This window comes from Talpa occidentalis, unplaced genomic scaffold (genome assembly GCF_014898055.3).
Source record: "Talpa occidentalis isolate TD23 unplaced genomic scaffold, MPIMG_talOcc4v2.1 talOcc4.3, whole genome shotgun sequence".
Taxonomy (NCBI): domain Eukaryota; kingdom Metazoa; phylum Chordata; class Mammalia; order Eulipotyphla; family Talpidae; genus Talpa; species Talpa occidentalis.
In genome coordinates, this window is record NW_023603184.1 from 672,486 (window position 1) to 816,664 (window position 144,179).

At 40.8% G+C, this 144,179-nt stretch overlaps 9 protein-coding genes and 1 pseudogene across 10 annotated transcripts; 7 read left to right on the forward strand and 3 right to left on the reverse strand.

The window, feature by feature from the left end:
- Positions 1-3,502: 3,502 nt before the first annotated feature.
- Positions 3,503-10,518, reverse strand: CNTF (ciliary neurotrophic factor). The gene is made up of 2 exons (XM_037521441.2): positions 5,618-10,518; positions 3,503-4,447 (listed from the first exon to the last, which is right to left on the reverse strand). Exons 1-2 carry the CDS (start codon positions 5,729-5,731, stop codon positions 3,956-3,958), a joined length of 606 nt encoding a protein of 201 aa, XP_037377338.1. The 5' UTR covers positions 5,732-10,518; the 3' UTR covers positions 3,503-3,955.
- A 37-nt stretch (positions 10,519-10,555) lies between these two features.
- On the reverse strand, positions 10,556-32,206 carry ZFP91 (ZFP91 zinc finger protein, atypical E3 ubiquitin ligase). 2 transcript variants are annotated; one of them, XM_037522206.2, is made up of 11 exons: positions 31,699-32,206; positions 26,846-26,874; positions 16,954-17,166; positions 16,695-16,731; positions 15,950-16,051; positions 15,471-15,605; positions 14,432-14,482; positions 13,799-13,877; positions 13,112-13,226; positions 11,509-11,608; positions 10,556-11,161 (listed from the first exon to the last, which is right to left on the reverse strand). In XM_037522206.2, the coding sequence occupies exons 1-11, from the start codon at positions 32,037-32,039 to the stop codon at positions 10,651-10,653; spliced, it is 1,713 nt and encodes a 570-aa protein (XP_037378103.1). In that variant the 5' UTR covers positions 32,040-32,206; the 3' UTR covers positions 10,556-10,650. The 2 variants fall into 2 exon arrangements, with proteins under 2 accessions (XP_037378103.1, XP_037378102.1); XM_037522205.2 differs by having other exon boundaries at positions 15,950-16,054; positions 31,699-32,073.
- Positions 21,596-21,689, reverse strand: LOC119256486 (U2 spliceosomal RNA; annotated as a pseudogene).
- A 4,165-nt stretch (positions 32,207-36,371) lies between the features above and the next one.
- LPXN (leupaxin) lies at positions 36,372-68,828 on the forward strand. The gene is made up of 9 exons (XM_037521442.2): positions 36,372-36,471; positions 40,613-40,770; positions 47,446-47,492; positions 52,446-52,545; positions 55,186-55,353; positions 56,232-56,405; positions 56,486-56,567; positions 67,353-67,501; positions 67,815-68,828. The coding sequence occupies exons 1-9, from the start codon at positions 36,459-36,461 to the stop codon at positions 68,082-68,084; spliced, it is 1,161 nt and encodes a 386-aa protein (XP_037377339.1). The 5' UTR covers positions 36,372-36,458; the 3' UTR covers positions 68,085-68,828.
- Positions 68,829-102,688: 33,860 nt separating this feature from the next.
- On the forward strand, positions 102,689-103,642 carry LOC119254198 (olfactory receptor 5B12-like). The gene has a single exon (XM_037521319.1). It carries the CDS (start codon positions 102,689-102,691, stop codon positions 103,640-103,642), a length of 954 nt encoding a protein of 317 aa, XP_037377216.1.
- A 7,885-nt stretch (positions 103,643-111,527) lies between these two features.
- LOC119254199 (olfactory receptor 5B12-like) lies at positions 111,528-112,481 on the forward strand. Its single transcript, XM_037521320.1, has one exon. The coding sequence runs from the start codon at positions 111,528-111,530 to the stop codon at positions 112,479-112,481; it is 954 nt and encodes a 317-aa protein (XP_037377217.1).
- Positions 112,482-119,476: 6,995 nt separating this feature from the next.
- LOC119254200 (olfactory receptor 5B12-like) lies at positions 119,477-120,430 on the forward strand. The gene has a single exon (XM_037521321.1). The coding sequence runs from the start codon at positions 119,477-119,479 to the stop codon at positions 120,428-120,430; it is 954 nt and encodes a 317-aa protein (XP_037377218.1).
- A 5,361-nt stretch (positions 120,431-125,791) lies between these two features.
- Positions 125,792-126,745, forward strand: LOC119254201 (olfactory receptor 5B12-like). The gene has a single exon (XM_037521322.1). The coding sequence runs from the start codon at positions 125,792-125,794 to the stop codon at positions 126,743-126,745; it is 954 nt and encodes a 317-aa protein (XP_037377219.1).
- Positions 126,746-133,438: 6,693 nt separating this feature from the next.
- Positions 133,439-134,392, forward strand: LOC119254202 (olfactory receptor 5B12-like). Its single transcript, XM_037521323.1, has one exon. It carries the CDS (start codon positions 133,439-133,441, stop codon positions 134,390-134,392), a length of 954 nt encoding a protein of 317 aa, XP_037377220.1.
- A 5,406-nt stretch (positions 134,393-139,798) lies between these two features.
- Positions 139,799-140,752, forward strand: LOC119254334 (olfactory receptor 5B12). Its single transcript, XM_037521443.1, has one exon. The coding sequence runs from the start codon at positions 139,799-139,801 to the stop codon at positions 140,750-140,752; it is 954 nt and encodes a 317-aa protein (XP_037377340.1).
- Positions 140,753-144,179: the final 3,427 nt, after the last annotated feature.

Sequence of the window (144,179 nt, forward strand, 5' to 3'; positions counted from 1 at the left end):
TTTGCAAGTGTTTCCCAAATCACCCTTTGAAATCAAGGCAAGAATCTGTCAACTCTCATTTGTGCAATTCCTTGACAGATTCAGGACAGCTGAAGCTCTTTGCTCACAGGGAGGATTTTTCTGGAGACAGTGGAGGAAAGAACTCTATAAAACAGGAGTTAGGGGCGAGGAACTAAAATTTATATACCCATTTTTTATGTCTATATCTAGTGTATATAAGAATCCCTCAGAAAGCCTACCCACAATGTTTGTGTCTAAGAAACAGAAACAAGGTCGAAGAAATCAGGGAACTAAACCCTAAAGATAAAAATCTCTTCGGGGCTGCAGATCCTTAAGATATATTACCTTCCAGGGTCATCTGAACGCCCGCCTAGCTGACCGTGCGGTGGCCCAGCCGGTCCCTTCGGCCTGTCCCCTCCCTTTCAGAGAAGCATGAGGTGAAAATCCCTCCACATTTAAACCACACGTGCTGATGCTTGCTATTTTGGCGCAGAGCTCATGTCTCCCTGACTTAATCTTTCCCCAAGGAGTTTCTGCACACTTCTTGTGCGGCGTATCGCAAGTTTCTTGAAAGAGCAGCTCACACACCACGCTGAGCTGTGCTGGGAAGGCACGAAACTTCGAAGCTTTGGTGGCTCAATCCCTGCACATATCACCATCTGCTCCCCTGACCTGACAGTGAGCGCCTGTCCCTTTTTGGCACCCTCTGCCTCTTCCAGTGCGCCCCTGGCCCACCTGGTCCTTCCGGGCCCTGCAGCTGAGTTGAGGCCTCCCTGTGGTTTCCTGAGCCTTCTGATGTCGCCCCCCACCCCACCCCCACCCCTCACCCCCACCCCCGCTGCAGCTGCTGAGTGAACCCCGCGAAATGCCCTGTGCACATTGGCAACCAGTTATTCCCCATAAAGTAATTCCAGTTGCATCTTTTTAGACAAAGAGCCTTAAGATACTATGCAGATAAATTTAAGAGCTTTACATGGATAAACACATACTTTGTCAATTAAAAATACTGAGCAGATAAGACATTTCAATAAGGAAAAGCTTGAATGAAATAAACCTCTATGGATTGAGAGGAGGGCTCTCCATTTACGCCAAAATCACAGATAACACTGAACAATAAACCGCTAGTGCTAGCTGGACCCAAATGTTTATTATCGCCTCCCTTTTCCCCAAGCAACTCCTGCTTCTCCCCTGAGTTTGGTGCTGGCTCTGCCAGACTCTAAGACACACTGAACTCCTCCCTCGCCAGGAAGTGACTTCTGACCCCTCTCACCTCTCTCTCTCTCTCTCTCTTTCTCTCTCTCTCTCTCCCCCTGGACAACCTCCCTCTGGTAAGTAACATACACAGATTACTCACTTTTGTGGTTTAAAAAAATTATACACACACACACACACATATATTTACATTATTCTTCCTTTTTTGTACCATGCATGCTTTCTCCTCTCAGGTGTAGGCCCCGTGAAATTCCCACCACCCATTCACCCGTGCACTATCACCATAGCCCCTTGTGCTCGTCACTCCCGTTTTGATCCCTCTCCCTCCCCTTCCCCTGCCATGTCACTGATTAATAGTTGCCTGTTAATTCTGTTTATAATTAATTTATTATAATTTTTTTCCTGATCCCTTATTTGGTTCCCCTACATTCCTCTTATAAGTGAAACCATCTGATATTTTTCTTTTTATCCTTCACTTATTTCCCTTAGCATAACTGTAGCTCCATCCATGTTGCTGCAAATGGCATGAGTTTATCTTTTTTGATTGCTGAATAATATTCCATTGTGTGTATGTACCACACTTGATCCAGTCATCTATTTTGGGGCATTTGGGTTGTTTCCATAGCTTAGCTATTGTAAATAGTGCTGCTATAAACATTCCATATGACCCAGAAATTCCACTCCTAGGAATCTACCCAAAGGGCAGAAAAACATTAATTCAAAAGGACACCTGCACCCCTATGTTTAACTCCTCTCTTTAACTCCACAAACCGCCTTGTTGTTCCAATCTAGTGGCCACCTCCTCTGCGTACAGGCCTTGCCCCACCCGCACACACCAGAGCACAGGCCTCCTGCCCTGTCTGACGGCCCAGAGCGCCCACAGGTTTTATCCCATTTAGTTTTGGACCCACTGGGAATGGACATGGGCTAAGTGGCCCATCCCCCTCAAGCCACCGAAGGGAGCTGCCCCCTCCCACTTGGCTTCATTGAAGGGTAGAGATGGCTCAAACCACTGAAGCTGACTTGGACCCAGCCCAAGAGCTCGAGTTTTAATGGCCTGGCAGTGAGAGATAAGTGACTCCCCGAGAACTGCTGGATTCATGGTGTAGGGAGTTTTCAGGCTGAGGGCAAACACCCTTCCCCATCATGCCCACGTGTACAGTTAGTGCCCTTCACACCGTGTTTCTCTAAGAACAATGACACGCTGATCCCGGTCTGCAAAGCATGGAGACTGCTGCACATCGTTCCCGAGTGGGGGCCAGGGGGCCTCCCCCTCTCATGACTAGGTCCAGAGAATGTGTGAAACAGTTGTGATATTTATTTATGCATACAAGAGCTGGGGTGTAGGCCAGAAGTGCGGAAGATGGGGGGCGGTGGTGAGAGGATCCACCAGGACAGAGTGAGGGGCAGAACAGGTAGCTCTACTGAAATACACTGCTGAGGGGAGCAGCAGGGAGACAGGAGAGGTCTGCTGTGCCTTGTGGGTCAGCTCCCTGGCTGGGGATCCAACTTAGGCCAGTGGCTGCTGATAGCTTGATAGTGCTGACTTAACCCTTGCAACACCAGGGAGGCCCAGTTGTGACCTTTTAACTGAGCGGTCCTGTACCTGCTGTCCAGGGGCGCCTGGGTTACCATGCCTGTTACCGCGCTGCTGGTGACAGGGCCGTGAGGGGAAGCGGCTGCAACAAAGGCTGTGCCCTGCCCCGCTCAAGAATGCGAGTGGGCCCTTGAGAGTCCCCCAGCTCCTACAGTCAGATTTGGGGGGTGTAGTCTTTTCCCCAAACAGGATCTTGAGATGTCCTCTGCTGTCTTCTCGGGCACGAAGGCACAACAGATACTGCCTTTTAACCAAAATTGAATATTCAGATCATGTAATGGGGATTGCTTTTTCAGTGCTGGGATAGATTCTATGACTACACTTCCCAACCCTCTGTGGCAAAGGGGTGCAGCAACGGAAGCTCACAGACCTCTGAAGTGAAGGGTGCAGGGACCTGGAATGAGAAAGGCTGGGCTCAATCTCAGTATCCTGCTGGCCAAGTGGGGGATTGCACACATTTTCTCTGTGAGCTTGCTGCCCACTCGCCAGATGAGATCACCACCACCTTCCCACAAGCCAATGCTCGCCACCGTCCAGAGTCCAAGAGTCAAGTGAAAGTGACAATAAACCACTTGGCATATTGCTTTCAACTAAAAATGCGCCACTACTCAGGGCACGTAGTGGGGATTGCTTTTTACAGCGCCGGAGTAGACTCTATGAATACATAGACATAGATACTCAATAAATGTTAGTTACTATTTTTATTATATGAGAATTTGAATTGGCTCGAGTCCATGGCTTTTAATTTACTGTTTCAGTCTTCTCAGAAGAGTCATCCAGGACTAGAGTTAAAAATGAATTTCTCCTGTGAGGCTGTTAAATGTCTGTAAAGGTTACTTAGTGGGTAGAAAAGGTTAGAGCGCTGAGGTGGAAGGATACTGCCCATGGCCCTGTGCCTCACAGCCCCAACTTTCTGTCTCTCACTCTCTCTCTCTCACACACACACACACACACACACACACACACACACACACACACACACACACGCCCCAAGCTAAACCCACTGTCCATGTTTCCAATCTTACTTGGTAAAAATGCCCGTGGCCTCAAAGTCTTTCAAAAACTTCAGAATGGGAAAGTGAGGCCTCAGAGAACATGTATATTCCATTAGAAAAGAAAGGAAGGAAGTGGGGGTGGTGTGGGGAATTAGTACATTTTCTTGTCATTAGCAATATAATGGCTCCCATGTGCTGGGAGCCCCATCTGAGGAGAAGCGATGATGCGAAGGTCATGAATGGACCTCACTGTCCAGTGTGAAAGCTCCTGCAGCACCTTTAGGCCCCACAGCTTCTTCTCAAAGAGTCCAGAATCTCCAACAATAATGGGTTTCCCGTCCACCTCATTGGGGGGGATCTTGTGTTCCAGGAGCACCATCAACTCCTCCAGTTGGTAAGCAAAGGCAGCGACCTGGAGCAGCAGGGTGTGTATGGCCTGGTGGAAGTCACCTTCTGTTGGCGTGAAGTGCACCCGCTGGTCCTCCAGCAGCCTGGCCAACATGCTGTGGAAGGTGCGATAGGCTTGGAGGTTCTCTTGCAGTCGCTCTGCCTCGGTCAGCTCGCCCCACCGGTCGGTGCTTGCCATAGGCACACCATCCACAGAGTCCAAGTTTATGTCCTCGTTCAGGCCCTGATGCTTCACCTGGCCAAGGAGACGGAAAAGCTCAGTGATAGCTCCTGCATTTCCCTGATAATCTCACTTGAATAACCCCTAAATGCAACATCGCCTTCCTGGTCTAGGACCCAAACTGTCAAGAGAGTAAGAAGAACAGCGCGGAAGCCTTTGTCTGAAGCATGTGACTGGAGTTCAGGAAAACTCTATTGTCTGACAGGACACACACCACCTTGACCAGCTGTTCATCTTCCCTGGGAGAATTGATGGGCTCCATGAGGTTGAAAGGTTGAAAAGCCCTGCTTGGGAGCTTTTTCTTTCTACCTCCAACTCCCTCAATACTGGACTATTTAAACCGTGATGGGGTGTAGGTGTTTAAACATACCTGATGACACCCGAGTCACCCTAGAACACGTCATGTAGAATTCCCCTGGTGGCCTTCTCCATCGCTCACCCTCAGTGCTGAGGAGAATCCTTTAGAGAGTTTTAGTGGAATACAACAAAACTGGTACTTTTAACTTCTGACTAGTGGAAATTTATGAAGCTAAACCAGTTCTCAAGAGAACTTCAGACCTCTCCACAGGGACCTGGAATGGCCCCACGGCAGGCCAGCGGTAGAGACCAACCAATGTGGAACCATGAGAAGAAGCTGACACTTCCCAGTGACTCTTCTAGGGGACCCCCTTGATAACACAGCTGTCCGGACACTGCAACACCTGATGTATGTTATTAAGCAGTGGGCGGCTCACGTGGTGTAGGTGACATCGGGAGGTTAGACTGCGCTTCTCCCAACCCTATAAGCCTCACTCCGCCTTTCACTTACACAGCTTAGAAATTCAGAACAACTGTGAAGAACCCAAACTCAGAGGGCCAATGATTAACCTGTTCTAGTAGAATTCAGGCTATGGGCAGTCGAACCGGGAACAGCCTCTGAGACACCTATCTAGGTAGTCACCACTATGTAGAACCCAGTGTTTATTTTCTTATTAGAGGCACAAGCCTGCTAAATGGCCTAGAGAAATTAAACAAAGTCCTGAGTTTCCTCAAGGGAAGGAGTCAGGTCAAATGACAGGTGCCCAATCTATGAATGACTGTATGGCTAGGGCTTCCATAACTGACACTGGGGCTGGAGCATGATCCTAAGGGGCTGGGTCAGAAAAGATGGAGTGAAAATAGACAACAGCAAAACAGGCAACTTACATAAGATTCCATAAGAGCAGTCAGGTCTGAACGAATCTTCCTTGCTAGCCAGATAGAGCGGCTGCAGAGGTCCCGGCGAGGAGGGCTCTGTGGAGAATGTGCTGCGAAAGCCATCCCCACCTAACTCAACTGTCCCAGCAAACAAGTGAGCTGGGTTTGCTTCTGTCTACACTGGTCCAAGAAATGTGACTCTCAGACGAAATCCACTGGGCATTCTCCACTAATGGGACTGTGCACCCCACCCCCACCCCTGCCTGACTCAGAGGTGGCAGCAAATTCCTGGCTGTGGATTTTCTGCCTTGTGGAATCAAAGGCCCCTTTTTAATCAGCCTTTCTTTCCTTCGGCGTCTGCCTCCATCTCTCCTCCTCAGTGCCTAGTGTACTTGTTTTCATGTCATTGTTTTGTTTCTGCACTTAGCAACAAGGTCACTATCACACTAATCCTCATGACACCCCTGCCTACTGTAAACTCTCATACACACACAAATAATTAGTTCATTTATTATCACCCTCCCTCATCCTTCCTATATCCTTTTCTTTTTTTAGCTGGCATCCAACAGGATTAAGTCATTATGGAAAGTGCTGCCATTTATTAAGCACCTAACCTGGGCCAGACCCCATGCTAAAGGCTTTCAGGCTTTGAACTTGAGGATAATTCTATGAGATACTGTTTTCCCATTTTAAGCAAGAAATCAAGGCTTAAGAAACTAAGAAACAGGCACAAGATCCAGTAAGTCGGCTCGAAATTTAAAGACAGGCTTTTGATTCTACAGCTGTTCTCGCACTGACTTCCAATTTCATTCTTCAGGTGGTTCAGATTTTGTTCAAGTTTGCGTGAAATGAGTCTTTTAAAAACACAGCATCTTTCCACTCCCATGTGCTGGCTGTGGTGTTCAAGTTGGTGAGAAGCATCTCTAATCTGTCATGGAGCCGCCCCTCGTAGCTGCAGGATGAGGAAGGTATTGTTTAGGCCTGTTCTCTCCCAAAGGACAGGAAACACCCAAGCCTGACATGGTAGCACTTCTCAGGCAGTCGCACTCAAGTGACAACACGCTTTCCTTTCTCTACTTAGCCCAGGCATACACCACAGGCTTCTCAGGGATATCAAGAGAATAAACTGGTCTTTGGAGTGAGGGCCCGCAAGCTCCGAGGCGCGGGTGAGGTCGCTATGCTGAACTCAGCAGGGGTGAGCACCACGCCTAGGACATGGGGCTGCGGACCACCCCCAAATCCATCTGTTAGCTGTCACCACTTCACATCACAGCTGATGCTGCCAGACTGCAACGCACGCCTTCGCCCCTGTGAACTTCCAGAGGTGAGCAACCAACGAAGGCTGTGAGGGAGAAACAAATGAGGCCTGGGCAGCTCTCACAGGCCTTTTAAGAAGGTAGTATTGTATTTTTTTTTTTTCTTTTTAAATGTTAGTACTCGATATGGACACTGAGCTTTGTGAGGAAGTTGGGTGTTAAGTGCTACCAGAGTGTTGGCATCAGCAGAGTGAGTTTAATCTCACAGCAGCCTCAACGCTCTACTCTAACAGAGCCTCCTTTCCCAGTTAGAAACCTGTGAAGAGATTCCCAAGTTTGCCAAAGGGTCACATAGGACATGGCATCTCAGCATCAAGATCAAATCAAGAGCCAAGTGGAGTCAAGAGTTAACTACCCGATTCTTAACAAGAGCAGACAACGGTACCGTACCCCACAATGCATCCTCCTGACCGCAGGCGCTGGTTCTCACTTAGCAGCACCAACCATTTCACCCCTAGGACATCTGTGACTCAGTACAACCAAGGAAGACCAGTTGCTTCCATGAAGACAACTTTTATTTTTCTTCTTTACATATTTATTTTGGATATGTCTTACTAGATTAAGAGAAAACAAGGATTTGAAAAGCAGAGTATCCCTTTTATTATAATTTCTTTTTACATAACCTTTTCAACCTAGATTCAGGTAACTACCTGTCTCTCCCATCAAGGAGAAGGGTCCTGCACATTACAACAGGCAAAAAAGGTTTTAAGGAAATAAAATATTTTAAATTGATCCATTACAATTTTTCAATTTTCTTGAGTACATTGAAAAGTGGGAAAAAGGAAGGAAAATGGTACTTCAAACACCCAGACCATAAAAACCTTAGTTAGGTTTAGTACACTCTAGTTTTTCTCCGAACAGGTACAAAGGAGGTTTAAGTGCTCTATGTGGATGCTTTTCCGTATCTTCATTTTTTCAGCTCCCAATAATCCTGACCCCTGATAGCTCAACTTTCTGAAGCATACTAAGTCTCCGTAATGCAAAATAATCCTTGGCAATTACCAACAAGGGAAGCACATCCCCTGGAATATTTCTCTCTCAACTACATTTTCAAAATTTGGAACTGCCAACTCAAGATGGAGAACCGGCAGTGGGAAGTTATTTAAGAGGGAATAGAATTTGACGAAGACAGGGAATGCAAAATTTGAAGATTCAAAGAGCTCCTTAGAAGGACAGTAAGTCCACAACCCAGGAACAGAAGGGAAGAAGGCCTAGTGCGGAGAGGTCACGCACACCAACTGCTACTATGCTAGCATTCCCTTTTCTCAAAAGGAAAAGATAAAATCCATGAATAATATTTTAAAATGTATTATTGCAAACTGCTACAAAAATTTATTGGCGCAAACTGCAAGAAAGAGGATTGAAAATTTCATGAAGCCAATTCTTTGAAAAGGACAAAAAAAGGGAAAAAGAACAGTTGCTATTGGTGGGCAGAGGAGTGTGACACAGGAAAGTACGTATTTTTCCCTCCATCTTTTAAAGTTGTTTTTTTTCTATGACTAACCACTGCAAAAGTAACTTACAGAGCTGAGAGAAAAGGGAAATGTGACAGAGACAGAAGGTTAAGTGTGGGCATCTAGATGCTAGTGAGCGAAATGGAACAAAAAGGACTTCATGGGAGACGATCCACTTCGCTCAAGACCCATCCCATCAATCACAGTATCTTCAAGTCTAGTTAACACACCAGCGTCAACTCCAAACCCAAAGCGTGGGCAGAAAGGCACATTCTACATCTCGGCCACCCTTATTTCATTTTCTACCCCCGCTGTGGAGGGACGGCATATTTGCAACACTCTGAGAAGAAACAATAGTGCATTTAAGAAGGTTCACTGTAGGTGTTTCACTCTGTTTCCCGGCATCCCAACCACTGACACCAGTGGGTGGAAAGCAAGCCTCTTTCAAATATGACATTTTGTTACCCCTCTTTTTGGGAAAAACTAAATCAGAGAGAAAATTGATAAACTTTGCAGTTTTAGTGTTTGTGAAAAACAAGCTGTTCCTTATTTTGTTCTCAGCAAAACTTCATTCTTTCCTACAGTCATCATACTTTTCTGACAAACAATGAATAGGGCAAGCCTTTAATTCCAGCTTCTGAGATACACAGGAGGCGAGGCCTTGCCCTTCCAACTCTGAAAAATGAACCAGAATAGGTTTTGAGTCTTCTGGGAGTTATGAACACCGGAAACACTACCCATCTCTTCCCATGGACAGTGATAAGCAACCACCCCATGAGAACCCCTACTCTCAAGGAAAGTGGTGATACACAGAATTCCAGGGGAAAGCCAAAGTCATTATTATACAAGTAGCAACTTTATCTACTGAGGTCATGCCTCGTCCCAAGTGTCAGTAAAGGGAAGGAGCAATTCTGACTCCCAATGTCCGACTCCTAGCCTGCTCCTGCACTGAGGCAGGGTCCTCCCCGGGGCTGGAATGAACCAATGATAAAACAAAGCAAAAGCAAAAACAAAGCAGGGGCCCAAGTTAGGCCAACAGGAAGGTATGTGTAAAATGATGAGGACAAGAAAAAGAATTCACAAATCTTTTATCTGTAATTCAGACCCTGGACAAACCCTCCTCTTCCCCTCAAAATTTCTTAATCGCAATGCTCTAAAAACTCAAAGAGCACTAATTACCACAAACCTAACATCCTTTCCTAAAAAGGCTTCCAAAAAAGCACTAGGCTACTGTAGTGATTCTGTTAGTGCTGAGGACCAGCTTTCTTTAAAGGCCACTGGAGGAGAGCTATGATTTTAGAGGCTGGCTGTGCTTCTTTAAACTGTATCTTGCCTTCAAATGTACCTCTTATGGAAAGGACCCCACATCAGAATAATCTAATCTCACCCAGCCCCACAAAATATAGCAACGAAGACAAAAAAAAAAAAAAAAAAAATCAGACTTTCCGTTAATAAATAAGGAATCTCGGGTTCCACAACACAAAAACACACATGTTCAAAGTGCAAATTTCTGCCATTAGTCTGGGACTTTTCTTACTGTCTCACTGAGAGAGCCCTTCCTATGGTCAGAGACCATGCAGAGGGCAGCCCCCTCCCCGTGGGGAGCCTGCTTCCAAGCAAGTGAGCACCATTGAGAACCAAATGGAAGTGTCAGGAGGGGAACTGGGTGCTGGGGCCAAAGAGGAGGGAGGTGGTCCCCACGTATCCTTCTTTTCCAAAACCCAGTGGGAACGGCGGGAAAGGGGTGAGAGATGTGTGCTGTTTTAACAGCTCACCCTGCTAAGGGGCCCTAAAGTGCCAAGTCAAGCTGCCAGCCTCCGGAGGTTAGAATTATGCTACTTTGAGGGTACGTGTGCCGCAGTGGGTAGAAGCAGAACTACAGGGCAGCGCAAGGGAGAAGGGGTTTGAGGACAGTATATATCAGTACGAGTTAAAAGCTGATCCAGAGCACATCAGAGTTACAGGTTGGAAAGGGGGATTTGCCACAGAAGTTGGCCTGGCTGGAAGTGAGCATGAGGAAAACCCTCACTTTAAAAGCTGCTGCTTCTTTTTTGTCTACCTTTCTGGTAAAGGCAACTTCAATTTTATAAAGGGGACAATAGAGGAAGAAGAGAGGATGGGTGTGTGTGTGTGTACTGTGATCCACAATGGAAAGAGCAGGCCCTTCAGTTATTTTACTAGATTTTTAAATGCTTTAAATTTTTTTTGTCCTTTTTTTTATCTTTTAAATACAAAGTCTCAGCTGTCCCAGTGCCCAAAGTCTTCCTTTCCACTAAGGTCCAGTAGAGTCTGAATCTTCAATCAGAACCTCTGTGGTAGCACCGAGTATATCCGAGTTCATGACCAGCCCTTCAGTGCCCCCACTGCTGCCACTTCCCACAAAGATCTTCCCATCAGCCATCAGGCTCACCCGCTCTGTCCCACTACAGTATGACTTCGACATTCCTTCAGCCTCCAGCAGTAGGCACTCTCCAGAGGTGGAGTTTCCCAGGGGCTCCGGAAGAAGAGGAAGGCCCTGACCATCTGCAGGTTGCGTCAGGGACTCTGGATTAGTGCCCAAGATATCTGTGCTGGTGATGAGGGCGCCTGCGTTGGCAGCCAGAGCTTCAGCGATCAGCACCTCAGGGTGGCTTTTTGCTTTGTGCGCCACCACGCTGTCCTTCTTCTCAAATTTTTTGCCACAGATATTGCAAGAGAACTGGTAGAAGGAGTCTGCATCATGCTTCTTCATATGCCAATTAAGGGACGCCTTTTGTCGACAAGTGAATCCACAGATCTCGCATCTGAGGAGAGTGGAAAAGGGAATGGCTCATGAAATGAGAAACAGAGAGTGCTGTACTCATGGTCAAGGCTGAGAATTTACAGGTCACAAACGTAAGGAAGAGTCAGTTGCATACACTTTTTGGGAAAGATTAGAAAAAGCTACTAAGTGGAAGACGAATCTGATTTTTTCCTTCTGTTTGACAAAGGAACCAGAAGAAAAAGGTCCCCAAGTAGCTCCTCCAGTGAATACCTACTCTTTCATTTGGTAAAAGGAAAGAGCAGAGGCAACTGAAATGTGTGACAGGGCCAGCCCTGATGTGGGATGTAAGGACCTCTCCCGCAGGTGTTCACGAGGAATAACACTCACTGGAGCGGCTTCTCGCCAGTGTGGATCATGCGGTGCACCGCCAGGTTGTGGGAGCTCTTGAAAGCTCGAGCACAATATTCACAGATATAATCCCTTTGATCTAAGGAGAAAATTACTGTGGTCAGTGTATTTTTCTCTAGCTTACAGTAAAAGCAAACAGTTGATCAGGCAGGTCAACTTAGAGTAAAAACAACACCGTTTTCAATGTATAAATATACTTTGAATAAACACAACTCGAAATAGAAATATAAAGTTTTCATCTTTTGAAGTCCATATGTTTTAAGAATAAAGACCTATTTTTAAAAAAAAAAAAACAAACTGGATAGAAATATAAGAATTATAATTCCAATCTCAATTTTACCAGTAATACAGGTCTTGCATAAATTGCTTAGCAAGTAAACAACTACATTTTCCATAGATTTTCTTTCTTATAACACTTTGACACATGTGAAAACTGAACCTTACAGGTAAAGAATCTGGCATTCAAACAACAAGAGAATTTGGCATTCCCTAGAAGTATCTATATCTAAAGTGGTAATCATAGCTTCTGTTTCAGGTTTAAAAAATGTTACCCAAGGCAAACAATTTAAGCTTCTCTCAAGACTCCAGTTACTGCTGTAAAATATATGCAAATGGTACCTTTCCTACCCCACATCTTCTGCACCACTGAACTACCTCCCTGTCTATTTCACAATCCCCCCCCAAATTTCACATTTTTTTTGGGGGGGGGGATAAATTTGGTATGGGGGCAAATAAACACTGTACTTAATTTCTATTTCTTGGTTGGGGAGAAATTGGAGAGGCAGATGCTCAGTATGTATTTGCTGAATGAATGACTCTGTTGTTTCCCTCTGCCTTTCACTTAAAATGACTACACATGTTCAAAATGAAAACTCAAAAGGTTAAAAAAAATATATAATTTAATAGTATCATCCACCCCAGTTCTAAAACCAAGTGTGGGAAAAAAGCCAAGTTTTCCTCAAACTGGAATGTACTTTGAAGTCACCTGAGGATATTAATAAATGAAGATACTGATTCAGCACGTCTGTGGCAGGGCCCGATAGCCTGGAGCTCCAACAAGAGTTCAAGTGATACTAAGGCTTTTGGCTTATCTGCCCTTGATGAGCAGCAAGGTTTAAACATACACAGTTCTAAATAAACCAAGGACAGCTCCTTAGTCTATCCCAGATCTGGTCCACTTTTTCAGCTCTCTAAGGTGGCAAACTTGGGTGGGGAATCCATTTGTCTAAAATATATACACAGACCAGGGACAGCATTCTCTCTGAAGAAACAGTTACAATGGGAAGACTACTGGAGTAATTAAGACCTCAGCTCAAGCCCTGGTGTTCTAAGTCTGCACGTGCCACGCCCTGTGCAGCGAACGGCACTTTATCTCATACCAGCTGCATTGCACAATACTCTTGGTGCGAAATGAAGTTAAAGGACAAAAGTTATAAAGTCCCAGTCTCTTCATTCCTCTTTTATATTTTATCACATTATCTTTCAATCTTTCTTTTACACTTGACCACAGAGGAAAAAACATTACTAATCCACACACTTAAAAAACAAGAGGGTGCATTTAGCCACCTATTTTATAAAGTACCTGTATGGTGTTTGGCATGTCGTAAAAGCTGCTTTTGGAGTCTGAAGAGTCGCCCACAGGAGGGATGGGGACATACATATTTTTTCTTCAGCAAATGTTGATATTTAATGTGGTGCTAAAACAGTAAAGACAGCAAACATTGATCAAACTAAACACTTTATACATGAATCGAGGCAGTAGGCCAAAATGGTTAAGACCATGGGCTATGGACAACCTGGGCCTGCCATTCACGAGCAGTGCACATGGCGCACGGCAGAGAGCAGCCATTATCATGATCACAGCAGCACCAGAGTCAGAAAGCAGGCCTGGGTTTCACATTACATATTTGCAGCTAAACTGCAGTTCAAATAGGCATTTCTTAAGCTTTTGTAATTAGTACTTCACTTTTGTGTTTTCTGTCAGCACAAAATATAAGTTTTATCCTTCTTTATTCACTAAAAATATACCACAATGAGAAACACTGGAATATTCCAAGATTACAAGAAAATCCTGTATTTGGATTCATGCTCTTAGTCATTATTTTTTTTTTAAAACATGACTGAAATAACTTCACATTTAAAGGGAGATTTTTCTTGACATTACTTATCAATGATAAAACCTACATACTTTCACAATGATAATCTCACTGAGTATGAGAAAAATGGACAGAGTCTGGAAGGCTACCTTATGCAACAACTCCACACTCACCTGCAAGTAGCGAGGGTGAGCAAGGACAGTTCCACATCCTTCCATCTCACAACGGACATATTGGATCGGAGGCTTTTTTCTATTATCAATATGTAGGGAAAAAGTTAAAAGCAGAAAAGAAGCAATTTTCACCAGTGGCCTTAATACCACAGGGGACAACTATTTTATGGTATGGAGATTTAAATCTCTTTACTATAATACAGTGTACAGAATTTATGTGAGAAGTAGTCAGACACTACCAAATATTTGAAGATTTTAAGAAAATAGCACAAGCATGCCCCAAAAGGAAAAGAACTACTAAAAAATTTTTTAGAAGCTTACAGATTCTGCAATGGAAATAAAAACGTAGTAACTCTGCATAGAGGATTCTAAGGAGGTTGCTTCTGTGAAATTCTTAAATTTCACTGAATCACAAAATTCCCGCAGGGTTAATATGAGGGCTAATATATATATATGAATAATATATATATGTGAATATATATATGTGAATAAAAATATATATATGTGAATATATATGTGTATATATATATGTGAATAAATATATGTGAAAATATATATATGTGAATAATATATATATGTGAATAAAGGTTCTGGCACCAGAAATAAGACACAACAAAAATCTAAGTTACTCACCGCCTTTTAGGTAATCGTGGACTTTTGTCATCCTTTCGCCTTCTTCCTCTTCTACAGAGAGAGAACAGAGTAACTGTCTGCATATTCTGGACTGAAGCTCACAGACTTAAGGTTAGCTGAAGGCATGACTCAAGACCAAAAAAAACAGGTGACAGAAACAAAGGACAGCCCAGAACACACAAAGTCAAAGATGCATGTGGCAAACAAAAGACTTTATTCTCAAGTAAGTAAGCCTGCACCTTGAGTTAAATATGAATTACTTTGGAAGATACCGGTAAGCCTCAAGGTTACTATTTGAAGAACATTTTCAATGAAAAAATCTATCACTTAAATCCTAAGAATATAAATTATATTTTCTTCGCAACAGAACCAAAAAACGTAAACATTAAAAAAATCTGCTAGAAAATTATTGCTAGGCAGGATTTCATTTTTTAACCCAATCAAGGTCACATCATTCAACTTATTTGCTTTTTTCTGAGGAACCACATCTGCTATACTTTTTCTTGCTGTCTACACTCTCTCTTCTATTCCTATAGTCACTGTCTTATATTTGTTGATTTGGATGTTTTAAGTATTGCCTTGAATTAAACTTTTCAGGCTTGTATTTATTTATTTAATTATTAAAGATTTATTTATTTTTGCAAGCACTGGGTATAGGGTATAGTCAGAAGTGCGGGAGGGTGAGAGCATTCACCAGAGCCAGAGCGGGGAACAGACAGGCAGACTGATGAAATACACTGCTGAGGGGAGCAGAGGGTGTGGCAGGAGAGGTCGGCATGTCATGTGGGGCCCTCGCTGGCGGCCAGGGATTGAACTGGTGCTGCAGAGGCTGCGGGAAGCCTTGCAGCCCAGTGCTCAACCGCCGCGCCACCAGGGGAGGCCCAACTTTTCAGGCTTTTGAAAAAAGTTTCCCCAATGAAAGTTACTTGAGGGAGCAATAGTTAGAAGTCAACATCCCTCTTTGCACTCCCACCCATTTTTTCATTAATGGCTTCAAAACCCGCCAGGTCTCCATTTTTAGCCGTAACTGCCTACTTACTTCCTAGGAGGTTCCTCATCCTCCCTAATTTCGTTCTCTTCTTCTTTCACTTCTACCTCAACTTCCACTTTAATCTCTTTCTTCTCTTTCTCTTCTTTCACCTTCCCCGATTTTCTCCGTGGCTTCGGGGTTTCCCTGAAAACACAAAAATATCTCAACACTGATACCTTTTGCAAAGTATCTTTTCAAGGAAAATTGTGACAATAGGATAAAACATGGCATTTTTGTTGACTTATTGTAAAACTGTGACTCTCAGTCCACACAAGTGACTTCCAGCCAACTATTCCTCACATATATAGTGATGATACATATTTAAAGTGTATGGGATAATACCTCTAGGCTAATGATGTCCTATAATCAAATCAAAGACACAAAAGTAAAAAGCAAAATTTCTAAGTTTTCAGGTAATTCATAATATCTTAAAATAAAGACATGCAGACATCACGATAATTTGGATACGATCAAATAAAGTTCCATACCTTTCTAAATGGGGTTTGTATGTCTCATCTCTTGGGTCATCTTTGAATGGTATCTCCTCTTCACTGATTAACATCTCTTCCTCCTCTTCCTCCTCATCATCACTACTAAAAAGAAAACACAGATGAGAAATTCCAGTTGTAACAATTACATCTGACAGGATTTTATCCAGAAATTCACAATAAATGAAGACTCAGTTAAGTTAAACAGGATTTTCATCCATATGATCTAGTTGGACCTCGACCTAGCTGCTTTTTTCCTAGAGTAGTAAATGGAACTAAAAATACATAAATCCCAAACAAGCTATCACTTCATTAATTGAAGGTAAGTCATTGAGATGACTGCTTAGTGGAACTAGAAGTTAGAGCACACTGGACATTACAAAATTATGTCTCATAATCTACTGATCTGCTAGATCAAAAGACCTGTCAATAGACACCCCCACCACCAAAGTCATATAACTAATCATCGATAATACTGAAAAAATTTCAAAACTGGTGAAAAACCCACAGCTCACATTAGTAACTAGCATGAAAAAAGCCAGGATGCAGAAGGTACGCAAGACGTGGTTTCTGAACGACATGGCTAAAGCTCTCATGAAGAATGAAGTGAATCTAAACTGAGCGTAAGCTACTCTCCCTTGGCCACAGATCGAGGCTCCTTCCACCAGAAAACAAATTCTGAGTCACTGAAAGTGACTGCACCTTATATCCCTAGGGATTTAAATGTGAACATGCATTTTCTTACCTAATGCCACCTGGAGACTGATGTTCTTCTGCAACATCTACAAGAGTAAAACCAGAAGAAACTTTATGTAGACAAAGCTATCTTCTCTCTGCAGTCAAGAGACTCAAACCAAATTACTGACTGAACAATGCACAAAAGAAGAATGTCTGCAAAATTGTCTCAAGACCACCACCTCTACCACTGCAAAAGCTTAAACTGTTTTGGGAAATCCTCAATGTCACGTTTAAAACCAACATGTAACCGGGGATGTGCACTGTACCACAATCCAGCTGCTCTGTGTTTGGCTCCGACTTGCAGATGAGCTGCAACGAACCAGTCCTGGACCTTGAGCTTCGGGTGTTTTCTGCGTCACGGAGCCGAGAGACAGACGTTCTGCTGCTGCTGCGCCAGCCTCTGCCGGGCCGTGCGGAAGCGACGGAGACTTCCTGAGGGAGGGGAGAATCATCTTCTTCCTCTTTCTCTTCCTTGGGATCTAAATGAGAACATAATGTTTTCATTTACGGTTAACCAATCTCCGTATAGCTACTACTGTAATACAGTCAATGGAAAGAGAAATTAAAAATTTTTAAGGAAAATGAGGTACGATGCTTGTGGTCAACACTCTAAAAATGTTATGTGACAAAGCAATATATTTTTTTGCCTTATCTACTAGAAAATGGAATGCTGAGAGAAATACATTAATTCCCAATTTAACATTATCTATAGGCTCTTGGACACAGCCACTTTAATCAAAGCAATGTAATATGAAACCAATTTTACCAGAAGCTAACTGATATATAAGAGTTAAGTTCCTATGGTGTATTTCTTTTCTGGTCACAAAAACATCACCGAACTTCTAACTTCTAAATAACCCACAGCACATCTAAGATGAAACATAATTTGTGTTCACACACTCCCTTTTCCAAACCTCTTGTATCTTGTCCAGGGCTGCTGGTGGCTAAATCCCAGGAGCTCAGAGAAAAAGATGGGACCCAAGCCTCAACAGGATGCTTTTCCACAGCAGGGCACACACACACTCCCCACACCCAGCCCTACTCAGAGTGGGGTGACTTATATGTGCCAATCTATCTAATATGCCCATCTCTGGGATATGGGAGGGAACTGTAGAGCACTCAGAGAAAATTACACGGACATGGGGAGCATGTGCATCTCACACACAGTGGTCAGCAAGGGATTTGATCTCCCCCCATCATCATTACAATGTAACATTATTTTTGTGGACCAGCTATAGCAAAAAATACCTAAGCAATTCAAGTCAAGGAATTTTAACCTTTATAGACTTAAGCCAAAAGAAAGAAATGGAGTGGCCCCAGAAAAAATGACCAACTACTAAGACACAGAAAAAGAGAACATTTAGATCACAAAACAAAAAGATCACAGGTCTAAATGGTCTAAGAACCAAGCAAAGCTACAAGGAGTTGCTGAAGAGGAATTCTAGTAATAGGAATGCCTTCCTTTGACTATATTCAATAATTTTATTTGGAACTACAACATGAATTTAGTTAATTTGCAGAGCAAATCACTACAAAGTACAGCTTCAGTGTTGTTCTGTTTCTCAGGATAGAAAAGGCCATTTAAAACTGGCACAAAATTTCAGGTGTTAAGACTGATACGTTGTACTATATAAACTTGAAAACAAAAATCTGCCTTGCAAATTCCATTATAAAAAGTCTCATAGTTCACCAAAGAAATGGCAGTTCAGTAAAAACATGGCTTTCAAATATAGGAACAAATAATAACATCAAAGTTTACCCACTCACAAGAGAAACTCAGATGACAGCATACCATTGCTTTCCTACAGCATTGCAATCACCCCGATGTTCAACAACACAGTTACTGACATGGCTAGAGGAAAGCATGCGCACTGACAAAGCCACTATGAAAGACAATTTGGCAGTATCTTTCAAAATTATAAATGGACACACCTTTCCATGTTAATTTCAACTATTAGGAATTTATCCTACAAAACAATCACACTTTTAAAAATGGTACAGTCATTACAACACTTTTTTAAAAGAAGATTTATTTATTTATGCATACAAGAGCTCGGTTATAGGCCGGAAGTGCAGGTGGGTGAGAGGGTTCACCAGAGACAGACTGGGGAGCAGAACAGGTGAACTGAGATGCACTGCTGAGGGGAGCAGCAGGTGAGACAGGAGGTCTACTGTACCATGTGGGTAAGCTAGCTTCATAGTACTGAGATTTAACCCCTTGCACCACCAGGGAAGCCCTATAGCACTGTCTTTGGTAAGTATTGAGGGCATTGGTTACATGAATTATGATACATTTGGCCAATGGGTAATTACATGGAATCAACTGCAAAACACAAAATAACCGAAGCCCTCACAGGGTATATACAAAAAACACGTTTATATATAGATAGATATAACATGCACTGTGTTATATGATATATGTACCTTACATAAAAGTATTCCTGGAAGGACATACAAGAAGTATTAGTTGCCTCCAAGAAGGTCAAAAAATACATCCACCCATTTCACCTCTTAGAAGTAGGTGAAGTGAAGTTGCACATGGAAGTTTACCTGTCCATAATTGCTAAAAATGGAAACTTAATCATCTGTCAGTAAATATTCAAATAAATCAAGGTATATTACACCAAGATAGAATATTATTTATCTGTAAAGAATGACAAAAAATTAAAATATTAAATTAAATATTGTCAGTGCACACGTTTTCCTCTATTTCCATTTTTTTTAAAGATTAATTTATTTATGCATACAAGAGCTGGGGTACAGGCCAGAGATGTGGTGGGGAAGAGGATTCACTAGAGACAGAATGGGGAACAGAACAGGCAGACTGACCGAAGTACACTGCTGAGGGGAGCAGCGGGTGAGACAGGAAAGGTCTGCTGCGCCATGTGGGTTGCTCCCCGGCCAGCCGGGGATCGAACTCGTGCTGCAGAGGCTGCGAACAGCTTCACAGGTTGCATCTTAACCCACTGGGCCACCAGGGAGGGCCCTCTATTTCCATTACTAAACATGAAAACAATCCTACACACACATGCAGAATGGTCAACAATTTCGCTTGACATCTTTTCAGAGATCTGAAAAATACAGCTTTCTCCACTGCAGAACAGGTGCTGAAAAGGGAACTGCTTTAGTGTTAACTATACTGTCTGAAAGTATGAGAATATACTGAGGTTACAGAATAAAATTCATTTGAAATATTGAGAAAAATAGCAATCAGATGGTCTAAAAACCTGATATTCATTACATCAGAAATGCATTTCCTTTTCATAGTCTTATCTGAACTACTTTAAGTATCAAATAATAAGAAATGATTAGATTTGAAAATATTTTAAGATTACCTAATGAGTCAGAAGGTCAAAGAAGACATTTGTTCAAAATCACAAAGCTACTACATCAACCTAGTTCTAACAATCATGACTTGAGACTAGAAATCATGTCTTGAGACTAACAGACATTATATCTTGGTCATCACTGCTTTTAGGAGAACTTCTTCAAACACAGCAATTCAACACCCCACCATAAAGTATCACAATATTAAATAGTGGAGAGGAAATTTTTTACTCAACTCAACTACACTCATATTGACTTGAAACCCACTTCAGACTATCCTACAGTCAGCAAAGGTCTTCTTGTGATGAAAGCACTCTATGCCCCTACCTTCTCACACCGGGTCTCAAGCACTGCACAAATGATTGCAATTTGGCCAGAACTAATCCTTACAAATAAAGCCTAATAAGCTTATCTCAATGAATACCACACCCATCTTTCAGTACTCTAGTCTTTATGGAGGAAAAAAAAAAAGCATTGTAAGAGATTGTGTCAATAAAAATGCTGCTACTACTTCTCTCTTTCTCTCTGCCAGAAACAACTTTGTAAAAACTCTGGAAAGAAGTCAGATTTATAGTAACCTCACTACTGATTCAAGAAAAAGCTAAATTTAACATGACATTTAAGGAGATCTCTTGCAAATCACTTGTTGAACACAGTTAAAAAAAAAAAAAACAGCCTTTTTTTTATTTTGGAAGATTTATTGTTAAAGTAACTTTAGATTCATAGCGAAGTTGAGGAGAGGACACAGAGATTTCCCATCTATCTCCTACTCCAACACATCCAAGGCTTACCTCACGACCCACCACCAAAGTGGTCCACCTGTTTAAACTGATGAATCTATATTGATACATCATCATCACCCAAAGTCCACAGCTTATCTTAGGGTTCACTCTCAAGTGTTGTACACACTATGGATTTGAACAAGTATGTAATGACATGTATCCACCAGTATAGTATCACACGTATTTTCATTGACCTGAAGTCCTACAAGCCATCTCGTCTCCCCTCCAAAATATTTTTTACTGTCTCCATACTTTTGCCTTTTCCAGAATGTCAAGTAGTTGTAATCATACAGTATGCATGCATTTAGCCTTTCAGATCACACAAATAATTATTAATGGTTTCACAATGTTTCTGTATTTCAGGAAAGTACAAATAGTTCAAATGTAACATATAAACTAAATATGCAGCCAGCAAGAACCTATGATTTAGGTTCAGCAGATCAACTAAAATGACATTAGCAATATTGTATCAATTGTATGGGTTCATAGGGAATCAGCAGTTGTCATTTCTAAATAGTCCTAACAAAACAATTATGAAAAGCTAACATATGTGAACTTTTCTTAAACTGGTAAGAACAGAGTGTCTCCCTGGTGGCCTGAGGGGTTAAAACGCAAATTATGAAGCTGTCTGCAGGCTCTGCAGCAGGAGTTCGATCCCCAGCCGGCCAGGTAGCTACCCACCTGGCGCAGCAGACCTCCCCTGACTCGCCCACTGCTCCCCTCAGCAGTGTATTTCAATCTGCCTGTTCTGTGTCTCTGGTGAATCTGCTCATTCCCCTGCACTTCTGGCCTGCACCCCAGCTCTTGTATGCATAAATAAATCTTTAAAAAAAAAAAAAAACCTGTAAGAACAGATACTACTCTTGATCTTAGCCAAAAGGCTGAGAAGGGATGTGAGGCCATTTTAAAACAGAGTTGGGGAGACACTACAGAGAAATTGCATTACCACTTTCCTTTGAATTGTGTCAAAAACATTTGAACTGGCCAAACTGACTCAGTTTGGACTGAGTCAAAAGCAATTATTTTAAGAAACCATCAACCAAATAAATGTTTGGTGATAGGACAATTAGCCTGAGTCAGTTCCCTTTTTATCCTTCCTAGAGACTCAATAATCAATTATGTATATAGCCAAGAACAGTTTGGCCTGCTCACACAAATCAACTCTTTTCTTAAACAGCTTACCTCATTTTCCTCTTTTCTTCATTTCTTTTTTTTTTACATTTATCGTGCCATGAGTTCACAGGGAATGGGTTCTAGCAACTTGAGGCTCTGTCCTAAGAGTTCTCACAATGTGTAAGGCTGGCTCTTCTATGGACCCCAAGTACTTTTCTTTTTGGCCTTTTCTCCTGATCATTTCTCCTCACATGTTTCAGGAATCTACCTGGACTCTTACGGTGCTGAATATGTTCAATATGAATATTAATTCTCCTGGTAAGAATCTTGCCCTTCGTATGTTTGTTTACAACAATGCCAACTGCAAGCTGGGTAGCACTGTACTCTTCTAGTGTTGCCATGGTAACATTTGTGGGGTATTCCTTTTGAACAAAGCCTATCTCCTGGATGTCTACAGTATCACTTGTAGATTCACATGGATGTGGCCAAAGGAACACCTCCATGTTTTCTAAGACCTAGAATACACACAGGTGGTGCCTGTCCTCTTCCCCTTTGTGTTAGTCATTCTGTCAGCTTACTGGTAGATGGTGATCCCAGCCCTTTTGCACTCTCCCTACCATAAAACTTTAGTATTTTAGGTTTACCACATGAATCTGTGTACCCTAAGTTGCAATTCTTCAACCACCAAAACAAACACCTTGCTTTCACAACTGTCTTGTGAATTTTTAGTTTGACACTATTAAATGCTACGTAAACTGTTATTATACTGTACTGTCCGAGAATAATGACAAGAATAAAGACAAAAAAGTCTGTGCATATTCAGTATATATACCACAGACCTAAAAAAAGCACTTATTTTCCTTGGTAGAATCAGTGAATATGGAATCCAAGGATGTGGAGGGTCCAGTGTATTTCTGAAATGTGCTGTTTTAAGCAATTTCCAAACCTCTGGCTTATTCAGACTTGAATATGCAGATAGCTCTCTGGATGAAGAGCAGTCCACATGGAAGGAGCAAAAAGCCTGGAAGCTTAGTTTACCACTTCCAAAGAACTACCACCTCTACTATGCAGCTTCTACTAGTATAATTAGTAGGAGAGATGGAATGAATCTCTCTCTACATATACCCTATTGGATTATCTCTCTGAAGAACCCTGACTAACATGGACTCTGGAACTAAAAGTGGCTCTACAGGATGATAATCGTAAAGCTCAGTTTCCTAAATTGGTTCTCTAATCTGATGCGATTTAAAGGTAGTAATTGATTATATTTCCAGTATTAAAGAAAATAGTTACAATGCAAAGCATGGTGTGGCATCAGAAGTAGGCAAAATATCACCAATGGACACGTTTTCTCAAAACACTTATGCTCCTAATTACATCGGACAAAGTAGGGCAAGGAAGGTCTCAGGGATTCAAATTTGCAGCTCAGTCACCACAAAAATGGTCCTGATAGTTTCTATGCCTGCCCAGAAAGAAATCTTTGTCTCCTATAGCTGCAGAGCTGAGGTTGCTGAAAACCAAACCCAGAATCTCTCCAAGGCCAGTATGGTTATGGGCACTGTTGTGTGCCATCTGCTAGCAGCAGAAAAGACTAACACTAAGTCCCCGAGATAAGACATACTTTATATGGCGATTAGCCAACTAACACAACTGTATATATGATATATTGTAACATGTCCAGAAAAGGCAAATATATGGACGGAACTCTACATCGGATATAAGTGAATTTTATAGTATGTAAATATACCTCAACAAAGTTGTATTAAATATTCACCATAGCACTTGTCACAAAGGCAAATAACTAAAAGCTACCCAAATGCCCACTGACAGTAGAATACATTATGATGTATTCCCACAAGGGAACATTATAGAGCCATGAAAATAAACCATCTAATACAAACCCAACAGCAGAATGTCACATAATGGTGAACCAAAGAAGTCCCACACAAGAGTTTAATGGTTACAGACAAATTGTTACAAAGTTATTCCTTTGAATGTAAGGGACAGAAAAACTCATTTACCCAACTAATAAAATATTCCAGAACTGAAATGAGCTGATAAGCAGGGTTACATAAGTCTTTGTTACAATTCACATATACTATAAATGAGATATGTCTGTATTCCTGGGAATCTAGAATAGAGGAAACACCACAGATGATCTGGATGTTTGAACAAGAAAAACAATTTAAAGCATATGGGGCATTTCCAACAAGGAACAAGATAACCGAGTAGATCATTCTCAGAATGGGAGAAATAACAGGGTTCCTGCTACGTCAAGATAAAGGACTAGGAAGGAAATAGGATAAAATGCTTATCTAATTTGTTACCAGCCATTTGAGACATGAGCATTGTCATAGTGAGAAACTTGAGTTTCTGAAACTTGATCAGACTACTGTATTTCTATAATTAGCACTACTTTGTTTTCTGTAAATAATTAGTGAAGCCCATTTTGAAATATTAGCCAATCTCAGCATTATTAAAAGAAGTCAGGGAAGGGGAGGTTTTTTTTAAAAGGAAACATTTAAGCCATCTTTAGAAGAGTACCATTTAGTTTGTGAATGGTACAAGCGTGTTTCAAGTAAAACTAATACCTCTGAGGGTAAACACTGGAATTATATATGCCTTATTTTTTACTTAGAGATTCTCCATCTGAGCTCTTTTCCACTCAAAATGTATTGGATTTTATTTTAACTAGACAAACAATGTTCTCAAGCAAGGATACTCCAACATTTTTAAGAAAAAGTTGTTAAGATTTGGGCCTCCCTGGTGGCGCAAGGGGTTAAGCACCACACTATGAAGCAATCTGAAGCCTCTGCAGCACCAGTTCAATCTCCGGCCAGCCAGGGGGCCAGGGAGCTGACCCACATGGCGCAGCAGACCTCTCCTGCCTTGCCCGCTGCTCCCCTCAGCAGTGTACTTTGGTCAATCTGCCTGTTCTGTTCCCCACTCTGTCTCTGGTAAATCCTCTCACCCCCCTGCATCTCTGGCCTGTACCCCAGCTCTTGTATGAATAAATAAATAAATCTTAAAGAAAAAAAACTGCCATTCTTTATGCAGAAGCTCAAAAAGTGAGTGTTTTTCTCATTGGAGGGGAAAAAAGGTGGGAATGTCTGCTTCTATGTATTTAAAAACAACACATATATTGTTCAAGGATATTAAAAATGAGGATGCATATAATCAAAAGCAGCTCAATACAGAAAAATACTCTGATGAATATTGAAACTATGAAAATTGTTAAAAATCCAATCCCCAGATTTATCATGAACTCACTTGACTGTCTTAGGCACTCTTTCCAACCATCATTATTCCGTAACAAGAGTAACTGGAAACAGTAAAATGATTTTGAATAAAAAAATAAGACCCAAGGTAATTTTTGTTCTGATTTTTGCTTTAACAAGAACTGCTCTGGTGAATGCCAGTCCTCAACATTTTCTCCCCATCACAGAATTTCCAAAGCAGGCCGTGAATAAGGAACATAAGCTGTGCCATTCTTGGTGGACATACCTATCTTTCAAGCAACAAGAGCAACAAAACCCAAAACTTGCTAGACAAAACAGTCATGCAAAGCTTTCTACACAAAAAATTTGCCTCATACTCAAAACTTTTGCCTGGTGTACTATGAAATACTAGCCTCAGATTCTAAAATCCAGAGGACAAAAAAGGAACCTGCACATCAACACACAATTATTTACAAGTCACCAATTCAAGTTAATGGTTTCTAATCAAACTGTCATTTTTCTAAGTAGCATAAAACTCACGTTTTAAACTTCCCTTATATGTATTTCCAAAATTCCCTATATATTTCCAAAGCATCCTCACAAAGAGAAAAATCTTCATTAATAATAATTATGTATAAAATATAATTTAACTGGTTAAGCCTCAGTTACAAGGCAGGTTTTTGTTAGGATTGGGCAAAGATCAGATATAAATGAGCTATATTTATTTATTTATTTATTTTTTTATAGAGGCATGTTTTATTTATTTCTTTATTTGTTTGTTTTGTTTATACAAGCACTGGGTACAGTCAGAAGCGCAGGAGGGTGAGAGAATTCACCAGAGCCAGAGCAGGGAGCAGAACAGGCAGAAGGACCGAAGTACACTGCTGAGGGGAGCAGCGGGCGGCAGGAGAGGTCTGCGCGCCATGTGGGACCCTCCTCTGGTGGCCGGGGAGCAGCCAGGGATCGAACCAGCGCTGCAGAGGCCGCGGGCAGCTTCGCAACCCAGCGCTCAACCGCTGCGCCACCGGGGAGGCCCATAAATGAGATATATTTAAAAGTATTACTTGTTCCAGGTTTAAAAAGGAAGCTGTATATTTGAATTCAGCATCAAGGAACAGAGTCAATAACTAGAAAATAGTGTAATGAGAGAGCATCTGGTTCAACATAGGGCAATTTTAATAACCTGATCTGCAAAGCCAGAATCATCATTTTAAAAAAGAAAAAGCGAACATTATCTTCCTTTTTATAATTCAGATAGCAGATTACACTCAATACAGAAAAGTATTTGGTTTGCTAAACTAAGAGAAACCACCTAATGAACCCACTTAATTATTCATTAGGATGAAATCTTAGAACTTGCTTTTCGCCTTCTTGAAACTGCATTCATAATTTGAATCTCTATCAGCAGCAAGATTTTGTCTATACTTCATTCTGTATGTTCTGTAACATTCCCGTTACCTCTTTTAAAAAGTCAAAGAGCTTAAAAATTACAATAAATAGAAATCAAATAATCTCATTCTCATTATTAGGTTTCTAAATAATGCCAAAATGTCCCCCTTGTCCAAACCTGCTTGTATCTAAACAGGTTCTATCTACTCCAATCATTGTTTACTGGATAAATCACATTTAAATGGGGACAATTTGAATTATCTGCCTGAAGTTTATTTTACTATAATCAATATAACAAACAGGAGTGGTTAAGAGTAACCAAGTCTTACCTTTGTCTGTTGTTACTTTTTCCACGCATCTGAAAGAAATGAGAATCAAATATGAAATGAACAATCTTACATATTTTCTTGAAACACAAATATTCATCTCTTTCAGGTTCATTTTCAGAATGATACATGAAACATCTAGAGTAGTGCTATCCAATAGAACTTTCTGCAGTGATGATATTCTGTATCTGCTGGCTAATATGGCAGTCCTGTATGTGCTACCAAAAGCTTGAAATAGCTAGTGTAACAGGAAATGAATTTTTAATTTTAATTAATGCAAATTTAAATAGTGACAGGTAGTTGTCATATTTGCCAGCACACAACTAGTGTGTAATTTCTAAACAGTTGTTTTTAACTGCAAAAAACTATTAATACAAAGATATAATGCTAATACTATATTTATGAATGAAAATGTCCTTATTTAACACAAATGTACTAACTAGGAATGAAATGTTTGAGATTGCTTTTAAATTACAGCTACCAAAAGAAAATGATCAGTAAAGGGGATAGAAGCAGCAATTATGGCAAAATATTGATAATTGTCAAACCTAGGTGAAAAAATACTGGTTTCATTATACTATTTGATCTATTTTGTATGTTGACAATTTTCACAGTAAAATTTTAATGAACCTAAAAGGAAATCCTTCAAGTATTTCTTTGTCAAATCCAAGTCAAAATCTTGATAATTGTCAAACCTAGGTGAAAAAATACTGGTTTCATTATACTATTTGATCTATTTTGTATGTTGACAATTTTCACAGTAAAATTTTAATGAACCTAAAAGGAAATCCTTCAAGTATTTCTTTGTCAAATCCAAGTCAAAATCTTGATAATTGTCAAACCTAGGTGAAAAAATACTGGTTTCATTATACTATTTGATCTATTTTGTATGTTGACAATTTTCACAGTAAAATTTTAATGAACCTAAAAGGAAATCCTTCAAGTATTTCTTTGTCAAATCCAAGTCAAAATCTATTTCCAAAAAGTCAATACACCAGAACTGAGAAATAAATATAATTTGTATGTAAGAAATTAGACAGCTACAGTAGAGTTTAACGTGTTATCAACGGCTTTGTAAGAAAAGTTATTCCCATGTTTTTGATTTGGGGAAATTTCTCTCATACACAACTTCAAGTATAGTGTAATACTCACCCAAATCCAAAAATCAACATGGCTTGTGGATCTTTACTATGAAGATGCTTTATTGCCTATTACAAACTATCTCTGAGCAGTACAAAAGTTTTCTTTTTTTAAAAAAAAAAACTATGAAGACTCTTATGTCACAAATACTACTCAAGGATACACAGAAGTCATAGCACAATACAAATCCTGTTCTTTAGAATAGCTATCATTTACTCATTCCATTTTTTTTTTTCTAAAAACTTGGTATTATAATTTTATTTTGTAACGTTAAATTCTATTACCAATCTTCCAATTAACAATTAACAGAAGGTAACTGTTCATTCCTAACTCTAAATAAAAAGTAAAGTAATTGTCAAATTTTGAAACATACTTTCCAGAAACCTTCTGATGTTTCTATTACCATACTGATCATGATAAAATACCTCAAGGTTTTATTTGGAGAATGAACCCTTCTCCAAAGTGCCATGAAAGTTTTTTTATAAGTCAAACACTACTGGTCTCTTCATTCTCATTATCTGGTCATCCTCACAAAACAAAGCAGCAAGAAAGTGTTACCTTGACTTTTAGCAAATGTTTGCTACCACTTCACTTTTAGCAAGAAAATAAACCAAAAAGAAACTATACACTAGAGAATAGAGCAATATTTATTTCCTTCATCTGTAACTCATCTGGACCTGAAAGAGTACCCCTACGGAATCCTCAGTTGCTGCCAATGCAGTCGCTCAACAGTTACATTAGAATAAAGTAAAATTAAATCTTACATTCTGAAATACAGAGAAACTGAAGGAGTCACTATATGGTAAAATGAAAAAGTTTTTAAAGTTTTAATGTACTCTTAGTTTAACAATCGCATTATTGCCACGGAGAGCACAGATGTTTAATTTATGAATGGGAAAAAACTGGTAGAGTATATTTATTCAAAAAACCAAACGTGTATTTGAAATATAAGAATCTTAGCTCTAGAATTAATTGGCTAAAATACAGCAAATGATGAGCTTAATTCTTAGTATTTCTTCAATTTTGGTTTATAGGCTTTGGGTCTTCATTCACAATGATTCTAGTATTTAACTTGATGCCTTTCTCGCAAGCAGATTCACTGAAATATTTATTGCCCTTCAAAGATATTTTACTATTCTCATTAACTTTTGAACAGAAATGCTGTTATAAGCTTAAGAGAGCTTATAAAAACTATATCTAGTTATCATCCAAGTATAAAGCTCACTTCAAAAATTTTGTTATTTACAGAAAAAGGAAACTTAAAGAGGTTAAATGACTTGCCTAAGGTCACTTGTAAGCAGCAGAAAGCTAGATGATACTTTCTTACTACAAGCATTTCTTACCAATGCCTTTTCCAGGGTTATTTTGCTTTTTATTTGGAAAGATGTTTCAATCCATCCAAATCTCTGTATTTACTGAACTTTTAGGTTACTGTACACTTTTTTGTTTCTTCAACCACAATAAGCAAATGTAGGTTAAACAGTTGATTACTGGGATTTTATAGGGGGAAGTGCTGGGATATGGAGAAAGGATCTGAATAGCACAGATTCTTAAGGGAGATTAAACATCTCCTTTTTAAAAAATTGACAAGTTATTTGGAAAGTAGAGCTGAATCAAGGTCAGAAGGCACTTGACCAGAGTTCAATACACGGATACTCAAAAATCTCTTGAAATGTCTTACAGGATTAAGATTGTTTCCTACTTAGTTTTAAAATGTATTTTATCACTCTTAAAATCTGTAAACCATACACATGTTTGACAAACCTCCACTAATCAATATGTCTTCCCCTGTACTCCAAGGTCTTTAAAGACAAGGAATGTGTCTCCTGTATCTTTATGAATCATAGCTCTGCACAGTACCAGGCCCAGTTTCTTAATTAAGGCTGACCAAACAGAAATGCGCTAGGAATCCTGATTTTCAGGCCATGCAGTAATCAGAAAATTTGTAGCAAAAGCATTATGATTAAAATCTATTTTAACAATTCAACAAAACTATAATTTAAAAATACATAATCAAGAGATAATTCTTAGGCTAAGAAAAGAGAATGAAAATTATCTTTCATGACACTAGGAATGAAGGCTTCCTTTCTCCCCCCACAAGAAATATTATGGAGAAAAAACTAAAGGGTTTTAATGAAGTCACCTTCTTCCAAGTAAAACTGTTAATATTTATATTGTGGAAGTAAAAAAGACTTACGTGTACTTTTTTGCCAAGAATTGGGGACAAAATAAACCATGACAATAAGTAAAACTTACCACTCTAGATATAATTTTGAGTTCATTTATTTAAGTAAAACTGGTGCAGCAGTGGGATAGTAGTGAGGCGAATGATCGCCAATGGGTAAGAATAAGGATTCAGCTACTAATTTTCTTATGTATGGTAAGAAAAAAAATTCTCAATTTTGCAGAATTTACATGAAAACCACCACTACACATCACTACACATCACTCATATTTCTATTACACCACCACCATTCAAAAGATAAACTTCTTGACAAATATTATCTATTAGGCTTTGTGTTAAATGTGTCACACATAATTGTCACAAACTCATGTATCTCAGGGATTAAGAAGACTAAAGACATGTAGTTTAAAAAGTCTGCCCAAGGAATTTGTATTTAAATAAGGATGTATTTTTCAAATTTATTAAATATAGAAGCTCATCATTTTTTGGAGTATGAAATTCGTCCACAGTAATTAGAATCCTAAGTGCAGCTGAGTGATTTATAATTGAAGACTTTTTTGTTGTGTACTGGACGGCCACTGCCATTAACACAACAAATTCTTTAAGTGATGTTAATAGTCAAAACCGCAAAAGCACATCTAATATACCACAGTATGGCAGTTTTTGGTGTACGTTCCTATTTCTGAGCGCTTCAGGGAAAGCACGTCAAGTGAACTAAGTTAACTTCATCTGAAACAAGCAATCGTCAAGTTTTAAATCTACTGGGCATGTTATGAGCTAAGTCCTGGCACACGTTCTACTGGGGGTGGGGTGCATTTACAAATGCGACAGTGTCACACCCCCTTCGATTTTCGCTGCTTTTGCCATTTTATTTCACTTGAAAGTTAAATCACAAACGGTGTTTCAAGCAATAAACCCAAGTGATTCATCTGAATGAAACTAGCTGGGATTCATTTCTAGATTCACAGACAGGCGCGTCTCGGCAGCCAACACGGGACCTTCCTGAACAACTTGGAGCATTTTGCAGGCCGCCGCGGCGGCGGCTCACGTCCCTGCGGGTGGTGGGGATTCCTCGGGACGAGCCTGACGGTCGGGAGGGAGCGCCTGCGTGTGGGGACGCAAGCCAAAGGACAGCCACGAGCTCCCCGACAAACACAAACCGAGCCCGCGACGCGACAGCCTCCCCCCCCCGGCGGGGCCGGCTTCGGGACGCGCGGGGAGCGCCGCGCGTCCAGCGGGTCATGGAAAGGCCGCTGGGGGGCCCGGCCGGGAAGCGCCGCCGCCGCCTCCGAGCATCAGGGGGAGGGGCACCCCGAGGGCCGGCGGGCGGGGGGCGGGGGAGCGGGGGCCGCCCGCGGGGCGCCGGGGACCGGCTGACAAAGGGGTGCGGGCGCCGGGCGCCGGCCGGCGCGGGGCGCGGGCGGGCGCGGCCGGCAGGGGGAGCGCGGCGCGGGTCACGTGAGCGGCTACGGGAGCCGGGAGGGCGCGGGCCGAGGGTCTCTCCCACCGCCGGAACCGCGGCGTTACTCACTGGAGGCGCGGGCTCTTCTTGCCCTGAGCTGGAGACGGGGGCGTCGCGGCCTGGGCCTGCGGCCCCGGGGCGTCGGGCGGCCTGGCGCTGGGGCTGCTCCTCCGCCGGCGGGGGTACTCGGCCTTCCTCCGGCGGGACACGGCGGCGGCGGCGGCGGCCGCCGCGGCCCGGCCCCGGTCCCGACCGCCCCTCAGCACGCGGCTGCTGGTCGTCCCCGCGGGCGCCGCGGCCGCCGGGGGCTGAGGGGGGGGCTCCTCCGGAGTCGCCTTGGCCGCCGCCGCCTCTCCCCCTTCCTGGTCCTGCTGCTCCGGGGGTCTCGGCTCTTCCGTCTCCCCCGGCATCGGGGCTCGTCCGTCCCCCACCCCCTCGTCCCAGGCGGCGGAGGCGGAGGCGGCGGCGGCCGCGGCGCTGCTCCCCCCGCCCCCCTCACCTCCCGGAGCGTCCGGCTCACTCTCACTCTGCGCTCCTTTCCCCCCTCCCCTCCGCCCGGCTCCGAGGGCGCCCCCCCCACCCCCTGCCACTCAAGGCCCGCTACCGCTGGCGGCGCGCGCGCGCCCGCCGCAGACGCTCGGCGGGCCAATCGGAGAGGAGGGACGGCTGCCCCGCCCCGCCCCTCGCGGGCCCTCACGCAGCGGCGTACCGGGTTCCCTCCCCCACCCCTTCCGTCAGCCAATCAGGAAACGGCTCCAAGGGAGCGCGCGAGGTTTCCTTCCCCGCGCACCCGTTCTCACCGTTAAACGGCTGCGTCTCGCGACAATCCCAAAGTGACCTTTTTTGCCCCCCTCCGGAGCTCAACGCGCACTACGGGCAGTGGGAGGGGCAGGTCTCGCGAGGAGGCTGGTCGGAAGAAAACGCACCTCTCTCCCCGCCTCGCACGCACCCTGGAGCGGCTGCGCGCGCACCTGCCTCCCTAAGGAGCCGCTAATGCCACAAGGGCTCTTCCTAGCCTTCCTTAAGCCGCGGAAGCCTCGGCGTTCTCCTGCCTCCACCCTGACCCCACTTTCCTGTCTGTGGCCTTTCTGCCCCCAGCGCCGCCAGGTCTTGCGGGGAGAAGGGGGAAATTTTTTGAGCTGTCGCTTCTCCTTTAAGAAAAAAAGCCCCGCCGGCTGCCGGATGAAAGTCTCTGAAAAAATGGCGGCGGTAGAACAGAGGCGGGGTCGTGAGGGCAAGGCGGGCCCGCCTCCTGGCGCATGTGCATAGCTAGCTGGCCCCGAGGCATTCTGGGGGATGAAGTCCTACGTAGCCGATCCTTTAGGGAAAAAGATCGGCCGCCCAAAGTGCAGAGGATGCTGGGAGCTTTGGGCCCCGACTTGACGGGAAAGGTAGTCCGCGCCCTCCGCAGCTGGGCTCCGGCCCCGGGAGGCAGTGCTTCCGGGTCGGGCCGCGACGCCTGCGCAGATCCGGCGCCATGTGGGGCCAGCTGCTGGTCGCGGGGGCCCGGGACGACTTCCCCTTCTCTTTCGCTGGGCGCTGGGGAAGCGCGTGTGGGGCGGCCACGTCACCGCCTGTACCTTGGCGTGGCCCGGGGCGCCTCCTCCGGGGCCGGCCGGCGCTCATGCCTGCGGGACTCGTCTCGTCATCCCGGGGCTGACCCACTGACCCGTCCGGAACTGAATCCGGTTCCGCCGGGCCGCGGGGGCCGAGCACGATCCCCGCCCCGCATTAGGTTCCCCGCAGAAGCCGGGGTGGGGGGGCTGTAGGGTCGCGCTCCCCGAGACGCCGCCGGCCGCGGCCCCTGCGCTGGAGGGGGCGGAGGCGGAGGCGGCGGCGGGACTGGGCGCCGGGCCCCGAGGCGCAGCCCCGCGCGTGCTCCGCGCGCGGAAACCACCTGCCGCTGCGGCTTGTCAGAGTCGCGGCCGCACAGGAAGCTGGTCGGAAGAGCTGCTTTGTCAGAAGTTACTTTTTTGCTCACCAAGGTGTGCAGCTAAATTAATGCGCCAAACGGAAGTTTCCATTGGCCCATTTTCAGGTCGCCTTGGGTGATTCCAGTGGCCTCTGCGTTCCTTCCTTTCGTTCGTTCTAATCGGGGAGCTATTTGCGAGAATGGCTCTCACCCCCGGAAAACAGTGCGCCAGGAATTAAAAGCCCCCGAGGAAGCGTATGGACGCATGGTCTGGGAATCCAATTCGTATTTTCCCATTAATCATTCCGTTAAACTGCGGCGGGAGTCCGGTATTTGTAAGCCAAGTGCTGAAGTGCGTTTTTCCTTCCAGCATTTTGGCTCAGTTACTGCTTCAGATTACAGAAATGTTTTCTCTGTTGAGTGTCGTGCGCTTTCATAAGGCTAACGGCTTATCAGTTGTAAAAAGTGACATAGCGTGGACGGGAAGTTTTCAAACCCGGTTCCTAATGAGCAGATTTTTGGAACAGCACTGACATCCAATGGCTGCTCAAAGTAATGCAGAGTAGGAATCTCCTTACCATTTGAAAAATGTATATACATCTAAAAATCTATACATCGATACATCTATCTACATATATCTGTATATATGTAAATGTCTATGTATAACTGTATATAAGTGTCTCTGTGAAGCGGAGAGTGAGTGATTCATTCAGATCACCCCCCCCTCCAAAATAAAACACCATCCCAAACCTGTGTTGTAAAGGAAGGATTACACACTTTGAAGCTAAATCCGTAGGATAGTAAGTAACAAACAGCCTCTGAATTCTGCTCTATTTGGCAAATTAGAGAAATTATTTGAATCTCTTTCACCACTGGTAAAAAATGGGATAACATCTATTTCTCAGGGACATAATTATTATAATTCCTTCTAATAGAAGCCTTTTTGTAAATGTTTTATTTCATTCAAAGTGAATAAAGTCATAGCAGTAAAAAAGACAAATGTTAACCTTAGAATCACTTTTCCAAGAAACTGCTATAAAGCAATATAACCAGGCAGGACTTATGCTTGTTTGAAATATCTACAGCTTAGCACCTGGTGGCTTTTTTTTTTTTTTTTTCAGTTTGAGATTTATTCTTTTTTTTTTTTTTATAGAGGTATTTTTATTTATTTATTTATTTGTTTGTTTGTTTGTTTGTTTTGTTTATACATGCACTGGGTACAGTCAGAAGTGCGGGAGGGTGAGAGAATTCACCAGAGCCAGAGCGGGGAGCAGAGCAGGCAGAAGGACCGAAGTACACTGCTGAGGGGAGCAGCAGGCGGCAGGAGAGGTCTGCGCGCCATGTGGGACCCTCCTCCGGTGGCCGGGGAGCAGCCGGGGATCGAACTGGCGCCGCAGAGGCCGTGGGCAGCTTTGCAACCCAGCGCTCAACCGCTGCGCCACCGGGGTGGCCCTGAGATTTATTCTTAACCATCTATCAGGAGTGCCTATCAAAAGAGTAGGAAAAATAAAGGAGCCCATCAAAAATAGTTTGCTGACAAGTGGGAGGGAGGGTATAAAGTTAGGAACCCCATTTAGGCAAGGAAATGTCCGAGTTATTGGTGCCATTACCTGGCATTTCTGGAATGCCCTACACATTTCCTAAGAAGTTCCACTGCCCTCTCGTGAGATAGGTGGTGTGTAGTATCAGTCCAGAATACAAAGAGGCAGGAAGGCACCATAGCTGTGGACTGAGAACGGTGCCTTAGCCACGGATACCAGGTCGTCATATGGTAGGATGCTGGACACAAGGATGCCAGGTTTTCCATATGGTAGGATGCTGGACCCTTGAGCTCAGCCAGGAGGAGGTTGGCACAGTAGGGGTCCGACTCTGAAGACAGCCAGATTTTAGTGTGTGAAATTAGCCTCTGCTGTGGGAGACAATTCATAATGATTTCACACTATATAAAGTTGTGCATTTTCTGAATATACTCTACAAGTAGCTCAGTGTCTCCAGCCTCTCCAACAAATAGTCATCGTTTTGCACTCATTTCAACATCTTGTCCTGATCGTCCTACATCTGGACTATACTGCTAGCAGTCACCCAGTCGTAAGTGACAGGGACATAGTGGAGGCCCTGGATGCCGATGACATACTCCCTGGTAGCAGAGGCATGGGGTGCTGCAGGTTACTCCTGGACTTCTTGGCGTCATTGGAGATATGGCACCCAGTGGCTTAAATCTTCCACTTTCATTTTCATCACCCTTTTAGTTGTTTGTTGTTGTTTTTGTTTTACTATCTTAGGCATTGCACGTGTGTATGTGTTCCACTCACCCTCTGCAGTTGCTTGCATTTGAACCATTGAAATAAACTAGGCCTTAAGAGTCCCTATGTGAACTCGTGTCTGTCCTTCCTTTAGTGAATTTGCAACCTGTTTAGGGAATCAGGAAAGCATAATTTCTGGATAAGTAAGTAAAGACAGCAAAATGAATTGGGAACTAGTTAACACTGATGAAAATTTGTTAGTCCTCCAGCTTCACAGGAAAAATAAAGGTGGGTTTCTTGATATACCCACATAGGGAAAAACACAAGTGGAAACCTGTCATTGCCATGAATTCAAGATGAACCCTGGCACATAGTAGGTGCTCCTGTTTTTCAAAATTAATTTTGAATCTATCAGGATACTACCAGAACTCAAATCTTACTTCATGCCTTTCTGTGTCAGTACGATTTTTTGAATTCTGACCTACAAAAAAGGAGGAAAAAAAAAAAAAAACCAAATCAAAAGAGAGGAAGTGCTAAGCAAATAAAGGAACCAAAAAAGGTTATAGAGGCTGCTGCACACTGTCTCATTCAGTTCCTCTGCGGTCCTCTTCCTCGGCACTTGCGAGAGCAGCTTCTCACCACCTGTGGGATTAGAGCATCTTGGGTGTGTGACTATGGAAGAGTTGGGTGAGTGTGGAGCTTCTTGGAGGAGAAACTGAGGGAAATGAAGACTTGGCTTAATTTCTTCATATGTGTTGGGGTGTACTTTTAGCCAGATGGAGGGTAGTGCTGGCAGATTTTATTTTCACTTCTCTTCTGATCTCAGCCCAAGCAAGAGTGAAACATGAGGAACTATGATTGAGGGAACTATGGGTTCACTGTTTACAGTAACACATCGGGCAGAGCTTGGTGCTAACCACAAAGCAAGCTCTGCACAAGTGCTTTTGGATTGAATTGTGATTAAAATTATTTTATGAGCATTTTTCTTGTTGGGGGTTACTGGAGACCATGGGAGCAGGTGTGGGGGTCACCCAGTTAGCAATTACAGATTGGGGGAGCAAATGAAAGAAAAAGGAGAGGGATAAAGGATGTTACAAACAGAAGAAAGAATAAAAGTACAAGAATGATGGATCTGCGAAGGTTGGAGGCAGGCCAAGGTGGTTTCATCTGTTCCATGGCTTAGTATTAAATCAAGAATATATAGCACTATAGCTCCAGTGATTTTTGTTGCTAAACTTTTTATTCAGAGGAATTCTGAAAGACAAGATTACTATGGGCTACAAATATGATACCTCCTTCCACTCCAAAGCAATAAAAACCAGCAGTGAAAATATTGGCCACATGGCTCAGAGAGATTCCCTGAGTTCAAACCTCTGGAGTTAATGTAAGCTTTGTCATTCTTGGGACTCATTCTATATCCTTGGCCAATTTTTGTTGCCAGCATCCTTTCTTACTAACACTGAGTTACTAACTTTTGCCCAATTTCCATGCTGTCTTAATTCTCCATTTTTGTACGTTGGGGTATGTCAAAAGTGCAAATAACTGCAAAAACATCTCTTGCACATTTTCATTGCTTGGAGTGGGTTGGAGAGCTGGAGGGATAGAGTAAGAAAGGCAGAGGAAGGGGGAAAGATGTTAGTGAGAGGGGAAAGGCAGTGTTTAATAAATATTAAATTGTTTTGGAGGCTGTCTATTTTGATGCTTAGCATAGAATATATTTTGGACTTGGGGCAGAATCCAAATTCTTATCCTATATGAGGATGAGGGAACCTTACATTTCTGCCTAAGTTCCAGAAGATCCAGCTATGGTTTATTTTATTTTATGCATTACTTAATAACAGATGCAGTTCTTTCAAAACAGAAATAATCAGCGACTTATGCTAAAGCTAGACAATTTTACATGGGTTAATCAATTTAGCATCTGAACCAACCCTCTAAAATAGGCATTATCTACATTTTTTTTTAGGGTTTATTTATGCATACAAGAACTGGGATACAAACCAGAGGTGGGCGGGGGGTGGGGAGTGAGAGGATTCACCAGAGACAGAGTGGGGAGCAGAACAGGCAGTCTGACTAAAATACACTGCTGAGGGGAGCAGCGGGCAAGTCAGGAGAGGTCTGCTGTGCTGTGTGGGCAGATTGCTGGCTGCCCGGGGATCGAACTTGTGCTGCAGAGGCTGTGGATAGCTTCATAGGGCTGTGCTTAACCCCTTGCGCCACCAGGGAGGCCCTACTTTTTTTTCAAAATGAGAAAAATAAGAAAAACAAAATAATTTGTTCAGTATCACTCTCAAAGCACCCGCCACCAATAGCTTCGAAACTACAAAAAGTTCTCCTATTTTAGAGGCGTGTTGGTTCAAGTGTTTCAGCTAATCAACCCAGAAAATTAAAAAAATTATAACAGATACGGATTTTCACAGATTTGTATTTTCTGAGCAGGATGAATGATAGAGAAATCTGGTCCAGAAATAGAGAATGTACTGAGCAAGCTGAAGGTAGCATTCACGAGCCAATCCAGGTGTCCCAACCTCACAGGTTGTCCATAGCTACCCCTCCAGTGCATCTGCAAATTGTCATCTGCCCAATATCTATCAAAGATAGGTGGGTCTTCTTCCCTACTGTGAAGAAGCAGCCTGGCAGGCAGGTCAGCACAGGCAGGCCCCTACTGCCTCTCTGCAGAGCTTCCTCCAGCCTGGGAGTATCTACCAAGATTTTAAAAACCTGAACAACATGAGGATGAGATAAAGGGTACTCGGGCCGATGCTGTCTCTGAGTGAAATCAGTTCAATCCAGTGAGAAGCCCCGAGAGACCTCACTTTCCTCCTTCCAGCGCTGATGTGATTTGAATTCCGCAGATGAGAGGCAGGCCATTGAGAAGGATCACATAGTTTTCATCTAAATGGACTCTACTGCCAGTCATCCCCGATTTGTCACACTGAAATTAGTCATCTGCCAATTACGGAATCTGACAGAAGGCAAAATAATCTTGGGGTGTTGGTGATATGTGTGTTCCCTAGGAAACAGGAAGAGAAAGGTCTGCTAACTCATGACCCAGAAGGGAGAGTTTTGTTTAGTTTGTTCTTCAACTAGGGATTTGCTTTTCTTACAGAGGGTCTCCTGGCCCCCCTCATCTTTATTGTAAACACCTTTTTATTTTGAATATCCAAGAGGATCCATGACTTCTGGTTGGAAAAAAAGCTTAGAAAATACAAAAGGCAAGGACTCTATCTTAACAGAAGGGTGTGGAATAAAACTTTGGTACTCAGAAATCTGGAATTTAACTTTCTACTTTAATTTTCTTTTTCTTAAAAAAATCCCTCTTTTTGGAAATTTTAAAATATACAAAAGTAAATTGTTTAATAAAGTCAGGTGTACCTGTCAACCAATTTATATAATCATCAATGCTTGTTCAATCTTATTTAATTTATTCCCCCACCCACTCTCCATTCCTGGATCATTTAAATTTTACACATTATATAATTCACTCTGAAAATATTTCATCACAATCTTTTAACAACCACAACCTGTGTTTTTAAATCCACTAGAGATACATTAATAGTTCTTGACCCACAATTTGAAAAAAAATGTTCTAATACAGATACTTCATCAGAGAGGTGAGGAAACAGCTTCAGAGAAGATCCTAAATACAGGTGGCCCAGAGAATCCAGTGAGAACGGGGATTAGAATTCCCGTCTTGACATTAGTCTCGGGTGTAGGGGTCAGACAGGCCAGGACCTAACTGCCAGATTCTGCAGTCAGTACAGTGTGACATGAAATGAGTTATGTCGGGGGCCTCCCTGGTGGCGCAAGGGGTTAAGCACCAAACTATGAAGCAATCTGTATTTGATTCCCGGCCGGCTGGGGAGCAACCCACATGGAACAGCAGACCTCTCCTGTCTCACCCGCTGTTCCCCTCAGTAGCATACTTCGGTCAATCTGCCTGTTCTGCTCCCCACTCTGTCTCTGGTGAATCCTCTTACCCCCCGCATCTCTGGCCTGTACCCCAGCTCTTGCATGCATAAATAAATAAATCTTTAAAAAAAAACAAAAAAAAATTAGTTATGTCTCTTTCTACAAAATAAAGATAATAATATCACTCATGTAAACCATTAGAATGATTAAATTCTAATGTAAAGTCCTTAGCACACTGCCTGTCATATATTAATTTTTATAATTATTAATAATTTTATCATAACAGAAACAGAACAGTGTAATACTTATAAAGTCCTTTGGTTTTCCCCAAGAAAACCACAAGGGAAACAAATTTCAATTCTTTGGATTGCAGCATCTGATTTTGTATTATCTGATTTCCCCCTAATCCTTTTATCTCTTCATACCCTAGATGACAAAATACTTTGTTCTGAGAATTTTGTTTTGTGCTCGGGTTATAAAGAAAAAATCACCAGTGTTGAGAATAAGTGTTACTGTCCTTATATACTTTGAAAAACAGCAATGTAATTACCGGTGTTTTTCTGATAGGAAAACTATGTAGGATTTACTTTCTAGTTGGGCATCTTGATAGTGATCCCAGTAAATGAATAACACTTTATACCCTGTATATAAGAAGTCAAATTGTACAGTGAGACTCTGAAATTGAATGCTTCCATGAGAAATAAGGAGCAGGCAACGGTGCATGGACAAATGAGATATCTCCCCTTAGAACACACCCCATTTTTGAAGTGAAATAAGGAGTAAGGGAAGACATTTGAAAATAGCCTTAACCCAAGAGGAAAGAGGCATGAACGGAGGCACGGTGGGGATATTTAAGAGGCTCACTCTACTCGAGAAGACATTCTCTATGATAATCCTCTTGTGTATTTTGATACAGATGCCTTATTGGAGGAACTGGAACTTTCCACCCTCCAGGACAGTGGTGAATGTTCCAGCCCAGTCCCTCCTCCTCTGGATCAGGGGCCCAGAAAGGAGAGAAACCCTGCCAAGACTTCAAAGGTCCTGCCCGCTGAGGACCGCACAAATCCTTCGTCGGTAACTGCATGAAGTTCCTTGCTTATAGATGCTTAAGTACATTTCTGAAAATCAGTTGTATCGCACATGAAATGATGTGAAAGGAGAATCATGTACCTAAGAAAGAGAAAAAAGTCCCCCCCCCTTTTTTTAAAGATTTATTTATTTTTATACAAGAACCGGGGTACAGGCCAGATGCGTGGGAGGGTGAGAGGATTCACCAGAAACAGAGCGGGGAGCAGACTGACAAAACAGAACAGGCAGACTGACAAAATACACTGCTGAGGGGAGCAGTGGGCATGACAGGATAGGTCTGCCGCGCCATGTGGGACTCTCGCCGGCTGGCCAGAATCGAACCCGCATTGCAGAGGCTTCGGACAGCTTCACAGTGATGCGCTCAACCGTCAGTGCCACCAGGGAGTCCCAAAAGTCCCTTAATGATATCTTAAAGGTGGTTGCTTTTGGAAAGGACAAGAATTGAGAAAAACCAGCCTAGAGAAACAAAATCTGAGAAATAGAAATAGAAGGCATGGTCATAAGCAGTGGATTTCCGGCTTCACGTGGGAGATTCTGATATCCCTGTTCGGCATCTGAGATGTATGAGGTGCTGGATAAGGCCAGCACTCACCTGGTCAAGCCAATGACAGCTCAAACGAGTGTCCTTGGGGTGACTTTTTAAGGTTATCACTTTCCAGGTCCTATTGTCTGCTGAATACATTAGCAAGTTCAATTAGGGGACCATCACGAACAAACTAAACTCTTAAGAGATGATGTCATTTATTTAAAAAAAAAAAAAAGAAATCCCAATTTTGAATTTCTAATTATAGTGAAAAAGTATTAAGTTGCATAGTATTTGCTGATAGATATAGTTTCTTCTTGTGGCTAAGTCTGCATGCATCTACATTACAGATTGCTTGATGAAAATGGAATTAGCATAAGAGGAATTAAGTAGATGCTCTTCTAATCTGGTCTTCATCCTTGTACTGTGTCATATCACCTGTAGCACAGGCCTGAAATCTGAACCCATGAGTTGGTTCTCCCTTTAGCTGTTCCTTCCTCCAGCTATATACACACAGTTTTAAGCTTGCTTATTTATCCTTCTGCTGGAGAGTTGTTGTCTTTATTGTGTTGGTTCTCCCTTTAGACTATAGCCTGAGGCTCCTGGCAGGTCCCCTTCCCTTGCTCTCACCCCCATGCCCTGCAATTCATTCTCTCAACAGCAGATAGGTGTGAAAACTTAGTTCATATCATTATTAAACTCAGAACCCCACCATGACTTCCCTGTCATTTGGCAGAAAAGCCACAGTCTCACACTCACCTTAGTGCTGTAATCACAAGTTTTGATACACGTGAAAGAGCCCTCGGTTTACGTGTGTTTTCCTGACATTCCATTGGCTTTATTTATATGATGTTTTCTTATGAATAAATCACCATGGACCTCCATAGGTGGTTCTTCTATTGTCTCATCTAGTGGCATGTAAAACACACACACACACACACACACACAGAATGAACAGAGTTCTCGCTTTATTATGGCTAAATCCAAAAGAAGAGCATTGATGATTTGACTCTCTTATCCTGGTACTGGTCAGATAAAACCTAGCTGGTAGTGCCCCTGTCAAGGATAATACATAGGGTGAAGGCTGTTAAAAGTTAAGAGCTCAAGCACCAAGAGTCAGCACCAGCTAAGTCCTATGGTCTTAAGGGAGTGACAGGAAAGCTTTTGAGGCATTTTCCCCTGCTGGCTACTTGGTATACCAAACTTCAGACCCTGCTGTGGTCCATGTGGTGACCTATGAGGTGCACAGGCCCTCCTCCTGGCCAGACAAAAATACAGGAAATTGTAGCTTAAGGTTATGCAAATTATGTTTAGGAAATAGAGGCCAAGCATTCTTTCCAAAACATTCTTGTTAAAGAAATTTTATCATTTATTGTACATGTAAAGCTATTTATTTTATTAATTGGTAATGCTTTTTAATATTTTAATTTTGCAATGAGTGCTTTTATGAGCATCTGCCTCAAAACAATACCAAAACCCAAAACTAGACATTCAAATTCCTTAAGGGGCCTCCCTGGTGGCACAGGGGGTTGGGATGCAACCTATGAAGCTATTCACACCCACTGTGGCACCTGTTTGATCCCCGGCCAGGGAGCTACCCACGTGGCACAGCAGACCTCTCCTGGCTCGCCTGCTGCTCCCCTCAGCAGTGTATTTCATTCAGTCTGCCTGTTCTGCTCCCTGCTCTGTCTTTGGTGAATCCTCTCACCCCCCACACCTCTGGCCTGTCCCCCAGTTCTTGTATGAATAAATAAATCTTTAAAAATTTTTTCTTAAGGAAGTCAATGATGTCTGTGTAATTTGCACAAAATACTTGTCAATGTTTCCCATCTCCACTGTTCCTTTGAAAATCAGAAGACACGCATCTGGCAAAGTAACAGCATCTACTTCAAAAGTTAAAGGTTAATTTAAGGAGAATGGGCCTGAAGTTGACATTTCAACATGCGCAGCTGAGGAGATGCATTTGAATGTCATCGTGAGGCAACTTTGCCATTTAATATGTCAGTCGTTTTCATGTCTGTGTAGCTTTAGAGCTTGGTCTTACTCCTCCACATGCTGCACTCATCCTCCACTAAACCTTGGGTGCCAGTGCCCTTCCCCTTTCCCCTCCCCATTCCTGCTGGAAACCAAATTTTCCACTAGTTCTAAGAATTGCTTTTGCTGTGCCTTGCCAGTCTCTGTGTTGTTGTTCTTATTTATTTTCCAGATCAGTGAGTCCATTAGATATCTCTTTCACTTTCTGACTTCCCTTAGCATCATCACCTCGAATCCGTCCATTTGGTCCCAAAAGACACTTTTTTATCTTTTTGTAACAGCTCAGTAGCATTCCACTGAGTTTATATTCCATGATTTCTTTATCTACTCATCTGTCGTGGGGCACTTTGGTTAGTTCCAAGGCTTGGCGGGTGTGGAGAGCACTGCTATGCGCTCAGGAGCAGTCTTTTCATAGTAGTGTTTTCATGGCCTTTCGGTAAATACCCAGCAGAAGTATTACCGGCTCATATAGTATTTCCGTTTTTTTATGTTTTAAAGGTGTCTCTAAACTATTTCCCACAGAGGCGGCCCCAGATCGCCTTCTCCCCAGCAGTGGTTGAACACTCCCTTTCTCTGCGGGCTCACCAGCCTTTGAAGCTTCGTGTTCGCTTCTTGTTCCATGCTCCATTCTTGCAGGAGTGAGTGAGGTGGTGTCTGGCTGTGGTTTTGGTTTGCATTTCTCTTGTCATGAGTGACGTTGAACCATTTTTCATCTGCCTTAGGCCATCCAAATGTCATCTTTAGAAAAGTGTCTACTTCGTTCTATTGCTCATGTTTTGATCGAGTTACCTGGTTTTTATTTATTGTTTTATTTTTTAGTTATATAAGTTTATATTTTGGAGATCAGTCCCTGATCAGATGTGTGATGTGCAAATGTCTTCTCTCATTCTGCAAGTTGCTTTTTAGTTTTGTGATGATTTCTTTTGCAGTATAATACAAGCCTTTTAGTTGATAACTCTTCTAGATTAATTTTGGTCATTTTCAATCCCAGGTTTTCTCGTGCCTGTAAGTAAAATGAACTGTTAGTGACGAATGAGTTGATCCCTTAGTAAACCACCAGATAACAGCTGCTGTGTATCTGTTCTATCAGAAGCCTCAATTATGAAATTTGTTCACTCCAAAATGGTTTAATTTTGTCATCTAATCCAAAGGATCAAAATTAAGTATTTGCAAATTCATTCTTTTCTCAAAAATGAAATATCTGATGTTGTTAACGCCCTGGCTCATTTCACTGGAGAGTTAAACATTAGTGATAAGAGGTTTGTGTGTGTGTGTGTGTGTGTGTGTGTTGGTAATATGAATACAAATTTTGCTGGAGCACAGCATTGTGGTAAAAGCAATGCTCTTATATTATTAAAAACCTGCGAAGCAGACATAGAATTGAAATGAACAACAGTTGTGATGTGTGCCAACTTCATGACCACATCCAAACAAGTGGCAGTTCAATTGATCTACCATTGTCAAAATTTACAAATATTACAATTTTACATGTATATATGTATATACACCATCACATGTATGTATATGTGTCACCTACAAACTTTTGTGCCAGAAGCTGATGTTGGTACAAATATTTCAGCACAGCTGCATGTATTCTCTCTCTCTATTGCCTGTCATCTGTTGGACTTTAGAAATGCCTGAGCCTTTGAAAAACCACTTTGAAAAGCCACTTAACTGTAGGTTGCATTATGTGCAAAATCAGCTGGAAATATTTAATCAGATTATTCAATGAATGTAGCATGAAAATTAGCTTTTGAAGCTTTTAGCAAGTTGCAATTATGTAAAACAAAGCTGGCAAAAAGAAAGCAAGCTCAAATTTCTCCATATCAAAGCAGGGGAGGAGTTGAACAAATCAGAAGATGAGAACTCACATGGTCTATTACCTAATTTGAAAATTACGCTTTGGAAAAATCTCCAGCTCTGAATTTTAATTAGATAAATTTATATTCTCCTCCAGAATGGGATGAAATTATAAATGTCTATGATTTTGCAGAATCTGCATTTGATGAAATGTTAAAAGGAATCACAAATAGAGATAATTTCAGAGATGTGTCTTGAAAAAACGTTATTAAAGAAAAGTGTTCTGAATGGAGGCAGAAAAACAGCATCTGAGAAAATATTGGGGCTAAAATGTTTACATATTTTAATATAAAATAGAATTAAGACTATCTCCTGTTTACTAGAATTTGCTCTGAATTTATAGATTCATCAGGACCTCATGAGAGAGGATTTTACCAATTTAAAAAATGATATTTTTTTAAAAAAAATTATGGTGTACAGAGAGGCATTAATTAAAAGGGTCAAAAATTTCAAATATATTAACCATAAAATGCATCTTTGTAGAAGATTGCATTTTTATGAAAATTATGAAAATAGTATCATGTAAAAAAGCCTTTTTTTCAGAAAAATTTCCACATCACATTATTAGAGACAACAATGGCTAAGAAACCAATTGACATACATGGATATATATCAAGAACAGTTACACATTGTACTACTTTTAAATGTTCAAATAATCAATGTAAAAGATTTTTTAAAATCTGAGGTCTGATTTTGCTTTATTATTCAGAGGTATGTGTACTTTAAGAATAGTCTATAAAATTTTATTTTGAAACTAAATTATTTTAGAGGACTGCCAATATAATGAAACCAAATTGTAGTCAATGTACATAGTTCAAAATTATGTAATGTCAATTATTTTTAGTACCTACTTTACTTTCCTAGTGCACTTTCCTAACCTGTCTCATTGGTTCGTTCTGCTCAGACCACACTAATCTTTTGTTAGTGTGTGACTAAGGGGTACCTCGGGATCCCCTAACTTGCATGCTTAAAGGAGGCCAGCCATCCACACACAGACAAAGGAGACTTAGTAGAAAAGCACTTTAATAGAGAGAGAAGGAGAAAGCATAATAGTTTCCAAATAAAGCACCAAAGTTACCCATCCCCTGCTGGGTAAATACCCAGCCAAATAGAGTTGGCCAGAAGTAGGCCCAAAATCTTGCCAAAGGTCTAAGGCACCATTTGGCAGGGAACCACAGGAAAGGGGCCAAAAGGGCCAGGCGAGTCTGGGACAGAAGGAGCAAATCAAGGTAAGAGCTGCCATTGTCAGCCTCCCCATGTGTCCCTCACCCACATCTCTTTCAAGTGTCTCTGGACTCCACGTGTCTCCTCCAAGTCCCCCAAGTCTCCGGTGCAAGTCCAAAGTCAAGAAGCAAGTGGGCCCTTTTTCTCTATGACTCATTCCCATGTCTCCCTTCCTGTGCCTCCTGAGCTCATCTGCCATCCCTGCTAAACAACTGCCTGCTCAGCTCCACCCCTCATTAAGTAGGTTAGGGAACCTCCCCTTTCTAAGGACAGGCCTCTTTACACTTTTGTTTTCTGAATGCCGCAGGGTGCTCTCTCCCTAGATCTTGTGCCCTGAGGTCTGCTTGCTTACCTCACCTCTTGTCAGCCCTTGCTCAATTGTCTCCTTCTCATTGAGTTCTTCCTGATCAATATAGTTATAATTGCCAAGTCTCCCCCATTTCTGGTCACCCACCTCCTGACTGATTTTACATATTAGTTCATTGATTTTTTTTCATATTTTTTTAAATCTTTTTCTCATCACCATAATATAAGGGGAGACAATTTTAGTCCATTTGTTTCTTTTTTGGCTGCTACATTCCCGGCCCTGGCACATAATAGGCACTCAATAAATACTTGTCTGATAAATAAACGAATTTCTGGCCAACTATCCTTAGTGTCACATGTTATTTCTTTCTCTGTGTTAAATTTAATTGTGTTAGATTCTTCCTCTAGACCCCATCCTATCTGGTTCAAGGGCTTTGCTCTGACTCATTTTGTTTGTGGCATGATTCCTGACGATGACTGACGCCTCTATTTCAGTGTTTGGGGGCAGGGAGGGGGCTGTTATTTGTTCACATGCCAGCTCGTCTGCTTAGAATTTGGCCTTGCTCAGTGGAATGGCTGGTATTTCTCTGCCTTGTGAAAGGAGATCTCAGAAATAAGCTAGAAACCTCTGCTAGTGTGAGTGTCCAGAAGCACTGACATACTAATAACAAAATTCATTCTTGTTCTTCTATGTCACTTATAATATATCTTAGGTGGAGCTGGTGTACACTACCGACATCCCGGAGTCCAACATCTACAGGTATTTTATTTTTATTAAATATTTTTTAAATCAATGTGATTAGATGATTGCCATCCATTTGTTTTTGGACCGTAATTTACTTTGCAAGTGTTTATTATTAGAACTCCCGCCACCCTCCCCCACCTCCCACGGTCAGAGCAGAGGAGGCATTCGCCAAGCTGACGTGGCAGTTTCTCAAAGTCCTTGGCTTCCAGACAGGTCGTCAGGCTGAACGGCTCTGCTATTTCTTTCACCACCCAAAAAAAATATAAATACTCTGAGTCACCACAGATGTTGTGGCCTGGTTATTCCAGATGTCATGTCCCAGTTACAAAGCAAAAAACACCTGAAGACATTCAGCAAGATGCCAACAAAAATCAAAGCTGGGAAAGGGACAGAACCAAGATAGTGAGTCTCCCGGCAGACTCATGAATATGTCCTCCTTTCTTTATTGGCTCAAAATTTATTTAGTGGAAGGAGGGATCTCTCCTTAATTAAAGTTACATGTTAAAACAGACCCACTTACTAAATCATTTCTACTTGGCAAAGGCAGAATTGACAAAATTAAGTGGCTACTTAGCTTGTTTTCTGTTTGGGTATAGCTGACAATTTCAGAGACCAGATAACATTCTGGAAAACCAATTGAAGGACTTAAAGTTGGATGGCAAAGACTCGTGCTGGGTACTGAGGACCACACCATGTCTTGGTTGGCCTGGAGCCAGCAGTTCACACACTTGATGCGAAAATAAGGGCAGGGCCTGTTCTATCAAGTCTTTTTATAACTTCCCACTTGTGGACACTTTCTGTTTGCTGGGACTGAGGACAATGTATGGATGCATATTGCCAGTTTACTCCAGTTCCAGGAAGGTGCCCGTCAAACATGCTGGCTAGACCTCCCCTGTCCCTCCATCACCAAGAAAAAGTGGAAACAAACAAACAAACAAAAAGCAAAAAACTATCAATAGCAACAAAAGAGTGCCAGGGACACAAAGGATCCTTGGTAAATAAATTTTGAAATCCAGAAAACCAAGACTTTAATAGACGTTCTAGAGAATACAGAAACATGAAATAAGGAAACCAGCTTAACCAGTGGCCATTTTCCCATGTCCCTGGCATTGCCATCAGTTAGGGAGCACCAATACCAATGTACTGATACCCCTTCTCTGCACCATGAGTCTCTGGCCTACTTCCCTCAGAGTCAGTTCACCCTCTTTTGCCTTTTGTGGGGTTCCAGGAGTGCGACCTCTGGAGGTTGGGTTTTCAGGAACCAAGGTCAGTGGGTTTTTGCTGCCTCCATCCACTGGGAGATACTGTGGAGAAACTGGGTGGTGAAGGGGAAATTTAGGGTTTCCTTTCACCAGCCCTGTCTCCCCACGATGTCTCTGTCAGAAGTTACATCTCAGTGGCCTCAGCTACAGCAGCACTGGTGTGTGTGGTTCCCATCTGTGGCTGTCCACATAGTCCCAGGCCTCTGGTGACTTTGCCTCATTTCTTGGTCCCTTTGGCTTCATGGCTGCCTGACGTGGCCAAGATCTGGGGTCCTGTGACATCTTCCATTTTGCTTCTTAGCTCTGGCATGACCTGTGTAATCAAATTTCTGGATGGAATTCCTTGTGTTTAGACCCAGTGTTTGTATTCTCCTGAGTGGGCCTTTCCAACACCTTCCTGCTGCTGAGATACTAGCTGTGTGGGCCGGTGTGGAAGAGTGAGAGGAATCCAGGTGACCCAGTGAAATGTAACAGACTGATGCAAATCCCCGAGCCTGGTCTAACTCAGAGCCGCTATGGCTCACACACACAGAGATGACTCGGAAACTCAATTCCTACTTTCTGTTTCCACCACCCACTCAGGCCTGCTTAAATGAACCGAACACAGCTTTCAACCTTGAACATATGTTCCATACCAGGTGTGAATCTAGCCCTGCAATATTTCTAATGTAGCTCTATAACAAGAGCAATAGCAGCAGCCATTTTGAAAGGATCTTTTACATGGTAAAAAAATAGGGAGAAACAATTCATTAAAAATATCACCCAGAAATGAATGGGGATCAAAGCCCATCCCATGAAGCCCTTCACTTGAGAAGCCTGGCTTCTTTTCAGCACACCTCCTGTGGTGTGCATTCTGTTTCTGAGGCATGCAGGAAGTTGTGGCTGATGGCAAAGCACTGTCACTATCATAAGAAGCTGGGGACAAGTCAAAGGGTTTCTGACTCGAGTTCCTCTCTTTCCAGGAACATTTCTTAAAGTGATGTCATCACCAACTCTTCCAGGTTTCTCATTTTTTATTTAGAATGTCCTGTTGTTGACTCAAGGACTATTAGGGCATCACGGCAATGATCTACTTTCTCTCAGTGTGTTGCACTAGGAACCTCTTTAAACACTAGTGGGATGCATCACGAGTTAGACCTCTGCTAGGGAGCTGACCCACATAGCAGACCTTTCCTCTCTCGTCTGCTTCCCTCAGCAGTGTATTTCAGTACATCTGCCTTTTCTGCTCCCCACTCTGTCTCTGGTGAATCCCCTCGCCCCTGTACCTCTGGCCTACACGCCAGTTCTTCTATGCAAATAAAAAAAATAAAAAAAAAATAAAAAAAAAAAGCACTGGTGTGTGTCCCCACTGAGAGAAGCAGGTTTTCAGGATTGTACAGACCCCAAGAAGAAACCAGCTCTACTCTATGGTGGGACACAGGGCCCAAGAATGTGCTCCCTGTCTTGCTGCCTTTTGTGCTTCCAAGGAACATGTCCCTGGGGACAGTCACCAAGGGATTATGAATGAAAAGACTGGAGAACCATGAGAGGGAACTCTCCATGGGTTGAATCATCCATCACTTGTGTGTCTCACTATCTTTGTTCCCATATTAAAAAAAATCTTATGTCTGGCAGGAGGTTTATAAGACAAGGTCTTTTATCTTTTTTTTTTTGCAGGGAAAAATGACAAATCTTTATTGACATACCTAGAAATATATACTGTATGTGGACACAAAGACTCAGCCCATGGAGATTCTATTTTTACTTCAAATTCAACACAATTCCACATCTCACCAAGTTCCTTATTGTTGTGTGGGTTTGGTTTCCAGACAGTGACAGCCTGATCCTAAAATGAAAGATTCGTCAGAATCCTTCCAAAAAAATGGAGGAGCAAAGGGCAAAGAGTAGTCAAGTCACTTGAAGAAAAACTGCAAAATGGGGCACCTTCTAGATTTACAATTTATTGAGAATGGTCATTCAGAGAGTGTGGCATTTGCAAAATAATAGATAAAAGAGACCAGTGGAAAAGACAGGAAGACCAGAAAGAGAACCAAACACAAATGGAAGTGACATTTAACACCAGGGACATTGCAGATCAGGGGGCAAAACTGCCTTCGAGAATGCTGCTGGGCTAGTGCATGTCCACACAGTGGGGCAATGAAATTGGATTCTACTCCCATGCAGAAATGTAGCCCAAGTGGAGTAAAGAACAAGGGCTTTTATCTTAAGAGGGGAAGGAAGCCACGTTCCTCCTCCATTTTACTTCTTGTTAAGTACTCAAGAGTAAGTCAGTCTGTAGTGGGACGTGTTGATTTAGTTTTTAAAGAGGGAGATACTTATTTTCCCCCTATTTTCCCTTCTTGGTGTTAAATATATAAAAATAAGTAAAATAGTCTGCATTTTTATTTTTGAAAATATATTTTCTGAAATACTTAGAATATTTTGGAAATACTTAGAAATATTTAGAATGTTTATAGCTCTGTGTGTGTGTGTGTGTGTGTGTGTGTGTGTGTGTGAGTGAGAGAGAGAGAGAGAGAGAGAAAGAGAGAGGCAGGCAGGCAGACAGACAGACAGACTTACACAATTCTTCCAAAACACTGTCATTTTTTTGGTTTTGTTTTCTGTTTTGTTAATTTATGCTATTTCTCCTCTGATTATTTTAGCTTAGCTTTTTTTGTTTGCTTTTTAAAAAAACTTGTTGCATTAGTTGTTTTTTGTTGTAGTCTTTCTTATTTTTTTGATATTACACTTGTCTATTAATATATTCTCCTTTCAATAACATTTATTGTCAATTCTGGGGGAGGTGGGGTGTGGGTGTGTGTTCCTGCTCTCATTGCCATTTATAAATAGCTTAAAAATTCAGATATTTTTCTTCATCCCAAGAGTTATTTATAAATGTTTTATGTTTTTCCAAATGGATAGATTTTTTTCCTTTGTACTTTCATTCACCAAAATCTATGAAATATAGCCTTTATGATATTATTCTTAGAATTTATTAAGCTTTATTTTCTATCCTCAGACAGGGGTCATTTTACTAAGGATCATGCCAGTATTTGATGGTATCTGTGTTCTATTTGCTCAACCTAAAATTGTCTTGTCAGTAATTTATTCCCAATCATACTGACATGAAGCCAACATCATATACATTATCTAAACTCCACCAAGGCACATAAACTTATTCTATAAAGGGCTGACAGTGAGTCTTCCAGGCTTCCTGGACCCAGATCTCGGTCACCACTATTCAGCTGGTAGGGAGGCAGTGTGTGACTGAAAGGGCATGGATGACACTGACCCAGTTTTAGCTTATGTTTGTTCTATATTCCTATTGATTTTTTTGCCTTTTGCCTGACAGTCACTAAGATATAGTACTTCATAATTTAAAAAGAATAATGTGAAAATTTAAAAATACAAGCACCTGGTCTTAAAGCTCTTTGTAGAAGCTGCTTTTGGTTGTTGGGGGAGAGTGGCCTGCAGCTACGTGGCTAGCCCTTTGCTTCCTTTGCTTGAGAATAATCATCAGTTTTGAGGTGACCAGAGGCAGACACAAGCAAAAAAGGACGGAGACCATGTAATGATTTTTTAATCTAGCACTTATTTTTAAAAGTATCTTCTGTCTCTGGTTTTATATCTAACGGATTAATAGTTAAAAATCTGCCCCTTCTGATATTTTATATGTGGCTTCCTATTGAGCTTGATGTGTTAGGATGATGTTTTTTTTCTCCTGTAGTGAGATTGAAGAGCCACAGAAATCAGCCGCACCCCCTAAGACCTCGGCAGCAGCTCAGCTGGATGAGCTCATGACCCACCTGTGTGGGATGCAGGCCCAGGTAAGCCCTCCCACCTGTGCACATTCTGCTCCGCTTCCCCAGTGGGAACTCAGTTCTGTGTGGTTATTCATTCCACAGACCTTAAAATTAATTTAGCAGATCAACTCAGCCTTGTGCTTTGTCTTACCTGAGTAGGAGAGATAAGGTCATGATGGCTTTGACCTCAAGGAGCTTGGTGTTTAGTAAAATGAAGCAAACACTGCTGTTAAAAACAGGTGTTTGCCCATCTGTGGGGAGTGACAAATAGATAAATATTAGAATTTTATCCGAATAGATAAATATCAGAAACAAGTTTTAATGTCAACAATAAAGTCTGGTAGTTTTCTTATTATTCTGCATATCTGCAAATACTAGCAAAACACCACCAGTTGGATTCTTAATGGTATTTTGTACTCTAATTGATTTAGTGTATGTCTTTTTTTTTAAGTAATAAATTTTATTTTTATATTCCCCATACAATTTCAACCCCCCCATTTTGACCCCAATTTATTTAAACTGAAAAACAATACCGGTGTATTTCTTGAATTAGCCATCCACTCACATGAACAAAAATTGGAAGTGCAAAAGTTTATACTCAACTGCACCCCATCTACTCTGTCCCTAGTCATCCAGTTCTGTCCCCTGGAGCTAGGCAGTCTCTCCTGCATCTTGGGTATCTGTTCAGAAGTGTCTGGAATATACAAGCTTGTAACTGTAGGTGTAAATGTAGATAAATACATAGCTATATTATTGCGGTTTTTAAAAAGATTTATTTTATTTGTTTATGCATGCAAGAACACCTCTTGGGTGCAGGCCAGAGGTGCAGGGGGGTGAGAGGATTCACCAGAGACAGTGTGGGGAGCAGAACACATGGATCTACTGAAATACGCTGCTGAGTGGGCAAGACAAGAGAGGCCTGCTGTGCCCTATGTGGGTCAGCTCCCTGGCCGGGGATCGAACTCATGCCACAGTGGCCGGCGATAGCTTGATAATGCTGAAACTTTAACCCCTGTGCCACCAGGGAGGCCCTATATTATTGTGTTTTTACTTGTTATTTTTCATACTTAATATCAGTTACCCTCAAGGCCTTTTAGACATTCACCTTTTGCATTAATCTCTTCAACATTCACAAACCTTCTATAATAGAGGAGGAAGGAAATTCGTCAGATGACAAAAATTTCTTGAAGACGAAATGAATTCTTGAAGGGTGAGATAATGTGAGCCTCTTGCTGGCAGTAAAAATAGGGTTGTGGAGGCCTAAAGGCAGACAGTAACTGATCACACTCAGGAGACTCGGGAGCCTGGCAGCCTCGGACAATGCAGGCTCTTTACCAGCAATAAAAGCTGAGATTAGGGAGGTAAAGTGAGGGGAGACGTGGCTGTTGGATGCATGCACATTTGAATGCAATGGTGAGGCGGGACATACTACGTGAGTGGTAGCGGGAGCGCCATTGTTGGAAGGGAGCAGAAAGAATCAGGACGAAAGCCATAAAGTGATGAAGGGTAAATTGGGAGGGTTTTTTTTTTTTTTTTTTTTTTTTTTGGTGGTGGTGGTAACATGAGGCTTTTCTTCTGAATGATTTATAATAACTGTTTTGGAGTTTTGCTTACATAAATCCAGTCCATCACCAAGTCTTATCTGACAGCTCCCCACCTTGTCCCCGAACACTGGTCCAGTCATTATTTCTGGTTCCAGCTGTTACCATAGGCTGCTGTCGAGAGCCTCCATTCCCCTTTCTCTTGCCCACACACGTCCCCATTCAGATACCGCAGGGATCTTATCCATCAGAGTCTTTCATCTTCATGCTTGAAAAGCCTCCTGAACTCGCCCACCACCCTTGGAACGAAACCCAAGCTTTTCCCACAAGGGCCGTGTGTCATCTTTGCCTTTCTCTCCATCCTTCTCTCCTTGCTCATTCTCCACCCTCTCTGTTCTAGCCCCACTACCCTTCCTTCACCTTTCTCCTAAGAAACAAAACTGTTTCTTCTAGGCGCTCGCTTGCTCTCGCGCGCTCTCTCTCTCTCCCACAAATATCTGTGGGGTGTAGGTGTCTAAGTACGTAGCTCAAACATCTGCCCAAATAACACCCCTTTCCAGGACCTTCCCCTCTCTCTCTTACCTCTATCAATACCTCATCCCCCCCTCTGTCTCCTCTAACTTGATAACTAATATCTCCACCCGGCATTACATCACACGTTCATATGTCTAGCTGTTTACTGTCTATCACCATTGTCAACCTCACAAGGCCAGACACACGTGGGGCTTGGGTATTGCTCCATCCCAAGAGCAGGGATGGCACCAACCAGCTGATCAATAAATATCTTGGGGTAAGTGAATGGAGAGAAGATATGATTCATCGTTGACCCGAGGTCATCATGGGCGCCGGCATGGGAACAGGAGATTATCTTCCTCCTCCACTCAGTCTCAGAAAAGGCTCATAAATGGAAGATTTATCTGATTTTGTTCTGCCCAGAAACTTAGAATGAGAGGAAAGCGTTTTCATCAGTGTTACAGGGCAGCTTCGTCCATGCCGGTGCGGAGAGTGAAGGAAAGGGCCGGGGTCCTCAGCAGAGGGGAGCTCCTCGGGTCACGTTGCAGGTGTCCTTGAGGGAAAATGGACTCCTGGCTGGTTCTCTTCACAGTTCTCTCCTTGGCACCAGATGGCTGTGAGGCCAGATGCCAGCAAGGCACACTCGGTGGACAAGAAGGAACACCAGGACTCCCTGGACTCCATGCTGGGGGGTCTGCAGCAAGACTTGCAGGACCTTGGAATTGCCACCGTGCCCAAGGGCCATTGTGCTTCCTGCCGGAAACCCATTGCTGGGAAGGTGGGGGCACCAAATGTGTGTGTCTGTGCGTCTCCCTCTCACCCAGGACGGCTCTATCCCCATCCACTCTCAGTGCTTGTTCTAGTGCTTGTTAACAATTGCTGACGCCTACAGTGCCCTGGACACTGAGCTAAGTGCCTCAACAGTTGCTCCTCATTTACTGGTCCCTTAGCCCTGCCAGGGAGACTCTTTCAGCTACCTTTGTGGAAATGAGGAAACGGAGGCTCAGGGACATTAAATGTCTATGCCCAAGCTGTAGTAAGAGGTAGAGGTGAGACTCGACCCCAGGAGAGTGACCTCTGAGTTTGTGCTTTAACCCCCTTTCTGGGCTGCCTTTACTGAGAAGGACCTTCCCACTGCCCGCCCCCAACACTTGACCCCCTTCTCACTTGACTGACTGCCATTTTCAGCTGCCCTCAGCTCCTATCACACCACAAACTCCTCTTTCAACATCAAAACCATAGTAAAGGGCTTTGAAACCCTGCTGGGCGCGAAAGATGTCCAGACCAAAAACTGCCACTTCTCCCCTCCCCAGAACGACTTCCCGGTCGTGCAATCTTGCCTGTCACTGCTGAGCTCTGGTTAGTCCCCCGCCCCCCGCACAAGGCAGTGGTCACAGGCATTTCCAGGCTTCTCTGCGCACAACTGGCCAGGAAAGTGGACACCCTTTTACTCTCCATCAAACATGGACCCCTGGAGGCAAAGGGTGGGAGAGGCCAGGTCCTGGCTCAGAGCCTTGTGTGTGTGTGCGTGTGTGTGTGTGTGTGTGGGATTGCCCCCTTTTCCTAGACCATGTGGGAAACGTGCCCCAGAGTTGTGCAACCGGCAGGCCCCTAGCACCTCCTGTGGGCCCTGCCAGGATTTCTTCCTTCCTCTAGGTGATCCACGCTCTAGGCCAAGCGTGGCATCCGGAGCACTTCATCTGCACTCACTGCAAAGAGGAGATTGGCTCCAGGCCCTACTTTGAGCGCAGCGGCGCGGCCTACTGCCCCGAGGACTACCACCAGCTCTTCTCTCCACGATGCGCTTACTGCGCTGCCCCCATCCTGGACGTAAGTGGCCCCCGCCCCATGTGCCTGATGGTGTCTGACATGCCGCTGCCTTCTGACCTGCCTGTGGGTTCCTTTTCCAGAAAGTGCTGACGGCCATGGACCAAACCTGGCACCCAGAGCATTTCTTCTGCGCTCACTGTGGAGAGGTGTTTGGGGCAGAAGGTAGGACACAGGGTGGTTGCCAGGAGACCTGCAGTTCTTCCTTGATCTGCCAGGCCCCTGGCTCCAGCTGTCCTGTCCCATGCGGTGCTGGGTGCTGGGTGCGAGGTACTGTCTTCACACCCACTGCAACGTTCATAAATGTTGCTTAGTGTTGTTATTAATACCACAGTGTTCCAAACAACTGAGTTAACTGGCCACGTTATACATTTTGTTTAAAGTGATTTTTTTGAACATCAAAATAATACAACTGCATAGTTAAAAAATTCAACTATTATTTCAAGGGGAATATGAAAAAAGAACTGTCAGCTCAATTATACATAAATAAATTTAAAAAATAAAAATAAAGTACTATTTTAGAATTAAAAAAAAAAGAACAGTCCCTAGCTTTTCTTATCACATCCAAATCCAGTTCTCTCTACAATTTTTTTAGATGTTTCTGTTATCTGCTTGTGTTTTAAAGAATACACTTCTATTACTATAGATTCCCCCCGCCCTCCCATCCAATTTTAACCATTATGTATTCACTTTCTACCAGGGAAGATAAGGATTTAGGATTTTTGTTTCTACCTCGCCCCATGCCAGCATAGTCGCCGCCTCCCACCCCCCCACCTCTCTACCCCCCTCCTCCCCCCTCACCTCTCTACCCACCTCTCAGTGCACAATCTGGTGCTTGCCCAGGTCAGGGCAGTAATCAGCGAGCACAGACTGATGCTCCTGGAAACAGTCCTCACAGAGGAGCCAGGTGGCAAATGGTGACAGCCTACGATGTTCGAGTCATCCAGCCTCTCACGCCTCACTTTCCTCATCAGTAAAATGGGCCGAATAATAATGCTTACCTTATAGGGCCCATCTGAGGATGTTGGAGACAAGACAGGGCCTGACCCAGGAGGCATAGTCATAGCTCATATTATTATTATTGCCATGGTGTCCTTGATTTAAGGCAATTTTTCACAGAAGCTAATATTCGGATCCCTTTATCATTCACTTCATTTTCATTGTGCTTATCACTAATTGATGGGCCAGGACTATGAAATCCTTCCCCAAAATGGTCAGTGCCAACTGGGAACATGGCAGTTCCATTTATTTTTCTTGGAGATATTAATTTTGGAGCTTTCCATCCTCCCTCTCCAGACCGAAATGGCTTCTCCTCAGGCCTGCTGAGAACAGGTTAGTTGGGTTATTATCTTGAGAATCCATTTTACTACATTGCTCTTTGGTCCCCTGTCTTTGAAAGCTTTATAACTGCCTTTGTTTTGGTGGAACACATCCTTTAGTAGCTCCCAAGAAAGAATGAATAGGAGATAAACTGTTGATATTTTGAATATTTGAAAATATTTTCATTCTGTTGTCTCCCTTAACTTGCCTGAGCAGAGATTTCTAGATGGAGACTAATTTTCTTCTTAATTCTAAAGACATTGCCTCACTGTCTCCCAGCTTCCATCGTTGAAAAGTTTTTATTAGGATTTTATTCCTATTCCTGATTCTTTCTAAATGATTCTTTTCTATTTTTCTCTCTTTGCCAGATTTTTCCCTTCTGTTTTGTGAATTGTCTTGATTTTTTTTTTTTTTTGACTTCTTATGTTTGTCTCGAACAAGTGTGACTCATTCATGGAATCAGAAAGCTTCTTTCTTTTTTTTCTTCTGGTATTAACTAAGTGGGAGAAAGTTTTGCTACTTTTTCCTAAATAAAAACTTGGACAGCACCCTGTCTTTTCTGATTAAACATAATACACAGTTCTAAATAGAAAAGCAGTTTAAGACACAAAAGACAAAACTAAGTCCTATGGTTAGTCTGTGTTCTAGCTAAAGCTTCCCACATATTCAAAATGACAGCTGTCCTGTCCCCTGGCAGGGTCACTAAGCTTCAGGAGACCAGGGGTGAGCAGTGGCCTTTCATGTGCCCTTTCATCAGCATCCACCCCCCCCCCTCACCCCATGGCTAAACTCAGATGACCCTGACCCCTTGAGGCTTGAAACAGGGCTGGAAGGAGATGAGACTGGAGGGTGGGGGAGTTCTAACTTGCTCAGCACTGTCATAAATTTGCCTCATGCTCTCTGGGTTTGACAGTTGTTTAACGTTGACTTTTTAATTTGGGGGTATCCTGTTGTGGATTCATGCCAGGTCCAATGGCAAACACTTGCCCACCCCTTCCATGTCTGGACAGGCTCTTCTGCCCTTGTCACACAGATATCTTTGAGATCCATTCCACACAGATATTTTTCCCCATAGAGTTTTTGTTGTTCCCTCTTGGTGCTCTTTTGGAAAGGATTTTGATGGTTCAAGATCATCCCTTTCTCTCTCATTTTCATATATGGATCACAGGAAGCTTGCACCTTTCTCTCTCTCTTTTTTTAAAGATGTATTTATTTATGCATATAAGAGCTGAGGTGCAGGCCAGAGGTGTGGTGTGCAGGCCAGAGATGGAGTGGGGAGCAAAATAGGAAGACTGACTGAAATACACTGCTGAGGGGAGCAGCGGGCAAGAAAGGAGAGGTCTGCTGTGCCCTGTGGGTCAGCTCCCTGGCCGGGGATCGAACTCTTGCTGCAGTGGCTGTGCATAGCTTCATAGTGCTGTGTCTTAACCCCTTGCACCACCAGGGAGGCCCCATGCACCTTTCTCATGCAGTCAGTAGGATGGCAGCTCATTCCCAGGCCCTACAGCCAGACTCTCACCAGTGCACTTTTTCCAGGCATGAATCAAATGCCTTCAACTCTGTCCCATGAATGGTGGGGCACACTTGTCCAGTTCTCTGGGAAGGTGGTGCCCCTGAAGTCCCTATCTTGGCTCAAGTCAACACAAACCACCCCTTTGGAGGGGGCAGCAGGACACCATTGCAGTTTTCTTCCTCTTCCCATTTGCCTGCTAGACCTGTTTTCTATCCTCAGTGTGAGCAAGGAGTTCAAAATTATGTGAGCAGTCCATGCTGTCTGCCTTAAGGGCTGTCTTGCAGCTCAATTTGGAATTCAGTAACTACTGCATCTTGATACTTTATATCTGGCTAGGTGGGTCTTCCTTGCCAAATGCTGCTGCTCTTTGGCTGCTCTTTTCCTCACTGAAGAAGGAGACACTAAAATGCTAATTGGAAGCTCTAAGGAGAGAGGCCCAGCTTGGTGACTGGGAGACTCCGCTGTGTGGTCCTCAGGGAGAATGCTCTGACCATTTTACTGCAGGACCCCTGAATACTAATATTTAGGGTCTTTTATTTTGAGTCGGTTTTACCAAGGACATGTTCTCTCTGCCAGTATTCTGAAAATGAAAAAAGGGAAATGATTTCACCATTCAGCGTGTCCACTTTTATTTAATTCCCATTTTTCCATAGAAAGCTTTACCTTTCCTCCTGGTGCCTAGTATCCCTGGTCATTGAAATGCACCACACTTTGCATCGCCAGAAACAATCCCTGCATTACATGGTGGGATGGGAGAGCTGTGCTAACAACTGACACTTTCAACCAATCCTATTTCCAGTGTTGAAGGTGACTTGATCCATTCAGTCCTGAGCCCCTCTGATGTCGGGGAGCTCAGGACATCTGGAGTGTTATTGGCATCTGAAACTGCCCAAGTTTCCGTCTTTATTTCCGCCAAGCTGGTTGGCACTTTTTACCCACTTTAAATTCTGGAAAATGTCATTGCTATCTCATCAGTGACATCTCCTTTCCTTTTCCCTTTTTCTTTCTAGATACTTCTCTTTTAAAGATCATGTTAGTGATGTTTCATGAGGGAGTGAAACTAACCCACATGTCCTGCCCTTCACCAGCAGGAGACTCCCCCTAAATGTCAGGCACATTGTCATGTATTCTCTTAACTCTTAGTCATCGAATCTCCACCACAACCTCACAGGAGTTATTTTATTCCACATTTTCACTAGTTGTAGATGGAGATACTGAGCCTCTAGGGAGATGAAGTGATTTTCTTAGTCCTACACCTGCAAAGTCAAAGAGTTCATTTGAACTCAGGTCTCATTTCTGCATGTTGCGTGTTTTTTCCCACATCCCCTACATTCCCTGCATCACCATAACTGCCTCTCGACAGAGAGCCAGCTCTCTCCTGCTGCTGGGCCACTTTTCTTTCTTGGTACTAACATGACACATTTTACTGGAGGGTAAATTCGGACACAGTGGCACTGATATAACTCGCTAGCAAAGTGCCTTGTAGTAATTTGCTTGTTCACTGAAGCCTGTTGAGGGCTTTTCACAAACCATTAGGTATTGCATTGCTAGATTGCACTTTATTTAAGCAGCATTTTTCACTGAGATTTAATCAGGAGCATATGAAATGGTGTCATGGAAAATTGATGTTGTATTGGTAGCCACGGGTGTCTGTCAGCCGAGTAGGACAGTCGACAAGTGGAAACTGCCCTTGAATGATTAAGGTGTGGAATCTGCTAGAGAGCAACAGGGTGCAGCCTTATCTGTATGTAGAGAAAGACAAGCCATGAAGAGACATGAGTCAGATACAAAAACAATACACTGTTGACCGGAAAAGTACCACAAATGCAGCTGGCACCCAGTGTTCACTCATGCGCCTCTTCTGATGGATTCTCTGTGACCCCCACATAGCAATGTGACTTTAAGTGAAATCACATTTAAAACATTTATGGAGATGCTGACCATAAAAATAAATCTTTGTTAATCAAGTCAGAAGTTCCTCTTGGACTGTATTTTGGTCTTTATCTTGTTTTCTATTAGAAGGTCCCCTACCATATGGTTAGTTGATTAATTAGGAGGTGTCCTGCCTTACCCCAGTCACATAGTCACACACACAGAGTTTCTCTAATGACAGCCTACCCACCGCACCTTCTGGGAAATTAAATTCATCTGCATTTTCATTTCAGTTCAGAGAATTCCTCTTTCAAACTCAAGTTTCTGAGCCCATCAGGCCCCAGAATCCTCCCTAGGGACTATGTCCTCAGCACCTACGTGTTCCTTTAATTGTTCGTTATCCAGGCCAGGGAGGTGCTTCCTAATTTCCCCTGCGGTGTAGAGCCTCACCACAGTGTGACTGCCCCCTCTCTCTCGGTGGCACCTCTAATTGTTAGTGTTTCTCATCTGTCCTCCTGGGGTAATTGGCCCCAGAGAGAGCCTCTAGGAAAGTAAGTGCAGAAAGTTTCTCCGTTTATTGGATTTCTAAATGCAGAGGTATCACAGCAAGTTCGGCTGATTGCTTTTCATTCCTCTCCTGAGACTCATCTGAGCTGAAACAGAGGCTGTTATTTCCCTGCTGTCTTATTCTTCAGAACAGCCACCCTGCACAGGCTGAGATGAAGGTCATTCCTAGGTCAGTTAGCATGTCTTATGGTTTTCTCAGGTAACACCTTCTTATAGGCAAGCTCAACTTTGTGTCATTTACTTTAGGAAGCATTAACATCACCCAGGGAAGTTTGGAAATGCAAATTCTCAGGCCCCATTCCAGATCCACAGAGTCAGAAACTCTGGGCAAAGGGCCCAGCAATCTTCATTTTGACAAGCTCTCCAGGTGATGGACGCATGCAGGGTTTGAGAACTACTGTGCTGCACAAAAGCAGGAAAGGTGGTGATGGGTGTTGGTTTGTTGTCTTAAACAGTAGGCCTTCCTGCACCAGTTGCAGATGACAGATTCCAGAAAATCTTTGATAAAGTGAAAAAGTAAAGTGAGCTCTTCTGTATCTCAGGGGTTTAGAAGAAGAATGTGAGCCAACTTGTAAAATTATGAACTTGCTCTTAGATCGATAAACCTTGGAAGTCTGTTAAATGGTCTTTTTAAGAAAACATAGTTGAACCAGGCAAGGTATGTCAAGAAGTGACTAGAGATAATGGAAAAAGTGCAGCTACGACTTTCTCTGGCTGCTTCTACTGCCTTACCCCCTGCACCCCCCCCCCCACCACCGATTTGGATGCTAATACCAAAGTGGATATTTAGAAAAAAAAATGTTTCTTGACTGGGCTGCTTTCCAATTCACTGTGCTTGCTTTGCTTGCATGCAAATTTAGTAGGAGTGCAGATAGAGCTCTCATCATTCACAGAACTATTGGGTAATGATAGCTGGGCTCAGCTGATTCTGTCTCTTCTCATAGGTCAAGGTCAGCATGCCATTAAGTTAGGAGTGTGACATCCAAGTTAGGCTAATGAAGTGAGGCCTAGATTGGAATTTAGCTCCCTGATTGACTAGTTGGTTATACTAGAGCAAGTAATTTCTCTGAGCCTCCCTGGCCTCATTTGTTAAATGGGAGGGTTGCTGTGAAGAGTCTAATTTCAATTTAGTAGCCTAGGTAGGGCCATCGGTTGGAGCCAGTATGAAGCAGAAGATGTCTAAATGGGATTGCTAATAGTCATTTTCATGTAGACAGACTTTGAGAGTAAATACTAAGAAGGGTTCCTTGCAGAAAAGTTGACCTGTCTTTACATATCTTTGTTTATCCTGGGGTGAGACTTTAAAGAACAACTACTAAATTTGTGGCAATTTAGTTGTTGTAATATTGTTTCCATATCTGCTAGCTCAGTAAATATTTATCGAGCAGTTACTACTTTTGTGTTAGATACTATTCTAGGTACTCCGGATACCTTGACCAAAAGCAAACTAACCCACACATGTGTTAGGAGAGAGAAAGCGGTGGGGTGTGTGGGGAGTAGGGTGGTTGGGTTAGTTGTTCTCTTCAGCAGACCTTGGGGTAAGTGAAGTACCAGGCTATCTGGACATCTTGGGGAAATGATTTTTCAAAGCAGAAGAGAACATATCTCTCGAATAAGTGCTTGAAGATAAATTTAGTTTATTACATTTTTCTTTTTTAATATAAAACAATAAAAAGACCTCACAGAAATTTTCACTTATAATCTATTATCCTGTTCACCTAATACAACATAAAAAATTTCCCTACCTCAGTTTTTCTAGTTATTTATGCATCTATAAATACAAATAATATAAATATAACGTGCATATATAAATTATAGTGTATGTAAAGTTGTTTTTTCTCCCCTGAAACATTTCCCCACATTACTCTACATAATAGTATAATCAGTTTAATAATATCAGTTATTCCACTAGAGTTTTATGTAAACAAGTTATAAAAATAACTATGTACCTGAGAATGTTCAATGGGGCATTATTTATAGTTACAAATATTGAAAATAATTAAATGTGTTCCAAGTAGTATATTTAACTTCTTTCTGGTGTGTTAGTAGTGATGCAATGAATATCTTCAAATATAACATTTTCTTCTTTTGAAATAATTTGTATGGATTAGTTTCCAGGATCAAGATAACTCTATCTTTTGAGAACAATTCTTGACGTATATTATTAAATGACATTTCAAAGGAATAATTGCATTTAAACTTATTACCAGGACTATATTAATATTTAAACAATTCCATACATTTTCAGTTTTGGGTATAATCACTTAATACTATTTTTACTACTTAGCTAAGATTAGAAATTAAAATAATAATTAACAAAAAGTAGAACTTCATTTATTTTTTGAGAGTCATGGCTTACTTATAATGTCAAACATATTACTACTGAAAGTATTTCTTCTTGGACTATTGGTCTATTTGTGAAGGGGACTTATTTTGAAGTGTTTAACTGAGTAATCACTATGAGTTTCTTGTACCATTATCTGAGCATAGAATCTGTAAAATTGAGGCCAGAGGTTTTCTAATAAATACTTAACATGGAATTTTAATGTGTAAAAGAGAAAGTAAAAATTAAGCTTGTGAAAGAGAAAGCATTTATGCCTCCATAATTGATTAAAAAAATTTGTTATGGAAATTTTTAAGTACCAAAGTGTATCCTTATCTAGCTTCAATAAGTATCAACATTTTGTCAAACAAATTTCCTCTAATCCCCACCCAGCCATCACCCTTTTTCTTGCTGAAATATTTAAGTAAATTCTAGAAATTATGTAATCTCACCATTTAAATACTTTAGCATGCATCATCTTAACTAAGGACTTTTTAACAAAAATAACTTCACACAATGAAATCAATAAATATTCCTCATTATCACTGAGAACCCATATCCAAATTTTTCAAATGTCTACAAATGGCCCCAAATAGCCAGAGCAACTCTGAGAGAAAAGAAGGAAAATGGAGGTATCACACACCCTACTTTAAACTATACTACATAACAACAGTAATCAAAACAGTATGGTATTGGCACAAAAATAGAAATATAGACCAATGGAATAGACTAGAAAGCCCAGAAAAAAGCCCATACAAATATGGATAGTCAATATTTGATAAAGGAGCCATGACCATCTAGTGGAGAAGAAAGCCTCTTTAAAAATGGTGCTGGGACACATGGATGATTCATACAAAAAAATGAAACTAGACCCTTACTTAACTCCATACACAAAAATAAATGCAAAATGGAGTAAAGGTTTGGATTTAACATCTGAAGCCACAAAAGAAAACAGAGGGGGTGCCCTCTTGGACATCAACTACAAAGATGTCTTTGGGGATGCAATCCCAACAGCAAGGGAAACAAAAGAAAAAATAAGCAAAGGAGATTACTTCAAACTGTAAAGCTTTTGTGCCTCACAGAAGCAAAAGGCTACTACAGACTGATAGAAAATATCTACACATCATATATCAGATAAAAGGGTTAATTTAAAAAATATGTGAAGTACTTATATAACCCACAAGATAAAAATAGACAACCTGAACACATTCTTAAATGTCATTTAGTTGGTTTGTTTGAATCAGGATCTTAGCAAGGAATATGTATTGTAGTTGACTGTTTTTTTTTTCTCTCAAACTTAAACATCTGTAACAATCTTTGCTTTCCCACATTTACCATTGATTTATTAAGAAACTGCAACCTGTGTTCTGTAAAATGTCTCATATTCTTTAGTTGACTAACTGCTTCCTCATGATGTTAATTCATCTGTTTACTTTAACCAGCCCTCCTTTCCCTTCTGTATTTTGGTAAACTATTAGCTTAGATCTAGAGACTTGATTAGGTTGAGGTTCAATATTTTGGGAAGTTAGGGGCAAGAATAGGTTTCGGAGGGTAGATTCCATGTACTTCTTATTGAATCACATCAAGAGATTAGCAATGACTGGTGCCTACTTTTACTCATGCTAAGATTGATCACTGGTTTCAAATAGCATCAGCCTGATTTCCCCATTTGAAAGTCTCCTGTTGATGATTACTGCCTACATTCAATGATCTAAGTGTCTAAATCATAAAATCTGCATTGATTTCTACATTTATTAGCTTGAATTATATAAAAGGTAATTTTCTATCATCAACTATTTGCTTATCTTGAAATACATCTCACAAAGAAAAGTCGGGGTAAATGTTTGACCATTCCCTTTGTAAAAGTAACGACTGAGTTCATTGGCAATACCTAGTGGAGACTAATGAGGTTTAATTTTCTAAATGTTATTATGAACGATGGAGTTACATATAGTTGACGTTTTGATGAATTGCAGTAGTTTTGTTCATTCTTAAATTGCTTTATGTGAGTCATGGTCCCCTCAAGTACTTTACTGTATACTTTTGATGTGATACCAATAATCTACAATGTCTTTCTGTTTTCTTGGCACATCAAGATATTCAGGCTTATCTTGTCAATCCTGTCCCATTCATGAAATCATCTGTTTCTTTAAGGAGACTTGGCTTTCAGTGGGAAACTGTATTTAGAAACCACACTCTGGGCAATAGGAGTGTCCATTCCTTCTGGGATATCATTGCTTTGAGGTTATTTCCTAGACCGCTTAAAATCCATTTTTAAAAATATTTCTAATTTATGCGTAAGATTACAGGTTCCCCCCCCCAACCCCATGTTTTATTTTATATGGATGCTCTTTTTTTCACACTGAAAATTTTGCTTACCAAGTGCATTACTACACTTCTCTAATCAAACTACTGTGCTTTAAATGTGCTTGAATGAATCATGACTTTTCTTTGGTGATATTGCCAGTTTAATATGCAGTTAAGCTAATTTTTTTCAACTCAATTCAATTTTTAAGGATTGATTATTTTTGTGTTTTTTAATGCTATAAAACAAAAATTTAAATCATGCATGTATTTAAGAGTGCTTTGTGTTAGCTATATTTTTCTGAGCTATAATTAGCAACTATTTTCCTCAATTTGTCTTTGGCTTTTTAAATCAGGTATAAGGCATTCTTTTTTTAATGTATCTAAATGTATTTCTCTTTAGCTTACTTTTGGAATTTGAACCATATTTGTGACAGTTTTCTCATTCCCTGATTAAATAGGGCTCTATCCATTCATAATTCAAGTATCTGTGTGGTTTGAATGATTAAATCACTTAGATATTACATCTGCTTGGAAATTATTATTTAATAGCTCTTTATTTATTTTCAAACATTAGGCATTTTCCCCAAGATACTGTTTTAGAAACTGGAGATACAATGTGACAAGACCAACAGTATCTAGTTTCTCTTAGAGTTAGTGTTTCACTGAAGGAAGAGACACCACATGGATGATTTCAGAAAAGCTGATGTCTGGGCTGATGTCTGAATCACAAGAGTTAACCAGCCCTGTCCAGTCCTGGGCAGAGCAGTCCAGGTTAAGGGAATACCTAGCAGCAAGGCAGGTAGAGGAATAGACCTTCATGCTTATTAAATACTTGTTATGAGCCAGGCACAGAGCTGACATACCCTCCCTGCAGTATCTCCTGTGCTTCTTATAACAACCCTTGGAAGCAGTTCCCTACTAATAACCCTATTGCGAATATAAGGATACTGAGTTTGGGGGGCCTCAACCATCGGCTTCGTCTGAGTTTCCAGCATGGCCCTACAGTGTCTCCAACTACTGCGCTGAACCTTGGATTTCCTCTCTCCAGGCTTTCATGAGAAGGACAAGAAGCCATACTGCCAGAAGGATTTCTTAGCCATGTTCTCGCCCAAGTGCGGTGGCTGCAACCGCCCTGTGCTGGAAAACTACCTTTCGGCCATGAACACTGTCTGGCACCCAGAGTGCTTTGTTTGTGGGGTCTGTATACTCAGTTATCTCTTGGATTTAGGGGAAATGAGGGGCTCACCTCTCTGTGAGACTGACATGCAGCCGGTCCAAGGGAACACAGCTTGGGGTGAGGAATCAGTGCCAGCTTTCTGAATACCAAACCCAGCATCTGGCGTGGGCCTTTGCTTGTACATTTTGCAAGTGGGGGATGTTCTAGCTGCTGTGTGTAGAAGGTCCAAGAGAATCCCTGCAACATGATAGGTGCCTGGCAGGGATTTCAAGGCTGAAAGGCCTTACCTCTTGACATCTGCCTTGACTTTCTTTCTCTTCTCTCTTCCCCTAGGACTGCTTCAGCAGTTTTTCTACTGGCTCCTTCTTTGAACTGGATGGACGGCCTTTCTGTGAACTGCACTATCATCACCGCCAGGGCACCCTCTGCCATGGATGCGGGCAGCCCATCACTGGCCGCTGCATCAGTGCCATGGGCTACAAGTACCACCCCGAGCACTTTGTGTGTGCCTTCTGCCTGACACAGCTGTCGAAGGGCGTCTTCAAGGAGCAGAATGACAAGACCTACTGTCAGCCCTGCTTCCTTAAGCTCTTCTCAGTGTAACCCCAGCTGAACCTGGGCCCTGCAGAGCCTCCACTCACTCACCCTCGCGATGGGGCCTCAAGTGCCATAACTGACCTTCTGTCCAACAGGCAAATAAAACAAGTGAAGGGGAACAAATCAGGTTCTTCTAGATGCTTAAGGGACTAGGCTTGTTGTCTAAACTTTAGCTTTCTGGGCCTCCCTAGTGGCACAAGGGGTTAAGCACCACACTATGAAGTAATCTGCAGCCACTGCAGCATGAGTTCGATCCCCGGCCAGGGAGCTGCCCACGTGGCGCAGCAGACCTCTCCTGTCTCGCCCACTGTTCCCCTCAGCAGTGTATTTCAGTATATATGTCTGTTCTGCTCCCTGCTCTGTCTCTGGTGAATCCTCTCACCCCCCACACCTCTGGCCTATACCCCAGTTATTTTATGCATAAATAAATAAATCTTAAAAAAAAAAGAATACTCTGCTTTAAAAGAAAGAAAGAAATACTCACCCTCCAAGACTGCTTTTCCCCCAATGAGTGAGTGTGAGTGAGTGAGTGAATGAGTGAGTAGTGACTCATTGTCATGTTTGGAGACAGGCCTTCTATGTTGTATGCTGAGCACTCCCCATGACACACCTGTGTGTCTTTTATTTACATCCACACAATAGGTACTTTTTTTTAAATCAAAAGAAATTTTAAATATAAATTTGAAATGGATTCCTACTCACTAACTTAACTTTTAATTTAGGCTCATAATAGTCATATTCTTTTTTTTTTTGCACTAAGATGATCAGATCAAATCATTTTAAAAGAATTGTTTTTATCACTTTGTTTTCATCACTTTGTTTGCATAAGGAGAAAAAGAAGATCTCCACAGGGCAGGTGGAGATTCATGCTTGTGGATGTATAGCTAGCTCCAAGTGCTTCAAATTGCTATGAAATATTTTCTGTTTTCTTTGTATCAGTTATAGATTAATAAAGTTGTTTAAAAATGAAAAATGCATTTTCTTTGACTTCACAGCTGTCTCATGAAGACATAGAAAGTGACTGTTCCCAGTACATCTCTGAGGAAAGAGGCTGTAAAAGAGCCTTTGATCATTTTCCAGTTTGGATTAAGGCTCCAAGCCCCAAAGGAAAATTGCCAATTATTTGTTCCTCTGCAAAATATTTGTAGAAAGGCACATTTGTAGAAAAGCTGATCATGTTATTAAAGAGCTGGACTCTCTCATGTCCTATTTCCAGTAAACTTCAGAAGTCTCGCAGCCTTAGAAGAGACAGATAAGATCTACATTATGCTTTTCTTACTACAGTCTTAAAAATAATTTCTTGTTATAAATTAAAAAAAAAACAAAGTTATAAAGGAAACCTCTTCACTGGAAGTATTTAAAAAAATGGTACAGAATCTGGTAACTTTAGATGACAGTGGGAAAGAACTTCCTGGAAAACAGATGGATTAAGTGATTCTGGTTAAGCATTGTTACACCTATATCCTTTGTTGGAATGGACGAGAAAGGGATTTTGAGAGATAAAAGGGCACAGTAACAGTTGATTCTACAGAATTAACTGGAAATTAACTCCAATGTGTCCAAGCTCTGGGGGAGGCCACACAGCAAGGGGACCATCTGGCCCTCTGTCCGGTTCAGCTGAGAGTCCCAGACTAAGCAAAATCTGTCTTCAGCTTTTGAACTTGCTTCTGCCACCGTCCTCACTGTGTGATATCAGGCAGGTGTGGACCTGCCACATTTGCAGCTGCCTAGGCAACTTGACAAAGTAAACCTGGGGTTTTAGCCCTTAAGAAAGAATGTCCAAGGGCTAAAAGCTGTTTTTTGGATTAGCTATTTCGAGATTTCAGTAGAATCTATTTTCAAATGTCAGAGAAAAGCCAGAGTCTCAAAGGTGTAATTAAGAAAATTTTGAGTCTTCTTACAAGGAATGTAAGTGGTTTTATTTGTCAAGAAGTGATGCTGGGTCTCCCAGATGGCGCAGCTGGTTGAGCGCCATGCTGTGAAGCTGTCCATAGCCTCTGCAGCGCCAGTTCGATCCCCGCCGGCTGGCGAGAATCCCACATGGCACGGCAGACCTCTCCTGTCTCGCCAGCTGCTCCCCTCAGCGGTGTATTTCCTCAGTCTGCCTGTTCTGTTCCCCTCTCTGTCTCTAATGAATCCTCTCATCCTCTCGCGCCTCTGGCCTGTACCCCAGCTCTTGTATCAAAATAGATGAATCTTTGCAAAAAAAAAAAAAAAGTAATGCTGCCTTCAACTAGTGTTTTAATAATAAGGAAACCATTCACAAGTAAAAGTTCCCCTTTGAAATAAACCAGAAATACTATTACTCAAACTGATCATCGCTCTGCTTAATTTTGGTACTGAGAATCTTCTACTCCGAAAAAGAAAGACACCCTCAGAGGACAGGGTTTTTCCACCAATGAGTGAGTGAGTGAGTGAGTGTGTGTGTTTGTGTTCACCATCACCAAGACAGAATCTAAGTGCTCAGAACACAGAACTCAATTGGAATATAGGAATCCAGTAGAGAATGAAAGAAATTCTCTCTCTCTCTCTCTCTCTCTCTCTCTCTCTCTCTCTCTCTCTCTCACACACACACACACACACACACATACACACACACGAGTACACATATACAGAAAACAATTATTTTCCCTACAAGTTCTAGTCTGTACTTGTCCTGGAGCTGGAGGATGGAGGCCCCATGGCCAGTAGAGGCCGACAGAGTGCCTTTCTCTAGCTCTGCTGCAGAAGTCGGGATTCATCCCAACTGGACTAGCTGGCAGCACATACCCACCAGTCATTTTTGCGGGGGAGGGGGGGTGGAGGGGGGAGAGAGGGAGGGGAGGGAGTGGATTGTGCAGCATGGCTTAAAGCAAAATGGACTATTTCTGGCATTAAAGGCAGGATTAAAATCCTGAAAACACAAAGACCCAGTAAAGGAGATGTAAATACTTAGGAAATCTGGGTACATGCACGAGGGCCATATTGGAACTCAAATTCATATGTTCAAAAGCAAAAGTATTAAAATGTTTCTGAGTTCCAAGGTAATACAGAAGGGAAGCAAGTGGGGAGCGTGTGTGAGAATGTCAAAAGCAGCAGGAACCAGGGATGACGGCAGCTGCAGAGACAGGGGCTGGTGGTCCCCCTGGGGCCCCAAGGGCGCAGCATGAAGAGGCATCAAACAACTTCAGAATGGGGATCTGAGAAGGGAAGTCTTTGAGCTGAAACAAAGGTGAAGTGTGACAACTCTCTTTCGAGGCAAGAGTTTAAGGTATGAACACGTCCATGAAAGGGAAGTGTGGGCTGCATCCACTGAAATATGGAAGTGAAAAGAGCATAGCCTTCCCCAGAAATACCGCGGGGACTGGTTACCAGTTGAAACTCACCACTGGAGGAGGTGGAGGGGTGGGGGCATACAAGTGCCGAAAACTCAGAGCGCAGAGAGAAATGGAAATCTACAGGGATCGACTGGAGAAGGAAGAAATCCCAACAAGGGCTGGTACTTGAGAGCTGCTTGTTGCAGTTTTATAACCTCCCTGGCGGCAGCAATATCTCAGACCTATTCTGCAAAAAAAAAGACAGTTTCTGTAGGAGGTTGCAACTCCCCAACTGTGGGAGCGCCAGGTAAACACATGGTGCTAAATTAATTTCCTACAGGAAGGCATTAGATTCAGAGACCAGGAATTCTGGACAATTGCACAGATTTTGGGGCACACTGGGGAAAACCATCCATCTTCTTTTCTACCTTGGATCTCACCAAATCTCAACAAATACCGTAGTCAAGGAATAACAATTTTGCTGGCTACCCCAGTGCAATGAGGGGTATCTCAGACCACAGGTCTGATGGGATGACTATAGCTGAGAATGAACAGGCCAAGAAATCGAAAAGCACTCTGTGTGCTTTAAATTTTAACTCAGAGGAAGTGAAGCAATCTGATTTTGGATTTTACTGCGTTTATACTTCACTATGCTATGTTGAGTCATATTGGCTCAGGACAGGCATGTGATCTTAATAGAGCAATCAGATTGTTCCCCATGACTTTTGATGGATTCACTGGGAATGAGGTTTCCAGATTTTGCTGGGATTCTAGCTATGAGGATAAGAAAAACCCTTTGCTGCTGAGAAATACCTTCATCATCACTTAGGAGGAAACTGCCTCTGAGAGAAGCTAACACAGAGAACAGTAGAGCTGAGTGATGAGGAGGAAGATTCTTTCACATTTTTTTGTGCACTCAATCCTAGTATATCAGCATGCTAACCCCAAACTGAGAAGTTAAGTAGCAAATAAATTCTTTCTTTGTTTAGACTGATTTGAGTTGAAATATGTCATAAGAACAGGCATATTCTTTCTTGCACAGGCCTAAGAATTGTGAATGAATGAGTGAATGAATGAACAAACCCAGTAGTGGTTCAGAATGTGCATTGCATGAGACCTCCAAATCAAAGAGACAAAAATGATGCTTTTTACATGAAAGCACACAGTAAGACTCTTTGTATTTTAAGTCTAAAGCAGCTATAGTTAGCTCATGTGTCTAGAAAACAAACTTCTGGTTTCCTGTCCAATTTATTAATAAATTTGAAGTGTTTCAATGTCGCTAAGGAGGAGGCGGGGGTGACGGGTGTTATCCTTTGAAGATACAAATATGTGCTAGAATCCATAGTCTACATGTTGCTTTCTTTAGTGCTTATTCATAGAAAATTATTCAATTTTCAATGTTACTGTAACGCTGTGTATTTGTAGCTAAATATAGTTGGAAAATATTGATGTCCTATTTGCAAACAAAAAGGAAAAAACAAATTGGAAAATTATAAAAGCATTGGCTCTACATTTGCCCTGAAAGTTGGTACTGGAAGAGCAGTGGGTTTATAAGAGTTTGAGGGAGAGGAAGAAGACATTTATAGTGATGCTGAGGGGACATCTTAGGACAGTTTTCAGGGCTTTGGAGGCTGAGAGGGATGATTTTCATTATGTCCAACAACACTTGGAAAATATTTTTCTTCTCCAGATGCTCTTGCATTTCCAGATATGAGTTAAGAAATATTGGAGGCTCAAAGGAAAGTCAGGAGCTTAGAGAAAGAGGGATTTTCTTAAAATAATCTAAAACTTTTGAAAGAGAGGGAAATAGGTGTGAAGAAAATTAGAGGATATATATATATATATATATATATATATAAGGAAATTTGTGAGTTGGGAAAGTGCCATTTCCAGAGCTTCCAGCAAAAGAGGAACCTGAGAAACTAGAAGGCTGTGTTGTCCCACGCTGTGAGGGAAAGAAAAGTGATGGTGTGTGGAGGTAAGGGGAGGGGATCTGTCACTTAATCCCCTGCTTGGCGAAGCTATCACTTATCCTGGAGTGTCTCTTAATTTGGTTTTCCTAGAGGTGGACCCCAAAACTAGGAGTGGTGCAATTGTCTATTTAGGAGGTGATGTTTGGATGAAGAGTTAGGAGAGTGGGAAGTGAGATAGCAAAGAGACGCAGGCCAATTCAGCACTCGTGAGGACCTCTGGGCTCTAATATAGAACACGTGGGAAGCCCACCACCCCCAACCACCTCTGCTTCTTCTCTGCCCTGAATGCCAGCTGGCCAAGTTGTGACCAAAGAAAGTCCTAAGTCCCAGTTCCCGTCATGTTTAATAGGAGGCACGAGCTGTGAGTGCTGACAGATGTAGGCGAAAGTTAAGGGAGTTAAGAAGGGGTGAGCATCAAAGAAAAAGTTCACAGCAATAGTCTTCACATCACTGATAATCACAATACTTTGGATGCGTGGTAAGCCATTCATTTGCAGAGCCTTAAAATATTCCCAACTCTAGGAAACTCGGTGCATTCCAGCCAGTGTAAAAATAAGTAAAGAGGATTAAGGAAAAGAGAGAAATGCAAGGGTTATTATTATTATTTTACCTCTATAAGAAATGATCAACTCTATGAATAGGTCAAGATCACTTCATTTTAACAACCCTATCACCAGTAACAAAAATGGGCCTAGGAGCTTCCCTGGTGGCGCAAGAGGTTAAGTGTCAGCACTATGATGTGTTCGCAACTACTGCAGCACAAGTTTGATATCTGGCCAGGGAAGTGACCCACATGCCACAGTAGACCTCTCCTATCTCGCCTGCTGCTCCCCTCAGCAGTGTATTTCAGTAGGTCCACCTGTTCTGCTCCCCTCTCTGTCTCTGGTGAATTCTCTCATTCCCCGCACCTCTGGCCTGCACCCCAGCTCTTGTATGCATAAATAAAAAATCTTAAAAAAAAATGGGCCTAGTTCTTACCTGGGACACTTTCTCTTAGGCTCCACACCTACGATATAAAACCCATCCCACAAATAAGGCCAAGGAGATGAGTTTTCAAGGGACAAGTGAGGACACTGGGGCAGGAATGTGATCACTGTTGTAGTCTGTGTTGTTTTGGGGTATAGCAGCTAGGGCTGAGATTTAGCAGAAGACAAACCAAAGTCCAAATGTTGATTCTTCCCCTTACAAACTAGTTAAACCTTGGTTGATCTTAAAACATCAATTTCATAGCATGGATAATAATACTTCCTGCCCAGGTTTGCTGTGGGGATTAACCGAGATAAATAAGTGAGAAAGGGCTTTGTAAACCACCCACAACCGTACATAAACGGTATTAAGGAAATCGTCCAGGAGATATGTGAAGACGTCAACAAAACTTGCATCGCTAGCATTTCCATGGAGACTGAAACTGTAGCAGCCTTTTGGTCTTCTTTGTATGATTTTAGAGATCTTTTTTAAGGCTCAGGAGGAAAGCTTATGGAATTGAAAATGCTGAGAGATTAGAAAAAGAGCCTGAGTTTGAGCTCATAATCTTCCTTTGCTGCAACATATTGACAAAGTAATGCTCAAGAGCAAATGGTTTCCATGGCACAGGAAATCCATCTAGTTAGCTGCTTCCCGGAGATAGAAAACAGCTAACCCGGTTAAGGGAACATGGGAAAAGTGTTCAGGAAACTTCCACAGCCATGATTTCCACCTGTCATCTAGCCACAGCTCAAGGAAATGCCCAAGAAAATTCTTGTTGTCATCATCACTTCTATTTGATTGCTCTGGCTGCCATAACCAAATACTGCATGAATAACAAATGTATGTTCCTATACTTGGGGACACTGGAAGCCCAGATTCAAGGTGTCGGCAGCTTGGTTTCGCCTGAGGCTCCTTTTCGGCTTGCAGGGAGGAGCTTTCTCTCACTTTCTTGCCATAGTCTCCCCTTGGTGTTCGTCTACGTCTTGATCTCCTCTTCCTACAAGAACGCCAGTCTTGCTGCAGGAGTAGGGTCCCACGCTTGTGACTTCACTTAACCTTAATTCCCTGTGTCTCCAATCACAGACATGCTGGGCAGTAGGATTTCAACATAAGAATTTTGTAGGGACACAATCCAGTCCCTAACAGTACTTAAAAGAACACTGCAGTCAAGATGTAATTCCTGACCTTCCTGATCACCAGTGAGGTGGTGTCCCTCTGTTAATTAACCCCAAACTACTTATCGGTAGCCAAGTTTTAGTCTCAAAAAAAAAAAAAAAAGACGCTTTTTAAAAACTACATATTCACTGGTGATAAAATATCACATTTTCTGTCAGGCACATAATAAAGACCTTGCCGAATGTTGAATATCATCAAGCTTGTGTGACTTGAGCACGGTTCTGAGACCAGCAACTCAGCACCTCCTGGGTGAGAGCAGGATTTTGTGGGGCACATTTCTGTCCTCATTTTTGCAGTTTCCTTTCATTTGATGAATACCATTCTTTCACTCTGCTCTTTTCCGGACTGAAATCTAATTTTGTTATCTATTAGGAATTTAATCATTTCATAAACTGTTTTTTCCCCCAAAGGACACAAAAATATTAATTGAAAAAGACACTTGCACCCCTAAGTTTATCGCAGCACTATTTACAATAGCTAAGCTAGGGAAACAACCCAAATGCCCAAAAATAGATGACTGGATCAAGAAGATGTGGTGTGTGTACACAATAAAATATTACTTGGCAATCATAAAAGATAAACTCATGCCATTCACAGCAACATGAACTGTTGTTTTAGCTGATGTCTTTCAAATTTTATTTTCTCATTATCTGTTGGGAGGTAAGCCCATTCATTCTTCTGAAAAATAATCATATTTTCACATTAGCAATATGAGTCACTGCTTGCTGAAGTGTGATCTGCTCTATCTCAGTGACCATCTCTTGGAGATGGTATCCACATTGGCCTCCATGATCTTGGCCAGTGAAGATACAATGATTCCTGCTTGTTGAGTAGTAGATTTATTTTCTCAGGAGCAGGCAGGGGTATGTGGTTCATTTGGGGACCAATGTTTTTAAGCTCTAGTTGAAAGATGGGGCAGACTTTATGACATGTGTCTTGACCCAGCTCTACTACCATCAGTTCTGATACTGTGCACAGTATCATTTGATTTTTGATTATTTATTCACTCAGTGAATGTGAACATCTCTCTTGAGATACTTTGTGGAAATGAAAGGTGCATTAGAAGCATAGCTCTAAGGGTGATTAGAGTTGATGTTTGTGCTGTGAGGAAGAAGGTCATAGAGATGGAGGTATTAGATGAAGATTAAGATGAAGCTTTAAGATAATAATGTGATCAAAGCAGCCTCTAAAATTAGACAGATGAGGGTATCATCTAAGGAATGAGGTGGCCCATCTTCTATGACAAATGTGGCGTGACACAGCTGAAAGATACTGGGTTCCTTTTGAAAGGTGAGAGGAAACTGTGTATCAAGGCACCAATTTAAACTGTTTTCCCCCCACTAACAATCTCACAGGGTTTTCAAACTTAAAAATAGATCATTTTCCATTTTTGTTTCTAACAAAGAGAAAACACAGTGCTATATTTAAACTACCACGTCTGGTGATCTGAAATCGTTTGGTGAGTTAAGGACAAATAAATTTCCCTTTAGTGAGTTCCTCAAATGACATCTCTGTGTCTAGACCCACTTACTAAATACTCAGACAGGATTTCTATAATTCAACAGACCCAAGCTTCACTAAGTTCCAGGAGGAAGCCCAAGATGAGTGAGACAGAGTCACTTTCCTCAAGGAACTTCCAGTCTAAGAAGAGTCAAACACGCAGTCTTTTTTTTTCTTTCTTTTTCTTTTAAGATTTATTTATTTATGTATACAAGAACTGGGGTACAGGCCAGAGGTGTGAAGGATGAGAGGAATCACCAGAGACAGAGTGGGAACAGAACAGGCAGATCGACTGAAATACACTGCTGAGGGCGAGATAGGAGAGGTCTGCTGAGCCATGTGGGAAGCTCCCTGGCCGGGGATCAAACTCAGATAGCTTCATAGATTGTGTCTTAACCCCTTGCACCACCAGAGATGACCCAAACATGCAGTCTTAACGTGAGCTAGTCCATGCAAAATGACTTCCCCAGGATGCAGAGGTCAGGGTGAACCGAGGGGTGTGGAGGCCAAAAAAGTGAAAGCTGTAGGTTCTGGAAAAGGAAACAAAAGGAGGAAGATAATATAGAGAACTAAATACTACAAAGTAGTGTGGAAAAGTGTTATAAATAGAAGGACACACATATGTTTCTCATAATCTTGGAGAAAAACTTCATGGTGGAGATGGCTGTAATTTGAATCTATAAGTGAAAGAGATAAAACGGGACATTCCAGCTGGGAGGGGGTGTGGGAAGCATGAGGCAAGGCAGAGGGAGACAGTGTGCCTGGCCTGGAGGGAGTGAGAGAAAGGAACTCATTTATTGAGGATTGTTAAACTCTGTGACAGGTGGCTTTTTTAGGGGGTGGGTGTGGATAGAACATGGGCAACTGGGTGGTTGTAAAAGACATGAAGCTGGAAAGGTTGGTTGGAGCTTGTTTGCTTTGAATGTCAAACTGGAGAGTCTCCACATTACTGGGGAGGCAATAAGCAAATATTGATGACCATGTATGAGTTGAGGGTCCAAGCTTCCCTTACATGCCCCACTGACCCCTTGGATTTTACTATAAAATAATGAATCATTTGAATATGGTAACTGCAGGGCATTAAAACCCAAGTATGGGGAGCTTCTGAGCACAAGGCCCTGGGTGATTATAATGGCCCTGCGTGTTTGACTCTTCTGGAGTGACACTGAAGAATGTTGTTTCTATAGAACGGGGGTGGGGGGAAGGTGGGGGTGGTGGAAATAGTTGAAATCAGAGTGTGGTGGATCAAAGCTCAAATGAGAGATGGTGTAGACAGCTCTTGATTATTTTGATGATGGAAAGAATGGGGTGAGTGTATGTCGGGGCAGGAGAAAGGCTTTGAGAGTATGGGAAAGGGGAGGGAGAACTTAAGCATGTTTGTGGATATATGAGGGAGAAGTATATAGGGGAGGGCATAAAGGTCAGGGAGTAGGTCTCAAAGAAGTATCCCACCAAAGCAAGTAGAGGCAGAGTCAACAGAATAGGTGGAGGAGCAACCTGGGCAAAGGATGGAGAGGTTGAGGTCAAGTCAACATTTGATGATCTCAGTGTTAGTAAGGAGCCAAGATGTATCTGCAGAGATTATGGATACCTGCATGGGACTGAGGAGTCAATAGAAGCTCAGGAAATTCTGGGGAAATTGATGGGTAGAAAGAACTTGGGTGTTACAGGGGCATGGATTTCAATTATGCCACTAATCAGCTGCTTGGTTTTTAGGCAGATCACTCCACACCTATGAGTCTCCAGTTATTCCTTGATAAAGTTAGATATTTACAAAAAACACATGCTTATACAGTGGTTGGCATTCTGCTTTTGCTTTATGACTATTAAGTTAATTCTCACAACAATCCCATAATGAGAAAGAGAGGAAGAGAAAGGCTATGTGAGTCTTCCAGGACTTGGGGTGAGATCTGCGATTTGAACCCACACATCTGGCTCTGGGGAATGTGCTTGTCCCCTCTGGGCTATGATGACTTGTGCACCTTACTACCTGTGAGATCTTAGGTCTTAAAAGACCTTAGGTCTTAGATCCAGACACAATGACTTTCAATGTGCCTGTGAAATCACTTTTTTAACCAAGCTAGCAGATTCTTGATTCATATCTAAGTATACAAAAAATGCTTAAGTGAGTCAAAAGCATTTTTCCTCTGTGAGTTTTCTGATCGGTGTCTTGGAAGACAAGCGCTCTCATTTTCTTGCCATCACCCCAGGGAAGATTTGAATGACCGCGAGGTGGCAGCATGAACTCAAAGATGAAAGGACAGACACATCTGCTCTCAATCAACCCAAAAGTCAGACTTGCTCCTTTTTAAAGAAACTACTAACATATAGGGTTTTGAAGGTGAAGTCACTTTTTGATCTTGTGAGAAGGCAACAGTGAAGGGGCCAGAGATGTGTCAAAGCAGAAATATTCCCCCAGGAATCAAGAGATGGGGGAGGGAGAGAAAGAAGTCAGTATTAGTGCCAGGAGGAACTGCTGAGGCTGAGACTGACCATTTATCTGTTATCCATTCAGGAAGCAGCAGGTCATAGGTCTCTACTTGCCAAAACCCGGGGGCCAATCCACTTTTTTCAATGACACTTTCAACAGTCATCATTTTAAGCTGTTTAATTTTTAGAATATTAAGCACCGAGGAAGGAGAGAAATTATTTTATAAAGCCACGTTTTGGGTAAATTGTCTCCCTCATTAGAGTGTGAAACTATAGGTGAAATTTTTCCTTTTTTCTCTTCCCATCCCCTTCCTTTTTCTTGATCTTCTCTCTTCTTGCTCTTCCTCTTTCTCCCACTTCCTCTCTTTGTTTTCCCCATGGCCATTGTATTGACCAAATAAAACAATGGGGAGGAAATCTAATATTTGGTGTTGGATGTGTGGATCAGAAGTTGAGATCCTGTGACATCCCCAGAGGGTGCAGGAACATCCTTGGCCTCCTGTCACCTGGCTGGACACCTACCTACCTGGCTGCCTCAATTTCATCTTTTATTTTAAAAAAATATTGATTTATTGTAAGGGAAATTTTTTCCATGAAAGCAATAAAAATACGCATATAAGTTTTGCTTTTGCAAGGGACTTATTGGAATATGCATTTGTGAGAACTCTGGGAACAGGGCTTATTTCTAGCTGCTCCTTCCTACATGGATTCCCAAAAGGAGCAGCAGAGCACCATGCAAAATTATAAAGTGTACAAACTTTGAGTCAGGCAGACCTGGGCTTCTCCCTACTCTCTAGAAGTCAAAGATGCTCTGGGCTTGTCTGGGATAGTCCCTGCTTTAGAATCACTCATTTCTCCAAAGAGCTCTGGTTGTCTGTATTGGAGGATAACATTAGAAACCAAGATTGGGTACTAGTTTTTACTGAAGTTTTCACATCTGTAAAATTGGAATGGTAACCTATTTCTGAGAGTTGTGTGAACGTTCAGTGGAATAGGATGCATAGAGCTAAACTGAGGGCCTGAAGAAGGGAAGCACCTCGTAGATGCATTCAGAAGGGACTAAAATAGAATCCTTGCTTCTTGTAAAAGATTTATACAAGGTAGAGAGAAACCAGAGTTTTCTTCACTTCTTGGAAGCTCCATGTGAAAGCTCATTTAAAACTGAATTGATCAGGGGAAAAAAACCCAAAGAGTGTGTTTGATCAACAAAGCCCCTTAGAACCTGGGGCTCTCTTGCTCCAGCTTGGTTCAGGGAAAATGGAGATTCTGGTGAATATTTAACATTTGAAAACACTTCTGCTTTCAGTCTTAGAGAAAGTGCCACACCCCAACACTCATAAGCAATCCCTGTGTGTGAATGAGGTTAGTCGGATCCTCATTCCTTTGAAGGCTTTTTTTTTCTTTTTCTTTTTTAGATTTATTTATACAAGCACTGGGTACAGTCAGAAGCCTGGGAGGGTGAGAGAATTCACCAGAGCCAGAGCGGGGAGCAGAACAGGCAGACTGACAAAGTACAATGCTGAGGGGAGCAGCAGGCAGCAGGAGAGGTCTGCCCGCCACCCTTGCCTGGCAGCCGGGGATCGAACCAGTGCTGCAGAGGCTGTGGGCAGCTTTGCAGCCCAGCGCTCAACTGCTGGGCCACCAGGGAAGCCCTGAAGGCATTTATAATGGGGGTTGATCATCAGTCATTTTAGCCTAGGCCTGAAGAACTGAAATTTCCCTTGGTTTCAGGTTCTTTGACTCTCGGTAATGCATCATTCCCTCAGGAAAGTGGTGTTTTGATTATTTGCAGACTGCTGAGTCCTTAACTAGGGTTGAGACCTTAGGGAAACTCCTTCTAGAGGACCCCAAATCTACCTAAGTGCTGGCTTCTGGCTGATCCTGGTGCTCACAGAGTTTGATGCAATTGACTCTGAAACAAACGGCAACAGCAGCCAAAGGCTTTCACATCTCCCTAGTAGCCTGAGGGAATCTCTTACTATTTGAAATCAGAAGTCCTCAGGGACAAAACAGCTTTTTTTCTTTTTCAGATTTCAAAAACTCTGTAGTTGAAGGCAGTTCTGAAGTGAGATCTCATAATTCATAATTCCCAAGAAGTCAGGTTTGTTTTCCTGACCTTTTTAAAAGAAGTATTCTTTACACTATGGGTAGAAATAATGGGTTTGTTTAGCAGCAGGGAGCTCAGAAGTAAAGGACAGAAAGAATGACTCAAATCCATTCTCCTCACCTCCTCTGCTGTCTCATAGAAACCCAAGACAGGAAAAGCCTCCCATAGGTAATTTTGGGTCACTGTTTCTTAAACAGACATTGACATAGCTCCCGTGAAATAAATCATTACTACCAAGTGGCGTTAATAAAACCCCGGAACCATTTTCATATGATGGACAGTTTAATAAAAACAAAAATAAATGAGTTAAGTTTGCTCATCTATCATAGTTTATGTGGCAGCTGGATTTTTTTTCACATTTTATCTTATTTATTCCTCTATTGATGGAGAGAAATTGACTTGTCTACAGTCCCACAGTGGGTAAGTATTAATGCTGTGATTTTAACTTAACTGGTGCATTTCTAGTCCATTCATTCACTTAACAAATATCCAAGTCTTTTTGTGTCTGGCACTGGCCCAGACACTGAATAAAGAGATGTAAAACAATGACAGATCTTGTCTCTCCCTTCATGGAATTTAGTCCAAGTAGGTTGTCTTCTTTGGAAGGTTCCCTAAGTATATGGGATGGTTGTGCAACAGGGTGGTTCCCAGGAAAGGGGGAGGTTCCCTGCCCCACCCAAGGGAGGGTGGAGCTGAACAGGGAGAGGAGAAGCTGCAGAAGAGACTGAGGAAGGAAGCAGGATGGAGCCAGGAGACCTGGAGGAGGCACATGGAGCCTAGAGACACGTAAAGAAACTGCGCTTGTCTTTTGGTCGTGGACTGGGTGACACAGATGTGGGTGAGACCTGTGGGGAGGTGACAATGGCAGCTTTTATCTTGATGTTGATTTTGCTCTTTTCCTTCCGGGCTTGTCCGGTTGTTTGTGACCCTTTTCTGTGGGTCCCCACTGGAAGATGCTTTAGACTTGTAGCAGGCTTTGGGGCCTTGCTCTGGGCCGATCCCATATGGATGGACTTTCACCCACGAGGGGACGGGTAACTTTGGGTGCTTCATTTAGAAACTAGACTCTTTGCCTTACCTGTATTGTTTCCTAGTTTTATTAAAGATCCTTCCCATTAGTCTCATGTGTTTTGTGTTGATGCGGCGGATGGCAGAACCCATTTAGTATAGGCAGGTTTGCGGGGTTTGGGCTGCCCCTCTTCCTGTCCTATAACAGTTGGGCCACTGGACCAAAATCAGGTAATAAATATTAAATCTTTCCAATCTCCAGTCTTCTCTGCTCACCCATATTCTCACTTTTACTCATTGGTTATGAATTTTTGTATCCTCCATCTTCTTCTCCTAAAGAGCTGGGACAACTTTGATTAAAAAACAAACAAACAAGGGCCTCCCCTGGTGGCACAGTGGTTGAGTGCTGGGTTGCGAGGCTGCCCGCGGCCTTGGCAGCGCCAGTTCGATCCCCGGCCACCAGCGAGGGTCCCACAAAAAAACAAAAAACAATGAACTCCTTGTATAAGTAATTTCACAAGATAAATTTCAGTAGATAAATTGCTTCAACTTTAACCTGAATAAATATACCTTCCTTGGCAAGCCTGCACTCTGTTTTAAGTTTTTGGCCTTGGTCTGAAATAATTATCAAAACTTGCAGAAGGTTGAGTGAAAAAAACATTTTTCCCCCCAAGGACTGTGAACAAAGATATTTGTCTTCTGAATGAAACACTTGAATTTCTCAGCACCCTTCAGTTTGGTGAATAATACACATAATACTTTTCTGTGTCCTCTTTAATTCTGTTTTTTTTTTTTTTTTTTTTCAATAATTCAGTTTACCTCTGGATCCCTGTTCTATAATTAGCTGCTGGAAGGATAAAAATCTTGTGGAAATTTATTTCCTAAGATAGGAATGGCACAATGACGCATAGCTCAAGTCCAACTTCAGGTCTTATTCCACGTGCTCGAGGGTGAGAGTGAATGTGGGTGCGTGGGAAGGCAGTGGTGATTAATTTCACTTCTCACATCTCCACTGCTTGGTGGTGTGATAGCTGCAATTAGTCTAAGTCACCACATATTTTATGATTTCAAGATAGCAAGAAATAAAAAAAGCCAAATGGATTTTTATTTTAAATGTGAAAACCAGAAATCTTGGTGGACTAAATCAGGTGATTTAGAAGATCAAAATAGTTTTAGGATCATAAAGCTCTTTATGCATAGAGAATCCTCTGAGGAAGGTTGATTTTGGGTCTTAGAGAGAGTGCATCAGAGAGGGGTCTAGAACATGAGGCCAATTTATAGGAAAGGCCTTCTCAGGAACATGGTTGCCATTGATGGAGGACAAGAATAGAAAAAAAAAAAAAGAAAACTGAAAAAGAGGTGCACCACAGGACCAGAAACCTGGCTCACACAAGGAGGTGGGGGTAGAAGAAATTAGCATAGCCATTGACACAGCTATGGAAACCAAGATCCTTAGGCACAGAGGACACAAGTTATGGAAACTAAGATCCTTAGGCAAGGACTATGATTCTTAGATGGGGACACCTGGATTGCAAAGCATAAAATCCAAGCAGGTATCAACCTGCTGTCTAGAGCACAGGTCCAAGGGTAAAGATATGGAGATTGAGCCCAACAGACCTCAGAGGTAAAGATATGGAAATTGAGCCCATTGTGGAATCTCTGGTCCCTTTCAGATTCTGCATAGTTATACAAAATTGGCTCACTAGGAGTGAGCCCCTCCTAAACAGAAGAAGTGCAGTCTCTGCACAGGCTCAGGGCAGCACTCTGTCTGCCCACCTGTGACTGTGCAGGTGCTTTTTTCACCAACTCTTTCCCTCTGCAGGGCAGCAGCTTCCTGCCTGCCCGTGACCTGTACCGCCGGGACTTCTCTTTACTGACCTCCCTCAGGGGAGGCCGCTCTCTCCAAGGCTGCCCCCTGCAGCCATGCAGGCCTCTCTTAGCAAACCTGTCCCTTTGGGGCAGCTCTTCCTGCCCGCTTGTGTCTATGCAAGTGTCTTTTACTCTTCCTCCTCTTTCCCTAATAAATCTGTTCTTCAAATATAACTAATGTCTCTGTCTCGTGTGGAACTCGCCGCGTGTCGCTGAAACAGGAGCTCTGGTGAAACCTTTCCCAGAGTGAACCCAAGGACCCCGCACTCCAAACCCACAGACTCCAAAAACCACAACACCATCACCGAAAGAGACCAGGAACTTCCGGATCCAAGGCGGTAACAACCCAAATGTGTTCGTGTCTCTTCCTGCCTCCCCACTTTAGCAATGAGGTTTATCCTGGGGACACACGTAAAAGGACAGACTTGAAAAGCAGGCACCACTTCACATAGGATCCCTGGCCAGTGGCCTCTAGAAGTTACAGAGCACAAGGCCCAGATTTGGAGGTGAGGCTGGGAGACAGCTAGGCACCATTGAAAGCACCCCCGTTTTATCAGCTTCTTTTCCTATTTGATAGATACTATTAATTTATTTTCCTGCTCCCTCTCTTTTACTTCTTTTCCCTTCTCATCTCATCCTTTTCTTCTCAATGTCTTTCTATCCTCAGGCCAACCAAGAACTTTCCATACCGTTAAGTTGTTAGGTCTCTGAAAAATTAAATAGTTTGTATATCATAATGGCTAACACACACAGTGAAGTGTGTCCTGGACATGTTTCCTCTTATTTGCACACCACAGCTTAGGTAGGAAATCGTGTGGCTCTTTTAAGAGTTAGAACCTTAACACTGACCTATTTCTTTTTTCTTGCTGCCATTGACGGCAAAGTGAGGACAAAATATTACTAGCTCTAGTACAAGAGCTGGAAGAAAATCCTTACTCTGCTTATCTGTAGTGTGACCTCAAAAACACATTTCATCTCTTTGAGCCTAACATACAAGATAAACTGAAGATAACTTGAAGTATAAGGGCCGTGAGCGTGAGCGGGCCTCTTCTAGCCCATGCATATTTAATACAGCTGAGATTCCTGTAACAGTTCTCACTTAGCTGTCCTGGAACTTCCTATTTCTGGCCCTTGAGCTCCCTAACTCCATTCCATCTTGGCCCAAGTCTTTATTTCTAGCCATTGTTTAATTTCCTTTCCTCTGAGCTCCCAGTTCTACAGCAGACACATTTTGAGCTGGCATTAGACGATTATTTATTTACAGAAGCTACTCAGAAGGAGACATCTTGTCGCCAACAAGACATCAATTTACAGAATACACATTACTGTGGGGAGCTTTTTGCTTCCACATGGGAAATCTGTCAAATGGAGACTAAATGCCCATTTGGTTATTAACAATCCCCACCCTTTCCCTGCAGGAACAGGCTGATGAATGAGAGATACTGTGCTTCAGGCCTATAGTTTAAGATAGTGCAAAAAGAGCTTAGGAAGAGTTTCTTCCTGCAATGTCTAAAAATAGAATATGAAAACACAGAAACCAGGATGATTATTTATATCAGGCAGGATAGATTATCCTTTTGATTGAATTACTGTAAATAGGAGGCTCCCTTTCAGCATTAAATGATTTGCTTGGCTTTATGTATCAAGAAAAGAATACTAAAACTTCAGGAGTCCTTGCCAACTGAAGCTAGAATTCCAGAAAAATAGTCTTTGATGAGTCAAAAGTCATATTTATATTTTACCTTCATCTGTTCACCATGAGATTGCTTTTTGTGTTTCGATTTTGCAATGGAAGAAGCCAAATCTCTATGAAGTTAACAAACCACAAACATTAAACAAGAGGAGCCAAGATGTGCACATAGTTCTTGCCTCCCTATTTTCCAAGAAAAGAAAAGTGGCCAAAAGTTATATTTTAGTAAATTTCAGTAGAGGACTTATTTGATGTGTAATCATTTACAAACAGTCTTTCATGAGTGCCATATGGAAAGGCACCCTGTAGAGTATGAACAAATAAGACTGTGAGAGATAGTTTCCACCTCAACAAAGCAAACCCTCCTTTTGTGGTGACTGATATCATGGGCTTTGAGATTAATGACTCGGTTCCCTAACTTTGTCAGTAGGAATTTTTCCTACACTCTCTGAGACACAAATAGATCAGGTCACGCTTGTTTTCAATCTTGATGCTTGGAGTTGGCTTTCAGAGAGAGCTAAGTTCAGACTCAGTTTGCTGGGGACAAGCTGCAGGAAAGATGGGGTGTGAGCTCTGTGACAGGACCAGGAGACACGGGGCCGACTTGCAAACAGTGCAGGGAGTAATGCACATACTTTACGCACATGAGAACTCAAGGCATTTGTGGTCGTCGTTAGGTGAGTAGTGTCCAGCGTCATAACTAGAACTCTTCAGAGATGAGCAAGAACACTATGGGCAGGCAAGCCTTCTCAAGTTCCGAGGAGACAGAACTTGAGCCATCTCTGAAGGGATGATGTAGAAATGTGGGTTTGCTAGATTTAAGTAGCCTGCTCAGCCACCATTATGGTTACCTGCAGCTCTGCATTCCTATGCAAAGGTCAGAGCTGTCTGGTCACAGTCATAGTGTAACAGGGTGGTCCCCAGGAAAGGGGGAGGTTCCAGGTTTCCTGCCCTACCCAAAAGGAGGGTGGAGCTGAGCAGGGAGAGAAGAAGCTGGAGAGGAGACTGAGGAAGGAAGGAAGCAGGATGGAGAGCCAGAAGGAGCCCTGGAGGAGGCACATGGAGCCAAGAGAAATGTGAAGAAACTGCGCTTTCCTTTTGATCATGGACTGGATGACACAGATCTGGGTGAGACCTGTAGGGAGGTGACAATAGCAGTTTTTGTCTTGATTTTGATTTCTCTCTTGTCCTCCCAGATTTGTCTGGTTGTTTCTGATCCTTTTCTGGGGGTCCCCACTGGAAAATACTTTAGACTTGGGGCAGGATTTGGGGCCTTGCTCTGGGCCAATCCTGCTTGGGTGGACTTTTACCCACGAGGGGACAGGGAACTTTGGGTGCTTGATTTAGAAACTAGATTCTTTGCCTTTCCTGTATTGTTTACTAATTGTATTAAAGTTCCTTCTCATTAAAGTCTCATATATTTTGTGTTGATGCCCCGGATGGCAGAACCTGTTTAGAGCAGGCAGGTTTGCAGGGTCTAGGGTGTCCCTCCCCCTACCCTCTAACAATAGGGGCCAAACCTTACAAGGTGCCTTTCATATCAATCAAGAGCAGAAAGCTTGATCACTCTGGGAAGGGTATGCATCATGAGATATGACCAGGAACGCCCTGGGGGCCGAGGACTGATGTATGACAATGGATCCCAGAAGGTGATCAGTGGAATGCCTTGTTGATAAGATTAGGACCACGCCCAGGGGTCTGGGGTCCAGTTTCGATTACAACACTTGGTCATCAAGCTGATAACATGGCCAGCAGACTCATGTCCCCCAAGCCCTAGATAACATTCCTAAGTTTCACCATCCTTTTCTCCTTGTCCTCCTAACGCACGTAGCTGATGCTGTATGATTATTCTAACAATAAAAATGGCCAGGATCTTGCTCTCAGCAGCATCCTGCACTATGTAGCCTGCTCCACGACTCCCGTGTCTTTGTCAGTGTGGTGTTGCCCGATGCAACACAGAAAGAGCAGAATTCCAGCACAAGGAGACTCAGCTTGTTGTCAGTGGTGGGACTGGCAGGAGCCATTTATCTCCAAGCCAATTTCCTCCTTATCAAGGAGGACATGATAACATCAGCCACACCCTCCTCAAGGGTGTTGCTAAGGTCAAGCAAGGTATAGCTGGGAAAATATTTAAAAAATTTCTTCTTCCCTTTAATGATAGTATTGCTAGGAGTTCTTGACCACCAGGGACCCAGGTCCTACGAATGATGTGGGATTGCATATGGAAGAAGCTTCTTGTTGGCAAGAGCTTGTAAGAAAAACAAACCACTCAGATTAGAAGTAGGTGGTCCACCAGCTTCTCACTTCATTACTTCTACAGGCAATTAAGACTAGTCCTTATTAAACTGGATGAGAACAATTGCGTCCCCATAGAGAAATCACATTTTTATAGAGAAACTTCTGAGAACTATAGAGAAGTTTCTATAGGATCACACCACTCAGCACATTTAAACACAATAATCCTACCTTCTGTTCATAACGTGGGATTCTCACTTGTTGGTGTGTCATTGTTTCATAAAGGGGATGTGTGTATGTAGGGGGGAGATGGGGCATATGATTTTCGTTCATAGCATATTTAACTAGCAAAAAGTTAGCATATATGTATGTAGAAACGTTTTTTAAAAATTCGTAGAAATTGGTGAAAAAAAGACCAACAACCCAATAAGAAAGTATAAAATTGGGTTATATAGGTCTTTGTTTATGCTCATCTGACATCTTTAGGGTAATAATAAACAATATTGGTATATCTTAGTGCACATGTGTATCTGCTGATAGTTCTCTGGTGTGTGTGTGTGTGTGTGTGTGTGTGTGTGTGTGTGTGTAGAAGAATATATATTTAATGATAATTAAGTTCTACCTAGTTGTTCAATGCACTTTTTTTTTAGTGTCGCTATAGATATAGATCACAGGAAAATGTTTTCAAAAATAGAAAATCAAATATAGCTCTTATATTCACAGTTCTTAAATAAATTTGTTATGCACTTTTCTGTATAAAATATATCTAAAAATTCAATGTTTAAAAAAGATATATTCAACAGAGCTCCTATTTTTAAGAAATTTGTAGCATAAACTAATGAGGCAACAACACCTGCATATAAATAACTTTAAATCTATGTAAAAGATGATAAAAACCAACAGAAATATGTATAAAATCCTATGGAATAATAGAGAAAGAATGGATTCCAAGGTGGGGAATTGAAGAAGATAACATTTATTCTGGACAAGAAAGATATAAGAAGGAAGTTAGGCAGATGTATTCAACAAATGAAGTATCATATTCATGAAGAGAAATACTGGAAAATAAGTTTGGAATACCCTAAATTGGTGTCCAACTCTGGCCAGTATTCCCAAAGATTAAGATTTTCAAATTTGAACTACAAATTCCAAACCCACCAAGGAAAGTCTGGAAGCATGCAGCTGTCAGAACTAAAGGCAGAAACATTCTACCAGTGGAGAATGTTCAGAGCAGTTCTGCTTGTGTGCCCGGGTTAAGGTGAACCATCTCTGCTTCAGGCAAACTCTCCAGCATTTTACGAGTGAGCACGTCACTATCTAAAAGGCTATTTGAGCAGCAGTTGCTGCAGACATTGGTTACTTTTTGATGTATCCAGAATCCTTTCTTCTTTGTAAAATTATTCTGACTTCCTTGGAAAATGATCTCCTAATCACTGAGTTGAAGGAAGAGTTGCCAGTGAGTGAGTGTTCACTTAAGTCTGTGGAGGCTGAGTCCAGGAAGGTCTTTCCTGTCTGTCCCTACACAGATCCCCGTGGAGAAAAGTGCAGAAGCTCAAAGAGGACCAGGCCTGAGTCCTAAACTCAGTCCACAAGCAGCTCTTACTCCACCAAATCTGAATGCAAAACAGTGATGCCAGGAAGGCGTGAAAGCTTGGAGCTAACTAGCCCCAGGGATGGGGTTCTGGTTGAGTCAATCCAGACAAGAAATGGGTTTTTTGCTCTGATTTTTATTCCTCAATCCTGAGATGCTCTTGGTTCCTGCCTTTTGCTCAGTTTCCCTTTGAGTCTATGAACCTCAAGGCCGCCTTTGCATTACCACGTTTCTGCTTTAAGTTATTTTGAGTCAGTCTAGGTACTAAAACATAACGGCTGCTTCTAGCATGTAAGAGATATTAGGTCAAGCACTGAGGAATAGACAGGAAACAGTCTCTGGCTTTAAGCAATTAAAAAACAGAGTAGAAACATGAAATGTTAACATGGGGGCGAACCCTCAATGACACAAGAGAAGTTTACAAGTGTTCCCACAAGCAAATCAGTAGGAAAATGAATAATGCATAGAAACATCGCCACAAAATCTAATTACTTCAGAACTGAAGTAATTAACAAGCCGTCTATTTTGTGATCATTTTCCCTCACAAACAACATGAATAAAGATCTGGAGTGATGGGTACATAGACACACATGGCTCTTTTGATTCTGCTATTGCATGTTACAGACAAGGAAGTTGAGTCCTGGGCAGGGGAAGTGGCTGAGCCCCAGCTGTTCCACCCCCGCAGATTACCCCGCACACCACAACTGCCCTGGCTGGTGGCCACAACCCATATCGTGCGCCTGGGCACCCACATGTCCCTGGAGGAATCACCCTTTTTCCTTATAAGCACATTCCTGTTTTTTTTTTGTCAGATGTTGGTCACCTTGTAGCCGAGTGACATGCGGGCTTGGCTGCCCCTGGAGAGGAAGCCTGTCCAAGCGCTGCCATGCTGCCTTTCAAGTTTGCAGTGACTCTCCCTGTGGGGGCCCTACTTCTCTTCTCTCCATTCCGAGTATCTCTTGTATCAATAATAGTGTCTCCCGGACCTCCCTGGTGGCACAGGTGTTAAGTCTCAGTGCTATGAAGGTATTGGCAGCCACTGCAGCATGAGTTCCATCCCCAGCCAGGGAGCTACTCACATGGCGCAGCAGACCTCTCCTGTCTTGCCTGCTGCTCAGCAGCTAGGCAAGTGTATTTCAGCAGTGTATTTCAGTGTTCTGCTCTCCATTCTGTCTCTTTTGAACCCTTTTACCCCCCACACCTTTGGCCTAAACCCCAGCTCTTGTATGCATAATCTTTTTTTCTTCTTCTATTTATTTTTTACATCATTGTTCATGTTTAAACAATATTGGCTCCCTCCCCTCCCCAGGAGTAGTCCCCATAGAATTTCCTTCACCAATGCACCTGTGCACCATCACCATAGTCCCCTGTGCTCCTCCCTCCCTCCCTCTGATCTTTCTTCCTCCTCCTTGAAAAGCGCTTCTGCACAGCAAAAGAGACATTAACCAAAACAGAGAGACACCCCACTGATTGGGAAAAAATATTTTCACTCCAGTCAACTGATAAGGGACTGATCACAAAGATATACAAAGAACTCACACTACTCGACTCAACAAAAACAAAATAAACAATCCAGTCAAGAAATGGGCAGAAGAACTTAAAAGACATTTCTCCAAAGAGGAAATGCAAATGGCCAACAGGCATATGAAAAAATGTTCAACATCCCTTATAATCAGGGAAATGCAAATTAAAACCACATTGAGATACCACCTTATACCAGTGAGAATGGCACATATCAAAAAAACAAGCAACAACAAATGTTGGTGAGGATGTGGTGAAAAAGGAACTCTCCTGCATTGCTGGTGGGAGTGCAAACTGGTCCAACCACAATGGAAAGCTGTCTGGAGGTTCCTCAGTCTACTAAAAATGGAGCTACCATATGACCCAGCAATTCCATTGCTAGGGATCTACCCAAAGGACACAAAAATATTGATTCAAAAGAACACCTGTACACCAAAGATTTATTTAATTTGATACAAGAGCTGGGGTACAGGCCAGAGGTGTGGGAGGGTGACAGGATTCACCAGAGACAGAGTGGGGGACAAAACAGACAGACTGACCGAAATACACTGTTGAGGGGAGCAGCAGGCGAGAGAGGAGAAGTCTGCCACACCACGTGGCCGGCTGGGAATTGAACCCTCCCTCAGAGGCTGCAGACAGCTTCACAGCTCTGCACTCAATCCACTGCGCCACCGGGAAGGCCATCTTGTAACATTTAATTAGTTCCATAGTTGGCAAAATCGAGACTCAGAGATGTGATGTGACTTTTTATGAAGGCCCAATAGCTGGAGAGTCACCATGTCACAGTAAATGATAAGCAGCTGAGGACAGGTGCTCTGTCATCTTCCTCTTTGTGTCCCCTGCCCCTGGCTTAGTACCCAACACTTGACAGAGGCTCCATGATTCTTACTGAGTGGTTGAATGAACATTCAAGGAAAGGGGATTGAGTTTTATTGAGAACCTTTATAGTGGAAGTTTATGTTTTCTATATTTAATGCACATGATCTCTTCAAAATTAACAAGAGACCTTAAAGGGGTAAACTCCCCATTATGCATATGGGGAAACTGAGGTGCTAAGTGGTAGAACCAGACTCTAATCCCTTCTGTTGTCTCTCTCCCACCTTCCACTGTTAGGGGGAAAAGATGTCCTGAGCTAATTCCATACAGACTTCGTGGACTCCACCCCTACTCCAGACCAAAACCATCAGGACATTAGGAAAGAAAAATCCCATCACCACCAAAGGGAAGGTTGCTGGGAACTGAGGTTGGAGTCAAGAAGCCAGGTTTGGTATAAAAACCAGACACGTGGGTCTTGGTGCTCTCTCTCCCTCTTGGCTTCATGGCTCTTGGCTCTCTGCCAGTTCTCAGCATGCCATTGTGTTTCCAGATCAGCGAAATGGGTAGGACGCATTTAAGACTTTATCTCCCACTTTTCTCCCTGAGTTGTACATTTCCTCATTTCCCCTTCCCTTGTAAATAAACCTTTTTTTAACCTTTTGTGTGTGCCTGCAGTGGTGTATTAAGTCCCTTTTAAGGGTGCGGGTGGGGACCCACAGTCAGGCAACCCGTTTTATATCGGGGTTGCCCTGTAACCCCATTGTAACTTGGTTTCTTCCAACATCTTCTACTTTGCAGATGAGGAAACTGAGGCACAAAAGCCTTAGGTGGTTCTCCTCAAGGCTTTTAGCTAGAGTGGCAGTGCTAAGACCGGACCCCAGTTTTCTCTCTGCTGCTCTACACCACCATCAGTCTGCTGTTCTGCTCCCAGTCCTGAGGACTCAGGTGGCCTTTTCCAAGTGTGGCTAGTGGAATGGCATTCTAGCATAGGTCTCAGCGCTCAAATAGAAAGCTGAAATACAGGCCACCTGCTCATGTGATTGTATTTCATAACTCAGAGCTAAAAATCGCTCAGGGCTTGCTTGGCCTGTTTATAATACATCAAAAGCTCATATTTAAATTTACTTGCCTCTTGGATTAATGTCAAGATAATGGCTTTCCAGGTCTCTTTCTCTTTCCATCTCTCTCTTGCCCAGCAGGGGCTGGATTATGTATGTCCACATTATTTTCCACATGAATTACTGAATGCTTATTTTCAAAAATGCAATTCATGCTTATTCTCTTGATTACCTGCAGAAATCATTCTGGAATGAGAGAGGATCTAGGCTCTCGATCCAGCCAGGGGATAAGGTTGTTTATTCTTGGGCAAGGCTTGGACGCTTTATCTTAGTTTCCTCATCAGTGAAATGGAGGCAAAAATAATAGTTATTTCCTGGGATTGATATCAGGATTAAATAAAATAATTCATAGTGAGCACTGGGCTCCTCTATATTATATATATATATATATATATATATATAAAATATATATATATAAAGAGAGAGAGAGACAGAGAGAAAGGGAGAGGGAGAGAGAGATAGAGAGATCACAAACGGGACAATGAGACAAAAATCAACAAAACTAAGTCACCATCGCATGGCATGACCCACTTGTCCCCTTTTGCCTGGTACTTTGTGGTTTTGGCATTTAAAGTCCCAAGTCCCAGGAAATCCCTCAGTTCTGGACAATTGGGAACGGTTGGTTACTCTATTCACTACGTCATTTTCCACAGGAATTAATTATCAATGAGATAAACAAAAAGTTCTGAGTTATTTATTCAAGAAGCATTTGTTGATCATACATTCCAGCCATTTTGATGGCATTTGAAAGGTAAACATGACAAAAAAAAGTGTCTTCAAGGATGTTCCAGCTCGTGGGGATGAGAACCACAAACATGGGCACATCATATAACCCCCCAAAGTTGGCACAGAATATTCTTAAGCTGGAAACATCTTGCTCCCAGGGGCCGAGTTGGTGGGAATTTCATGGGTTACGCAATCTAATATGGAGTATTTTTATCCAAACACGAATGCCCTGGGAGTTACAGGTTTACATATGAAAGAAAAACATTTTCACGGGCAGGCAAGTTAAACAGCTTGCTGGCTGCAATGCTTCTCAGCATCTTCAAGAGGCTACCAAGCATTTGGCTCTCTAGAACGTGTGTTTTAAGTGTTGTTTCCAACGCTGAACCTTGTTTTGATAGCAAGGACTTATTTTTAGGACTTGTGGAGTGATGCCAGTATTCCACAGGATCCGAGAGAAAGAAAATCAAGGTGGTACAATCACTGTGATGCGGTGAGAAAGAAAATCGAGGTGGTACAGTCACTGTGATGCGGACACTCAGACTGGGGAAGGAGGGGCTGAACTCCAGTCAAGGAGCCTGGACCTGGCTTTTTAGCAGCTGTTGTAGTTGTTCATGAACCTCCTTTCAGAACTTGTTGACCCCTAAATGGGCAGAGGGTGACAGGACCCAGAGGCTCGGGCGTTGCCGAGCAGATTGGAGACACAGATTGGAATTGAAAAATCTGGTTCTCTAAGAGAATTTTGAGCCTCATTATCAGCAGAGATGAAAACAAACACACAAATACCCTGTAAAAACTGACCATGGATTTGGGGTGGGGTGAGGGGACCACCCTGAGGGGAGAAATCAAAAATTGTACAAAAATGAACATTGTAGGAAAATAAATAAATGTAATAAAGAGAAAGACTGCAGATTGAAATAAATTCTGACCTAAGAAGTGCTCTGGTGTAGGTGAGCACAGGATCATGCAGGGCAGACAAATGCGGAACTTGCAGGAATCGAACCGACAGTGCCGCCCACCGCGGGAGGCCAGGTGGGTCCCCGCCTGAGTCCTCACTGAGGCACTTCCCAGCGGTCCTGCAGGCCGCGGCTTCAAAAGTCACACTTCTAGTTTCAAACATTGTCTTAACCGCTCACGGGGCACGGAATCGTGAGGAAACCACTAAGATCTCTCTTGGTTTTGGAATTCCCATCATGCTTGTTTTTCACGAGGCTGGTGGAGTTTATTTTTTTTTTTTTAAGTTTTCATTATCCTTTTTTTTTTTTTTTTTTGGTTTATTTATTTTTATGCAAGAGCTGGGGTACAGGCCAGAGGCGCGTGAGGGTGAGAGGATTCACCAGAGACAGAGTGGGGAACAGAACAGGCAGACTGAAACACACTGCTGAGGGGAGCAGTGGGCGAGAGAGAGGAGAGGTCTCCCGTGCCATGTGAGTATCTCCCTGGCCGGCCAGGAATCAAAGTTGCGCAGCAGATCTGCTGCACCACCAGGGAGGCCCAAGGCTGGTAGAGTTTATGTGACACAATCAACCCTGAAGTAGGCATCAGTGTAATTATTAGGTCCTGGGGATCGTGGTCATGGTCTCCATGTGACAGAAGAAACTGCGGACAAACACACCTGTCCTCTCACCTGAGAGACACCCATCTTCATCAGAGGAGCAAGTGGGAAGTGGGTTGTAGTTCAGCCTTACTTTTTCAGAGAAAACTTCAGTAAAACACAGTAATGCACTTGATCTGTTTCTAGATCATTCATCTGAATCACCACTTGCCTATGTGAGTCATAGCTATAACTTGGTGACTCACGTCTGTATCTATGTGAATCATCTCTAGACTTGTGAGGTTTCTCTCCTTGGGCCAGAAGAGCCTTCAGGGTGTCCCTACATTTTGGGGACACTGAGGGTTGTTCTTAACAAGAGTTACATAATCTTAGGCTGATTCTCTCTTCTGAGTTCAGACACAAAGTGGTAACTCGAGGACTTGGTGCTGCAGTCTTTCCTCACAGACTTTAGCTTCCACTGATAATCTCTGTGCTGTCTGAGAGGGGAAGGGGTGGGGGAGATGGTGAATGAGGAGGGTTTTACAAAAACTTGATTATTCTGTGACTAACTTTTAAGTTGAAAGTGAATTTCTTTTCTCCTTTTCCTCATTTTCTATTCTAGTAAGAACACACCATGAGGTTATTTACCCTCTTCAGTTTTTAAATGCCCAATACAATATTGTTAACTACAGGCACCCATGCCAAGACCAGATCTCTAGAACTTACTCATCTTGTAAAACTAGAACTTTAATTCCTATTTCCCCGTCCCCTCAACCCCTGGCAATCACCATTCCACACTCTATTGACGAGTTTGACTACTTACTATAGTTGTAAAATCTTGCAGTATCTGTCCTGGTTTTGGCTTATTTCACTTAGCATCACTTCCTCCAACCTCACCCTGTTGTTGGATGTGGCAGGATTTGTTTCTTCTCTGATGCTAGTTCCCCTTCTGACTTCTAGTTCTCCAGGGTGTGTGTGTACGCTGTTTTGTTTCATCTGTTGATGCACACTGGGCTGTTTTCATATGCTGACTCCTGTGGATAATGTGGCAGTGAGCCGGAAGTGAAAATATCTTTTTGCGATTCCAATTTCAATTCCTCTGAATCTATACCCAGAAGTGGAATTACTGTAGCAAATGGTATTTCTGTTTTAAATTTTTTTTTTTAAGATTTATTTTTATTTATTTATACAAGCACTGGTTACAGTCAGAAGCTCGGGAGGGTGAGAAAATTCACCAGAGCCAGAGCGGGGAGCAGAGCAGGCAGAAGGACCGAAGTACACTGCTGAGGGGAGCAGCGGGCGGCAGGAGAGGTCTGCGCACCAAGTGGGACCCTCCTCCGGTGGCCGGGGAGCAGCCAGGGATGGAACCGGCGCCGCAGAGGCTGCGGGCAGCTTCACAACCCAGCGCTCAACTGCTGCGCCACCGGGGAGGCCCTCTGTTTTAAATTTTTAAAAGAAATTCCATACTGTTTTTGATAGTGTATTTCTACTGCATTTCTGTGAGTGTTCTAATTTCTCCCATTCTTACCAACACTTTTATTCATCTTTTATTTTACTTTAGTTTTAATAATAGATATTGGACATGTGTGAGGTGATAACTCACTGTTTTGGTTTTTATGTTTCCTTGATGATCACTGATGTTGGATCAACCTGGTGGCCATTTTGTATGTTTTCTTTGGAACAATGTCTATGCAAATTCTTTGTCCATTCCTATCTAGCTATTTTTGTTGTGTTTGTCAGGTTTTAGGTGATTCTTATATATTTTGGATACTGATCCCTTTTCAATTTTCTAAATATTTTCTGCACTCCACTTTGTTTCTAGTTTCCTTACCTATGCAGAAACTTTTAGTTTGACATAGTCACAATTGCCTATTTTTGGTTTTGTTGCTTGTGCTTTTGGTGTCAAATATGAGAAACTACTACCAAGATCAATATCAACAAATTTCCCTTCCTAAGCTTCCTTTGTGGAATTTAGAAACAGAAACTAGAATGCTTGTGGCCAGAGGCTTTTGAGAAGGGGGATGACCATTGGTTTTCAATGGATATAAAGTTTCTTTGACGCAAAATGAGTAAGATCCAGAGGTATGATATAAATAAATTATCATGGTAATCATTTCACAATATATACATATAAAATAATTATGGTAAGTACATTCAATGTATACAATGTTATATGATAATTATATACCAATAAACTTGAAAAAATTGAAACATAAAATATTTAGAATAACCTTAAAAATTTCATCAGAGATCAGACAAAAACTGTTTCCCAGTATAGTCTTTGTAGTTGAATGGGATTGGAATGGATAGGATTATTTCTTACCGCTCTTTGGTCACCTTTATGATATTTCTGCCTCCCTTACAATCATATTGATAATTTTATAATTGGCACTTTTTGGATTGTGACAGAAATCATGTGCTTATTATATAATCTTTTCTTCTTAGGCACAGAGAGAGTCCTTTGAAAATATACTAGGATTGCATGATTCAATCCAACTAATATCCATACTTATTTTTATTCACATTTTCTCTTCCAACCCACAGAAAACTTTGGAGTCACTTGTGGAAGATATCAGTATAACCAAGAACTAGAAGGTCAAGGTTTTTTTTTTTTTTTTAACCACTTAGAGATCAATCATTTGCTAAATACACAATCAACATCTAAATTTCTACCTTATATCCTCATGCTGCACCTGTTGTGTTAATGATTAAATGCTTATCTGTGTGTTTGCTTCATATTTAATGTCTCCATTACACTGAAGAAAACATGAGAGTAGGAAGCATGTTTGCGTTGCATGGACATTGTATACAGGGGGCCCAAGAGTGAGGCTGACATTCACATGGGAATAATAAATGAGCGGATATTATCATCAATATGCAGATACTTCAGGTGGAATCAAGGGAGGCGACAATTTCTGGGATCTACTTGACTTAATGACAAAGCCTGTGTCCCTCTCCTCCAATGTTTGTGTCAAATTGCTTTCCTAGAGGTAATGATGTCACTTGATTTTGTATTATCAAAGAAAATTCGTACAAATAATGTAAATAAACACTTGATCTCCCTTCATAAGCCAGAGCCATCTCCACAGACACTTAAATTGCTTGTCTCCAGTTGTGTGAGAAGAGAGCTGTTGCTCTCAGGGGCCTTTATCCCTTGAGTGCTCCTAACCTTTCAAGTCCTACAGGACTCCTTTGGACGCTATATTGGAGTCCCAAGTCTAAGTGCCACAGCCCCTTGGACCATTCATGCTTCCATTCACATGATTGTTCATAACAATCTAGTACAACAATGACCTTCCTGCAAACTGAACTCCAATGAGAGCATGTAACAAAGACCAGGACAAATATCTGCAAATAATAATTACCTTAATTATGACCGTGATGATCACGCCTTTCACCCCTCTGGGTTTCTCATGACAGCTGCAGACCTCCCACAAGGGGTTGGATGGGGGTCTAGCTCTTTATTATTTCTAGTTTACAGATGGAGACACAGAGGCTACAATCAGCCAAGTGAGTTATGTGAGAAAAGAAAACGCTTAGGTAAGAAGAGAAAGATAATCTAGAATTGGTATTAGGAACTTACAAGCTAACACATAATTTTTCTTAATATTTCCTTGCTCTGGAGAACTTTTACCCTTTTGACCAACTGCTCAAGAACCTCTCATAAGATGTTTCCTTACTCTTATGGACTGAATTTCTGATCTGAGACTCACATGGGAATGTGCTGGATTTGCCTGTTGCATTGTTCAGGGAGCAATGTAAGCCTCTAGATTAAATTTACAGCCTGTATAAATTTGCAGGGGCAGAGGTATCCAGGCAGACATATCAAAGTAGCCATTTCACCCTGGGTTTTTTCAGAAACCAGTAGTGACTGTTTTGAGCATTTTTATTTATCTGTGGTTAATAACACAAGATAGCTATCATGACCACCATGCAGATCCTCAGGGAACATATGCATTTATCACCCCACAAGACTCAAAGATGGGAGAGTATCCTGTCCCTGTTTTGCAAAGTACAGGCTTGTATAACTTGGACAAGTCATTAAGCCTTTCTCAGTTTCAGCTTCCTCTTTTGGAGAGTGGTAACATCAGCTATTTAGGCTGGTCCCTGGGTTTGTCAGTTTCAAATGGGATCTTGACATGAAAATTAGTTATAATATGGAGAGCACCTGGCATCAATGTTAATGGTATAAAGGTATAAATGGTAAAGGAAGACATGAAGTGGAAATCAAGCTAATAAATCAATTATAAAGTGCACTGACAGAAGATGTATCACTCTCACATCAGACAGAAGAATTTATGGAATTTACAGTATGAAGAGCTCTTAGGACTATATTTCTTGTTAAGATTTTCTGACTTGGGGCACCCGGTTTGATTATCTGTTAAATGACCCAGCTAAAGGGCTATAATGTAAACGAGATTAACTTGCCATGACACTGGCCTGAAGCACAAAAACCATGACCTCTACCTGGAATTAGGAAATAAGAATAACCCACAATAAGCATCAGTTAGTGTCTGTCTTGGCCCACTGCACATCTTGCATCTTGGGACCTGTGTATCATGTAGGCATTATGACTTACACACAACCTGGTTTTCCAGTTTGTGAATGTTATGAGAATCTTATGCTTCTTTTAATTTTAGATGATTTTTTTTTTTTGAGGGAGCAGAAAGGAAGTCATTGTAAGCAATGGTGGATCTAGTTCTTATCATGTGGCTGGGTTCAGAAAGATTGGTTATTTGCCCAAATTCTCATTAGTTGTAAGCATAGATGATTCGCAAGATGATACTTTTAAATTTCTTAAAATGACTCCGATATCAAAGAAATAACTTGGTCATTAAGTTATTAATAAGACAATAAAATAATTTTGTGTATGTGTCTAGGGTGAAGGCAGTACAGTTTAGACTGTGGATGAATGTTAAAGGACTATTTCTTAATTACCAAGAACTAGATTACAAGTTTTAATTAAAAATGCTTTAGTTTCAAACTTTAGCACTCCTACTTGCTAGCTTTATTGTCTTCAATGTTTCTTCCATTGTTACCCTAAGTTTCAGCTTCCCCATATGTGAAATGGGGATAATATCTCACCTGTTGCAAGATAATTAATTGGGATACATGGACACACATGGTGCCCCCAAATAGCAAGTGCTTGAAAACGCCCACCACAGTTTCAGTCTTCAAGTTTGCATGTCTAATGATCAGTATTAATCCTTTGAATGGGAAGATAAAGTTTAAATTAAGCTAAGATGAATTATTGCAAGTAACAGAGTAAATTATCACAGACTCCGTATTTTAGTGAGAAGACAGTGTCTCTAGGTGAAGAATTGCTGAATGTTTCATAGAAATTTTGAACCCAGTGTCAATCCTTGAGGAGGTAGTGAGATTGAATTGGGACATAGACATCACGTAAGGAAGATTGCACTTTTTATTTATGTCCAGAGAACCATGTTTGTAGAAGTAGAAAGCATAAGATGTTCCTTATTAGAAGAAAGAGTTATAAGAAATCAAAAAGGGCCTTTAAGAAATTTTCAAATTCTTATTCTTATCAGAAGTTTAATTTGACCGGGGGGATGAATTATAATTAGTTGTCCCTAGAAAAATGTTATTTAAGACTCTCTTACTTTGTAGAAAAGAAAGATGATTTTTTCAGAAAAGGAAATGCTCTTCAGTACATTATTTTATCCCGATCCAGATTTTCACGAAGCAAGATATGTAATTAATCATTGCTCAAGCTTTCATTCATGTTTTATATATATATATATATATATATATATAATATGTCTAGAATTTGACACTTGGTCCTTACTTTTCTCACTAACACCTTCATCCAGATCACCATCATCACTTGTATAGACTAATGAGGTTAATGCAAAAGAAAATGCAATGGGTGAGATGACAGAATCCCAGATTTCATTCTCCTATGGAAACCCTCCTTGACCTCACCTACACAATGGATCCCAAGGTAAAGCTGGTCACTGTCTTAAAAAATTGAGAGAATCTATGTATGTTTATTGAATGCTTGTTAAGAGTCAGGCAATATTATCTCCATTGGACACACAGAAAAGTAAGGCTTCAACACAATAGTTATGAAAAATGACTCCGAAAATAAGTGGATGTTTACTTGGCATAGCTGAACTAGAAACTTCATAGATAGAAGAGGAATATTGTTTGAAAAATAGGAGGATTGTACAGAAGGAATAGGAGTGGAAGGAATTTGATGGAAGCAAATGAACTGGTAAGGATATAGGACATTAGATTTCATCCTAATATGGAATGGTAACATTGAAACATGCAGTCCTTCAGTTCATATGTAGACCAATAAATCTGTTCTCGTCTTGATGTGTCATACCTTAAACTATTGGTCTGCATCATATATCCAGAGTGATAATGAGTTCAAGAGAAAACTGATGGCTGATTGAAAATGAGCAAGAGCCAAGTAAACCATCCAGTACGTGGTGGAGCTAGAGTTGGCATCCCAATGTGACTTGTCTAGACTTTACTTTTCATTTTATTATTTCCATGTCTTTATTCCTTGTACATAAATTTCTGTAGTATTCTACTGTGTGATAAAACACATTTTATATCTCCTATGAGAATATTGCAGACAATAACATGGTATGTTAAACTATCTCTTGGCAGCATATAACTGTTTTTTTAATATAATAAGAAAATAGAAAAGTGGTAATTGTAATGTAATAAATTGAATTATTGCATGAATATTTCATTTCAGTGTTTGAATATTTGACTTGGGAGGCAAACGTATCCTCATGAATAACTGATTTTGATTAAGTCATTCCTTTATCATTTCCTTGTGTAATCACTTATGAAGACAGAATTTTGGGTTATGTATTAACTCCTGAGTCTTTTTATCCTGAACACTGCATGACCTATCAATATTTTAAAGTGACATTTTCTTGTTATATGCATGTTAAAATCTGAAAATTCCACTTAAAGTCACACATTAGTCCATTAGTCATAATAAGGTTCTTAAGAATGGTTACAACCCACTTCCTCTTTTCTCAGTGTTGTAGGACATTCATACACGCTGCAGATGACCCCAATGGAGAACAGTACAGAGGTGACTGAATTCATTTTTGTAGGGATAACTGATGAACCAGAACTGCAGCTCCCACTCTTCTTCATATTCACCCTCATTTATCTCATCACTCTGTTTGGGAACTTGGGGATGATCGTGTTGATCCTCGTGGACTCTCATCTGCACACACCCATGTACTTGTTCCTCAGTAACCTCTCACTGGCGGACTTATGTTACTCTACAGATGTGACTCCCAAAATGATGTCCCAACTCCTTATTGGAAGCAATGTCATTTCCTACAATGCATGTGCTACTCAACTGTTCCTTCTTGCACTCTTTCTCACTGTAGAAAATTTTCTCTTGGCTGCAATGGCCTTTGACCGCTATGCAGCTGTGTGCAAACCCCTCCATTATGCCACTATCATGACCACAGACATGTGTGAGTATCTGATAATAGGTTGCTATATCCTTAGTGTCTTGACTGCCTCCATCCATACTGGGAACATATTCAGCCTGTCTTTCTGTAGATCCAATGTGATTAATCACTTTTTCTGTGATGGTCCTCCTGTGCTGGCTCTCTCCTGCTCAGACATCCACAGAAGTGAGTTGGTTTTATTTATTTTTGTGGGCATCAATGTTATCTTTTCTAATGTGGTCATCTTGGTCTCTTACCTGTTTATATTTATCACCATTCTGAGGATGCACTCCTCTGAAGGACATCAGAAGGCCTTTTCCACCTGTGCTTCCCACCTCACCACCATCTCCATCTTCTATGGGACTGGCATCTTCATGTACTTAGAATCAAACTCCAGCCATTCTATGGGCAGTGACAAAATGGCATCTATATTCTATGCCATCATCATCCCCATGCTGAATCCACTGGTGTACAGCCTGAGGAACAAAGAGGTTAAGAGCGCCTTTAAAAGAACTGTGGGAAAGGCCAAGTCTTCCATAGGGCTCATATTTCTACATGTATAGAATCAACAATAAGGCACTTTCATGCAATTTAGATGTATCCAGGAAATTACTGATTTTCTCAATCGACAACTTTGTAAAATTCTAAAGTGCTTCCCTCTAGTTCTTTTTTACATTTATAAAACATGTCTTGACAAGTAGGAGATCTCAGGAATACAGTTTGAGAAGAATCAACAATGAACCCATAATTCTTCTTTTAAATTTTCTACTTTATTATATTACATTTCTTCATTTATTTATAGAATTATCCACACTCCCATAAGTACATTAACTGTCACAAATGTATTTAAATATATGGCCAGAATTTACCTCATTCAGGGAATCCCATATATCATATAACCATGAATAAATTGAGAAATGATTTCAAGAGATAAATGGCATTAGCCTGTTTTTATAGTATAATTTAATGATTAAGTATTTGTAAATACATTCCTTAATGTAGCTATAATTTTTAATATTATTGCCCTTATGTATGTACTTTTAACTTTTATTGAAATTGTTACATGTTAAATTATTTTAACTCTTCAATTAAACCATCCTGGATATTGGGTTGTTACTAAGGTTTTGTTTATTTTTGTTCTTTTTTCAGTGATAGTGAGTGTGATTACATTTTTATTGGGCATTTTTATTGGGCTTAATTTTCATTTTTCTTGACTCAGTATCCAGAAAAAACATCTTCATGTCACAATTTAATAAGAAAAACTGACAAACATATAAGAAAAGGTAAACAATAATTAAAGCATATTTTCATTCAATTAAAAAAATTACAACATTTACTTTTAAAGTTAGGATGAATCCTTTGTCTTCAATGCTCATCCTGGGACATATTTCATGATCCTTCATTTATCTCTGCTATCAGGTCATCACTCAGAGGTCATCACTCAGGCTCAAATTACAAGTCAATCTAATTGGTCCTTAACAATCTCTTAATCTAAAGAAACTTTCTAATTTTGATATCACATTAGGAATTTTTCAGAGATGTGATAACAATGATAAAGATGCTTTCAATTAAATAAATTTATTATTTTACTGAGTCTAAAAATGATTTCATTGAATCATCAGTTCTTTCTATGTTGGCTTTTCTTTCAACATGTTTTGCCACAGAATGAGTGGGAACAACATTAGAACACACACACATTACAGATAGATAGATAGATAGATAGATAGATAGATAGATAGATAGGATAGACAGATCTATCCATCTGTCTATAAACACTTCTAGATCTTGGAGTCTCATATGGGAAGAGTGAAAATGACCTTTTTTAATGTGGTGTCTGGAGTCTCAGATTTACAACTCTTGTAGTTTTTAGTGTTAATAAATCAGAATGATGTGGTAGAGAGATTTACATATTGGGACACGGCCTTCAGAAACAAAGATCACAGTGACACACTGTTTGATAGAGAAAGGTTTTCCTTTTGTAGAAAAAGAATCAGATATCCATTCCCTTCAGGTTACTCTCACAAAATGCTAAATCCTATCTGAAGTAATTTAAATGTAAAGAATCAGGACTGGTTACATAATTTGCGGAACCCAGTGTAAGAACAACATGAAGCCCCTTGTTAAAAATTTACTAATAATTCCCAGTTGACAAAAGCCAAGCAGTAAACCCAGTGCAGGACCTTTTAAACACAGGATGTTGTGTGAATTGTACCAGCATCATGCCCTGAAACCAGCTCTGAAGAGTTCTCCACATATTAGATGAAGTCCATTTCTCTTAAACTCCCTTTCATAGAAAGTCAATAGGAATTTAATAAAAAGGCAGGTCCTGGACCCAGTAGTTGAGGAAACATTGATTTTGTCAAATATGCATGTAAAATTAGTCCAACATATGAAGGGCTATACAAATATTGTAAATACTGAACAAAAAACACCATTTAACTTTAGATTTATCTGTCTGCACATTATGCTAATATCCTTCATATGATAAAGATATTGGTAGAAGAATGAATTTAGAGGAAAGCAAGATTTTAATGCATTTTTAGTAATGAGAGCAGCGGGTTTCCTGCTAAGACAAGACAAAAAAACTTCTGTTGTTAGATGGTGAAAGAGAAATGAACACGGTGACTACTTTGGTGTGTGGGAATTCCATTCAGTCAGGTCTCACTGAGATAGATGTTATTGCTCAACATCACAAGGTAAGATCCATGAATTACTCCATTGTGATTTTTAAACCGCACAGACTATGAGGATTATCTTTGAGCCATGATACATTCTTGTTCAATTTGAGGTCATGACTTTGTTCATAATAATCCACATTTCTAAGTTACTGGGAATAAAGTGGTCTTCAGTCTGCTGCTAACTGTCAACACAGGGCATTTTTGCTTCAAAATTTGAGCTGTTCTTACAACCTGACCAATCTGGTTATATCATCCACCAGTCATTGCTGTGGGTAACTTTGGTTTTGGGATAAGCATTTTATTTTGATTTGATTTGTTTACAGATTTTTGTCCCAGAGCAGACAATGAAAACAAAGTGCAAAGTCCTGCTGACTGTTGCATTCAATCTGGGTCTTTAGATTCTGCCCACTTCTTTTGACATCCTGAGGTATTTACAAAAAGTTTTCACTGTGTCTAGAGAAATCTTTCCAACTGCCTCTTGTCATACTGCTAGGCATTGGCTGAAATGTTGATTTTCCTGATAAAATATTATAATCAATCAAATAAGAGAAAATTTTTACTGTTCTCCTTCAATCCACATGTCAGCATTTGCTGTATAATAACTATATGCCTATCTCTGCATTTGCTTCATGTCTAACTTCTCCACTAGACTGAAAAACATGACGCTAAGAAGCTTGATTCTCTTGCATGGACATTGTACACCAGGGTTCAAGGGTGAGGTTGAAATCCATTTGGGATCAATAAATGGTTGAATGAGTGGATCACAATCATGGATGATGCAATTATTTCGGGTGAACCAAATGAAGCAATAATTCTGGCATCTACTTGACTTTCTAAGTGACAAAGCCCATGTCCCTCTCCTCTGATATTTGTGCCAAATTGCCCTAGAGGTAATGATGCCACTTGATTTTGTATTACCAAAGAGAATTAGTACAAATAATGCTAATAAACTCTTGATCTCCCTTCACAAGCCAGAGCCATCTTCACAGACACTTTAATTGTTTTTCGCCAGCTGTGTGAGCGAAGAGCTGTTGCTCTCAAGCGGTTTTATCCCTTGAGAGTTCTTAACCTTTCAAGTCCCACAGGACTCCTTTGGACCTTACTTTAGAGTCCCAGGTCTAAGTGCCAGAGCCCCTTGGACCATTCATACTTCCATTCACATGACTGTTAGTAAATGTCTATGACTTTCCTGCAAACTGAACTCCGATGAGAGCCTGCAACAAACCAGGACAAATACCTGCAAATAATTGGGCCTTAATTATGACTGTGATGATTCATCCCTTTCAGGTACAAGACATCACAGGGATTCTCTGGTTTTCTCATGACAGCTGCAGCCCTCCCGCGAGGAGGTGGTTGGGGGGCTAACTCTATTTTTTTCTAGTTTACAGATGGAGACACAGAAGCTCCATCAGCTCAGTGAGTTGTGTGAGAAGAGAGAAGACTTAGGTGACAAGAGATATAATCTGGAATTGATATTAGGTACTTACAGGCTAACAAGTACTTTTTTCTTTTTAAAAAAATTTCTAATTATATATACATATATATAATATTAGAGAACAGTGTGTATATATATATATATATATATTTTTTTTTTATATCATTCTTCATTTTCGTACCATGCATGCTTTCTCCCCTCAGGTGTAGTCCCTGGAAATCCCCATCACCAATTTATCTGTGCACCATCACCATAGTCCCTTGTGCTCTTCCCTCCTTGTTTTGATCTTTCTTTGTCCCCCACCTCCTTAGAATGCCTCTGATTTATAGTTGCCATTGATTTTGATTTTTAATTTATTTTAATTACTTTTTCCCCCCTGATCCTTTATTTGGTTCTTCTATTTTTCTTTTTCTTTCTGCCTTATTTCACCAAGCATAATCCCTTCCAGTTTCATCCATGTTGATGTGACTGGCATGAGTTTACATTTTTTGATTGCTGAGTAATATTCTTCTGTATATATACACCACATCTTCTTCATCCAGTCATTTATTTTTGGATGTTTAGTTTGTTTCCGTATATTACCTATTATAAACAGTTCTGCAATAAACAGAGGGGTGCAGGTATCCTTTTGAATTAATGTTTTTGTGTCCTTTGGGTTCTTAATGTCACCTGGTTCTGGAGAACTTTTACCCTTTTGACCAAATTCTCAAGAACCTTTCCTAGGGTGTTTCCTTACTCTCATGGGCTGAATTTCTGATCTGAAACTCATATGGGAATGTGTTGGATTTGCCTGTTGCATTGTTCAGGGAACAAGGTAAGAATCTGGATCAAATTTAGAGCCTGCATAAATTTGCAGGGGCAGAGGTAGTCAGGCAGACATATCAAAGTAGCCATTTCACCTTCCGGTTTATTCAGAACCCAATAGTGACTGTTTTGAGCATTTTTATTTATTTGTGGTATATAATAGAAAATACCTATCATGACCACGATGTAGATCCTCAGGGAAAATATGCATTTATCACCCCACAAGACTCAAAGACAGGAGGATATTGTTTCCATGTTTTGCAATGTACAAGCTTGTATACTTGCATAATATAGACAAGTTATTATTAAGCCTTTCTCAGTTTCAAGCTTCCTCTTTTGGAGTTTGGTAACAATAACTATATAAGCTGGTCCCTGGGTTTGTCAGTTTCAACTGGGATCTCAACATGAAAATTTGTTATAATATGGAGAGCACCTGGCTTCAATAATGTTAATGGTATAAAGGTATAAATTGTAAAGGAATACATGAAGGGGAAATCAGGTTAATAAATCAATTATAAAGTACACTGAGAGAAGAGGTGTCCCTCTCACATGAGATAGAAGAATTTATGGAATTTACAGTATGAAGAGCTCTTAGGACTATATTTCTTGCTGTGAATATTTTCTGACTGGGCACACCCAGTTTGATTAACTGTTAAATGACCCAGCTAAAGGGTTATAATGTAAATGAGATTATCTTGCCATGACACTGGCCTGAAACACAAAAACCATGACCTCTACCTGGCAGTAGAGGATATGAATAATCCACAAGAATCATCAGTTACTGTCTGCCTTGGTCCACTCCATACCCTGCATTTTTTTGGACCTGTACATCATTGTAGGAATTATGACTCACACACAACCTTGTTCTCCATGTTGTAGGACTTGAGGAGGGAAGGGTGTTACAAGAATCTTATGCTTTTTTTTTGAGGGAGCAGAGAGGAAGTCATTGTAAGCAATTGTGGATTTAGTTCTTATCATGTGGCTGGGTTCAAAAAGATTTGGTTATTTGCCCAAACTCTCATTATGTAATAAGTATATGTGATTCCTAAGGTGGTACTTTGAAATTCCTTCCATTGACTCTGAATATCAGAAGCATTAAGTTGGTCATTAAAGGATAAGGCAAGAAAATAATTGTGTGTATGACTCTGGGGCTGAAGCAAGGCAGTTTAGACTGTGGGTGAATGCTAAAGAACTATTTCTTAATTACCAAGAACTTGAGCAAAGATTTTAATTCAAAATTCTATAGTTTCAAGCTTCAGCTCTCTTACTTGCTAGCTTTGTGATCTTCAGTGTTTCATTCATTGTTACCCCAAGTTTCAGCTTCCCCATATCTAAAATGGGGATAATAGCTCACTGGTTGCAAGATAATTAATGGGGATACATGGATGCACATCGTGCCCCCAAATATCAAGTGCTTGAAAAATCCTACCACAGTTTCAGACAGTCTTGAAATTTGCATGTCTAATGATCAGTATTAATCGTTTGAGTGGGAAGATAGAGCTTAAATTAAGCTAAGACAAATTATTATAAGTAACAAAGTGAATAATCATAAACTCTGTATTTTAGTGGCAAGGCAGTGTCTAAATTTGAGGAGTTGCTGAAGGTTTCATAGAAACTTTGAAACCTGTGTCAATCCTTGAGGAGGTGGTGAGATTGAATCAGGACATAGGCATCATGTAAGGAAGATTGCACTTTTTATTATGTCCAGAGCATCATGTTTGGACATCCATAAGACATCCCCATTAGAAGAAAGAGTTATAAAAGATCAAAAAATTCTTCAAAGAAATTGTAAATCCTTATTCTTATCTGTAGTTTAATTTGGTCATGGGAGAAGAATTGTTATTAGTTCCTCACCCCTAGAGGAAAATGTTGGACTAAGACCCTCTCCTTCCCTTTGTGGAAAAGAAAGATGACTTTAGAAGAGAAAAAGCTTTTCAGTAAATCCTGTTTTCAGATCCAGATTTTTATGATGCTAGAGATGGGATTAATCATTGTTCAAGCTTTTATTAGCTTTCTAGATATACTTGGAACATATCCAGAATTGGATACTTGCTCCTTACTTTACTCATTAACACCTCGATCCAAGTCACTATCATCTCTGGTATAGACTCATGAGGTTAATCCAGTAGAAAATGCAAAGGGAGAGGTGACAGGACCACAGTTTTCACTCTCCTATGGAAGCCCTCCTTAACCTCACCTGCACAATGGATCCCAAGGTAAAGCTGGTCACTGTCTTCAAACATTATGCAAATCTATGTTTATTGCATGCTTGTTAAGTGTCAGGCAATATTGTTATCCCCATGTTACACATGGGAATACTGAGGCTCAGACTCAACATTATGCAAAATGACTTGGAAGATAGAGTTTTACTTGGTATAGCTGGACAATCCATACACAGGTAGCAGAATAATACTGTGTGTAAAATTGGAAGAGGGTGCCAAAGGAATATGAGAGTAGAAGGAATTTGGATAGAAGCAAATGGAATGGGTGAGGATAAATTAGATTTATCCTAAATCTGGAATGGCTCTGTTCCAATATCCATCTATTCAAGGCATATAGAGATATCTCAACCTTAGTCTTTTTTTTTAAGATTTATTTTTATTTATTTATACAAGCACTGGGTGCAGTCAGAAGCATGGTGGGGGGTGAGAGAATTCATCAGAGCCAGAGTGGGGAGCAGAACAGGCAGAAGGACCGAAGTACACTGCTGAGAGGAGCAGCGGGCAGCAGGAGAGGTCTACGCACCATGTGGGACCCTCACTGGTGGCCAGGGATCGAACTGGCACTGCAGAGGCTGTGGGCAGCTTCGCAGCCCAGCGCTCAACTTCTGTGCCACCAGGGAGGCTCTCAACCTTAGTCTTAATTTGCAAAAAGTTAATACACCAGCTTGCATTGTATATCAGGAATCATAATGAGTTCAGTGGAAACTGATGGCTGATGGACAATGAACAAGACCGAAGTTAACCATTCAGTATATGGAAAGGCTAGAGTCTGCATGCAAGTGTCTTTGTCAGGACTCACACTTTTTACTTGTTTTATCTAAATGACTTCATCACTTTTACACAAATTTCTATAGTATCCCACTATAGAACAAAATATATTAAACTGTCTCTATGCAGCATATAAATCTGCTTTTCACACAACAAAGATAATAGCAAGTCGTAACTGAAGTGAAATGAAGCAAATTACTCTCTCGCATCAATATTCCTTGACAGTGTTTGAAAATTTGAATTGGGAGGCAAACACATCATCGTCAAACCAATGCTGGATTTTGTAAGTTATGCCTTGTAATTTCCTTCTTTAGTCACTTATAAAATAGAAGGATGGGTTATAACAGCAAATCTTTTTATCTTGAACTCTGTATGATCTGTCACTATTTAAAAATGATATTTTGTCATTTTATCTATTTTAAAATCTGAGAATTCCTATCAAACACCTATATTGGATATAATGATGTCCTCAGCACAGTTGCAACCCACTTCCTCTTTTCTCATTGTTGTAGGACATTCACGTGATCTGCAGATGACCCCAATGGAGAACAGTACAGAGGTGACGGAATTCATTTTTGTGGGGATAACTGATGACCCAAAACTGCAGCTCCCACTCTTCTTCGTATTCACCCTCATCTATCTCATCACTCTGATTGGGAACTTGGGGATGATCGTGTTGATCCTTGTGGACTCCCATCTGCACACGCCCATGTACTTGTTCCTCAGTAACCTCTCACTGGCGGACTTAGGTTACTCCACAGCTGTCACTCCCAAAGTGATGGCTCAGTTCCTTATGGGAAACAACATCATCTCCTTCAATGCATGTGCTACTCAGCTGTACTTTTTTGTAGTCTTTATCACTGTAGAAAATTTCCTGTTGTCTGTAATGGCCTTTGACCGCTATGCAGCTGTGTGCAAACCCCTCCATTACACCACAATCATGACCACGGGTGTATGTGAGGGCCTGATAATAGGCTGTTATGCTCTTGGGTTCCTGACTGCCTCCATCCATGTCTGGAACATATTCAGCCTGACTTTCTGTAGAGCCAATGTGATTAATCACTTTTTCTGTGATGGGCCTCCTGTCATGTCTCTGTCCTGCTCAGAAAAACACAAAAATGAGATGGTTTTATTTATTTTTGTTTGCATCAATGTTATCTTTTCTACCGCAATCATCTTGGTCTCTTACCTGTTTATATTTATCACCATTCTGAAGATGCACTCCTCTGAAGGTCATCAGAAGGCCTTTTCCACCTGTGCTTCCCACCTCACCGCCATCTCCATCTTCTATGGGACAGCTGTCTTCATGTATCTACAATCAAACTCCAACCGTTCCATGGGCACTGATAAACTGGCATCTGTGTTCTATGCCATAGTCATCCCCATGCTGAATCCACTGGTGTACAGCCTGAGGAACAAAGAGGTTAAGAGCGCCTTTAAAAGAACTGTGGGAAAGGCTAAGTCTTCCCTAAGACTCCTATTTCTACATGCATAGAATCAACAATAAGGCATTTCATGCAATTTAGATGTATCCAGGAAAATACTGACTTTCTTGCTCAATACTTTTGTAAAATCCTAAAGTATATCCTTCCGGTTCTTTTATGATATAAAACATGTCTTGATAGGTAGGAGATCTCAGAAATAACACCTTGAGAAGAATCAACTATAAATTTAATTCCTCTTTTAAAATTTCTCCTTTATTATATTTCCTTACTCCATTTATTTACAGAATTACCTACATTACCGTATGTACATTACAGTTGCAAATATACTTAAGTACATGGCCAGAAACACTACATATATGACACCCATATACATCACACACCCATGAATGAATTGAGGAATGATTTCAAGAGGTAAATGGGATTAGTCTATTTTTATAGTGTAATTTAATGATTTTGGTATCTGTAAATGCATTCCTTAATGTTGCTACAATTTTTAATATAGCCCTTATGTATGTGCTTTTAATTTTTTAAAAATTGTTACGTGTTGAATTATTTTTTTTTGACCCTTCAAGTTTGTGTCAACCATCCTGGATATTTGTTATTACTACAGTTTTGTTTATTTTGATCTATTTTCAGTGATAGTGATTGTGATTACATGGGCATTTTTATAGCACAAATTTCATTTTCGTTGACTCACTATGAAGAAATAACATCTTCATGTTATGATTTTAATAAGAAAAGCTGACAAGAGTATAAGGAAAGGGAAACAGTAATTAAAGCATATTTTCATCCACTTAAAATCACAACATTTACTTTTAAAGGAAGGATGACCCTCCATCTTCACTGCTCATCCTGGGATGTGTCTCATGCTCCTTGCTTTGTCTCTGCTCTCAGGTCACCACTCCGAGGTCACCACTCAGGCTCAAATTACAGGGTAATCTAATTGGTCCTTAACAGTCTCTTAATCTAACGTAGCTTTCTAATTTTGATATATATCAACTAGGAATTCCTCAGAGATGGGATAACAATGATAGAGATGCTTTCAAATAAAGAAATTTATTATTTTACTGAGTCTAAAAATGATTTCTTTGAATGATCAATTCTTCCTGTCTTGGCTTTTCTTTTAACATGTCTTTTCCACAAAATGAGTGGGAACACTATTAGAACACACACACATTATATATCAATAAATATATATATGTATATATATATACATAGAGAGAGAGAGAGAGAGAGATAGATAGATAGATAGACAGACAGACAGATACAGATCTGTCCATCGGTCTATATATCTACTTCTAGAGCATGGACTGTTATATAGGAAGAGAGTGAAGACATCCTTTGTTGCATGTGGTATCTGGAGTCTCAGATTTACAACTCTTGTGGTTTGTAGTGTTAATAAACCATATTATGATGTGGTAGAGAGATTTACATATTGGGACATGGCCTTCAGAAGCAAGTGAAAGATCACAACAACACACTGATAGAGAAAGGTTTTTCTTTTGTAGAAAACAAACTGGATCTCCATTCCCTTCAGGTTACTCTCACACAATGCTAAATCCTACCTGAAATAATTTAAATGTAAGAACCCAGTGTAAGAACAAAAAAATGGAGCCCCTTGTTAAAAATTTGCTAATAATTCCCAGTTGACTAAAGTCAAGCAGTAAACCCAGTGCAGGACCTTTTAAACACAGGGTGTTGTGTGAATTGTACCAGCATCATGCCCTGAAACCAGCTCTGAAAAGTTCTCCACATATTAGATGAAGTCCATTTCTCTTAAACTCTTTTTCATAGAAAGTTAGCAGGAATTTAATAAAAGGCAGGTCCAGGACTTAGTAAAGTTGAGGAAACATTGTTTTTGTCAAATATGCATGTAAAATTAGTACCAACCCATAAAAATATTATACAAATATTATAACTATTGATACCATTTAACTTTAGATTTATCTGTCTATACTTTATATGCCCATATCCCACATACTACAAACATGTTTGTAGAAGAATGAATTTAGAGGAAAGGAAGAATGTAATGCATTTCCAGTAATAAGAGCAGCAGGTGTTCCTGATAAGACAAAACCAAAAAACTTCTGTTGTAAGATGGTGAATGAGAAATGAATATGGTGAGTACCTTGATGCATGGGAATTCCATTCAGTCATGTCTCACTAAGATAGATGTTAATGCTCGATATCTCACAAGGTAAGTTACAGGAATTACTCCATTGTGACTTTTAAAGCACAGAGACTATAAGGATTATCTTTTGTCAATGATGGATTCTTGTTCAGAGGTCATGAATTTGTGTATAATAGTACAGGTTCCCAAGTTACTAGGAATAAATGGTCTTCAGTCTGTCACTACTGTCAACATGGGTGGTTGTTGCTTCAAGATTTGAGCTGTTCTCACAACCTGACCAATCTGGTTGTATCATCCACCAATCATCACTGTGGATAACTTTGGTTTTGGGATGCGCATTTTTATTTTGTTTTGATTTGTTTACAGATTTTGTCCTAGAGGACACAATGACAACAACTTGAGAAGTTCTGCTAACTGTTACATTCTATCTGAGTCTTGAGAGTCTGTCCACTTCTTTTGATACCTTGAGGTGTTTACAAAAACTTTTCATTGTGTGTAGAGCAATCTTTCCAACTGCCTCTTGTCATACTGCTAGGCATTGGCGGAAATGTTGATTTTCCTGATAAAATATCATCACAATCAAAAGAAGATTGTTAATGTTTTCCCTCAATCCTCATGTCAGCACATGCTGTATTAATAACTATATGCCTATCTCTGTGTTTGCTTCATGATTAACTTCTCCATTAGACTGAAAAACCTGAGACTGAGAAGCATGATTCTCTTGCATGGACAATGTACACCAGGGTCCTAAGGTGAGGTGACACCTATTTGGGACCAATAAATGGTTGAATGAGTGAATAACATCAATAATGTGATATTTCAGGTGAAGATAGGGAAGCAATAATTCCTGGGATCTACTTGATTTACTTGTTGACAAAGTCCGTGTCCCTCTCCTCTAATATTTGCATCAAATTGCTGCCCTAGAGGTAATGGGTGTCACTTGATTTTGCATTATCAAAGAGAATGAGTAGAAATATGTAAATAACCTCTTCATCTCCCTTCACGAGCCAGAGCCATCTTTACAGACACTTTAATTGCTTTTCTCCAGTTTCGTGAGAGAAGAGCTGTTGCTCTCACAGGGGCTTTAGCCCTTGGGAGTTCTTAACCTTTCTAGTCCCACAAGAATCCCTTGGACCCTACATTAGAGTCCCAGGTCTAAGTGCCAGGGTCCCTTGGACAATTCATTATTCTATTCACATGACTGTTCGTAACTGTCTAGCACACAATGATCTTCCTGCAAACTGAACTCCAATGAGAGCATGCAACAAACACCAGGACAAATCTGTATTTGTCCTTATTTATGATCTTAATTATGACCATGATGATCACTCCTTACAGGTACAAGACATCGCAGGAAATCTCTGTTTTTCTCATGATAGTTGTAGACCTCCAACAAGGAGGTGATTGGGGGCCTAGCTCTTTATTATTTCTAGTTTACAGAGGTAGACACAGAGTCTCCAATCAGCTAAATGAGTCACATGAGAAGAGAGAAGACTTAGGTGAGAAGAGAGAGAAAATTTGGAATTGGTATTAGCTATTTTCATGGCTAACAAGTATTTTTTCTTAATTTCTTCCTGCTCTGGAGAACTTTTACCTTTTTGACCAAATGCTCAAGAACCTCTTGTAGGGTGTTTCCTACTCTCATGGACTGAATTTCTAATCTGTGACTCATATGGGAATATGCTGGATTTGTCTGTGCATTGTTCATGTAGCAAGGTAAGTCTATAGACAAATTTAAAGCTGTTTAAATTTGCAGGGACAGAGGTAGCCAAAATATATCTAAGAGTCATTATGCCCTTGGCATATCCCAAACTGAATAGTGACTATTTTGAGCATTTTTATTTATCTGTGGTTTATAACAGAAAATACCTGTGGTGACCACCATGCAGATCCTCAGGGGAATGTATGCATTTATCATACCACAAGACTCAAAGAAATTGAGGGCATCAAGTCCCTGCCTTGCAATGTACAAATTAGTATAACTTGGACAAGTCATTAAGCCTTTGTTAGTTTCATCTTCCTCTTTTGGAGTGTGGAAACATCAGCTATTTAGGCTGGTCCCTGGATTTTTTCAGTTTCAAATGGGATCTCAACATGAAAATTCATTACAATATAGAAAGTGCCTGGCATTAAAATGTTAATGGTATAAAGATATCAATAAAGATATACATGAAGGGGAAATCAAGCTAAGAAACCAATTATAAAGTGCACTGAGGACAGATATGTCACTCTCACACAAGATGGAAGAATTTATGGAATTTAAGGTATGAGGAGCTCTTAGGACTGAATTTTTTGTCCTGAAGATTTTCTGACTTGGGACACCCAGTTTGATGAACTGTTAGAGACCCAGCTAAAGGACTACAATAATGTAAATGAGATTATCATGCTGTGACACTGGCCTGAAGCACAAAAACCATGACCTTTACCTGGCACTAGCTGATAAAGATAACTCACACAATCATCATCAGTTAGTGTCTGTCTTGGGCCACTTCACCCTGCACCTTGGGACTGTGCATCACTGTAGGACTTATGACTCACACACAAACTGGTTGTAGGACTTGAGGGAATTCATGTTACAAGAATCTTTTGCTTCTTTTAATTTTAGATGATTTTTTTTGAGGGAGCAGAGAGGAAGTCATTGTAAGCAATTGTGGATCTAGTCCTTATCATGTGGCTGGGTTCAGAAAGATTGATTATTTGCGCAAATTCTCATTAGGTATAAGTCTATAAATTCCCAAGGTGATACTTTCAAATTTCTTACAATGACTGAATATCATAAGCAGCAAGTTGGTCATTAAAGGATAAGGCAAGAAAATAATTGTGTGTATGACTTGGGCTAAAGCAGGCAATTTAGACTGTGGGTGAATGCTAAAGAACTATTTCTTAATTCCCAAGAACTAGAGCAAAGATGGTAATTCAGAATTCTATAGTTTCAAACTTCAGCTTTTCTACTTGCTAGCTTTATGGTCTCCAGTGTATAATTCATTGATACCCCAAGTTTCAGCTTCCCCATAACTAAAATGGGGAAAATATCTCACCCGTTACAAGATAATTAATGGGAATACATGGATGCACATGGTGCCCCCAAAAACCAAGTGCTTGAAAAATCCTACCACAGTTTTAGTCAGTCTTGAAATTTTCATGTCCAATGATCAGTATTAATCCTTTGTGTGGGAAGATAAAGCTTAAATTAAGCTTAGACAAATTATTGCAAGTAACAAAGTAAATAATCATGACCTCCATATTTTAGTGGCAAAGCAGTGTTTAAAGTTGAGGAGTTGCTGAAGGTTTCATGGAAACTTTGAAACCTGTGTCAATCCTTAAAGAGGTGGTGAGATTGAATCAGACATCAATATCATGTAAGTAAGATTGCACTTTTTACTTACGTACAGAGCACCATGTTTGTGGAATTATAATCTATGAGTCCCCCATTAGAAGAAAGAGTTATAAGAGATCAAAAAATGACTCAAAGGAAATTTTAAATTCTTTTTCTCATCAGTAGATTAATTTGATCATGGGAGAAGAATTACAATTAGTACCGCCCACCCCATAGAAAATGTTGGATTAAGACCCTCTCCTTCACTTTGTGGAAAAGAAAGATGACCTTTTAGAAAAGGAAATGCTTTTCAGTAAATCCTGTTTTCCAGATTCAGATTTTTATGATGCAAAAGATGGAATTAATCATTGTTCAAGCTTTTTTTTTATCTTTCTAGACATACTGGAAACATATCTAGAATTGGATACTTGCTCCTTACTTTTCTCACTAACACCTTGATCCAAGTCACCACCATCACTTCTATAAACTCATGAGGTTAATGAAAGAAAATGCAATGGGTGAGATAACACGACCCCAGATTTCATTCTCCCATGGAAGCCCACCTTAACCTCACCTACACAAAGGGTCCCAAGGTAAATCTAGTCTCTGTCTTCAAACATTATGCAAATCTATTATTATTGCATTCTTTGTGTCAGGCAATATTGTTATCCCCATGTTACACACGGGAATACTGACATTCATTATGCAAAATGACTTGGAAGATAGACTTTTACTTGGTATAGCAGGCCAATCCATATATAGGTATCAGAAGATACTGTTGTAAAATTGGAGGAGGCTGCCAAAGGAATATGAGAGTGGAAGGAATTTGATAGGAACAAATGGAATAGGTGAGGATAAATTGGATTTATCCCAATTCTGGAATGGCTCTGTCCCAATATCCATCTCTTCAATGCATACATAGAAAGCTTAACCTTGGTCTTAATTTGCAAAAGTTAATATACCAGCTTGTATCACATATCAAGAATGATAACGAGTTTCAATGAGTTCAATGGAAACTGATGGCTGTTTGATAATGAGCAAGACCCAAGGTAACCATTCAGTATATGGAAGAGCTAGAGTCTGCATGCAAGTGTCTTTTGTCAGGACTCACACTATTTACTTGTTTTATCTAAATGACTTCATCACTTTTACACAAATTTCTATAGTATCCCACTATAGAACAAAATATATTAAACTGTCTCTAGGCAGCATATAAATCTGCTTTTCACACAATAAAGATAATAGCAAGTCATAATTGAAGTGAAATGAAGCAAATTACTCTCTTGCATTGATATTCCTTGACAGTGTTTGAAAATTTGAATTGGGAGGCAAACACATCATCGTCATAACCACTACTGGATTTTGTGTAAGTTAAGCCTGTATTACTTTCCTTCTTAATCACTTATGAAAATAAAAGAATGGTTTATAACAGCAAAATCTTTCACTATTTAAAAATGATATTTTGTTGTTACGTCCATGTTAAATCTGAGAATTCCTATATAACACTGTCTTGGACATAATGATGTCTTTCAGCATAGTTGTGACCCACTTCCTCTTTTCTCGTTGTAGGACATTCACGTGATCTGCAGATGACCCCAATGGAGAACAGTACAGAGGTGACTGAATTCATTTTTGTGGGGATAACTGATGACCCAAAACTGCAGCTCCCACTCTTCTTCATATTCACTCTCATTTATCTCCTCACTCTGATTGGGAACTTGGGGATGACTGTGTTGATCATTGTGGACTCTCATCTCCACATGCCCATGTACTTGTTCCTCAGTAATCTCTCACTGGCGGACTTAGGTTACTCTACAGCTGTCACTCCCAAAGTGATGGCTCAGTTCCTTATGGGAAACAACATCATCTCCTTCAATGCATGTGCTACTCAGCTGTACTTTTTTGTAGTCTTTATCACTGTAGAAAATTTCCTGTTGTCTGTAATGGCCTTTGACCGCTATGCAGCTGTGTGCAAACCCCTCCATTACACCACCATCATGACCACGGGTGTATGTGAGGGCCTGATAATAGGCTGTTATGCTCTTGGGTTCCTGACTGCCTCCATCCATGTCTGGAACATATTCAGCCTGTCTTTCTGTAGAGCCAATGTGATTAATCACTTTTTCTGTGATGGGCCTCCTGTCCTGGCTCTCTCCTGCTCAGACATCCACAAAAGTGAGAAGGTTATATTTATTTTTGTTTGCATCAATGTTATGTTTTCTACCGCAATCATCTTGGTCTCTTACCTGTTTATATTTGTCACCATTCTGAAGATGCACTCCTCTGAAGGTCATCAGAAGGCCTTTTCCACCTGTGCTTCCCACCTCACCGCCATCTCCATCTTCTATGGGACAGTTGTCTTCATGTATCTACAATCAAACTCCAACCGTTCCCTGGGCACTGATAAATTGGCATCTGTGTTCTATGCCATAGTCATTCCCATGCTGAATCCACTGGTGTACAGCCTGAGGAACAAAGAGGTTAAGAGCGCCTTTAAAAGAACTGTGGGAAAGGCCAAGTCTTCCGTAAGGCTCCTATTTCTACATGCATAGAATCAACAATAAGGTATTTCATGCAATTTAGATGTATCCAGGAAAATACTGACTTTGTTGATCTGCAATTTTGTAAAATCCTAAAGTATATCCTCCCAAGTCTTCTTTTATCTATAAAACATGTCTTGACAAGTAGGAGATCTCAGGAATAACAGTTTGAGAAGAATCAACTATAAACTTATAATTCCTCTTTTAAAATTTCTCCTTAATTTATTTCATTACTTCATTTATTTACACAATTTTCCACACTCCCATATGTACTTTTACTGTCAGAAATATACTTAAGCACAAGGCCAGAAACACCTCATTTGTGACACCCATATACATCACGCACCCAAGAATAAATTGAGGAATGATTTCAAAAGATAAATGGGAATAGTCTATTTTTATAGTACCATTTAATGATTTTGGTGTCTGTAATTACATTCCTTAAAGTAGCTAAAATTTTTAATATAGCCCTTATATATGTGCTTTTAACATTTATTAAAATTGTTAGAGGTCAAAATATTTTATTTTAACCCTTCAAGTTGGTGTCAACCATCCTGGATATTAGGTTATTGCTAAGGATTTTTTTTTATTTTGTTCTAATTTCAGTGCTAGTGATTCTGATTACATGGGCATTTTTAGGCATTTTTTAGGCAGCACAATTTTCATTTTCAATGATTCATTATGCAGATTTTACAAAGAAAAGCTGATAAAATATAGGAAAAGGGAAACAGTAATTAAAGCATATTTTCATTCACTTAAAATCACAACATTTACTTTTAGTAAGGATGACCCTCTGTCTTCACTGCCCATCCTGGGAAGTGTCTCATGCTCCTCCCTTTGTCTGTGCTCTAGGTCACCACTCAGGCTCAAATTACAGGGCAATCTAATCGGTCCTTAATAATCTCTTAATCTAACGTAGCTTTCTAACTTTGATATATATCATGCTAGGAGTCCCTCAGGGATGTGATAACAATGGTAGAGATGCTTTCAAATAAAGAAATTTATTATTTTACTGAGTCTAAAAATGATTTCTTTGAATGATCAATTCTTCCTGTCTTGGCTTTTCTTTTAACATGTCTTTCCCACGAAATGAGTGGAAACACTATTAGAACACACACACATTATAGATCGATAGATAGATAGATAGATAGAGAGATAGATAGATAGATAGATAGACAGGTACAGATCTATCCATCTGTCTATATATATGCTTCTAGAGCTTGGACTCTTATATGGGAAGAGTGAAGACAATCTTTTTTGCATTGATGTCTGGAGTCTCACATTTACAACTCTTGTGATTTTCAGTGTTAATAAATCATATAATGATGTGGTAGAGAGATTTACGTATTGGGACAAGGCCTTCAGAAGTAAGTGAAAGATCATGGCAACACACTGTTTGATAGAGAAAGGTTTTCCTTTCATAGAAAAAGAATCAGATATCCATTCCCTTCAGATTACTCTTACAAAATCTAAATTCCATCTGAAGTAATTTAAATGTAAAGAATCAGGGCTGGTTACATAATTTGCAGAACCCAGTGTAAGAAAAAACAACATGGAGCCCCTTGTCAAAAATTTACTAATAGGCCTCCCTGGTGGCGCAGCGGTTGAGCGCTGGGTTGCGAAGCTGCCCGCAGCCGCTGTGGCGCCGGTTCGATCCCCGGCTGCTCCCCGGCCACCGGAGGAGGGTCCCACATGGCGCGCAGACCTCTCCTGCCGCCCGCTGCTCCCCTCAGCAGTGTACTTCAGTCCTTCTGCCTGCTCTGCTCCCCGCTCTGGCTCTGGTGAATTCTCTCACCCTCCTGCGCTTCTGACTGTACCCAGTGCTTGTATAAATAAATAAATAAATCTTAAAAAAGAAAAAGAAGTTTAAAAAAAAAAATTTACTAATAATTCCCAGTTGACTAAAGTCAAGCAGTAAACCCAGTGCAGGACCTTTTAAACACAGGATGTTGTATGAATTGTACCAGCTCCATGCCCTGGAATCAGCTCCAAAGAGCTCTCCTCTTATAGATAGTTACAAAAAAGTGCAAAATCCTGTTAACTGTTATATTCAATCTGGGTCTTTAGATTCTTCCCACTTCTTTTGACACTTTGAGGTCCTTTAAAAAAGTTTTCACTGTGGGTAGAAGTGTGTAGAACAATCTTTCCCAACTCCCTCTTGTTGTAATGTTAGGCATTGGCTGAAATGTTGATTTTCTTCATAAAATACTATAATCAATCAATTGAAGAAAGTTTTTACTGTTCTCCCAAAATCCTCCTGTCATCATTTTCATATTAAGAATTGTGTGTGTGTATATATATATATATATATATATGTATATATATATATATATATATATACTATTTCTGTGTTTGTTTCATGATTAGCTTCTCTATTAGACCAAAAAACCTGAGGCTAAGAAGCATGATTCTCTTACATGGACATTGTACACCAGGGTCCAAGGGTGAGGTTGAAATCCATTTGGGATCAGTAAATGGTTGAACGAGTGGATAACAATCATCAATGATGCAAATATTTCAGGTGAATCAAATGAGGCAATAATTCCTGGCATCTACTTGACTTGCTTAATGACAAAGCCCATATCCCTCTTCTCTAATATTTGTGTCAAATTTCTGCCCTAGAAGTAATGATGTCACTTGATTTTGTATTATTAAAGAGCATTAGTACAAATAATGCTAGTAAACTCTTGATCTCCCTTCACAAACAGAGCCATCTCCACAGACACTTTAATTGCTTTTCTCCAGTTGTGTGAGAGAAGAGCTGTTGCTCTCAAGGGGCTTTATCTCTTGGAAGTTCTTAACATTTCAAGTCCCTCTAGACTCCTTGGATACTACATTTGACTCCCATGTCTAAGCGCCAGAGTCCCGTGAACCAATCACTCTTTCATTCACATGACTGTTAGCAACTGTCTAGTACAACAATGACTTTCCTGCAAACCGAACTCCCATGACAGCATGTAACAAAGGCCAGGACAAATATCTGGCCTTTGTTAAGACCATGATGATTCACCCCTTTCAGGTACAAGACATCACAGGGATTCTCTGGTTTTCTCGTGACAGCCGCAGACCTCTTGTGAGGAGGTGATTGGGGCCTAACTATTTAATATTTCTCGTTTACAGATGAAGACACAGACGCTCCATCAGCTAAGTGAGTCATGTGAGAAGAGAGATCATCTGGAATTGGTACTTGTACTTCCAAGGCTAATGTGTACTTTTTCTTAATGCCACCTTGCTCAGGAGAATTTTTACTCTTTTGACCAAATGTTCAAGAACCTCTCATCAGGTGTTTCCTTACTTTCATGGACTGAATTTCTGATCTGAGACTCACACAGGAATGTACTATATTTGCCTGTTACATTATTCAGGGAACAAGGTAAGCCTCCAGATCAAATTTACAGCCTGTATAAATTTGCAGGGACAGAGAAAGCCAGGAAGATATGTCAAAGCAGGCATTATCCCCTTGATGCACATGACATCAATAATGTTAATGGTATAAAGGTATAAATGGTAAAGGAATACATGAAGGGGAAATCAGGATAACAAACCATTATAAAAGTGCACTGAGGAAAGATGTGTCAATCTCACACAAGATGGAAGAATTTATGGAATTTAAGGTATGAGGAGCTCTTAGGATTGAATTTTTTGTCCTGAAGGTTTCCTGACTTGGGATGCCCAGTTTGATTAACTGTTAAATGACCCAGCTAAAGGACTATAATGTAAATGAGTTCCCAGTGTGGTGATGGAGTAGAGGTGGCATCCACAAAGCATGCATGGAATTAGATCAGGACAGCCTTCCCCCCTAACAATTCCCTCCTTTCACTTTTAGCTACCACTTCTATGGTGTTGAACATCAAATATATGCATGCTGGGGTACAGTCTCAGATGAAAATTTTTCTCAGGGTTTCCATTGGGAAAGCAAACCAGTCTCTCCAGGTATTGTCCATTGTGGAAAGCAAAAGTCCTCCATTCCTGGGAAAGTTGATTTTTTAGAAAAGAAAATGCTTTTCAGTACATCATTTTATTCAGGTCTAGATTTTCACGAAGCAAGTTATGTACTTAGTCATTGTTCAAGTGTTCATTAATGTTCTAGATATATTGAATATATATGTAGAATTGGAAACGTGGGCCTTACTTTTCTCACTAACACCTTCATCCAGATCACCATCATCTCTTGCACAGACTAATGAGGTTAATGCAAAGGAAAATGCAATGTGTGAGATGACAGAATCCCAGATATTCTCCATGGAAGCCCTCCTTGACCTCATCTACACAATGGGTCCCAAGGTAAAGCTGGCCACTGTCTTCAAACTTGAAGAGAATCTATGTTATTGAATGCTTATCAAATGGCAGACAATATTATCTCCATTTGGCACCCAGAAAAGTAAGGCTTCAACACAATAGTTATGATAAATGACTCAGAAATAAATGGCCTTTTACTTGGGATAGCTGGAGAGGCCCCTTTATAGGCAGAAGAGGAATATTGTTAAAATCTGAGAAAGGGGTACAGAAGGAATATGAGAGTTGAAGGAATTTGGATAGAAGCAAATGAATTGGTAAGGATAAAAGACATTAGATGTCACTCTAATATGCACTGGTTACATTAAAACATGCAGCCCTTCAGTTCATACAAAGACCAACAAATATATCCTCATCTTGATGTGTCATACCTTAAAGACCAGTCTGCATCCTATATCCTGAGTGATAATGAGTTCAAGAGAAAACGGAAGGCTGATTGATAATGAGCAAGATCTAACTTGATCATCCAGTATGTGGTAGAGCTAGAGTTGGCATCCCAATGTGTCTTGTCTAGACCAGTACTTTTCATTTTATTATTTCCATGTCTTTATTCCTTGTACATAAATTTCTGTAGTTGCCCACTGTATGGTAAAATACATTCTATATCTCTTTATGAGAATATTGAACCTAAGAACATGGTATATTAAACTCTATCTTGGTAGCATGTAACTGTTTTTAATACAACAAAGACAATAGCAAAATGGTAATTGACATGTAATGAATTCAATTATTGCCTGAGTATTTCATTTCAGTGTTTGAAATTTGACTTGGGAGGTAAACATATCCTCATGAATAACTGATTTTGATTGTCATTCCTCTATCATACTGTTGTGTAATCACTTATGAAGACAGAAGTTTGGGTTATGTATTAGCTCTTAAGTCTTTTTATCCTGAACATTGTATGATCTGTCAATATTTTAAAACAGTATTTTGTTGTTAAATGCTTGTTAATATCTGAGAATGCCAATAAAAGTCACATTAGTCCAATGAACATAATGAGGTCCCTAAGAATGGTTGCAACCCACTTCCTCTTTTCTCAGTGTTGTAGGACATTCACATGATCCACAGATGACCCCAATGGAGAATAGTACAGCAGTAACTGAATTCATTTTTGTGGGGATAACCGATGACCCAGACCTGCAGCTCCCACTCTTCTTCGTATTCACCCTCATCTATCTCATCACTCTGATTGGGAACTTGGGGATGATCATGTTGATCCTCGTGGACTCTCATCTGCACACACCCATGTACTTGTTCCTCAGTAACCTGTCACTGGCGGACTTAGGTTACTCCACAGCTGTCACTCCCAAAGTGATGGCTCAACTCCTTATGGGAAGCAATGTCATTTCCTTCAATGCATGTGCTACTCAGCTGTTCTTTTTTGCTGTCTTTCTTACTGTAGAAACTTACCTCTTGGCTGTAATGGCCTTTGACCGCTATGCAGCTGTGTGCAAACCCCTCCATTATGCCACCATTATGACCACAGGTGTGTGTGAGTGTCTGATAATAGGCTGTTATGTCATTGCTTTCATGGATGCCTCCATCCACATCTGGAACATATTCAGCCTGTCTTTCTGTAGATCCAATGTCATTAATCACTTTTTCTGTGATGGTCCTCCTGTCCTGGCTCTCTCCTGCTCAGATATCCACAGAAGTGAGAAGGTTATATTTATTTTCGTGGGCATCAATGTTATCTTTTCTACCACGATCATCTCGATCTCCTACCTGTTTATATTTGTCACCATCCTGAAGATGCACTCCTCTGAAGGACATCAGAAGGCCTTTTCCACCTGTGCTTCCCACCTCACCGCCATCTCCATCTTCTATGGGACTGGCATCTTCATGTATTTAGAGTCAAACTCCAGCCATTCTATGGGCAGTGGCAAAATCGCATCTATGTTCTATGCCATCATCATCCCCATGCTGAATCCACTGGTGTACAGCCTGAGGAACAAAGAGGTTAAGAGCGCCTTTAAAAGAACTATGGGAAAGGCCAAGTCTTCCATAGGGCTCATATTTCTACATGTATAGAACAACAATAAGACATTCTTAATCAATTTAGATGTATCCAGGGAAATATTGACTTTCTCGATCAACAATTTTATATCATCCTAAAGTACTTCTCTCTAGTTCTTTCTTACGTCTACAAAACATGTCTTGACAAATAGGAATAACAGCTTGAGAAGAATCTAACATGTACCTATAATTCTTCTTTTAAAATTTCTCCTTAATTATATTTCATTACTTCTTTATTTACAGAATTATTCATCCTCCCATCAGTACATTTACACATTTACAGTCGCAAATATGTTTAAGTACATGGCCAGAAACACCTCATTCATGAAACTCATATATATCACACCCGTAAATATAATGAGGAATGATTTCAAGAAATGAGATTAGTCTATTTTTTAATATAATATAATGATTTTAGTATCTCTTCACACACCCTTAATGTAACTATAATTTTAATGGCATAGCCCTTATGCTTGTACTTTTAACTTTTATTTTAAATTGTTGTATGTTAAAATATTTGATTTTAACCCTTAAAGTGGGTATCAACCCTCCTGGGTATTGGGTTATTACTAAGGTTTTGTTTATTTTGTTCTTCTTTTCAGGGATAGTGATTGTTGTTACATGGGATGTGGGGGGCTCAATGATCATTTTTCTTCACTCAGCATCCAAAAGTAAAAACTTCATGTCATAATTGTAATTAAAAAACTGACCAGGGTATAAGAAAAGGGAAACAATAATTAAAGCATTTTATCACTCAAAAAAAAAAATCACATCATTTACTTTAAAGTAAGGACGGCCCCTTCATCTTCGCTGCTCGTCCAGGGACATGGCTCATGCTCCTCCCTACATCTCTGTTCTCAGGTCACCCCTCACAGGTCACCACTCAGGCTCAAATTACATGCAGATCTAATCAGTCCTTAACAATCTCTTAATCTAACCTAACTTTCTTTTCTTTCTTTCTTTCTTTTTTTAAGATTTATTTATTTATACAAGCACTGGGTACAGTCAGAAGTGAGGGAGGGTGAGAGAATTCACCAGAGCCAGAGCAGAGAGCAGAGCAGGGAGAAGGACCGAAGTACACTGCTGAGGGGAGCAGCGGGCTGCAGGAGAGGTCTGCGCAACCCTCGGCTGTGGCCGGGGAGCGAACCAGCGCTGCAGAGGACATGGGCAGTTTCTCAACCCAGCGCTCAACCGCTGTGCCACCGGGGAGGCCCTAACCTAACTTTCTAATCTTGATGTATGTCACACTAGGAATCCCTCAGAGATGGGCTAACAGTGATAGAGATGCTTTCAATTAAAGAAAATTATTATATTACTGAGTCTAAAAGTGATTTCTTTTATATTAATTCTTCCAGTGTTGGCTTCTCTTTTTTTTTTTTAATTTTTTTTTTATTTATGCACACAAGAACCAGGGTACAGGCCATATGTGCAGGAGGGGGAGAGGATTCACCAGAGACAGAGTGGGGAACAGAACAAGCAGACTGACTGAAACACACTGCTGAGGGGAGCAGCGGGCAGGACAGAAGACGTCTGCTGTGCCATGTGGGTATCTCTCTGGCTGGCCAGGATCAAATCTGCACTGCAGAGGCTTTGGCCAGCTTCACAGCTCTGCACTCAACTGGCTGTACCACCAGGGAGGCCCAGTTGTTGGCTTATATTTTGAAATTTCTTTCCCACAAAATGATTGGGAACACTGTTGGAACACACACATTATAGATGGATAGATACATAGATGTAGATCTAATCATCTGTGTATATATTCTTCTAGAGCTTGGACTCATACATGGGAAGAGTGAAGTCAAAATTTTTTGCATTGGTGTCTGGAGTCTCACATTTACAACTCTTGTACTTTGAAGTGTTAATAAATCGTATTATGATGTAGTAGAGAGATTTACATATTGGGACATGGCATAGAAGCAAGTGTAAGATCACAGCAACACACTGTTTGATAGAGAAAGGTTTTCCTTTTGTAGAAAAAGAACTGGATCGCCATTCCCTTCAGGTTACTCTCACAAAATCTAAATCTTATTTGAAGTAATTTAAATGTAAAGAATCAGGGCTGGTTACATAATTTGTGGAACCCAGCATAGAACAAACAACATGGAACACCTTGTTAAAAAATTTACTAATAATTCCCAGTTGACAAAAGCCAAGCAGTAAACCCTGTGCAGGACCTTTTAAACACAGGATGTTGTGTGAATTGTACCAGCTCCATTCCCTGAAACCAGCGCCAAAGAGCTCTCCACATATTAGATGGAATCCATTTCTCTTAAACTCTTGTCATAGAAAGTTAACAGGAATTTAATAAAAGGCAGGTCTAGGACCCAGTAGTTGAGGAAACACTGGTTTTGTCAAATATGCATGTAAAATTAGCACCAGCCCCTGAAGGATTATACAAATATTATTACTATTGAACAAAAATCACCACTTAACTTTAGATATATGTGTCTGCACATTATTCTCGTACCCCCATATTATAAATATATTAGTAGAGGAATGAACTTAGAGGAAAGGAATATTTTAATGCATTTCTAGTAATAAGAGAAGCAAGTGTTCCATGGTGAGTACCTTGGTGCATGAGAATTCCATCCAGACATGTTTCGCTAAGATAGATGTTATTGCTCACATATCACAAGGTAAGTTCTAGGAATTGTTGCATTGTGACTTTTAAACCATTCAGTCTATAAGGATTATCTTTTTCCAGTGATGGATTCTTGTTCAAACAGAGGTCATCTGTTCAAAATAATACAGGTTCCCAAGTTGCTAGGAATAAAGTGGTCTTTAGTCTGTTGCTAATTGTCAACACAAATGGGTTTTGCTTCAAGAATTTCTTCAGTTCTTACAACCAGACCATTCTTGCATCATCCATACATACCATTCCATACCCATCGCTGTGGGTAACTTTGGTTTTGGGATGAGATTCTTATTTTGTTTTGATTTGTTTGTAGGTTTTGCTCCAGAGCAGAAAATGAAAACAAAATACAACTGTTACATTCAATCTGGGTCTTTAGATTCTGCCCACATCTTTTGACACCTTGAGGTATTTACAAAAAATTTTCACTGTGTGTACAGCAACCTTCCAACTGTCTCTTGTCATACTGTTAGGCATTGGCTGAAATGGTGATTTTCTTGTTAAAATATTATAATCAATCAAATAAGAGAAAATTTTACTCTTCTCCCTCAATCCACATGTCAGCATTTGTTGTATTATTAACTATATGCGTATCTCTGTGTTTGTTTCATGTTTAACTTCTCCATTAGACTGAAAAACATCATGCTTAGAAGCATGATTCTCTTGCATGGACATTGCACACCAGGGCTCAAGGATGTGTTGAAATCCATTTGGGATCAATAAATGGTTGAATGAGTGGATCACTATCATCATGATGCAACTATTTCAGATGAATCAAATGAGTGAATAATTCCTGGCATCCACTTGACTTGCTTAATGACAAAGCCCATGTCCCTCTCCTCCAATATTTGTGTCAAATTGCTGCCCTAGAGGTAATGATGTCACTTGATTTTGTATTATCAAGGAGAGTGAGTAGAAATATGTAAATAAATAAATTGTTGATCTCCCTCCACAAGCCAGAGCTCGATCATCACAGACACTTTAATTGTTTTAATTGCTTTCCCCAGTTATGTGAGAAAAGAGATATTATGCCTTGAGACTTTATCCCTCGAGGATTCTCAACCTTTCAAATCCCACAGGACTCCTTTGGATCCTACATTAGAGTCCCGGGTCGAAGGGCCAGAGACCCTAGGATCATTCATTCTTCCATTTACATGATTGTTAGTAACTGTCTAGTACAACACTGATCTTCCTGCAAACTGAACTCCAATGAGAGCATGCAACAAACCAGGACAAATCTGCAAATAATAATGACCTTAATTATGACCGTGATGATTCAGGTAAAAAATATACAGGGATTCTCTGGTTTTCTCAAGAGAGCTGCAGCCCTCCCGTGAGGAGGTGGTTGGGTGACTAAATCTTTAGTATATCTAGTTTATTGATGGAGACACAGAGGCTCCAATCAGCTAAGTGAGTTGTGTGAGAAGAGAGAAGACTTAGGCGAGAAGAGAGATAATCTGGAATGGGCATTAGCTACTTCCAAGGCTAACAAGTAATGTTTCTTAATGTGTCCTTGCTCTGGAGAACTTTTACCCTTTTGACCAAATGCTCAAGGGCCACTCCTAAGGTGTTCCTTACTCTCATGAACTGAATTTCTGATCTGAGATGCACATGGGATTCTGATCTGAGACTCACATGTGCTAGATTTGCCTGTTGCATTGTTCAGGGAGCAAGGTAAGCCTCTAGATCAAATTTACAGCCTGTATAAATTTGCAGGGGCAGAGGTAACCAGGCAGACATGTCAAACCAGCCATTTCCCCCTGGGTTTATTCAGAAACCAGTAGTACTGTGTTGAGCATTTTTATTGTTTGTGGTTAATAACAGAAGATACCTATCATGACCATGATACCTATCATGACCATGCAGATCCTCATGGTACTCATGCATTTATCACACCACAAGACTCAAAGACAGGAGGGCATCGTGTCCCTGTTTTGCAATGTACAATGTTTTATAACTTGGATATTATTAAGCATTTCTCAGTTTCATCTTCCTTTTTTGGAATGAGGTGATATCAGGTATTTAGGCTGGTCCCTGGGATTTGTCACTTTCAAATGGGATTTCAACAAGAAAAATCTCTACATTTTGGACAGCAATGGGCATCAATAATATTAATAGTATGAAGGTACAAATGGTAAAGGAATACGTGAAGGGGAAATCAGGCCAATAAACCAATTATAAAAGTACATTGAGGAAAGATGTGTCAATCTCTCACAAGATGGAAGAATTTATGGAATTTACAGTATGAAGAGATCTTAGGACTCTATTTCCTGCTGTGAATATTTTCTGACTTGGGATGCCCAGTTTGATTAACTGTTAGAGACCCAGCTAAAGGGCTATAATGTAAATGAGATTATCTTGCCATGACGAATTGCTGAAGATTTATTGGAAATTTTGAAATCTGCATCAATCCTTGAAGATATAGTGAGATTGAATCAGGACATGGACATCATGTAAGGAAGATTGCACTTTTTATTTATGTCCAGAGCACTATGTTTGTAGAAGTACAATCTGTAAGACTATCCCCATTACAAGACTGAGTTATAAGAGATCAAAAAATGTCTCAAGGAAAATTACAAATTCTTATTTTTAGCAGTAGGTTAATTTGACCAAGGGAGGAGAGCTACAATTAATATCCCCCTCACCCCCATATCAGAAAATGTTGGATTAAGACCCTCTCTTTCACTTTGTGGAAAAGAAAGATGATTTTTTAGAAAAGGAAATGCTTTTCAGTACATTGTTTTATCCAGATCCAGATTTTCACCATGTTCAAGAACCCATTAATGTTCGGTATATTTAAAATATATTTTGAATTGAGTACTTGCGCCTTACTTTTCTCATTAACACCTTGATCCAGATCACCATCATCTCTTGCATAGACTAGTGAGGTTAGTGCAAAAGTAAATGCAATGGGTGAGTTGACGAGATCCCAGATTTCATTCTCCCCTGGAAGTCCTCCTTGACCTCACCTGCACAATGGATCCCAAGGTAAAGCTGTTCACTGTCTTCAAACATTATGAAAATCTATGTTAACTGAAAGCTTGCTAAGTGTCAGGCTATATTTCTGTTCCCATTTTACACTTTGGAATACTGAGGCTCAGACTCTATAGCTATGCAAAATGACTTGAAAAATAGACTTTTACTTGGTTAGCAGGACTAGCCAATGTATAGTTAGAAGAAGACTAGTGTATGAAAAAAGGGAGGGTACAGAAGGACTATGAGAGTGGATATAAGCAAATGAATTGGTAAGGATACAGGACATTAGATTTCACCTTAATGTGCAATGGCTACATTAAATCATGCAGATTTTCAGTTCATATATAGACCAATAAATCTATCCTCACCTTGATGTGTCAAACCTTAAATACCAGTCTGCATCATAGATCCAGAATGATAATGAGTTCAAGAGAAAACTGAAGGCTGATTGTTAATGAGACAGATTCAACTTAACCATCCAGTGTGTGGTGGAGCTGGAGTTGGCATTGTCTTTATCCAATGTGTCTTGTCTAGACCAATACTTTTCATTTTATTATTTCCATGTCTTTATTCCTTGTACATGAATTTCTGTAGTAGCCTACTGTGTGGTAAAATCACATTCTACATCTCTTATGAGAATACTGAAGATAGGAACATGGTATATTAAACTATGTCTTGGTAGCATATAAGTGTTATTTATACAATAAAGACAATAGCAAAGTGGTCATTGAAATGTAATGAATTCAATTATTGCATGAGTATTTCATTTCAGTGTTTGAAAATTTGACTTGTGAGGTAAACATATCCTCACAAATAACTGATTTTAATTAAGTCATTCCTTTATCGTATCGTTGTGTAATCACTGATGAAGTCAGAAGTTTGTGTTACTTATTAGCTCCTAAGTCTTCTTATCCTGAACACTGTATGTTCTGTCAATATTTAAAAACAGTCTTTTGTTATTAAATGCTTGTTAATATCTGAGAATGCCAATAAAAGTCACATTAGTCCAATGGACAAAATGAGGTCCCTAAGAATGGTTGCAACCCACTTCCTCTTTTCTCAGTGTTGTAGGACATTCACATGATCCGCAGATGACCCCAATGGAGAACAGTACAGAGGTGACTGAATTCATTTTTGTGGGGATAACTGATGACCCAGAACTGCAGCTCCCACTCTTCTTCATATTCACCCTCATCTATCTCATCACTCTGATTGGGAACTTGGGGATGATCGTGTTAATCCTCGTGGACTCTCATCTGCACACACCCATGTACTTGTTCCTCAGTAACCTGTCACTGGCGGACTTAGGTTACTCCACAGCTGTCACTCCCAAAGTGATGGCCCAACTCCTTATGGGAAGCAATGTCATTTCCTTCAATGCATGTGCTACTCAGCTGTTTTTTCTTGCACTCTTTCTCACTGTAGAGAATTTCCTGTTGTCTGCAATGGCCTTTGACCGCTATGCAGCCGTGTGCAAACCCCTCCATTATGCCACCATCATGACCACAGGTGTGTGTAAGTGTCTGATAATAGGCTGTTATGTCTTTGGTGTCGTGGATGCCTCCATCCACATTGGGAACATATTCAGCCTGTCTTTCTGTGGATCCAATGTCATTAATCACTTTTTCTGTGATGGTCCTCCTGTCCTGGCTCTCTCCTGCTCAGACATCCACAGAAGTGAGTTGGTTTTATTTATTTTTGTGGGCATCAATGTTATCTTTTCTATTTTGATCATCTCTATCTCCTACCTGTTTATATTTGTCACCATTCTGAAGATGCACTCCTCTGAAGGACATCAGAAGGCCCTTTCCACCTGTGCTTCCCACCTCACCGCCATCTCCATCTTCTACGGGACATCCCTCTTTATGTACTTAGAGTCAAACTCCAGCCATTCTATGGGCAGTGACAAAATGGCATCTATGTTCTATGCCATCATCATCCCCATGCTGAATCCACTAGTGTACAGCCTGAGGAACAAAGAGGTTAAGAGCGCCTTTAAAAGAACTGTGGGAAAGGCCAAGTCTTCCGTAAGGCTCCTATTTCGACATGCATAGAATCAACAATAAGGTACTTTCATGCAATTTAGATGTATCCAGGAAAATACTGACTTTCTTGATCTGCAATTTTGTAAAATCCTGAAGTATATCCTTCAGGTCTTCTTTAAGTCTATAAAACATGTTGATGAGTAGGAGATTTCAGGAATAACAGCTTGAGAAGTATCAAACATGTACCTGTAATTCTTCTTTTAAAAGTTCTTCTTAATTATATTTCAATACTTCTTTATTTGCAGAATTATTTACACTCCCATATGTGCATTTATAGTCACAAACAAATTTAAGTACAGTGCCAGAAACACCTGATTCATTAACCCCATATACATCACACCCCCATGAATAAATTGAAGAATAATTTCAATGAGAAATAAATGGTATTACTCTATTTTTATAGTGTAACTTAATGATTTTGTTATCTGTAAATACATTCCTTAATGTAGCTATAATTTTTAATATCATATCCCTTATGTATGTGCTTTTAACTTTTATTAAAATTATTAGATGTTCAATTATTTTATTTTAACCCTTCAAGTTGTTGCCAACTAACCAGGATATCGGGTTATTAGTAAGGTTTGTTTATTTTGTTCTTTTTTCAGTGATAGTGATTGTGATTACATGGGTATTTTTATTGGGCTAATTTTCATTTTTATTGACTCAGTAACAAGAAGTAACATCTTTATGTCACTATTTTAATAAGAAAAACTGACAAGAGAATAAAAAAAGGGAAACAGTAATTAAAGCATATTTTCATTCACTTAACAAAATCACATTTGATTTTGAAGTAAGGATGGAGCCTTCGTCTTCACTGCTCCTCCTGAACTTATTTCATTCTCTTTCCTTTATCTCTGCTCTCAGGTTACCTCTCAGGCTCAAATTACAGGTCTAACTAATTGGTCTTTAACAATCTCTTTATCTAACCTAGCTTTCTAATTTTGATATATATCACACTAGGAATCCCTCAGAGATGTGATAACAATAATAGATTTGCTTTCAAATAAAGAAAATTATGATTTTGCTGAGTCTAAAAAATGATTTCTTTGAATGACCAATTCTTCCTGTGTTGGGTTTTATTTTAAAACATCTTACCCACCAAATGAGTTTGACCACTGTATGAACACACAGAAATTACACAGACAACAGACAGACAGAAGCACCAGACACTTCACCATAGAAGGCACAAATGGTCAACAGGCACATGAAAATAAAAGTGTTCATCTTTCACCCTGTAAAAAAAATGAATACGGAATTCTTCAGAAATTATAGGAGGGAACACTTTCTGATGGATTCTGAAGCAAGCATTACCCTGATACCAAGTCCAGACAAAAACACTGAGAGATATTTATCGCTGTCCTTTGGAATATGTTTTGATTATGACATCGTAATTGAGGGTTATAGAGGAACTTGGGGGAAAAACATTTAATGAATCTACCATTCAGGGAGCATCTAGAAGCCAGAAAAGATAAGGACACGAGTTCTCCCCTAGTCTCCAGAGAACACAGCCTTGCCATCACCTTGATTGTGACCTGAGACCCGTCTCAATTTTCTGACCTCCAGAACTGTAAGGCAATAAATTTGTTGCTTAAAGCCAACCAATGTTTTTTCTCTTTTGTTTTGAAAAAATTCCTGGCAGGTTATTTACTTATCATTTCTGCCATCTTAGCTTTCTCCTTCCTTTTTTAGTCTCTAAGACACAAACCTTCAAACTTTACATGGGGCTCTTCACGTCTCTTATGCCCTTCAATTTCTATCTGTTTTTTGCTCCACTTTTTAACTTGGATGTTTACTGAGCTCTTTACTAGTTTACTCTTACTCTGTGTCTAAAATGCTTTTGAGACATATGTTCAATTCTTATTTCAGTAAGAAAACAAATGTTTTATGTCCATTTTTCTTCTTTGTAGCACTTTGGCATCTCAATTCATGACTACTGCTGTTGTTTTTTAATGCCTTTACACACCTTTCTAAAAATTATACTTAACTTCTACAACTGTACTCACTAGCAGAATTAGCCTGTTCCCATCTCCATGGTTATCAACCCTGAAATTATGTGCCAGATTTCTTGGTCATAAGCTTACCCATAAGTGAGCTAATTTCATTGTATATGCATTCTAGAACGATTATCATAATATATTTCCACCATCAGGGAGGACCTGGAGCAAGTAAAGATGGGACATTTTAAAAAAATTAACTCACTGGGGGCCTCCCTGGTGGTGCAAGGGGTTAAGCACCGTACCATGAAGCTATCCACAGCCTCTGTAGCACGAGTTCAATCCCCGGCCGGCCAGGGAGCTACCCATATGGCACAGCAGACCTCTCCTGTCTCTCCTGCTGCTCCCCTCAGCAGTGTATTTCAGTCACTCTGCCTGTTCTGCTTCCCACTCTTGTCTTGGTGAATTCTCTCACTGCCCGCACCTCTGGCCTGTACCCCAGCTCTTGCATGCATGCATAAATAAATCTTTTAAAAAAATTAACTCACTGTTCTATAGCCAGCGTTCTAGGGTTAGTTTCCAGTTTGGCTTTATCTAACCTTCTGTCTGCTACAAGTGTGAGGGGGAGAGAAGAGGAGCAAGAACAAAGTGGAAAGGAAGCACAGTGGACCATGGAGGTGGGCTGTGTGTGTTTTGGTGGTTGGTGAATATTTAAGGTGAATTAGGGAAGCATTATTTCCTAGGATCCACTTGTCTTAAGTAATGACAAAGCCAATCATTGCAGTCCTGGGAGTCACACTGAGGTTTGAGTTATGCATTATCAAACAGGATAATTACAAATAATGTAGACATGCCCATGACAATGCTCAACAAGCAGAACTGGCTCCCCACAGACATTTTAAACACTTGTTTAGTTGGTGAGATAAAGCCCTTTTCAGTCCTCCTAGGGTATTTGTCCCCTAAGAGTTCAGTGACTCTATAAGTATCTCTGGGCTCCCATTCTTTAATCTTTTAAGTCCCAACATGGTTCCATTTGGCTTCATATTATAGGGTGCAGCCCAAGAACCAGAGTGACTTTGACCATCTACCTATTCATCTGAATTGTTAAGAGTTGTCCAGTAGCAATAATGACATATCTCCAAACTGACACCAATAAGAGTGTGCAGCAATGTCCAGAGAAAAACAACTGCAAGTATCAGCAATATTGAGATCATGATAATCACCCCAACCAAGTATAAATCTTTTTAGGCACTTTCTTATTTTGCTGTGTTAGCAGCAGTCTATACAGTGTTGGGCTTGCCTTTTGCTATTTTCATTATATTGTTGATTTTATCAAAGCTCAAAGAGGTTAAGTGACTTATCTAAGAAGAATGAGTAGCAGATCTTGAACTAGAAACCTTAGCTGATTCCAAGGCTAACAGCAATTTCTTTTCTTCATTTTTTTCTGCATCCTGAAAACTTTAAATTTTTTGATAAAACACTGGAGAACATCCCAATAAGGTGTTTACTTTCTCTGGCAGATGGAATCTGCTTTGAGATCTGCACACCTATGAAGGTGCTGAATTTGGATGTTGTATTGTTCAGGGAATAAGGTAAGGCTTCAAATCTACTGTTTTTAATTTTTCGTGGATATGGTTAATTGGGAAAATGCAACCAAAAAGCCATTTATTTCTTCTTTGATTTATTCAGATCTTTGGCTTGGATGCTCTGAACTTCTGTATCTGTTCCCTACAACCAGAGTTTATATGTCTACACTACAGATATTCTATCAGAACATGTGAATTTATCTTGTGACATTAGGGAATGTACAAGAAACTCTTGAAGCTCAGCTGAGTATAAACTTGGTTTGACTTTGAGCAAGTTATTTAAACGATTTCAGTTCTAGATTTTTCTTTCAGTGAACATGACAATATTAGTCATTTTGATTAATTCCAAATTGTTAAGAGGATAATATCTATAAAGATATTATAGAGTTGTATTGTAATCTGTGCTCATACTAATGTTTGAAAAGAGAGAGAAGAAATGGAGAATAACAATGAGGGGGAAATCGTGCATAGAAATCAGTTATAGTCAAGATTTCAAACCGTGATCCTATACCCCCGAATCACACACAATATTTGTAAACCAGTTTATTTCAATTAAAAAAATCACATATAAAATGCACTGAAACGAAGATGTTTAAAGTTACACAAGATTTATCTAATTATGGAAATGATTTTTTTATTTTCCTATATTTTACTATCCTTTTATTGAGGTAACATTGATTTACAATACTGAATATGATTCAGAGGTACAAGGTCACACCACTTCAGATGTATGTCAACACACCACACCGTCCACCAAAGGACCCACAATCTTCCACCATAGTTCACTGCACCCCCTCACCAAACTCAAGTTCTAATTCTGCCTCTAAAGATTTATCTGGCTTTAGACTCCCAAGTTATAAACTACTATATAGGCTGAGTGATAATTATAGTGCAGATGAGATAAACTCCAGAACACAGCTCTGAACAGATGAGGAAAAAATGTTCTCTCTTGGGAATTGAAAATAAGAATAGCACATAATATTCATCGGTTTTTTTAACTGTGTTCAGGTCAGGGAATGTGTCTTGTGCATCACTGTAGGACTGGATTAGCACACACCGGGTTACTTAGCGCTTGTAGAAAGGATGAAAGAATGAACAGCATGCAGCACTTTGTATGCTTATTTATTTGGTTCTATTAAAGACTCATGTTCCTTCTGAATTATTTGAGGATATTTTGAAGGGTTGAAGTGCATTGGAAGCATTTGTACATCTAATTCTAGTTATTCAACTGAGATCCAGAAAGGCAGGCTATTTGCACAAACTGGAAGATATATTTGATTCCAAGTTTGTGATTTTAATTACCCACTTTGATTTCCAAGGGTATATTTAATCACTCAATGAGTCCGTCAACTAAATGAGTTACTTTGTTCTACCAAGTTTCAGTGAAATATGAACAGTTTAAATATATCTTCATAATAATGAGCTAAGATTTCGTTTCAAAGTGACTTAACATCAAATTCTAGCGCCACTACTCAATATTTAATTAATAATTAAAGTTAACTCAATTTCACATTATTTTTACTATTATTCTAGTTTAATGTTCATTTTGTAAACTCTGAATTATCAGCCTGAGTTGCGCCAGTTAGTAGCTAATCTGATGAGCTTGCATAAGTTCTTTCTTCTCTTTACCTTAAATTTATTCTTTTATGAAGTTAGGAAATTGGGAAACATAACCTCCAAATCATTTTCTCTGGAATAGCCAATGATCTATGAATAATCTAAAATTGCATTTTGCTATCATGGCCAAGCTTTGGATCTAAAGATTTCTGGAAACAAGTTACCACAATACTGAAATAAGTCAGAGTGGATATGTTGATTGATTTCAGCATAGTCTACCCTCCGTTTCTCAATGTGCTTCCTTCCTCAGGACTATAGGGCAGTCACATAAGTCCCAAATGATCCTCATGGAGAACAATACAGAGGTGACTGAGTTCATTCTTGTGGGTTTAACCAGTGACCCAAACCTGCAGATCCCCCTCTTCATAATCTTCTCTCTCATCTACCTTATCACTCTGCTTGGGAACCTGGGGATGATGGAGTTGATTCTGTTGGACTCCAGACTCCACACACCCATGTACTTTTTCCTCAGTAACCTCTCTCTGGTGGACTTTGCTTACTCCTCAGCCATCACTCCCAAGGTGATGGCAGGATTCCTCACAGGAAACAACATCATCTCCTACAATGCTTGTGCTACCCAGTTCTTCTTCTTTGTAGCATTTATCACTGCTGAAAGTTTCCTCCTTGCCTCAATGGCCTATGATCGCCATGCAGCTGTGTGTAAACCCCTCCATTACACCACCACCATGACGACAGGTGTGTGTGTATGTCTTGTCACAGGGTCCTACTTCTGTGGTTTCCTGAATGCCTCCATCCACACTGGGGACATTTTCAGTCTCTCCTTCTGTAGGTCCAATGTGGTTGATCACTTCTTCTGTGACGCGCCTCCTCTCCTGACTCTCTCCTGCTCAGACACCCACACCACTGAGATGGTAATGTTTTTTGTGGTGGGTTTCAATGTCCTCTTTTCTGTCCTGGTCATCTCGATCTCCTACCTGTTTATATTTATCACCATTCTGAGGATACGCTCATCTGATGGACGCCAAAAAGCCTTTTCCACCTGTGCTTCCCACCTCAGTGCTGTCTCCATCTTTTATGGGACAGGCATCTTCATGTACTTACAGCCCAGCTCCAGCCATTCCATGAACACAGACAAAATGGCATCCGTATTCTACACCATGATTATCCCCATGCTGAATCCACTGGTCTATAGTCTGAGGAACAAAGAGGTTAAGAATGCCTTTAAAAAGACAGTGGGAAAGGCAAAGTCTTCAGTAGGATTCATACTTTAGTTACATAGTATTTATAATAAGATAGTTCATCCATAGAAGATCTATTTAGGGAAAATATTTACTTCTCCTAGCCCACAAATTTTTAATTTCTTGTTATGATTTCCCTAGCTATTGATTAAATATATAAAGCAGAAGTCTTGAAAAATATAAAATTTAGGATTAATACTTCAAGAAGAATCACTCAATAATATGGAATTCTTTTTTAAAAAAATTCCTCAAAAGGAACCATTATCAGAACAAAAAGTCAACCCCCTAAGTGGGGGAACATATTAGCAAATCAAACGTCTGACAAAGAGGTTGATATTAAAAATACATGAAGAATTCATGTAATTCAACAATAGCAATGAAAAAGCCTGATTCAAAAGAAAAAAAAAGGATAGAGAATCTCAACAGATGTATCACCAAAGAAAACATACAAATGGCCAAGAGGTAATTAAAGATGTTGATTATCTGTTGTTATGAAAATGCACATTAATAAATCATCTCACATTTGTTAGAATAACTATTATCAAGAAGACAACAAACAGCAAGTGTTAGCAAGAAGACTGAGAAAAAAGAACATTCATATACCATTGGAGAGGACATAAATTGGTGCAACCATTATGGAAAAGAGTATGGTGTTTCCTCAAAGATGTAAAACTGGAAACACTATATGATCCATTTATTGCACTTCTAGGTATTTATCGGAAGAATACCGGAACACTAATGTGAAAAGATACATGCTTACCTACATTCATTGCAACATTATTTACAATAGCAAGATATGGAAACAACCTAAATATCTATAAGTGGAAGAATGGATAAAGAAGTTGTGAGACACACCCACACTCACACACTGGAATACTGCTCAGCTTTCAAAAAAGTTGAAATCTTGCCATTTGCAACGATGTGGATAGACGTTTTGGGTATCATGCTAAGTGAAATATGTCAGAGGAAGAAATAAAAATTCTGTATGATTTCACTTATATGGGGAATGTAAATAAACAAAACAAATGAACAAATAAAATGGAAAAAAAAAACTCTTTTTGGTGAGAAAAGATTAGTGGTTACCTGAGGGGAAGGGAGTTGAGAAGTGGGTGAAATACTTGAAAATGGTTAGTTGACTGTAGTGGAAGGAATTAAGACTTTTGGTGATGATCATTATGTAATATGCACAGATGTCCAATTATAATGTTGTACATATCAAACTTATGTCATGTTATAAATCAATGTTTCTTCAATAAAATTTATTCCAATAATTTTTCTTAATATGAAATTTTTCTTTTTCTTTTCTTTCATTTTTTTAATAATCTTTTTTTAAAGATTTATTTATTTATTATTTATACAAGCACTGGGTACAGTCAGAAGCACAGGAGGGTGAGAGAATTCACCAGAGCCAGAGCGGGGCGCAGGCAGAAGGACCGAAGTATACTGCTGAGGGGAGCAGCGGGCGGCAGGAGAGGTCTGCACGCCATGTGGGACCCTCCTCCATGGCCGGGGAGCAGCCGGGGATCGAACCGGCACTGCAGAGGCTGCGGGCAGCTTTGCAACCCAGTGCTCAACTGCTGCGCCACCGGGGAGGCCCTTCTTTTTTATTTTAAATTTATTTATTTTTAATTATTTTATATATTTGTTACATCATCATTTTTCATTATTGTACAATGTAGGCATTTTCATTTTGGTTATAGTCCCCATAAAATTCCCACCACCCATTCATCCATGAACTATCACAAAGGTCCCTTGTGCTCTTCCCACCCTTGTTTTGATCCTAATCCCTTCTCTCCCTCTGTAGTGTGTCTCTGATTTATAGTTGCCTGTTGATTTTGATTTTTACTTTATTATAATTAGTTTTTTTTCCTGATCCCTTATGTGAATCCTCTACATTACTGCTATAAGTGAGACCATCCGGTATTTTTCTTTTTCTTTCTGTCTTATTTCACCAAGCAAATGCACACACATTATCATTCCTGAGAAACTCAAGTGGCCTATGCACAGAAGGAGAAATTAGGTGATAGGAAGAAGAAGGTACCAGAGGGGATTCCTTGCTTCTCTCTTGGGAGGATAATCTGAAAATAGTCCAGGGGGCATTGGACTGAAAGGATCTGGGGCTTGGGACAAATCTAGAGCATGTACTGGATGTTGGAGACCAGTGTCGACTGTGCCAAAAGGGACACTGAGGAAATTCAAGTCCATATTCCAAAAGGCAGGTGGAGAGAGGTAGCTAGCAACTGCTACCATCTTCTGAATCTATCCATTCTCTGAATCTACTCTGTCAAAAGCATGCTTCTCTAGTATAGAGAGCACTAAGGTTTGGCGATGGCATAAAGAAACTGAGATTTTCAGATATCACAAGTGAGAAAACAAAATGATGCATCACTTTTAAAGACCATTTGTCAGTATCTTATAAAGTTAAACATAAACTTACCATACCACCTGGCAAGATAATTGACCAAGATATTTGATCAAGTGAAATACAAACCTATGTTCATACACAAACCTGTATGCAAATGTTTATAGCAGGTTTACTTTAATCAATTCAAACCAGAAATAAGCCATCAAGTTAAATCCATATAAACAGAATGTTATCTGACAATAAAAAGGAACCAGTTACTAATACATGCAATGAGTACATTATGCTCCAGGAAAGAATCCAACTCAAAAAGGTAGTTTCTATATGATTTTGCTTAGATGACATTTCTTTTTTTGTTCTTAATTACTTTATGATTATTTGCCCATAGAATTGTCACCGCACTTTTATGAAAGTAATGTTTATTTTTCTACTCCAGATTATGTTTGTTGAAGTAAAATAGGTTTCCACCTTTGCATCTGCTCCAGGGCCTATAGGTTCAAACCTCTACAATATCTACTTTCGCACCCTGCCCACCACCAGTGCATTTCTTGAAAAGAAAAAGTCATAAGGACAAAATCACTTTCCAGGACCTGAGGGTGGCAGGAAAGTTTCATGGTAAGAGAATACAAGGGAATTTCTTGGCAGATGGGGCTGTTCTTTATTTTGATTGTGTGCTGGGTACGTGGCCCTATACATTTGTCCTACTGGCAGGATTGTATACTAAAATGCATGCAATTTACTGTAAACGAATATGCCTAAACTGAATAAGAAAGAGATGACAATAACTAATTGCATCAGTGCTCACCAAAAAAAAAAAAAAAAAAAAAAATTGTTTCTTACATAAGTGGCATACAAGGAATAGAAGTAAGTGCGAAGCGTGGGTGGGGTCAGTTCCCCTGAGACCTCCAGGTCTTTAAAACTCCCTCCTGGTTCCCATTCATTATCTTCTAAAATCCCAATGTGATTGTTCTGCTTGACATCTTAGAAGGAACCGATTATCTCCGGAGTCCCTTTGATAATTTATTTACTCGCCTGAATGTGAGACTTTGGTACACATCCTGATCGTCTTCCAAACCCAGGACTTATGTAAGTTCACAA

Excerpts from the sequence above, each read along its gene's own strand:
- CNTF (XM_037521441.2), bottom strand. The coding sequence starts at position 5,731 with ATGGCTTTCGCAGCACATTCTCCACAGAGCCCTCCTCGCCGGGACCTC. Across the intron at positions 4,448-5,617 it reads CTGCTCTTATGGAATCTTAT|GTGAAGCATCAGGGCCTGAA; the intron begins GTAAGTTGCCTG and ends CTCCTTGGCCAG.
- LOC119254200 (XM_037521321.1), top strand. The coding sequence starts at position 119,477 with ATGGAGAACAGTACAGAGGTGACTGAATTCATTTTTGTGGGGATAACT.
- LPXN (XM_037521442.2), top strand. Across the intron at positions 40,771-47,445 it reads ACCGCACAAATCCTTCGTCG|GTGGAGCTGGTGTACACTAC; the intron begins GTAACTGCATGA and ends AATATATCTTAG. Across the intron at positions 56,568-67,352 it reads AGAGGTGTTTGGGGCAGAAG|GCTTTCATGAGAAGGACAAG; the intron begins GTAGGACACAGG and ends TCCTCTCTCCAG.
- LOC119254201 (XM_037521322.1), top strand. The coding sequence starts at position 125,792 with ATGGAGAATAGTACAGCAGTAACTGAATTCATTTTTGTGGGGATAACC.
- LOC119254202 (XM_037521323.1), top strand. The coding sequence starts at position 133,439 with ATGGAGAACAGTACAGAGGTGACTGAATTCATTTTTGTGGGGATAACT.
- LOC119254198 (XM_037521319.1), top strand. The coding sequence starts at position 102,689 with ATGGAGAACAGTACAGAGGTGACTGAATTCATTTTTGTAGGGATAACT.
- LOC119254199 (XM_037521320.1), top strand. The coding sequence starts at position 111,528 with ATGGAGAACAGTACAGAGGTGACGGAATTCATTTTTGTGGGGATAACT.
- LOC119254334 (XM_037521443.1), top strand. The coding sequence starts at position 139,799 with ATGATCCTCATGGAGAACAATACAGAGGTGACTGAGTTCATTCTTGTG.
- ZFP91 (XM_037522205.2), bottom strand. The coding sequence starts at position 32,039 with ATGCCGGGGGAGACGGAAGAGCCGAGACCCCCGGAGCAGCAGGACCAG. Across the intron at positions 16,055-16,694 it reads CAGTCTCCAGGTGGCATTAG|TAGTGATGATGAGGAGGAAG; the intron begins GTAAGAAAATGC and ends TTTTCTTTTTAG. Across the intron at positions 11,609-13,111 it reads ACATGCCAAACACCATACAG|ATCAAAGGGATTATATCTGT; the intron begins GTACTTTATAAA and ends TTTTCTCCTTAG.